Here is a 144179-nt window from a genome sequence, read left to right on the forward strand (position 1 = left end):
AAACAACTTAAAAATGCTTGCACACCGGAAAGGATTAAGTTGCAGAGAACACAAATGGACCCAGAGCAACCTTGGCCAAAAGAGAATATTGTGCTAAATGTACAGCCACAGCTCTTTTCCATATGAAGAAACAGTCAGAAGGATAAAAGAACTTGGTCAAAATCACACAAGTAAGTAGGACAGAATCTGCTCTGTCTGTCTCTCCCAAGGGTTGTGTTCTTTAACCACCAGGCTAGCTTTTCTCAAATCTGATTCATGCATAGAATAACTCTACCCCTCTGTTTGCCTTGAATATTCCCTGTTTATACGTATGCCTGCTGCAGGTTTTCACATTGCCCACTTTGACTCCCAAAAGCAACCGAGAATACACAATACTTTGGCCACTCTATCCATGGACCACTGTGGTGGGACTGCCCAGGAAGCTTATTGAAAGTGCAGCTTCCAGAGCCCTACTCCAGATCTAGATAAGTTTTCTGAGGGTTGGCTCAAGAATCCAGGTACAAGTCTTTTGAAGTGGTTTTGTGGAAACCCCCAGGTGAGTCTCTCGCTCTCTTAAGTTAATAAACCATTTATTCTGCCTCCCGCAGATGCCCAGCCAGGTCCTGTTAAGGTAGGAGCCCCCGCACCACATCAGAGGGATGCTCCCAGCCAAGTCATCTCTGGAGCCTTGGAGAATCTAGATGGTCTCGTGTTGGCCCACCTGCCATGACAAACCTCCTCCAGAGCATTCCCCTTCCCATTTTACCTTCTACCACTCCCAAAGGCAGTCTGCTCCAATGAGGCCTGACTTCGTCTGTCCTAACGTGCACCCGCTCATTCAAGCAGTTTAGGAATACAAGGTGCTGTGGTTCTCAACCAGGGTGGCCCAACCTCTAAAACAGTAGTCCAAGCAGTCTCTACCTCCTGGGCACATCCCCTCTGCAACAGCCCCAGTAAACGAATGTCCCATCCTTGCTTTTTCAAGGTCGGCAACAGGGAGTCCCCTCCTAAAGAAGGTTCTCTCGCATTGCCACACTCTCAAAGGCTGCCCCCAGTGTGCTTCCTTCCTGTGGGCCTGATCAGGCTAAGGGCAGAGTTGTCTTCTTTCCTTCTCTGAGTCGGACCAGATCGCCTTAGTAACACCTCTTCACGGTGGTGACCATGTGTTTCACGGGGGCTGCTGCTGAGCCTTTATCTCATCCTTTCATGGTGGAGAGAGGGAGGATTATAATGATTGTTACTTCTAGGGGAGAGGGGAGTGTAATGGTTATGTTGTCATTTTGTATTATGTCCTTTGGTCATGAACTTGTTTTGAATTTCATATGAAAATGGGCCCACCATTCCCACTTTGTGAGATCATTCAGCACCCTCATTTTGCACCTTTAACATCTCTCTCAGTATCACTTGGAAATGTTTGAAATGGCATCAGCTTGTCCTCACATTCCTATCAGCTGTAAATCCGGCGCCCCAACATGAACCTAACCATTGAGCAGAACACCTCTCCACTACCTGTGTAACACTGGGTAGGCCCCTTCACCTCTTGCTTTTCTTCAGTCCTCAGTTGTGAAAATGTGAGGGTTCTATGAATTTATACTTGGGGCAGGACAAGGGCGAGGAGAGTGTGTCTTTGCTTTTATTCTTCCAAACTGGAATGTCTTCCCTCTCTTCCCCATGGGTCCAAATCTCACTTGTCCTTCAGGCCCACTGCCAAGGAGCCTTCCCTGATTCCCCAGTCCACACAAATCTCTGCCTCTTAGGGTCAGTGCCATACAACCTAGCTGTCTCTTACGTTAATCTTGCCTCTCAAGCCAATCTCAGAATGTGGGTCTCTCTTGCCCTCCTGGGGCCCCTGGGGCTGTGCCAGCCCACCGGCACGCCCCACGTGGGATGTCTGCTAGACTAGGGCATGGGTGGGGAGGCCCAGGTGTGAGGGGCCAGGCAGAGTACCTCTGCCCTCCCCCTGCTCTCCTCCACAAAACTGCCCCTCCTCCTGAAGCCTGACCCCCAAGTCACAGGTTCCTTATTATGACCTCACTGGGTAGTGATGACCTCACCGGCCTTCTCCCAGTTGCCATGGCAGCGTAACTGCCAACGTGCTGCCCTCAGAGAAACTTCCCTGACAGTTCTCCACCAGAAGTTCTCCAACCTCTTTGGCTGTCTGAGGGAGAATGTGTGACCGGATCCTCTATCTTTACTCGAACCTGTGCTCTGTTCCGTGGGTGGGCAGTGCGGCAGGTACACCGAGACCGGGCATCTCTACAGGAGCCATGGTGTACACACCACCTCACCTGGCTGCCTCATGTTCCTGTGGGGCTTGCCCACTACGTATACCTGAGCGCATTCCCAGCTGTAAGTAATACCAGTGACCTGGGACACCTTCAGGGACCCACAGTGCTCACTGCTGAGGACAAGTGAAAGGTCCTCCCTGGACAAGTGTGCAGGATGGTCCTGATCTTTATAAATGTAGCTTCCCCTTTGGGCTCCAGGATGCTTCCATTCAGACCCTTTCCTGATTGGCCTCTTAGCAAAAGACAAATGCATTTTTGTTGGCAAATGGTAAATGGAGCAGTTTGAGGAAGAGGGCCACTCTTGAAACACACCTTCAAACCCAGGCACCTCTGTGCTGTCATGTAGACATCTACATCGGTGCCCACAGACACATCCCATCCTGAGCTGCTGAGTACTAGGGGAGAGGGTGGTGCCATATTGATGGGAAGACCGGAAGAACCAAGACGGGTGTTGAAGTGCTAATGAGACTGGAGGGCTGAGGAGATGGTGTCCCAGGAGGCTGGGTTGATGTGAGCCTAGACTTGGTACCCAGAAAGCGCTTCTCAGTCTCCTGATCACTCTGCCTCAGTATTTGGCCTTGTTCTAATCTACATAAAAGTATCAGAGGGCTAGAGTTCAGTGTGGTTGAAACAGGCAGTAGAAATGGGGCCCAAGAGGGGTTGCCAAGGTGGGAGGGGTCCTTAACCAATTTATATTAGATTAGTTTTTTCCAAAACTTGAAAGACATTTCCATTAAAGCCTCAGAAGTGACAGACTGCAAGAAATGTTCTCTCTGTTGTGGAAGGGAGAGATGGAGAGGCTCATGATTGCAATGACTTTCGGGTTCTACTGTTTTCCCTGGGAACGGTGAAGAGACTTCCTCATGTGCTGCAGCCGTAGGCTCTAGGAATTGCTTTTGCAGCCAGTGTCCCGTCTCTAGGGACTCATAGAGGTGATGGGCCAAGGCTGTGTTCTGGATGTCAAGTAGATGAAAGGTCTTCAGCCAGAAACTGGGAGAGACATGAGAGAGGGAAATTCTGGCAGGAGGCTGTGTACAGCAGAAGTGACTGATCAGTTCTGATTTTCCTTGCAGCAGCAGTTCCTTTGGCCACGCCAGCAAAGGTGGAAGCAGAGAAGCCAGTCCCCAGACGTGCTCCCAAGAGAAAGCACTCTCCGGAAAAGTCGCACGAAGACCTGGGTTGCCCCAGACCCAAAATCCGGCGATTGGAGCACGGTGCCAGGAGGTAGACCCCACAGAATCCTGCTGGCTGAGCCATTCTGAAGAGAGAGCAATGGTTTAAGTGCCTAAGGCAGCGAATGCCTCTTCCTGCTGTGACCCACCCCGTCCCCCTACTGCCCACTGCCACAGATTAGAACTTTGAAAAGATGGGCACATCTATTAAAATGGCATCATATAAAAATAGAAAATTGTATGTACATGTGCATGATTATGCCATCATATGATGATCCTGCTTGACTTCCCTAACCTAATACGTTCACAAGAATTCTTTACAATCTTTAAAATACTTGATTTGTACACATTGTATATTTATGTCTATATGGGTTTCCAACCTGCTCTCGCTGAAAGGGTTCAGACCCAAGTGTGTACATGGAGGGTCTGATTGGTGTAGTTCTGGCAGGGGTCTCATCATAAGCATCTAGGGAAACACCAGGGAAATAGCTCCCCTTGAAGGAAGGGCAAACAGATCTGGCTTATACACAAAGGGTCGCAATAAGAGGACCTGAAACAGGAAGGTCAAAGCCAGTAGGAGGTACTGGGGCAGGGGACATACAGCAAGCAAAGGACATACATTTGGCACTGAATAGAGCCGGGAACACAGAGTGAGGGTCCTGGGGCTGCGGCCCTCAGAAGTCCAAGCAGAAAGGAGGCACTGGGCATTAGGACAGTCAGCCAGCAGGGAGCAGGGCCCAAGCCACTGAGCTGGATTCATGTCTAGGTCTCATGCCAAGAGTGCCCTAGATGGCAACTAAGTCACCACGATGGGACTCGGGCAAAGGACAAGAGAGTTTAACACCTAGCCAAAGTATCCAGTGGTCCATGATGCCAGGATAAGTCTTGAAGCAAGCATGACTGAGGCTGGTTTTAAAACTGTCGGGGTGGGGGGGATTCCCTGGTGGTGCAGTGGTTGAGAATCCGCCTGCCAATGCAGGGGACACGGGTTTGAGCCCTGGTCTGGGGAGATCCCACATGCCGCGGAGCAACTGGGCCCGTGAGCCACAACTACTGAGCCTGAGCGTCTGGAGCCTCTGCTCCGCAACAAGAGAGGCCGCGATAGTGAGAGGCCCGCGCGCCGCGATGAAGAGTGGCCCCCACTTGCCGCAACTGGAGAAGGCCCTCGTGCAGAAACGAAGACCCAACACAGCCAAAAATAAAAATAATAAATAAATCATAAATAAAAAATTTAAAAACAAAACCAAAAACGTAAAATGTGGAAAACAGTTGAACACCTATATACCCACTGCAGACTTTACAATTAGTATTTTTCTTTTTAATAAATTTATTTATTTATTTATTTATGTTTAGCTGTGTTGGGTCTTCTTTTCTGTGTGAGGGCTTTCTCTAGTTGTGGGGAGCGGGGGCCACTCTTCATCGCGGTGCGCGGGCCGCTCACTATCGCGGCCTCTCTTGTTGCGGAGCACAGGCTCCAGACGCGCAGGCTCAGTAGTTGTGGCTCACGGGCCCAGTTGCTCCACGGCATGTGGGATCTTCCCAGAGCAGGGCTCGAACCCGTGTCCCGTGCATTAGCAGGCAGATTCTCAACCACTGCGCCACCAGGGAAGCCCTACAATTCGTATTTTGAAAAAAAAAAAAAAAAAACCAAAGAACCTCAGTAAAAATGACTTAAGAGTCTTCAATTAATCCTTTTTTTGGCTTAGTAAAAGTGGAGGGAGATAAACAACCTTAGTAATCGTTACGGATAATATCCGGACTATGGGTGTGCCATTGGCTATGATAGTATAACCATTCCTGGAGTATTACAATGGGCTGGTCATTGTCAAGGGCACTTTCAAATATTGTGCTGCTCTGCCCGAGCGCACTGCAGTGTAGATGTGATGAGTCCCACTTCACAGAACATAAACTGAGACTCCGAGAGGATATATGATGCTTTATAACACCAAATACAGAAAAATTTAAAGAAAAAAATGTCCCGTAGTCAAATCAGTACTGTTATTTTAATCACTTTTTCTGCACTTGTATTATTAAATTTTAACAAAATGAAATACTCCATCTAGTGTTCTGTACCCTGCTTTTACACTACATCTTCCCACCATTAAATATTCTTGGAGAAAATCATTTTTAATGAATGAACTCTTTTCCATCCTTTTTTAAAAAAAACGTCTTTATTGGAGTATAATTGCTTTACAATGGTGTGTTAGTTTCTGCTTTATAACAAAGTGAATCAGCTATACATACACATGTATCCCCATATCTCCTCCCTCTTGCGTCTCCCTCCCACCCTCCCTATCCCACCCCTCTAGGTGGTCACAAAGCACCGAGCTGATCTCCCTGTGCTACGCGGCTGCTTCCCACTAGCTAGCTATTTTACATTTGGTAGTATACATAAGTCCATGCCACTCTCTCACTTCGTCCCAGCTTCCCCTTCCCCTTCCCCGTGTCCTCAAGTCCATTTTCTACGTCTGCGTCTTTATTTTCCATTCTTAAGTTGGGCCATCCATTATTTAACCAACCCCCTATTGTGGGATTTTTAGGTAGCTTCTAATATTTTTTCTATTACACTACTGGCTGAGATGAATATTCTTGAACATAAGTCTTGTACATCAATTTGACTTTCACCTTAGGATAAGATGCTAAAAGCAAAACTACTGGCTCAAAGTGTATGAACATTTTAAGGCTGTTGATACACAAATTGCCAAATTACCCTCCAGAAGGTTCGCACCAATTTCCATCCCCATCAGCAGCAACAGACGAAAACGGCCTTTTCCTTACATCCTTAGCAGCAAATTTTGTGCATTCTTAAAACTTTCTACCAATTAGATGAGCAAAAAAGAAATAGATTTATAACTTGCGTTTCTTTGTTAGGTAGTGAAGTTGAACATCTTTCCATATTTATTGGGGATAAGCTTCTGTTCTATTGTGAATGCCCTGTCGCACCTTCTACCCGTTTATCTATCACTGTGTTGGGAGATTCTGGGATGCAGAACCTTCTTCGGTGCCTGGCGTGGTTCTGCTCCTGCTGACACAGAGTCTTCTCTCAGTGGAAGATGGCTGCTCCTTAGCACTGAGAAAAGTCAGCACCCCTACAGCCTGCCATGGGCCTGGAAGTGATGTCTCAGTGGCTCTGGAGGAATTACATTCAGGTCCCTGGATTTAGCAACTCACCAGCAACCAGAACTGGTACTTCAGGACTAAATGAATCTGCAGTGCATCAGTTCTCATGAACTTGACCTTCTTCCCACCTTTTCACCCAATGACTGAATCAGGCCAAGCTGCGGTGGAGACACAGCTTCGTCTCTCTTCTCCCGGGAGTGGGACTGAAAAGCCAGTACAGAGCAGATCATCCCTGCAGACACTCGCTGGGTGACCCCGGGGCACAGCAGGAGGAAAGAAGGGTGACCATCCTCACCCTTCTTGGAGGGTGGAGCCACGTTCCAAAAACAGATGCAGTAAGCACGAACCACACAACAACCCAGATGAACTTGAACTCAGCAGTTGGAATGAATAACCCCTCCTTTCTGCAAGTCACTGCTCACCCTGTGCCTCTCTCCATTGCTGAGTGGTTCCTTCTGGCTTGAAATCACTACTGGTGACTTACCACTGCTGGTGCTTTACATTGTTGTCTCCCCCACGAGAATGTCAAGTTCAGAGCATCCAGTTCCTCTGCGTGACACCCTTCGTAGTTGCTATGGGTGAACGGAAGAGTGAGAGATAAATGAACAAAACAATTTTTCCCTAGCACTTCCATGCTGTTTCTAAATGACAGATTTCCACAGCTCCCTCCCCCATACAACCACAGACTCTTTGAAGACATTTCTCTCTCTCCCCGCATGCCTGGCACAAAGGGGGATAAATGCTAATCGAGGGAATGAATGAACCAAACCTTATCTGGACCACAATAACGCCTACTTGAGCTCATCTTTCTTCTTTTTTTTTTTTTGATGTTTTAGTTTAAATTTTATTTCCTGCCCCCAAACATCCATTAAGCGCCCAGGAGAAGGAAAAGGGGATGTGACTAGCAATAGAGAGAAATGTTCTTCACAACAATGGCCATGGCAAGCTTAGGCACTTTTGGTGAAATCTCTCTGGGAAGTACTGGCAGAGGAATAAAAGGCAAACTGACACAGAAGTATTGCTTGGTGTGCATTTCCAGGCTCTGCCTTCTTCCTCATCTCTTGGTGGCAGGCGGAGGAAGAGGAGAAAAGGTTCAACTTTTTGATAAACCGGCAGAATAAGCTTATCACATCCTCTCACTATCTCTGCATAGGTTCTAGTCTCTGCAGCATTATATAAGCTTTGCCCAAAGTAATGAACAGTTGAAAGTCAAATGGAATATTTCACCAAACAACTTAAAAATGCTTGCACACCGGAAAGGATTAAGTTGCAGAGAACACAAATGGACCCAGAGCAACCTCTCCCAAAAGAGAATATTGTGCTAAATGTACAGCCATAGCTCTTTTCCATATGAAGAAACAGTCAGAAGGATAAAAGAACTTGGTCAAAATCACACAAGTAAGTAGGACAGAATCTGGTCTGTCTGTCTCTCCCAAGGGTTGTGTTCTTTAACCACCAGGCTAGCTTTCCTCAAATCTGATTCATGCATAGAATAACTCTACCCCTCTGTTTGCCTTGAATATTCCCTGTTTATACGTATGCCTGCTGCAGTTTTGCACATTGCCCACTTTGACTCCCAAAAGCAACCGAGAATACACAATACTTTGGTCACTCTATCCATGGACCACTGTGGTGGGACTGCCCAGGAAGCTTATTGAAAGTGCAGCTTCCAGAGTCCTACTCCAGATCTAGATAAGTTTTCTGAGGGTTGGCTCAAGAATCCAGGTACAAGTCTTTTGAAGTGGTTTTGTGGAACCCCCCAGGTGAGTCTCTCGCTCTCCTAAGTTAATAAACCATTTATTCTGCCTCCCGCAGATGCCCAGCCAGGTCCTGTTAAGGTAGGAGTCCCCGCACCACATCAGAGGGATGCTCCCAGCCAAGTCATCTCTGGAGCCTTGGAGAATCTGGATGGTCTCGTGCTGGCCCACCTGCCATGACAAACCTCCTCCAGAGCATTCCCCTTCCCATTTTACCTTCTACCACTCCCAAAGGCAGTCTGCTCCAATGAGGCCTGACTTCGTCTGTCCTAACGTGCACGGGCTCATTCAAGCAGTTTAGGCGTACAAGGTGCTGTGGTTCTCAACCAGGGTGGCCCAACCTCTAAAATAGTAGTCCAAGCAGTCTCTACCTCCTGGGCACATCCCCTCTGCAACAGCCCCAGTAAACGAATGTCCCATCCTTGCTTTTTCAAGGTCGGCAACAGGGAGTCCCCTCCTAAAGAAGGTTCTCTCGCATTGCCACACTCTCAAAGGCTACCCCCAGTGTGCTTCCTTCCTGTGGGCCTGATCAGGCTAAGGGCAGAGTTGTCTCTTTCCTTCTCTGAGTCGGACCAAATCGTCTTAGTAACACCTCTTCACAGTGGTGACCGTGTGTTTCACGGGGGCTGCTGCTGAGCCTTTACCTCATTCTTTCATGGTGGAGAGAGGGAGGATTACAATGATTTTTACTTCTAGGGGAGAGGGGAGTGTAATGATTATGTTGTCATTTTGTATTGTGTCCTTTGGTCATGAACTTGTTTTGAATTTCATATGAAAATGGGCCCACCATTCCCACTTTGTGAGGTCATTCAGCACCCTCATTTTGCACCTTTAACATCTCTCTCAGTATCACTTGGAAATGTTTGAAATGGCATGAGCTTGTCCTCACATTCCTATCAGCTGTAAATCCGGAGGCCCAACATGAACCTAACCATTGAGCAGAACACCTCTCCACTACCTGTGTAACACTGGGTAGGCCCCTTCACCTCTTGCTTTTCTTCAGTCCTCAGTTGTGAAAATGTGAGGGTTCTATGAATTTATACTTGGGGCAGGACAAGGGCGAGGAGAGTGTGTCTTTGCTTTTATTCTTCCAAACTGGAATGTCTTCCCTCTCTTCCCCATGGGTCCAAATCTCACTTGTCCTTCAGGCCCACTGCCAAGGAGCCTTCCCTGATTCCCCAGTCCACACAAATCTCTGCCTCTTAGGGTCAGTGCCATACAACCTAGCTGTCTCTTACGTTAATCTTGCCTCTCAAGCCAATCTCAGAAAGTGGGTCTCTCTTGCCCTCCTGGGGCCCCTGGGGCTGTGCCAGCCCACCGGCACGCCCCACATGGGATGTCTGCTAGACTAGGGCATGGGTGGGGAGGCCCAGGTGTGAGGGGCCAGGCAGAGTACCTCTGCCTCCCCCCTGCTCTCCTCCACAAAACTGCCCCTCCTCCTGAAGCCTGACCCCCAAGTCACAGGTTCCTTATCATGACGTCACTGGGTAGTGATGACCTCACTGGCCTTCTCACAGTTGTCATGGCAGCGTAACTGCCAACGTGCTACCCTCAGATAAACTTCCCTGACAGTTCTCCACCAGATACCAATCTCTTTGGTTGTCTGAGAGAGAATGTGTGACTGGATCATCTATATTAACTCAGACCTGGGCTCTGTTCCATGGGTGGGCAGTGCGGCAGGTACACCGAGATCGGGCATCTCTACAGGAGGCATGGTGTACGCACAACCTCACCTGGCTGCCTCATGTTCCTGTGCGGTTTGCCCACTACGTATACCTGAGCGCGTTCCCAGCTGTAAGTAATACCAGTGACCTGGGACACCTTCAGGGACCCACAGTGCTCATTGCTGAGGACAAGTGAAAGGTCCTCCCTGGACAAGTGTGCAGGATGGTCCTGATCTTTATAAATGTAGCTTCCCCTTTGGGCTCCAGGATGCTTCCATTCAGACCCTTTCCTGATTGGCCTCTTAGCAAAAGACAAGTGCATTTTTGTTGGCAAATGGTAAATGGAGCAGTTTGAGGAAGAGGGCCACTCTTGAAACACACCTTCAACCCCAGGCACCTCTATGCTGTCATGTAGACATCTATATCGGTGCCCTCAGACACATCCCATCCTGAGCTGCTGAGTACTAGGAGAGAGGTTGGTGCCATATTGATGGGAAGACCGGAAGAACCAAGACGGGTGTTGAAGTGCTAATGAGACTGGAGGGCTGAGGAGATGGTGTCCCAGGAGGCTGGGTTGATGTGAGCCTAGACTTGGTACCCAGAACGCGGTTCTCAGTCTCCTGATCACTCTGCCTCAGTATTTGGCCTTGTTCTAATCTACATAAAAGTATCAGAGAGCTAGAGTTCAGTGTGGTCGAAACAGGCAGTATAAATGGGGCCCAAGAGGGGTTGCCAAGGTGGGAGGGGTCCTTAACCAATTTATATTAGATTATCTTTTTCCAAAACTTGAAAGACATTTCCATTAAAGCCTCAGAAGTGACAGACTGCAAGAAATGATTTGTCTGTTGTGGAAGGGAGAGATGGAGAGGCTCATGATTGCAGTGACTTTCGGGTTCTACTGTTTTCCCTGGAAACGGTGAAGAGACTTCCTCATGTGCTGCAGCCGTAGGCTCTAGGAATTGCTTTTGCAGCCAGTGTCCCTTCTCTAGGGACTCATAGAGGTGATGGGCTAAGGCTGTGTTTTCCATGTCAAGTAGATTAAAGGTCTTCAGCCAGAAACTGGGAGAGACATGAGAGAGGGAAATTCTGGCAGGAGACTGTGTACAGCAGAAGTGACTGATCAGTTCTGATTTTCTTTGCAGCAGCATTGGCTCCCTTTTCTCCTCCTACCCCTGGTCAGTACCATGTCCTCTACCCAGGGTGTAGAGAAACACAGTTGGGCTGGCATGGGGAGACATACTGCCTGGTTGGTGGCTACGGGGCCTACGGGGATGTTCCTTTGGCCACGCCAGCAAAGGTGGAAGCAGAGAAGCCAGTCCCCAGACGTGCTCCCAAGAGAAAGCACGCTCCGGAAGAGTCAGACGAAGACCTGGGTTGCCCCAGACCCAAATTCCGGCGATTGGAGCATGGTGCCAGGAGGTAGACCCCACAGAATCTTGCTGGCTGAGCCATTCTGAAGAGAGGGCAATGGTTTAACTGCCTAAGGCAGCGAATGCCTCTTCCTGCAGTGACCCATCCCGTCCCCCCACTGCCCACTGCCACAGATCACAACCTGTGTCGTTCTGTTTGAGCCTTCCACAGCCAGGAGCCTCCTTCCACACTAAATGGCCATAAGCAAGGAGCCTGAGAAACTGACTTTTGAAATGAGAGTCTGCCCTGAACATCCCAGGGCTGAAGCTGGCCTGGAAGAAAACGTGACGTTCCTCTGCTCAATCCTCAGGGGCCCCTTTGTCAGCTGAAGACAGAAAAGTCTGCACTCTGCGAGCCGAGGAGGATGCAGGAGCAGAGACAGGGTGCAGAGAAGCCTTAGCAGTCTACCACATGGGCTCCTGCTCTGAGCCATTGTCAGCGGCCACCACCACAAACCAGGGGGGAGCTGGGTTTTTTGAACCTGAAAGCAGCAATCTGTGGCTTCCCAAAGAACCTCCTGCCTGGGGTCTCAGGAGGCAGGATAGAGAGACCCAGGAAGACCTGCTCCCTGAAGCAAGAACAGGATGGAGAGTCAAGCAGCACGCACCCTGCCCCGAGGTTCACATGCTCCTTTATTCCCAGCCCTTTCTGCCCCCAGGGGGGTCCCTTACTGCTCAATGTTTTTCTGTAACAGATTTCTAGGGTCGCCAGTGCTCACACTTAGGTCACTACCCCTGTGCTAGGCACTCCTGCTACCCAGGAAAGGTTCCAAAGGTGGAACAGCTCCAGGGGGTGCCAGGGATCAGAGCAAAAACTTGAGAGGCTGGGGATGAAGGAGTTTGGGCACAGTCCCTAAAGCATCTCAGTGGTTGAGCTTCTGTGAGAAGGCACATCCCCTCTAGATGTGTGTGTGTGTGTGTGTGTGTGTGTGTGTGTGTGTATATGTGTGTTTGGGGGAGGGGTTCCCCAGAGGAGGCAGCTAGGGGGAGGGCCTGAGGCTGGAAATGGGGAATGGCGTGCGGCCTCTGAGCAAGCACAGGCACTTAGCCCTTGAGGTTTCTGGGAAAGCTAGAGCCACAAGGGCCACGAGATAAGGCAAGTGTAGCAGCAGAACCCAGGTGCCAGGTCTTTCCTCAGAATCTATATTTGTCCACGAGGCCAGGCCTTCCATGCTGAGGTAGGAGGGATCCTGGTCAGAAGGTCGGCCAGCAGCCCTGGGAGGAAGGTTGCTGCAATGGGGGCTCTGTTGCCATGGAAATGACTTCATTTCCTTCCACTCAAATAGCCTACTGACTGGGTTTCTGCTCTGTTGAGGAAAAGGGTCGTTGACTCTCCCCAGAAGGTGTTCAGTTCACATCCCAAAAGCCCCTCTCTTCAGGCCCTGGGGAGGTGTAGCAGCTCCTGAGGGCGCTCTTTCCTGAGGCTGGCTGACAGAAGTGGGGGTGGGGGGTTCCTGAGAGTTCCCAGGTGCTGGTTGAAGTCCCCAGAGAATGGTCATGCAGGTTGGGGAGTCAAGTAGGTGGAGAGAGAAGGTCGGGGGCAGGGGGCCCCTTGCTGAATCCAGAGCTCACAAGGTTACCCCCCCATTTCCAGAAAGTCTCTCTTCCCCCACACCAGCCCACAGGGCCCCGTACCGGGACACCGGGAGCCCAGAGCACCTGTGGCCGCAGAGACGCTCGCACGCAGCCCTCGGAGTGCGCGGGGCCGGCTGCAGGCAGATGGGGACGAGGTGTGCTCCCGGGAGGCCTCGGGCTGAAGGTGGCCCTCTGAGAGAAGCGGCCCAGCTTGGCCAGGAAGGTGAGAGGCGGGGGAGAGCAACCTAGGGCGCCCCCTCGGAGCAGCGGGAGTGGGAAGAGGCGCAGGGGCGGAGGGAACCCGTGACGGGAGGCGAGTGGGCGCTCAGCAGAGGCCAGCTTAGCCCGCGGGAGCTGCCTCTGCGCAGGGGGCGGGAGGGCAGTGCCGCCCCGGGGCTGCCGGGCTTCGCGGATCGCGGCTCTCCGCACACGGCTCGCAGGGCCCTGTGACTCTGTATCCCCTCCCTCACCCCGCCCCCCTCGCGAGGCCGCGCCACTGGGTGGCCTGTGTCGACGGGCACAACCCCATCGCCCGCCCCTCTCAGACCCGCCTCTGCCCACCTGCCTGGCCCTGCGCAGCTTGCGGCCCGGGGGCCTCGAAGGTCCCCGCGCACTCAGCCAGCGGCCTCTGCTGCGTCTGCTGCTGCTGCTGCGTCTGCTGCTGCGGCCGGGAACCCGCGTCCAGACCACGCAGGGCACCTCCAGCACCCCAAGTCCGCGGGAGCGCACGCGGGCTCTGAGGCGGGACTTCCCCCTTGTGGACGGGGGACTGCAGTGTGTGCGGGCTGGTGGGGGCCGGTGGGGGCCTAGCCTGGCCCTGGGCAGGGGAGGAGGTCCGCAGCATGCAGAGCTAGTGGGGAGGCTCCCTCACACCACCCCTGGATGTCCTCTCCATCATCTCTGGATGCCCTTCCCCTTCTCTGTCATCCCCTCCCTGGTGGGAAGCCCTCAGCCCAGGCCTCAGCTGCTCCTAGTATAGTCTGTGTGACAGTGGGAGGTGGGGGACCCCCCGGCTGGCCCGGGCCAAGCAATGTGTCCTGCCTGATCCCAAGACCTAAGGAGCCCACCCATTTGCCTTGACCTCCCTCCAGCCACAACGACATGCCCCTGGTCCTGAGGCAGTTTTACCACAATGGGCTCCAGGATGTTAATCTGTGCAATTTCAGCCACGGCCAGACCAGCTTGGACAGGCTGAAAGACGGTCTCGTGGGTGCCCAGGTACCAAAGGGACACACAAGGTGCCACCATGGCTGCTGGGGAATGTGGGGCAGTTTGGGGGCCTCAGAGACCACAGCTTAGTCACATTGGAACTAAGTTACCATAGTGACCTAGAAAGTGCCATGCCATGGATGCTGCGGGCTACAGGGGTCACAGTGAGCCAACCTGACGGGCATCCAAGTACCACAGCAACAGCAACGCATTCCATGTGACTTCTGGGCACAGTGGGTGCTGTGCCAGCTGAGGAGGCTATGAGAAGCCCAAGGAGTTCCAAAGCCCAAACCAAGCCCTGGCCTTCCCTCAGTTCTGCTCAGCCTACGTCCCATGCCAGACCCACGAACGGGATGCTGTGCGCCTCACCCTGCAGCAAATTGACCTCATCCGCCTCATGTGTGCCTCCTATTCTGAGCTGGAGCTTGTGACCTCAGTTAAAGGTAGACGGGGGACTTCCCTGGTAGTCCAGAGGTTAAGACTCCACGCTTCCACTGCAGGGGCCTCGGGTTTGAGCCCCGGTGGGGGAACTAAGAGCCCTCATACTGCGCGGCACGGCCAAAAACAAAAAGAAAAGGTAAACAGACTGGTGGTGGTAGGTGCTAGGGACTTCAGTAAGCTACCCCTGCCTCTGAAAATGATCCATCTGACCTACCTGCCCCCAGCTCGCAACAATACCCGGAAGTTGGCTTGCCTCATTGGTGTGGAGGGCGGCCACTCACTGGACAGTAGCTTCTCCATCTTGCGTACCTTCTGTGCGCTGGGTGTGCGCTACGTGACACTCACCCACACCTGGAACACACCCTGGTGAGCGCAGTGCAGATGGTAAGGGCCCAGTGAGGCAGGGATCTGCCCAAGATCACGCTGGGGCCCAAAGCAAGTTTACCCCTGGGATCCGGCCCTGAACCTGGGGTGGGGAGGGGAATGGAGGTTTGCAGAACAAGACTGAATCCCCAGAAGGGCCCTCCTACTGCCAGGCACAGCCCAGTTTGGGTCCCTCCTCTCGCACCAGGGAGTTGCAGGTGTAGACGGTTCCACAGAACCTCTTTCTAGGCTCTTGTAGCCAAGTCATGGCCACCAGTCAGACTGCCTCCTGGCCATCCTGCAGGGCACAGAGCTCAGCAAAGGGTATCCACCCCTTCTACAGCAATGTCAGTTGGCTGACCGGCTTGGGCGAGGTAAGGACCTGGGTTCCATACCCTGCCCCACATGAATGTCCAGCCCCGCCTGTTCCCTACAGATAAATGCACACAAGGTAAATGCAGCCCTGATGCCCTCTCCCCATCCTGTCCCTGCAGAAGGTGGTGGCAGAAATGAACCGCCTGGGCATGATGGTGGACTTGTCCCACGTCTCGATGCTGTGGCACGGCGAGCCCTAGAAGTGTCACAGGCACCTGTCATCTTCTCCCACTCAGCTACCCGGGGTGTGTGCAAGAACACTCGGAATGTTCCTGATGATATCCTGCAGCTTCTGGTGAGAGACTGCCCTGGCCCTCAAACCTAAAGCAAGAGGTTCAAACCGGGAGCCCTTGAACCTGAGCCTCTTCTCCCTCAATTTCCTCAAACCCCAGGTTAAATATCTTCTGCCCCCAAAACCCACGGTCCACAGCCCCTGAACTCTTGAGCCCTAGGTGGGGGTCTTGGTGGTAAGATACTCCTCCAAACCCGGAAACCCAGGGCCAAGACACCACCCAGACCAGGGCTGCGGCTCCTCCATTCACACAAACCCAGAGGGGAGACGACTCTGACCTCAACACCTTCCTCACAGGGGCCGAGAGAGTGAACAGGCAGGTGGCGTGCTGGGGGCCAAGCTGACTGTCCACCGGTCCGCCCCTGCAGAAGAAGAACGGTGGCATCGTGATGGTGCCCTTGTCCGTGCGGGTGCTGCAGTGCAACCCGTTAGCCAACGTGCCTACTGTGGCAGGTGAGCCTCACCCTGGGCTCTCTGAAAACTCTGATTTGGAGCTGAAGCTGGGTCCAAACTTGGGGAGGACTTCAGAAGAGCCCCAGTGGTTTGACCCACCTGTTGGCAATAGGTACAGCTCCCAAAAACCCAATAATGGACGATACACGCACCTTGGTGCCATGTGGAACTGGAGCCACGGAATCAGAACTGCGATACTGATGGGTATCAGGGAGGCTGTCAGACACAGAGCCCGGGTGCTGCCCAACTGTGCCTCTACAGGGGCTCCTAAAGCGCACTGCCCCTACCTCTGGCCAAGGGACTGGACAGCTCCTTAGGTCTCTGGGGTCTTCATCAGTTGTACTCTTGTTCCTCTCTCATCCTCCACACCCGGGGAAAGGAGCCCCCACAGGTTCTCAAGGAGACTGGGAGGCAGGGTGAATCGTGGGTGGGAAATGGCCCAAACAGGGGGCTCTGTGGTCCACTCCAAATCTGAAGTCCAGTCTAGAGCCAGCTGGGATCACTTCAGATCAAACCTCAGGGCCCTCGAGTTGGTACTCTCGGTGCCAGGCCACGAAGGAACTGGCCTGTTTGGCCTACAGGCTGCCAAAAGGGGAATCAACAGAGGCCAGTCATCACCCCCACCCCTGCCCTGGAAGCCCCACACTGCTGACTTCCCATTCTTCAGATCACTTCGACCACATCAGGGCAGTCAATGGATGCAAGTTCATCGGGATTGGCGGAGATTATGACAGGGCTGACCGGTGAGTGCTTCCCCGTGACTTGTCTCAGGCTGGCTGGGCAGCAGTGGGGCTTTCACAGCCACCGTGCCCACCACACTGTGGTCCTCATGGCCTTGACCATAGCCTCAGGTGTGCTGGCCCAACTGCTATCTCCCCTCTCCCAGGGTCTGCTTCCTGGGCTCTCCTGTTTGGCCCTACTCTAGGTCATCATATTTGTCTAAAACACCACACAGAGCTCATCTGCCCAGCATCTGCGCCCATCCAGTGCCAGCAGACCCACGGCCTCTGAGCAGACTCTTAGCAAGGTCTGGGCTGGGCTGACCATCCTCTCTGCCTGCAGCTGGGTCTGTGCATGCAGGGGGGGGTCAACCCAGTTCTTAAAAAGCTTTCCTTCTCTTTATAAATGGAGGCAAAAATTGCATTCAGTGAAACGCATAGATCTTAACAGTACAATTCAATGACTTTTGACGAATAGTCGAGGCGCTTTTGGGGCATTCCTCTGAAGGATGAAGAGCAGGAGTGAATCATTTACTCTCTCCAAGTCTCCATTTTCCCTATCTGACCAGGGCTGGGGTTCAGTGGACGCTGGACACATAGGGCTTTGGTTCTGACTCAGGACCAGGGAACAGGTCTGAGGCCCAATAGCTGGCTGGCTGGCGGCGACACAGGTTCCCGCAGGGGCTGGAGGACGTGTCCATATACCCGGTACTGATAGAGGAGTTGCTGAGGCGTGGCTGGAGTGAGAAAGAGCTCTGGGGTGTGCTTCGAGGAAACGTGCGGCGGGTCTTCAGACAGGTGGAACAGGTATGCTGGGCTGGGCAAAAGAGTAGCTCTGAGCAGGTGGTCTGAGCAGGTGTACGTGGGGGTGCTGTGAGAGGTGCTGCCCGCTGACTGCCGCCTCCAGGTACGGGAGGAGAACGAGGGACAGAGTCCCTTGGAGGATGACTTCCCAGATGAGCAGCTGGGCAGCTCTTGCCGCTCCGTCCTCCCACGTCTGCATCAGAGAGAGGATCCGGCTCCAGACCAGAAACTAACCAGAGCTGCGGTTCGTGGGAATCCCATTTTGTCACCTAAGTGGTCATTCTCAAAATCTTGCCCCCACATGGGCCCAGGCCTCACAGTTATTGCTGCCTTCCCAGTCCTCATTGTTTGGCTCTGGTGATCCAGTTAATCCTGCCAGATGTCACTTTGGCAGCCACAGATACCCCACAAACTTTCCTTGCATGCGAGCACAAACATTTCCTATGTATTATTCTTTTCTGATAATTCTTTCAATGTATCCCTTCTGGCTTTGTGCAAAGTGATTCTTTGCCTTGTACACGGGGACCACATCTGGGAAAACATCAACGCACCCTCATAAGTTACAGGGGGAGACCCGAATTGGCCAAGCCATGACAGGAGCTCGCCGCTGCTGAGCTCTACAGATCCCGCTCCTTCCACACAGTTCGCCAGTTCCGTGGCGTGCTCATCTTTCTTAATGTTCTTCCCTTAGGAGACGTGTACAAAGCAGCAGGATTCTCAACCCGTTCCCCGTGGTCACTTGTGCTAGATGGAGCTTTGCAGTGTTCTGTGCCGGCCGTGGGCCGCTGCTGGAACACTGTGTGACAACTGCCTGCACAGGACTTCGGGGATAATGAAATGTCTGCCTTCCCAGCCTGACGCTGCTGAAAAGCACGCTTCCCAGAGAAGGAGAGAGATCCAGCTGGTCCACACCTTCATACACATTTGTTGACATGTGCAGATGACAGCAGGCTCTAGCAGGACCCACATCAGCCTGAATTCAAGAACTCGGGTGCCAGCCCTTGACAGCAGCTGAAGGGGGGTTTACAAGAGATGCAACCTCGAACCATACCCTAGGCTGAACCAGAGATGCTGTTGGAAGAAATAGGCCGTTGTGTCACTTTCACGAAGAGTTTGGCCACGAGAAAAGTCCCCCAGAGCCCAGCACTGTGGGAGAGGCCTCACCCACAGAGCAGGGCAAGTGTCCCAGGCAGGGTGCCCTGCGCCCGGCACCCCGCCAACGCAGCAGGAAGGCGCCCCCCCTACGCCCCAGATAACGGGAGCTCTCCCTTCCTGAATAATTGAGCTTCTCATCCAAAAGAGGTTCTCTTCCCACCCAAACATTAGAGCTGCTAAATATTTCAGGATCCCTGGGTTGTAGAGGGTCACTCGCCGTGACCTTTGGATAAATGAAGCCAACGTCAGCTGCTTCTGGGCTGGCCTTGAACAAAACCATCAAGATGGAAAATCTCTGCTCCTGCCCTCCCTCCTGTCACCCCCCGTCAAGCCTTTCCTGCTGCATGCAATGATCCGGCTCTTTTGTGAGCAGGTGAAGAACACCCACTGTGCGTGCAGTTCTGTGGTCCCTGCAGAGATGAGGTGGGTGCGGGGGACCCTCAACCATGCTGGCCTCCGCTGCCATCCCCAGGGCCCTTGATACGGGCTTCAGCACAGCACAGCCAGCCTCAAGAGGCCTGTGGGACCACTGGGGCCCCGGCGGCGATCCCCTGGATGTTCCTGGGAACGCTCCCACGACTCCAAGGCGAGCCGTGCCAGCACCCAACTCCACCAAGCTGGCACTCCTTACCTTTCCCCGATTCTGTTCTCAGCCCCCTCCTCATACGCATTCTCAAAGCTTCCAAGGGGGGTGACCCCACTTCTCTGCTACAACTCCACCCTGAAGGCAGCCCCCGCCTGACAGCACCGCCCGCCCCACCCCCGGCAGGGCTACCCTGAGTAGCTGCCCCTCCACGTGGACTGTCCGTTCCCAGGTCCCACGCCAGCCCGCCGAGGGGTGGAAACTCCAGGAGAGCCACTGTCCGCTCGCACTGCCCCAGCATCACCACCGCCACTTGCATCCACTCTACACTTTCCCCCTGTGTGCTTCCCCACCCCGGTCCCCTGCGTGGGTCCCCCGCTGCGCGTACACAAGCCTGTGCAGAGACAGAGCACAGCCACCAAGTCTGAGCCTCGCCGCTGACGTCTGTGCTTGGAGAGGCTGGAGGAAGCTGCTCCCCAGTCGGCTTCACCGCAGGGTCCTGGTACCCAGTCTGCCTCCATCAGGGAGGTGATGGGACCCCACGGAAGGACGCCCAGAAGCTCTCCTGGCCTGCGAGGTCTGGGGCTGTTTAGCTCTCTAATGCTGGGTCCTTCGGAGAGAAAGTCTTCAGTCACCTGCCTGGGCACCCCATCCCCTCTGAAGATACAAACTAAACCTCCTCCAGGGTCTTGGCCTGGAGGCAGGAGCCGCCCAGGGTCAAAGCCCATCCCTCTCTCTTCCCACCTCTAGACCTGTGGGAAGGGCTCAGGCTAAACTCCCGGTGCCTCTTCTCTCAGACCCTCAAATGATAAGAGAAGAGGTATGTCTGTCCACCTTGCAGGGTCCTTACTCCGCCTGCCAGTAGGTGACATGGTCCTGGAGGTTCTTCTGAAACTGCCAGTCTCACTGTCTTAGCCTCAGAGTTACACACGCCCAGGAAGGACCCCGCGTACACGGCGTCCCTTTACTCCCAACTCTACTCCTGAACGTCAGGGTTAGCTGACAGCAGGGGACAGCCCATTTCAGGGATTTCTCATTTCCAAGGGCTCTTGAATGCAGAAAGAGCCCTAAGAGTCAAAGGAATTTAGCTCCAGTGGTGAAGTTACAAGTCATCTGGCAAACACTTACAGCTGGAGGGCCAACTAAGCACCCCCTTAAATCTCACCACACAGACTCTGCTGATCCGGGCTGGCCCGTCTGGTTCTCCTAAGGTTGCTTGTGATATTGATCATCTTGCTGTACCTCCCAGTTAAAGACACAGCCTTAGGAAGATGGCTGGACCCAGACCATCAGGCAATCATATTTATCCACTGACCTACCCTCTTCCTCCCTCCTTCCTCCCTCACTTTGGAAGCTTTAGCGAAACATATTTCACTTCCCACTTTAAAATGAAATCATTAGCCTCTAAATAATGAACCTTGCATGGATAGGAGGGCAGGCAGTCTGCACACACACCTGTGCTGGTCCATCTGCCCAGTGAAAGGGAGGAGCAGAGTATTCCCCAAGGGGCTTTCTCGGAGCTTCGGAGGCTGAAATTTCAGGGTTGACGGGGTGTACACGTTAGGAAGTGAAAGAGAGAGACTCCAGCTGCGGGAGAGGAGGGGAGAGACTCTCAGTGGTCTTCCTAGGTAGTGAGCTGTCGGAGCGAGTGGCATTCCTCCCCATCTCGCCCATGAAACAGTAAACACAGCACATGTCTCTGTGTCCTTTTCCTAACAATGAATTATTTTTTAAAATATTTTAACTTTGTGTGTTGTTGTACAGGAGGGTCACTGAGGGATATATTTGAGACTAGGACCCTTAGCTCCATGAATAGCAAAGTTAATATCTGATGCAGCCAGGACGTTGCAAAGCCTCTTGGGACCCCAGGTACCCAGGATCGCTGTGCACGGAAGAGCCAGCTGCCCATTCGCTGCTCATCCCCCTGCAGGCTCCCCTGTCAATTGCTTATGTAGCCTCCTGTCTGTATGTTCCCTGTTGCAGCTCACGGTGCTTGACTAACTGAGCCCGAAGCATTCGGAGCCTCTTCTGCTGGGTGCTCAGAGCACTGACCCCAAGAGCTGCACCACCAAAACAGGATTCTAAGGGTCGACAAAATGGGAAATCTTGCAGTTTATCCTCTTTCTAAGGATCCACCGTACTTTTTGTTAGTAAAGCCTCTTAGATAACCTTTAAGAAAGACACCTGGGTTTTTTTCCAAACTCACTCAACTTTTCCTATAATGAAATTTTTATTAATATCCTGCAGACTTGTGCTTCACAAAAACACTCAGGAAGTCTTTTCCAGAATCGTATAGGTCGTGTCTGCAACAGTAGTTCTCGTGCAAATGCAGCAGTGAACTTTGCATGACTGTTTCAAGGATGTTTAATGAAAGCCAAGGGCATGATTCCTAAAGTGCAGTCCAGTGAAGATAATTATACAAGGAAATAAACTAATATGGTTCAAGTAATTGGCCTTCTGGTAGACCAGTGAGAGGCATCTGCCTCAGAGTGCCTACAGGGGTGGATGGGGCGGGGGACCTTGGATGGTCACTCCTAAAGGGCACTCCTCTCCCAGACTTTGTCAGTACTAAACAGCCAACAATTCGAGGTTAGACTCTCAGAGGGAAATCAAAAGCACCGTTATCTTGCTTTAATAATTGAGGACAGGATCTATATGCTTTTGGAGACGAGAAAAGCAAATGGCAGAGATGCCATCCAAGCAGGAAACTTGATGAGCTAATCAGTATTCTCCCCTGAATGGAAGTCTCTATCCTCCCTCCAGGACTGAGGCAGGGACGGACTTGCCTGAGGTCATATAGTGAGTTGGTAAGAGGAGAAAGTCACATCCAGTTCCCTGACTCTGTTCAGTGATTACTCACCCTACCAACAACCCAAAGACCTCAGCTCTTCTTGAAGATTTTGAACTGAGTTGTGGGCTTGTAAGGTGCCCGGAAGTTTTTTATGGTTTTGTTTTATTTTCATTAAGTAGCTGGAAGTCTGAGACCATGGTTGATGCAGAACCAGAGGAAAGGGAAGGAAAAGAGGAAAAAGTAGATGAAGTGCGTCCTCCTGATCTCTTGCTATTTTGTTTTCAAACTTCACTTCTCCGTACTCTAACCATGGACACAGCCCAGTGGTTCTCAAACTCATGGCCTACAACCCTCCAAGGGCTTCAGCCAGCCCCTGGAGCTCCACATCATACTGTCACAAAAAGATAAAACCAATAAGAAAAAAAAAAAAAAAGAACCCCTGAGTTTCTAGTCCATTTTACAGGCAGTGCCCACAAACAGCTGTGTGGAGTCAGACCGAGGGAATGTTTGTGGGTCGCCCACTCTGTGGCAGGCTTTTTCTATTGCTTCTTTTAGTTCTAACAACCTAAGAAGAAGGTAGCATCGGACACATTTTAAAACATGCAGAGTAACGCTTAGCGAGTTGAAGAGAGATGCTTCGTATTCCAATAAATGGCAACTTGATAAGGTTTAGACTTGACATCAGGCATATCTGACCCTCAATGTAACTCCTTTCTTGGTTCATTCATTTAAACAAATACTCATCGCCAACCTACTCTGGGCCAGATATCGTTATAGGCATGGGGATACAGCAAGAAAAGGACCATGTCTCTGATCTCAAGGAGTTTATGTTCTAGAAAGGAAGAAAGGAAATAAACCAAGAAATATAACATGATCCTAGGTGACTACGAGTCAGGAAGAAAAATAAAGCACGATTGGGGATAGAGAGTGACTAGAGTGAGGGACCAGGGAAGGCCTCTCTGGGGAGGTGGTATTTGAGAAGATGCTTAAAGGAATTGAGAGAGTCAGTCAGGTAAAGATCTGGGGGGAAGGGGGTGTGTCCAGCAGAGGTACCAGCAAGTGCAAAGGCCCTGAGACATGTCCAAAGAAAAGTAAGACAGCCAGTATGATTAGAATGAATCAAGAAAAGGAGACAGTAGTAGGTAGGACATGACTTCGAAGAGGCTGATGCAGGCCAGATCACACTGAGCTCTGCTAGGCCATGGGAAGGCTGCATTTGCATTGCATCTGATTGTAAGAGAAAAAACAATGGAGGGTTTTGCAATGAGAATTATATTTTTGAAGAAATTATATTTTTAGAAGATCATTCTGGCTGCTTTGTGGAGAGCTGACTATATAGTCAATGCAGGGTGCTAGGCAGGAAGCCAATTCAGTAGTTTCGATGAGAGATTCTGACGGAAAGCACTAGGCTTGTAGTTGGACTCCTGCTGTATTTTGAAGGTGTCCTTCCTGCTATGGCATCAGGGTAGTCCTTAAGGAATTCTTTCGGGAGAATTCTTTTGAAACGCAGTTTGAGGAATGTTGACACCAAGACTCCTGAGACACTTTCAGTCTGTCACAGCCGTGACTTAAACACAATGTCATCACCCATGTGACAGTGTATCAAGCATGTAATCTACCAGCAGGACAGCAGTGAACATTAAGCCACACTGACAATGTCACTTTAACCTTTCTAAAAGGTGAAAGGGCTCACTTTCCTTTTAGTCATCCATCAGCCAATTCCAGTTTACCTTGCTACACAAATAGGTTCTGAAATTCTCAACTTTTAAAAGAATCATAGGCTTCCCGCATTTCTGCATCATAGCAATCAGCTCAGCCTGAACAAGGACACTGAGAGATGGACATATCACCTACGCAATCTGTGCCTTCTCTCAGACAAAACACTTTTTGAAGTACCCAAGTGCTGTTGTTGCTACCTTTTTGCATATGAGAAGATTAAATTTTAGAGAGATTAAAAATATGTGGTTGAACAGCATCATCAGACTTACAATTTTGTGCTGCAAACCACAGGTGGCTTCTCGGTGCACCTGGAATGGACAGTGATATGACCCCCACATCTTGTCTAGAATCTCCCTTTGTCATCACAAAACTCCAGTCGGCTACATAGGCTTTTGTATTCACCTGATTTTGGTGATGAGAAAGCAGAAAGCATCCTCATGATCGTGTAGGGAGTTAGAGGCAAATAAAGTACCGAATTCCAGATCTTCTGGTAAGAAGGGCTCGTTTGCTCAGAACAACCTAATTTCCAACCTGACACCTAGTTTCCCAGAGGATCAGAAAAACCCAAAGCAATTTTATTCTTTAAAAAAAAGTTACTATAAGAAAATAGAGGGACTTCCCTGGTGGCACAGTGGTTAAGAATCTGCCTGCCAATGCAGGGGACACGGGTTCAAGCCCTGGTCCGGGAAGATCCCACATGCCGCGGAGCAACTAAGCCCACGAGCCACAACTACTGAGGCCATGTGCCACAACTACTGAAGCCCACGCACGTAGAGCCCATGCTCCGCAAAACAGAAGCCACTGCAATGAGAGGCCCCCTCTCGCTGCAACTAGAGAAAGCCCACGCACAGCAACGAAGACCCAATGCAGCCAAAAATAAAAATAAATAAATAAAAGAAAATAGATACTATTAGCAGATGCAACAGTGGTTGAGAAAAACTCGAGAAATAATCCTGGGTTAACTCCTCAAACCCATGTTAAACTTGTCCCCAGAGGTAGACATATGTCCCTTCCATGAGTCAAATGCAATGCAGGTCAAGCCCTTACTATGTAGAGTCCTGATGATGAAGAAATGGAGGAGGTGACTTTCCATGAGAGGCTGGATGAACAAACATAAACACATATCAGGAGCTCAAATGCGGAGGTGTAGAAACATGAACAGAAATACCTGAATCTTTACAGAAAACTTCTTAGGGAAGATAAAAGTTCAGCAGTTTTGAAAGAGGAAGGAGAAGATGGAAAATAGCTTTTCCCCATGTGAAGAGAAAGTAACCCAAGAAGAGTGAATTGTGGGTACCAAGACTCACAAACGGGGTTAACAACTCTATGTACTCAAGAAATTACATCAAATAATGAATCTGGAATTCATTACTTGATTGGAACATGATCTGGAAACCATGTGGTACAATCAAGAATAATTGCTTTGGGTTAACTATTTTGGACAGACTTGAGATGGGTACCATCCAATGTTAATACCCTTAAATAAGCAGAGGAACTACTGAAACACACTAGCACCTGAATCAACAGAAATGTTCACACCCATTTTTGTACCGAGCTTGCATTTCTTCTGTCCAATACAGTGAGAAAGGAACCTTGGTGGAGGAAGGTCAAGTATGGGAGAAGTCTAAGTGAGAAGCAAGAGGTTTGAGATCCACCCTCTGATACAAAGGGCTCTGGCAGCACCTAAGAAAAGAAGTCAAAAACTGTAGCCATGGACCATTCTTTTAAGAACTTTGTGAGTTTTTTTTAGAATTTGGACATTCCTCCTATATTATAATGATAATTGCCTGTCTACTTCCCTAGAATTATTAGCATATTCTTGACATATACAAAAATGTGGGACCTTCCCTGGTGGTCCAGTGGTTAAGATTCTGCGCTCCCAACGCAGGGGGCCCGGGTTTGATCCCTGGGGTCAGGGCACTAGTTCCCGCATGCCGCAACTAAAGATCCCGCGTGCCACGACAAAGACCCGGCGCAGCCAAACAAATAAAGAAATAAAAATATTTTTAAAAAATGAATTGATATACATATTTGATTCAGCCCATGAAAAAGCCCATGACCACCCCCATCCCCTAATAGCACAGCCTGGGAGGCATTGCCCCATCACAGTCAGAGAGCTTCACATCAGCTCAAGTCCTCTATTCTGAAACATTGACAGACAGCAAAGTATCAGTAGGTTTTTAAAGAAAGCATTCAACATAAAGATCAAAAGAAAACAAAAAAAGATTTTTTTAAAATCAGGAAATAGAGAAAGTATGGAGAACAGAAGAAAATTTCCAAAGACCATCAGTATCTTTAGAGACATAGAACGATACTATTCTCATGAAACAAGAACAGAATGCTCTAATACCAAGATGGGGCAATTAGAGAATAAGAAAGCTCTTTAAGAAACAAAATTAAAATAATGAATGTTAAAATGTTAAAAAATTAGTGGAAGATTCAATTAAATCAAGTAAATATCCCAGAAAGTACTTTTAAAAAGCAACAGGAAGAGAAGAAACAAACAAATGAGCTATAGATAAGCTGATAGGAGAATTCAACGAGCAGTTCAGGGCGTCCAATGCTTAACTAGTAGAAGAAGTTCCATAAAACGAAAACAGGGAGGAAATGGATTGGAAGATAATAACAAAGACATAAAGGAAATAGTATAGGAAAATTTCAATCTGGACAGATTAACAGGGCCCATTTAATAACCAATGCAATGTACAAAAAAAAGGCCCAGAGCAGGAAACTCTAACTATGAAATTTCACAATCAGGATAAAAATGATAGTTGAAAGAAAGGGAGAGAGAGAGAGAAAGGAAAAGAATGAGGAGGAAGCAGAGGAGGAGGGAGAGGGAGGGAGAAAGGAAGGTTATATATGATGAAATGAGGATCCGAATGTCATTGGATTTCTCAAGAACAATACCAGATGTTCGAAGGCCTTGGAAGTTCTGGGGGAAAATATGATTTTCAATTGTCAATCAAAATTAAACACGTAACCATCAGCCAAGTTTGAGACATTTTCAGGCATGAGAGTAAGTGTTCTATCTCCCATGCATTATTTCCTAGGAGGTACCAGAAGAGGAGTTTCAGGAATAAAGTATACGTGCGCGCGCACACACACACACACACACACACACACACACACACACATATATACATAAAACAAACTCAGGGGAAGAAGGAGGCAGGGAGTAAACCAAGAAAGAAGACCAGATCCAGGAAACCAGTGAGACATCAGAGAAACTGAAAAAAAGCCCCAAGACAATAGTCAAGTGCCATGCACAAAGAAGGGAGCAGAAAAACGGAAAGCTTCTGGAGAAAGAGATCCAGGAGTAAAAGTAGAACAACAACAACAAAACAACTGTTACAGTTCAGGGAGTCCCCTGGTGGCCTAGTGGTTAGTATTCTGGGCCTTCACTGCCATGGTGAAAAAAACAAAAAACAAAACCGTTGGTTTGCTTTTCTGAGCAAATCCTGATCAATACTAAATAAAGTAAAAGAAAAGAATTTCTAACTCTAGGAAAAACAAAACAAAAGGATGTATAAGAGCAAAAATATAACCAGAGTACAGCATGTCACAGCAATGACTGTGCACAGTCTAAATAGATTTGCATGTGGTTTTTGCCTCCTGACTTTAGTAAACCTCGCTACTAGGAACGGCAAATTAGATTAAACAGCACAAGCGTTTTCAAACACTATAGTTTGGACAGGACGCACACAAAATGCAGAACAGATTTCCCAATCAATTCCTCTCATCATCTTTGAGATGGGGAATGTCAGCCCGATAAGGAAGCACTTGTATAAACAGGGGGAGGAAGGAAGGGAAGGGTGGGCAGAAGGTAAACAAGCTGAGGGTGGGAACAGAAAAGGAGCAAACAGACATCATAATTCCCCCAATTTTTCTTTGAAACCTGCCTAATTAGTTCTTCAGCTCTTCGTCAACTTTGGTTCCATGTTGGCTTTTCACGTGGGAATAGACTGAAAGGAGGTAGAGGGAGGGAAGGGGAAGGATGGAGTTTTTCTTCTCTTTGTACCCTCACTACCTGGCCTGGAGCCTGGTCCACGGGGCAAGAGTTTACTTTTATTTTTTAATTAAAAAACACAATTGTTAGTGAGCTTTCACATACAATATCTCAGATTATGGGAAATGCAGTTATTGCCCATACTGCCCTAGAACTCTTGCTGAATTTAGCATGGTGGTGCTGCCAGCTTAACCCCAGTGAGCAAGCTGGGTTCCTTAAAGACAAGCTGGCGAGCGGCAGCTGGGATGCAACTCTGAGGCAGTCTGAGCGATGCTCCTACCAGCCATGCTGTGCTGCTTCCATTGCCAGTGCCTGGAGGGCACAGCTCCCAGCCCCTTGGGAGAGAGCAAAGGAAATGAAAGATAAAATTGACAGACTCAAGAGCTGAACTCTGAGCAATTGCCTCCCCAGAGACTCACAATTCTCTGTAATTAACATAGCTAGCTGCAAGGAAAGCATGTGCATTGCTTTTGAAACTCATCTGGTAAACTTGAATTAAACCAGGGAGAGTGCGCTGGCTGGTATCCCTGGGGAAATGGGCTTCCAGACAACTAGACACTGGGGGTGAGCTAAGGTTGAGAGACACCTGGGCACTGACCCTGCTTTATCTGTCCACACCCATGAAAGTTTGGCCCTGCTGATGAGTTTGGTGCAAGAACCAGGGGAGCCCCATGTTTGCAAATGGTCCTCTAAAGCTGTGGTTCTCTCCTGAATACATGGAGGGGCTTTAGAAACTATTCATGCCTTGACTTCACTACCAGAGATACCGATTACACTAATCTGGGATACAGTCTGGGTATCTCTGTTGTTTTCTTCTGTCTTCATTTTTTTGTTAATCTTATTTATTTTTGAAGAGAGATTACATGTGTAAGGCACAGATTTTAAAATGTACACAAGGACAGTACAGTAAGTCTCCATCCAAGCCCTGTCCTCAGCCACTCACTTCTCTCAGAGGCAACTTCCAGAGATCATTTTAAAACAGACAAGAAATCATATATATTTACACATAAAATGAAAGTGTAGCATGCACTATTCCCCACCTTGCTTTTGCTGTGTTATCTATATGCCTTGACCCTCCTTGCTTTTTAAAAAGTTTCCGCTCTTGGTAACATCTTGCACTAGTGTGGTACATGTGTTACAATTGATGTGCCAATATTGACATGTTACTATTAGCTAAAGTCCATAGTTTACATTAGGGTTCACTCCTGGTGTTGTACATTTCATGGATTTTAACAAGTGTATTAATGACATGTAGCCACCATTCCAGTGTCACACAGAATAGTTCCACTGCTCTAAACATCCCCTGTGCTTCACCTATTCATCATTCCCTGCCCCCTCACCCCTGGCAACCATAGATCTTTTTATTGTCTTCATAATTTTGTCTTTTCCAGAAAGTCATATCCTTGGAATCATACAGTCTGTAGCCTTTTCAGATTGTCTTCTTACACTTAGCAATATGCATTTAAGATTCTTCCACACCTTTTCATGGCTTGATAGCTCATTTCTTTGTCTAGTTGAATAATATCCTGTTGTATGGCTGTAGAACAGTTTCTTTACCCATTCACCTATTGAAGGACATCTTGGTTGCTTCCAAGTTTTGGCAACTATGAAGAAAGCTGTTATAAACATCTGTGTACAGATTTTTGTGTGGACATAAGTTTTGAACGCATTTGGGTGAATTGCAAGGAGTATGACTGCTGGACTGTGTGCTAAGAGCATGTCTCATTTTGTACAAAACTGCCAAACTGTTTTCCAAAGTGGCTGCACCATGTTGCATTCCCACCAGCAATGAATGAGAGTTCCTGTTGCTCCACATCCTTGCCAGCATTTGATGTTGTCAGGGTTTTGGATTTTGGCCATTGCAGTTGGTATATATGCATCTCATTGTTATTTTAATTGGCAGCTTCCTCGTAACATAGGATGTTGAGCATCTTTTCATGTTCTTATTTCCCATAAGTACATAAGTCTTCTTTGGTGAAGTGTGTGTTCAGGTCATTTGCCCATTTTTAAATTGGGTTGCTTGTTTCTTATTGCTGAATTTTGAAAGTTCTTTGTGTATTTTGGATACTAGCCCATTATCAGATACGTGTTTTGCAAGCATTTTCTCCCAGTCTGTGGCTTGTTGTTTCATTCTCTGAACAGTATCTTTTGCAGAACAGAAGTTTTTCATTTTAATGAAGTCCAACTTATCATTTTTTCCTTTCATGGATTTTGCTTTTGGTATTATATATAAAAGTCATCACTGAACCTAAGATCACCTAGATTTTTCTCCTGTGTTGCCTTCTAGGACTATTATAGTGTTGCATTTTACATTTGGGATGATGATCCATTTTCAGTTAATTTTTGTGAAGGGTACAAGGTCTGTGTGTAGATTTTTTTTAATTTTTTTTTTTTTTTGCATGTGTATATCCAGGTGTCCCAACACCATTTATTGAAAAGACTATCCTTCCTCAGCTGAATTACATTTGCTCCTTTGTCAAAGACATGTTGACTCTATATACCCAGAAACCTGGGTATTTGGGGGTATTTACCTCCCACCCCCAGGTGATTCTAATAAGTAGCTAGTGTGTGCATTGTTAATATAAGTTCCTCTGGGAAGGTAATGTAAGCCCTGTATATAAAAGGGCAGCGGCTTAAGAAGAATCCACCTGCTTTCTTTTTTTTTAAAGATTGATTGATTGATTGATTGATTGCTATGTTGGGTCTTCGTTTCTGTGCTAGGGCTTTCTCTAGCTGCGGCAAGTGGGGGCCACTCTTCATCGCGGTGCGCGGGCCTCTCACTGTCGCAGCCTCTCTTGTTGCGGAGCACAGGCTCTAGACGCGCAGACTCAGCAGTTGTGGTTCACGGGCCCAGTTGCTCCACGGCATGTGGGATCCTCCCAGACCAGGGCTCGAACCCGTGTCCCCTGCATTAGCAGGCAGATTCTCAACCACTGCGCCACCAGGGAAGCCCCCACCTGCTTTCTTAATTCTGGAGGGGAAAGTGTCACCAGCAGCTGCATGTCCTGTTAAAACCCCAGCTCCAAGGAAAAACCACCCCAAGGTGTGTTGCCTCTGCTGCTACATAAAATGCCTTACTTGCTTTAAGAGGAAGATTCCTAATTAAATAGGTTGGGAACGTATAGTGTGTGTGTGTGTGTGTGTGTGTGTGTGTGTGTGTGTGTGTGTCTGCAGCCTCCTCCTTGCAATCCTTAAACACCTGAGATCTGCACAGGGATTGAGTATGGCCAGGTGCTCTGCAGGGCATGTGGAAAGCTTAGGCTGGGAGCCAGAAGAGAAGGAGAGGAGGACACAACGTGGATGGAGGAGAGAGAGGATGCAAACTCTCCCAGACTAGAGAAAGTCCCCAGGGCTGTTTCCAGCTACGGGCTTCATCAGTTCCTGTCAAATCCCCCCCCTTGGCAGGGATAACATGCAGAAGCAAGGCCCTGGTGGGGAGAATGAAGTCAGGGCTTCGAGCCTGGGAGGTTAGGAAGACAGAGCAGGAAGAACAGGGCTGGGGAAGCAAGGCAGCCTTGGTGCTGGTGGCAGAGCCGAGGGTCTGTAACCGGAGGCCTGGTCCAGCCCTTGGGCCACCCAGGCAGGGAGGAGATTACACAGCGGAGAGGGAGCCAATGCCAGGGACTGGGGGAAACTGGGACCAAGGCAGGAGCCAGGTGGGAACCAAAAAAAAAAAGGTTGGTCCCTGGCGCCTGGCACACAGCTTTCAGTAAGTGTCTGTGGAAATAATGAGTGAAGAAGTGAATGACTTTGAAGATTTAATCACTTCAAATCACCCTTCCTGTGGTCATCATCATATAATATCTCTCCTTTATGGGGTTCACATCCGTGCTAGATGGTTGCCTATAGGGTAAATATTATTCCCATATATTATGGGCTGAATCGTGTCCCCTCAAAAAGAGATGTTGATGTTCTAACCCCCAGGACCTCAGAATGTGAGCTGATTTGGAAACAGGGCCTTTACAGAGGTCATCAAGTTAAAATGAGGTCATTAAGATGGGCCTTAATCCAATATGATTGGTGTCCTTGTAAAAAGAAGTTTGGTCACAGAAACTGATACACACAGAGGGAAGATGATGTGAAGACACACAGGCCATGTGAGTGGAGTGAAGCAGCTACAAGACAAGGAACCCCAAGGACAGCTAGCAACCTCCAGAAGCTGGGAGAGGCGAGGAAGGATTTTCCCTAGAGCCTTCGGAGGGAGCATCGCCCTGACACACCTTGATTTCAGACTTCCAGCCTCCAGAACTGTGAGGCAATAAATTCTGTTGTCTTAAACCACCTACTTTTGGGTACTTTGCTACAGCAGCCTGCAGAAACTAATACACCATGTTAAGGTGAAAAAAATTGAGGCGGAGTGATATTCTGTAAATTGTCCAGGTTCACCCAGGCAGGAAGGGCCACTATGGCTATTTGAAATACAGTCTTATTTCTCCAAATCTTTCTTCCACTCTACTAAGAAAGTGTGATGTGGATCTCAAGAAAAAGATGTTTCCCAGCCATGTTTAACCAGGCCCATGTAGACCCAATTCATCATTTCCATCATGATTCTGCAGCCTAGCATAAAGAGACCCCTCTCAGAGGTCAGTACCTCCATAGAGCATATTCCCATCTGATGAGCTACTCCTTCCTGCTCATATAAAAGGAGATCTTCAGTACGACACTTGACCCAATTTCATTTGGGAATGAAGTACAGAATCAGGACATTTACTGTGACAGTCATTCCAAGGGAATATTCTCTTAAAGACAAGGTCAAAATGGGGTTAAACTCAGAACTTAAAAACCAAGTCAACAATGTTCCCGGCAAATCACTAGCCTCCAGGGCCTCCCCTAGGGGGACCAGCATGGAATTTGGTCCTAAAGAAGGGATTGACAAATACATACTACTATATGTAAAATAGATAACTAGTAAGGACCTACTGTATAGCACAGGGAACTCTACTCAATACTCTGTAATGACCTAAATGGGAAAAGAACCTTAAAAGAGTGGATATTTGTATGTGTACAAATGATTCACTTTGCTGTACAGCAGAAAGTAACACAACATTGTAACTCAACGATACGCCAATAAAAATTTTAAAAATAAATAAATAAATAAATGATAAAATACTCCTAAAAAAAAGAAGTACGGCTGTGTACAGGAGCTCCCCTGAAGTGATGAGGAAGGAGCATGTCTAAAGAATGAGCTCATGGAAAAGTGGTTTTTTTTCCAAATACAGAAACCAAGAGTGGGGTGAAATGAGGATGGAGTCAGGTGGAGTGGGGATTGGACTGGGACCCCACACAGGCAAGGGCAGGAGGGTCCTCAGCCGTCCCTGCCAGCTGCTGGGAGCCTGCGCTGGCTTTAACAGCCATGCCCATGCTGGGTGGCTGCCCTGGGGGACAATCCAGGCGGCCACTTCCTCACCATCCAAGAGGACTTCCCTCTGGCAAGAGCTGTAAACACCTCCTCCCCATCTGTCCTCACCTGCCCTGACTTCCCTGCAGAGGGGAACAGCACTGAGCAGGCAGGCACAGAGCAGGCATCCACTGAATGGATGATGGCGTGCAATTTGCAAACCATCTGGAATGCGAAAACCACAAAATGGCACATCCATCAACGGAGTCTTCCCAGGCTATTATTATTTATTTATTTATTTATTTATGACTGTGTTGAGTCTTCGTTTCTGTGCGAGGGCTTTCTCTAGTTGCGGCAAGTGGGGACCACTCTTCATCGCGGTGCACGGGCCTCTCACTATCGCGGCCTCTCTTGTTGCGGAGCACAGGCTCCAGACGCGCAGGCTCAGTAGTCGTGGCTCACGGGCCCAGTTGCTCCGTGGCATGTGGGATCCTCCCAGACCAGGGCTCGAACCCGTGTCCCCTGCATTGGCAGGCAGATCCTCAACCACTGCGCCACCAGGGAAGCCCCTTCCCAGGCTATGTTCCTTTTCACTTGAAGTTGTGTGCAGACAACCACTGTATCCAAAGGGAAAATGAATGAAAAGTGAGCATCATGTAGAGTTTATTGATCAAGTAAAACATAACCAAGAAAATGGCATGTTGCCGCCTCTATATAAGTGTTATTATATTGCAGGGTGAATGAGCTGCAATGGTCAGTCATGCTCATAGATGACTTCTATTGGTAATGTTCATACCCAGAACACCAAGTTTCAGAGTTTTGTTTGCTTGCTGTTCTGCATTACTTATAATTGACATCAATGATGACTCGTTTATCTGTATTTCCCAGCTCTCATTTAATCAAATATCCGTAGCATCTTGAAGTAGAACTGGAAAATTAGAAGTGTTCTATTTGAGCCTCTACTTAACACAGAAAATTAAACCCCACAATGCACACACACACACACACACACACACACACACACACACACACTGTCATCAAGCAGCTGCCACCAGCTCACTTCCCCCAGGTTAGATGCCCTAGGAGAGAGCCCAGATGTCAGAAACTCCAGGTCTCTGGCTGTGGGTACCTGCTCCCAAGGTCATGCTCACCTACAGGGAGAGGAAATGAAGGGGAGGGGAAATGTTACAGGGAGAAACATTTGGGGGAGAATCTTGGATTTGAGAAATAAGATGAGATGTTTAGAACTGGGGGCGGGGGAGAGGAATAAGAAAAGAGATGTCTTGATACCCTACTCTTCCTTCTAACCCATCTCTGGCCCCAAACGAACTAAAGCAGATGTACATTCCCAGGCAGCCTTGGCAACAGTTAGCTCAGTGGCCAGGAGAATTCTCTCTCCATCTGTCTGAAAATATTATCTTGCTGTTGCCAGATGTTACTCTAACCAGAGACAGAGCAGTCCCAGACCCCAGTTACAGATAAAAGGCTCTTATGAGCAAATACCTGGGAGGCAGAATTTCCTGATGTGAAAGAGTTTCTGTCAAAGTGCAAAAAAGATTAGATATCTTTTTGGATAGAGCCAGCCAGATGGCAAAGAATTCAAGCAAGAACAAAACAAAGAGGAAGAAAAGGTCAGGGAGGAAGAACTACAGACATTGGATTTTCTGATTCAGCATTTGGCTAACAATTGATTCTATTTCCAAAGGCAATTTGAATGTTTTTGTTCTGTGAGTTTTCATGTATTTCTAGCCTCACTACCTTTGTGTCAAAATACCCCCAGCCTGATGGATTCCTTTTCCTTTCTAAGCCATGAGACCCTGTGGATCTATCTGACAGTGTTCCTTGATTGTGTACCTTGTACTGTACTTTGGGCATATTAACCTCCTCTCTTACTAAACCATGAACTCCTTGCAGGCAGGCAGCATTTGTGCCTAGCTTCTGTCTTTTAGGTAATTTTGGGTACAGCAGAGTGGGCAGGAGGGATCTGTTCTCAGGGATCCCCAGGACCACTCTCAGGTTCCGTGTTTCTCTAGAAGGACTCACAGAACTCAGAAAAGCGATGATATTCACAGTTGTGGTTTATGATAGCAAAAGGATACAGGTTACAATCAGACAGGTAAAGACACATAAGGCAGAGCCCAGAAAAGAGACCACACATGACCTTGTAGTTGTCCTCTCCCCATGCATTTACACAGTGTGGAATTCTCCCAGCAAACAACGTGTGACAACACCATGGATCATTGCCATCTGGGAAGCTCACCTGAGCCTTGGTGTCCAGCATTTTTATTGGGGGTCAGTCATGTAGGCATGGATTGTCCACAGAGTTGAATTTGGTTTCTTAGTCTCTGGTCACTCCAGAGGTCAGACTGATAAGGTCCCCACCATAAATCACATTAGCATAAAGAATCTGGCCATGGATCAGGGCCCCAGGTAAACAGAGATACCTGAGATCAGGCAGGATATTTCAAGGGTTTAGAGTATATCTCCCGGCCGCTGTCAAGGGGCAGAACTTCCCAGCAGCTGTCAAGGGGCAGAACTTCTCTGGAATGTGTAGGGTTTGGACAATCTGGACCTGCTGAGTCAACCTTTTATTGTACAGGATCAAAGGAAGATAAACTCTTCACCACAGGTTCATGTTCTGACCAATCGCAGGGGGTTTCTAAGCAGGGCCACCTAGGCTTCCAAATGAGAACCAATTCTGGCTGAGGCTGAAGTCTACCTAAATGAGAACAGAGAGCTTCCTCATGTTGAACTTTCTAAAAGATTCTGTTTAAGAAATGAGCATGTTTGCAAAACAACATCTCTCACCTTTGTTGAAGTTTTTACCTATGAATTTCATGATTCTTGGGCAAACAGTAAAAAGGACTTATGTGAACCCTATGTTTCGATATGCCAGACATACTTGCTTTCTCTAAATGCAGTGGGATTCCACTGTAATAAGGATTGAAAACATAAAATGGAATAACCTAGATCAAAAAGAGAATTCAAAATACCTCTGAAAGAAAGTGAATGGGAGTTAGTGGATGGATAAAGTAAGCCAAGAAAGAGATAGCCTGGATGAGCAGTTCTCAAAGTGTGGGCTGTCGGTAATGTCATTATTATATTTTCATGATAATACTAAGATCCTATTTGCCATTTTCATTTGTTGACATTTGCATTGATGGTCCAAAAGCAATGGTGGGTAAAACTGCAGAGGTCTCATCATGAATCCAGGCAGAGGTACCATACTGTCCCAGAAGTCATTGTATTATTCACTCCCATGCACCTGCAGGAAAAAAGTCAATTTCACCTAAGGATGTTACAACAATTGTTACAGGTTGAAACAGTAAAGTTACTAATTGTATTAATTTTGACCTTTAAGTTTTGGTGTCGAATAGAATATGTATACAGAATTATCTACAAAGGCTACTAAAATACTACTCCCTTTTCCAGCTACATATCTGTGTGAAGTCACATTTTTCTAATACTTCAACCAAGATTGAATGCAGAAGTAGAAATGAAAACCCAGAGGCCTTTTATTAACCCAGACATTAAAGAGATTTGCAGAAAAATGAAACAAAGCCACCCTTCTCACTAAACTGTTTTGATTCGGAAAATGTAGTTATTGTTCATGAAAAAATATGCTTTTTTCTGTTAACATGCAATGATTTTATTATTGTTATTTTTAAATCAGTGAATACACAATTATTTTTTAAATTTCTCGGTTTTAATTTCCGATTCAGTAAACATTGACAGACACAATCCAGATAAGTAAAAGCTCACTAGCATCCTCATTAATATTTAAGAATGTAGAGTCCAGAGACCAACATGTTTGAGAACGTCTAGCCTAGATCATGCTTCTGTCTGTCCGTCTGTCAGTCTACCTGGAGATCTTGAGGGCTCAGTCACCTCGAGGGGTAAGACTGAGAAATGAAGCTGAAAGCTGAGGATTAAAGACAGGTCTATATGGGGGATGGTTGTATCCCACCCACTCCTTCCCCATGGAGCACAGACAGATCTTTCTAGAACCACTGCCTCTCTCTGCCCAGGACTATCCTGGATTTTTACTGAAAGTCCCACCATCTGGGAAATCCCTCCCAGATGTGGAAAGTCCTGGTTTTCCATTGCGAGTGCAGGAGATTGGGGGGAAAGTATAAAACCCATACAGTGACCCCCAAAATAGGGACTGAAGCAGCACTATCTTTAATGTCAAGTGGACGTGGCAGAGATTATTTGCCTTCATAGATGTTGTCATTGTCATTCACCTCTCCTGACCGCTGATGTTGGTGACCACCACTTGTGGTTCATTCATTAGATCCTCTGTGGTTTCATCCCCCGAGCGATGAGATTCCAATATGCAATTCAAATGCACTGGAACTTTGACTTTGCCCGAGAAGTAATGGCTGTGCTTTGTATTGGGATAGTGCTTGTTTAACTTTTCACACTGTGAATACTGTGATCATGTTTTCTAAGAGTTCATGCCATCAAAATGAGAACAATGAACTCACACACCGAACAATGAATTCACACCCGTGAATACTGTGATCGTGTTTTCTAAGAGTTCATGCCATCAAAATGAGAACAATGAACTCACACCCGCATGACCCAGACATCACTGAATGAGACTAAACAACTGTGTTATTTTAATGACAGACAGAAGGACGCATACAACTGGATGAGGGAAATAAATAACCAAAGCAGGGCACACTGCATGACATGCCAGAAAGAGTTTGGTCATTGTGGAGAAGAGGGCACGAAAGTACTCCTAGAGACTGGACCTCAAACATCTGGGATGAGACAGGCAAGTACTTCTAAATCCATCCAGTTTTTTGTTTCCCCAAAGACACCAATGCTCAGTCAAAAATAGTGACTGCTGAATTATCTTGAGTACACCATGCAAAAAAGCTCATAGTGTTGTATTCTTCTTTTGATTGCTCTATGAAATTGAGTAAAGTAGTAAAATTACATTTTCTGATTAAGAAGATGCAACTGAAATGACCTGTGGGCAAACAAAAGGGAACATTTTGATAAATTTTGTGTTGGCCCCTAATGCTTAGCACTCCACTCATTCTGTAAAACCTTACCAGGGATTATGCTTTTTACTGTGTATCAAATGAAGCATCAAATTGTCGCAACTAAAAAATTCTCCCCCTAGTTCTTAGGCACTTTGATTTCAAAAATGGAATTTCAAATCATTTTAATTAACAATCCTGTCCAAAAAAAACTCAGCTTCCCTCCTCTAGCTGCATATTTGGCAGACAACACAAATGTAAATTTTGGCAAATTCCATTTCCTGCGTCAAGTTCTTACCAAAGAAAATGAAAGATCTCAGCTGTCAAATGTCCTTCACACCTCGTACAGAACACTGCTTAAAAAAAAAGATGTGATTTGCTTACCTGTGTGATACTGAGGCTTTCGTAATGAAAAGTTTTTGATCACTTTCCAGGTTCTTCAGAACATGCGGAAGCACTTAGATTTCTGATATTTTGTAAGGAGGGCTCTTCTTGCTACAAGACGGCTATTTTTGTTGCCAGCCACAGAAATTAAATTAAAAGATTGTCCTCCCATATAATCATGTTCTCTAAATGTGGGACAAGAGGAACGTGGAAACACAAGAGTGCTTGGAAACACACTGGGGATGAGAATGGAGAAGAGGATTACAGTAAAACAGAAATGTATGCGCTGTTTCTGCAAAACAATTTGATGATCTGTGAAGAGCCCGTAAGCCTCCTAGAAAAGGTGAGGCTCACCGCATCTGAGTTGTTTGATGTGAAATGTAGGCTGCAGTAAAAAGTCACACAGAAAAAAGAAATGACTCATTTTTGGGAAATGAGACTACTTCCAAACTCAAAAATCTGTTACTGGAAAGGAGCAGCCAAGTTAAATAGGAGTTTCTTATTTTGTTTACTAAAACCATAACTTATTTGAAATCCAGCTTTGATTTCACAAGTTCAAATTACTTCTGTGTTTTTAAAGTATTTTTCCCCCACAGAGAGGGATTTAATTTATGATGACACCCGACGTGCTTCAGAGTGTTTTAAAATGATGGACATTTTGGAGATGGCCAGCCTATATGATGAAATTATAAGTGCAAAGGACCTGATTAGCAGAGAGCTGGTCCAACAGGAAAAGTCCATAGATACAAAGTGAATGAACATTTTGGGAGAGCTGCAAACAAATTCCTACAAGTCTACAAACCTGCTAGTGCTGGTAAGTAAAAATCCTAACTATCCTATGGCCAAATATCTTTGTTGAGGGGTTATTTAGCTTGAGGCCATCACATTGGCCTGACTCCAGAAATCAGTATAATGTGGGCTTAATAAGAGCACTGCGAGGCAGTGAATTTTGACAGTATTCAGTTTTACTACTACATAAAAGAAAAGAAGGCTTTTTATTTAAAGCTGTAAGCAATTCAAGGAATTCCCAGGTGGTCCAGTGGTTAGGACTCCGCACTCTCACTACCGAGAGCCCAGGTTCAATCCCTGGTTGGGGAACTAAGATTCCACAAGCCACGTGGCATGGCCAAAAAAAAAAAAAAGAAAAAGAAAAAGCTGTAAGCAATTCAAAGAAGCATTATTGGAAAAGGAAACAGAAAGAGTAAAAATATCCAACTGTATCAAGGGATGGAAAACATATGTCATTGTCATTTTTATTAAATATAGGTAATAACTATTTAATTATTCCTATTGTGTTTCCCTTTTTAAAAAAAAAACCCTCACATTTATGCATCTTAGGAATACATAATAATATAGCCTAAAAAATGAAAATATACAATAAATAGTTTCCAAAAAGGGGTAAGATAAATTGTTGTATCAAAAGAGAGAAACATTATAAAAATATAATTACATTTTCTTACACAGTATTTGTTTAATTACTATCAATTAATATTAATTTTTTATTTATTATTAATTCTTTTACTATTAAATACTACTCATTGCCACTGTTCTCTAGTCCTACTGTTATTTTAAGTAATAGCATGTATGTAACAGAAAAGTAAATATTACGGAATGACCTAGAGTTGCAAATAAACACCTGTTTTTCGTATTTTTGTGTTAAATTATAACACACTTAGGTATAATTATTTTATATTATACTATTATGGGTTTTGGGGGCCTGTTTTTTGGTTTTCTTTCGTTTTTAGTCTGGTGCAACTGTGTCCCAAATTGAGGCTCTAAAAAAATTGATTACCCTACCATTATCACCAATACAGCACTATCCAAATCTTCTCTATATAAATCAGAGAAATCTGGGGGGAAGTTAGGTTTCTAGTGGGAATACTGATGACCCAGAATAAGGGCTTTTTTCAGGGCTAGAGATGGAGGAGGCCCCCAATCTCCCAGCTGACTCCTATCTCAGGTGACGGAAAATCTGCCAGTTCACAAGCCCTGCTTTGCTTCATGCAACAGGCCTGGTAAGAATCCCTCCTGGGGGGAGAGGCCTCTCCGGAAACCAGGCTGCTTACACAGCACCAGAGGAAGCCTGCCAGGCTGCACAGTCCTTTTACATTAAATGTGAACAGGAAACCAGAGGTCGTCAGGTGTACAAAGAGAATCAAGTATCTTCATTCTGAACAAGATTTTAAAAGAGATTTTTTAAAAAGAAGAAGAAGAACCAGAAGAAACAGAAAAAACTCACAGAGCAAGGAAGCACTTTTAAAGCATCCTATTCAAAAAGATATTTTCCATCCCCAAACAATGAAAACATGCCATTAAAAAATACATAATCAGAAAGTCAGAGACTTTAAGTATGGCTGATGAGGGCTGAGACAGTTCAATAAAAGTACCAGAGAACAAAATAGAAGAAATCTCTCAAAACGTAGAGGAAAAAAATAGAAATACGAATAAAGAGACATGGGGACTAATTCAGGAAGTTCATCTAATAAATGTCCTAGAAAGAGAGCAAGAGTTTAAGAGACAGTCAAAGAAGTAATAAAAAATAAAATTTTCTCCAGATGAAGGTTACAGGGGCCTACTGAGGGTACAACTCAACAAATGAAAAAGACCTAGACCTATTCTTGTGAAATTATAGAGTATGAAAGATAAAGAGAACACCCTGAGAACTTCCACTGAAGAAAAATAAATTACCTGCAAAGAAACAAAAATCAGATACTCTTCAGCATCACTGGTGACTAGAAGATGACAGAGCGATGCCTTTCGATTTCTAATGGAAGTAACTTTAATCCTAAAATGTATCTACCAGGAAATAAGTGACCAACTGTGAAGAGGGAATAAAAGTAATTTGAGATGTTCAAGGACTCAGAAGGTTTATATCCCATGCATTGTTTCTTTGGAAGTTCTGGGAGTTCTCCAGGAAATAAAGGGAAAGGGAGAAGATGGAGATTCATTGTCTGGATTTCATGGGTCTGTCGGACTGAAGAGCCCCTAGGCACCGGCCCCCATGCGCATAGCTCTGCCTCTGCCTCTGCCTCATCCCTGCCACCCACAGTTCATGACAGCGAACGGGAGGCTTTACCTTGCTTTAAATGAGGCACAGAGATTTTTCTCTACTGTCACAGGTATGCCTGGAACAAGAGTACAGTTGACTCTCACATTCTTTTCACTAATGAAAAGGAAACAGCAGGGTGATTCGTACATTGGAGGATACACTATTTTCTTTGGAATGTTTTCGTTCTTGCATTTTGGAACAGGTGTGGCCTCTGTTGAAAGCAACAGTGGGGTCATACTCAGCATATTTGACACGTGAGGAACTGGAAAACTGCTCGGCGTCCCCTGCCTTCAGCGTAAGGGATGTGGGTCCATCATCTTGGCCCTCTGCGATGCCAGATCCTATGCATAAGTATTTATGGTGTATTGGCTTTTTTCTTTTATTCAGTTTAGGCTAGAAATAATGTTTTGGCTTAGAAACTCTTTGACTGAACTATGACATAATAGGATAAGGATAATTGTGTCAAAAATAGCCTCTTGATGTCCTCCTTTGGCATGAAGAATTCCAGAGTCAGTTCGCTGTGGATCACTGAGAACTGACCATGTTAATCAGAGGTCAGCCATCTTCGATAAGTTCTTTCCTTTGGGCGCAGAGTGGGGGGCCCACTCCAGCGACTGGGGTTGGGATGGTGAGTGCAGGGCAGCTACCATCTCACGGGGGTGAGCTCGTGCTGGCTGTGGCCGCCGAAGGCTGGGCCTGGGGGTGGACGCCCAGACTGGCAGCCAGCAGTTTTTGTAAACAGCCGGGAGGGGGATTGTGCTGGTGGCTGCCAGCTCAGGCCAGTGAAAACCAACCCGTTTGCCACTTTGGGTGGCGTGCCACAGGTGGCCAGTGCTTCATAAGGACACAGCCAGGCCTTAGGGGTCCATGTCACCTGCCTGTACCAGGGAGTTGGGGTGTGAGCCTCAGAGCTCAGACCTGAGATTTGGGAGCTGAGCAGAATAAATCTCTTGAAATCTAAACTGACACACGACATTTTAAAATTGGGAAAACAAACAGCTCTGAAAAGATTTGTAGGATTATAGCTGAATAGTTAACATGGAAGACATGTCATAGAGAGGTTAGGAGCAGGGGTGGAATAATCCCTTGTTGATTCAGTGAGAAGCGTTGGACAAGGCATTGAATTTCCCTGTTTACCCATCTGTTTAAAAAACAAAATGGGAAAATGACATCTCCCAAAGATGTTTGGAGATTTGATTGATGTTCGTAGTGTGCCTGGATAGCTCTCATAAAGTGTCCAGTAAGAGCAAAATATGTCATAAGAACTTAAATATCTACACAAACTAGTCTGAACCATCTTGAGTAGATAAACAGTTCTGTGTCTTTGATCCAAGTTGTACTTATTAAGGCAATTTGTGTTTTTCAAAGAAAGTTCCGTGTTACTTCTAATTTTCTTTTGAATATCAGCTATGTACTTGGGGTCTTTAACTGTCAACTTGAGCTTCAACACGATTGATAGATGGTCTGTCACCTATAAAGGACAACTTACCAGTTCCAGACAGCCAGGCAAGGCAGTTAAATACACTTCAACATGCTTCTTGCTAAGGACGATGCCTTTTGCAAATATTTGAGATATTTGTTCTCAGCTGTAATTTATTAGTGAACCTGTATCCTCATAGCGACTTCTTGGGAGGTGCAGAAGACAAAGCCAGAAAGCAAACGAAATTCGTTCATTATATATCAAGAAAAGAGCTTTCATTTACCGCTCTTTGTTGGTAGACTTACTGGTATGTGTCTTTGATGCCTGTTTAATTTCACGTAGTACCACGTCTAGTCATGCTGTGTAAATAATCTGACAGAATATCCCTTGACTTGGTTTTTCCTTGTGAAGAGCATACAGCACTGCCACCTTGTTGCCAAAGTTTTGTCTGATTTGAAAGTGCTTAAAAATCAAGTGAACGCCTGCTGTGAAAAAGAGCTTACTCTCTCTCCCTCTGTCAGTACTTGCGAAAACAGGAAAACAGCGTAAAAGGAGATAGCACCATGGGACTGAACTCAATAATTAGCATAATCATGATGCTCCGTATTGTTCCCCAGGGCACGCCCCTTGGCCAGATCTCCCATTAAGAGGACACCAATGTTGTCCCAGCGAATAAATCCCCGCACGCATGATGCAGATCAGCGAGTTCCTGCCCGCTGCGCCCGTGCAGTTAATTTTAGCCAGGGTTTGTTCTATGAGTTGTAAACCTGTTTACCCAAGTAGAAGTTAGCAAGCTGAAATGTGACTTCTCCGCCCCATGTGAGAGGCGTCTATTTTAGACTCAGGTTGTTGGTGATACTCAGAGAGCAGTCTTTGAAGAATTGCAGCCCCGATTTCCTTTGAAAGTACTTGTGAGTACTGGGTGAATCTTTCAGATTTCTCTTTGTTCTTTTCTCCTTAAATCTTCCTAATGTTGCTATCATAGTAATTTTTTATCTCTTGGGAAAACTGGGAGCTCTGGGGTGGGTACTTTAGAGGCTTCTAAGAATGGTGGTGAAAGGGCTTTCCTTAAATGTATCCTAATGCAAGAAACCTGCCTTACTCCATTTTCCCAAGAGAAAGTATGTGATTCTTACTATTTTTATCTTTGCAAAAGCAATCTGTGGATTGTTACATACTTTATCTGCTCAAATATTTGATTAATGGAATGGTGTGTCATTGAGCTTTATTTTCAACGGTAACCTAACTCTTAGAGGGGAAAAAGAAGTGTTGAAAGTGGATTCCTGTTACACTTACTGTGAGCTACAAGTTTATGTGCAGAAATAATGGGAGTGTCAAATGTAATTTTGTAAACTGTGTAGATGGACAGTTTTTGTCAAAGGAGGATTTGGTGCTTAAATCCATATACTCCTAAAGAGAAGCCCTTAAAAAATAAAATGAATTTAGGAGGAAGCTTTTGGAAAGTAATTGAAATTATCTTCTGGAAGAATTCCCTAATCTTAACTGCTCTTAACGTAACAAGTCACCAACTTAAATTTGGACTGAAGAAAACTAAAGATTTTAATGTAGAATATTTTCAATTAAGTCTGAATCACCTTGCTTAGTTTGAAGTGTGTTTTAATTCAGAAGACTCGGACTTCATGCCAAACAACTTGCTTATAACACAGAACCTGGCAGGAATTTCTTTATCAATTAATACGTAGATTATCTCCCCCCTGGGAATGTTGATTTTAATGAAACAGTTCTAACAGGGGGTAGTAGCTGCTCCCAGGCGTTAGGGCTCCATCATCTGTGGGCCCGGAGGAAGGGTTGCCCTCAGATGCCATTCTCCATTTGGAAAGCTGCATTTAAAGACTTCTTTGTTACTGTGTATTGTCTGATTTTAAATCCGAACAACCCAAGGTGCCAACAATGAAAGGAAATGTTTCAGTGGTACATTTAGTAGGAAAAGAATGTAAGATGGGGAAAATAGAACTGAGTTCTTGGGCTATTTTTAGAAATAAACTTTTTTTTTTTTTAACTTAAGTCTTTTTATTGAGTAGAAGAGAAATTTGCCATCCGGATTCATTGTAATTATAACAGAAAAGTCTGTAATGTCATCTTCAGCAGTTAAAGGGACTTTGTTCCAGGATGTTCTTCAGAATATATACTTTTATCCGAAGAGAGTAACTGTTCTTACTTTTGACTGTTAATAAGGCACCATCAGAGTCTCAGTGGAGTGTTTTTAGAGGTATACTGTGGTTGGGTATTAGATCCTCTTCAAGCTATTATTCATCCGCTCAATTGTAGTTTAGTCCTGCGAAAAAGAAAAGCTGTTTAAGATTTATCCATTTTTTTAATTTAACAGAAAGAAGTTTCCAAAGGTGTTTTTACTACAAGGAAGCATATGTTCTTTTAGGAGGATGCCGCAGACCGGCTGCAGAAAGCTAGAAGTTCCTGGCGGTGAGGGGTAAGGAACTGAAAAGCATCAGTATGGGATCAGAAGGGCCAAGACAACTGATGGTTGCAAGGCAAGTTTATTCAAAGAGCATGAATGTATATATAGGTTTAGTACGGAACGAATATCAGACAATAAATCAGTAAACCTTGTATTTCCAATAAATCAGTAAACCTTGTATTTCCACATAATTCTGTCGCCACTATCTATGCGCCACTATCTATGCATCAGCATGCCTTATGGGCCATTCTTTGGAGATACAGACTTCCCCCTCAGGGCAGCACGTCTTTCTTCTGGGGAACAACCAGGGGCTCTTAGATCCAGAGCAGGCACCTGGAACGAAACTGGCCGCAAGCCATTTTCCTTTTTTACGCTCAATACCGCAGCGTCAGGAGTGCATACCAAGAAAGAGACAAGCAGTTCTCCGGAAAGCAGAAAGCTGAATAAGCTTACAGCTTGGGGGCCACCACAGGAGGAGTTACTAAAATGCTTGTAGACACTTTCCGAGTGTTTGTTTTTGTGATTTATGCGGTTTGAGAGAGTGACCTAGGCCAGGAGGTGATGTCAGTGTCAGGGTGGGAATTTCTCCTGTTTGCTGGAGCCGCGATTCTCCTCCTGCTGTTCATCCCGGGTGCCTGGTAAAGGGACAGTGGTCTCGGTGCCCTCCTGAGAAGAGGCTCTGTTGACTACTTGTGACCTTGGCCGTGACCAATCACAATGAGCTCAACCTAGAGTCACCAGCAGGGGGTCCAGATGCTGAGAAACGTGGGCAGCTTTGTGGGCTGTGGAAGGAGCCCGGGACCCGTGGTTTCGGCCGTGTGCTGGGCACGCCTGAGCCTCCCGTAGCCCTCCTGCACTTAACTTGGTGCAGGTGTGTCCTCCAGCGCTGTTTAAGCTGCTCTCCCTGGCAGCCTGCCCTCCTGTCCTAGTCCTCTCCCTCTTAAAATAGTTACAGCCCCAGAGGCTCTGACAGAGTAACTCCTGATTGTAGTAGATTTCTTTTACTGTGACGTCATTCCTAGACAAGAGCCGTCTGCTCTGAAGCTTTGCGGGGTTTTCAGGGAAGTGGAGAGGAACCTTTTCTCTGGCTCCCCTTCATCCACATGCGGTTTTTAGTAGCTAACTGTATGGCTAGACTTACATTATCTAACAGGTTGCCTTTTGGTTGGGAGCCTAATGCATGTGCTCGGTGATCACACTTCTAGAATGTTCTCTTTCAGAAGGAACTCTTGCAGGAAAAGGATTTGATACGTTGAGTTCCGGATGAAAGGAGCAGTGAGCGGAGGGGTGTCTTCAGGGCTGCCTGTCTTGGGCACAAGTGTATGGTAATAGGATCTGGTCCTCGACAGGAATGCCGATTGCTTCTGGAAATGCTGGGACGGCTGTTACTATTTAGCATGTATTAAGCACCCCCAGAGCCATACAATGCACAAAGAAAGCATAGTTCCTACTCTCAAAGAGCCCACATGCTCAAATTAGGCGGGACAGAGCCTGGGCCGCGACTTGCACACTGAGTAAACCCGCAGAGCAAGGAATAGAAGGAAGGAAAGGAAGACAAATGGGGAGGGTCGGGGGGTCACCCGTGGGCTGCTTTCAGTCCATCTGGGCTTCCGCCTTGTAGGATTCGGGCAGCCGGCAGTGCCACGGGGCCCTGCTTCCCTGTCTCTTCCAGCAGCTGGGGAAGTGATGGAGGTAAGAGGGGGTTGGCCCCCAGGGCCTGATCCACAGCCCCAGGTCTCTGGCATGATTCCCCACACAGGGAAGGAGATCAGGAGTTTCACCTGCACCTGGAAAGGGACTGTTTATTTTTCTATAAAGGAGGAAACTTGATACCGCATAAAAGTAAGGAGCATCTTTCTCCACAGAGTGATGTCTGGATAGAAACCTGCATTTGGGTTCCCGATTTTCTCTCCCTCTTAAACTGATACACGATTGAACAAGTTACTTCATCCCCAATCTGGCTGGGGATGTCGAGTCAACAGTTGTATCAGTTAGAGAAGTGCTCTGAGCTTCTCTGAAGAAAGGCGTTTCGAAGGTCAGCTCAGCATGACTGCAGCCCAGAACGGTGTCAGAAGGACAGGAATCAGAGGCAGCTAACAAGGCAAGCTCGGGTATAGGAGATTAATAAAAGGAGGATGTGGTATGAATCTGTGAGTCATTTTCCCTTTATAGTCAACCTCATCCCATCTCTGACTAAGGTTCCGGGTCTCGTTCACGGCTCCACAACTAAAAGGGACTTGGAGAGATCCCAACAGAGAACCTCAAAAATGATTAAAGGGTTGAAAAATGATGCCTATAATAAGAGGTTAGGGAACATCTATTATTTAGGCTGAAGGGAAAAAAATGACCAGGGGACTCTTGAATTGTTATTCCAGTATCTGTGTACCTCTGGACCAGGGGATGATGGCCAACTAGTATCCAGTTCTATTGAGGATGTAAGGGTTCAGTCCAGTAAGGGTTAGTTTAGAACCGTGGTCCTCAATGTGTGGTCCTAGTACCCTCAGCATCAGTACCACCTGGGAGCTTGTGAGAAATGCACATTCTCAGGCCCCACCCAAGACCTGTTGATTCAGAAACTGCAGGTGGGACCCAGCAATCTGTTTTTTAGCTCACCCCCCAAGTGACTCGGATGAAGCTGGAGGACCACTAGATGAGGTACAAAGAAGAGTATTACAAAATGGGGAATTTGGGTACTGGAAAATAGAAACGTTTTTCCTGAAGTCATCTAAAAATGGGTTTATATTTGTTTGCAGTGTCTTCAATATTCTGTCTGAAGTCAGGAGTTAAATGACCTGTCACAGCCCCCTCTAGCCCTAACTTTGCTCTGGATTTCCTCTGTCACTGAGAGAAGACTAATAATTACCCAGGAGAATTTTACAGTTACTTTTCTGAACTCAGTAGTTAAGACAGTGCCCATTTCAGATGAGGAGCAGATGAGATATTGTGATAGAAGTCATGCTGTGTTATATCTCCTGCTTTTGCTCTATCACAGTGTCATTAAATAGACTGTCTGCTCCCCGTGTGACTTCTCAGCAGCCACCTGAGGGCAGCTTTGGGCAGCTGGGAAAATAGGGAGCCCCTTGATGTTGGCCCGTGACCCCTCTGTGCCGCAGACTGCTGTGACAGTCCCCATTTCAGGGGGGCTCTTCCCCATTTCAGAAGAAGCGTGGGGACAGGGGCAGTTTGATGCCACCCCATCTTCCCAACTCTGTCCCTTCCGCCTGCAGGATGCCATCCCTCGTGCCTGCACGGGGAGTTCCACCTGCCACCTGGAAGCTGGGGACAGGGGGACCTAAATATATTGTGGTAGTGGGTCTCCCTTAGAGCCGGAGGATAGGGACCTGTTTATCCTGTTGTTTTGTATCCGCAGCAAACAACCAACAGGACACCTAGTAGGCACTTAACACAAATACCTAGTGAATTATTCCGTTGCACCGTCCAAGGCCACAGGTGCTCCGCCCTTGCCCATGTAATTAATGATCTCGAATCGGGCAGCTGGCAGTTCTGACCCTCCCCAGTCCAGGTACTTTACTCCTGAGTCCCTCTCCTCCCCCCGCAGCCCCCCATTTTGCACATAATAAAAATGCATCTTACTTTAGTTGTCTTTGCCCTTTTGTGTATTTTTCCTTTGTACTTTTGCTTGAAGGAGTTGTCTGGGGTTGAAAACAAACTACGGAGAGTGTGTGTGTTACACTTTGTGTAGCGTTCAGGACAATCAGGGCTTCCTGTGATCAGAGTGAAGAAAGGGTTCTCTGAGGACATGTTTTGCCAGTGCTGCCTAGAAAGTGTCGCACCAGGATCGCACTGTTGTCCCCAGAGAGGCCACGTCCTGCCTTGGCCCGGCTCTGAGGCCCTCAGAGCTCAGCGCTGGGAACGGGGATAGTGGCATCCTTAGCTTTCATAGCTGTTCTTTATCATACATTTGCAGAGTATTCAACATTCCTTCAAGTGAGGGCAGTCTAGCATAGACTCGTTTGCCTTGTCATGGGAGACAGAGGGTGAAGGTGGCAGGTGAGTATTCCAAGGCTGTCACTGAGCCTTCAGACCTCGTTATGTTGGAAAAAACTGACTTCTCAGACATGAGGCCGCGTGTACTGTCACGTTCTACATCTGTGTCCACGCACAGAGTATGTGAGACCTGGTCCCTGTGGTGGTTGCACACAGAGAAGACAGGTTTGTCTTAGTGATTCAGAGAGCAGAGACGACTGACTTCTAACGCCCTGGATCAGTCTCTGAATAGAAAATACTATCTTTAAAACCCCTGAACTCTCAATAACTATATATCCAGTAGAGGAAATCCAAAGGCTGCTTGATTTGGTTCTTCATGGTAGCAGGCAAAAGGTTATTTTCATTTCTGTACAAAGAGAAATGACCAAATAGTCTTCTTAGGTATTTCGCCATGGCAAAAGTAATTTTGTTTCTAAAATCAGTCATATCTAGTCCACAGATGTGTCATTAAAAATGAGAGTGGTGGGGGCTTCCCTGGTGGTGCAGTGGTTGAGAATCTGCCTGCTAATGCAGGGGACACGGGTTCGAGCCCTGGTCTGGGAAGATTCCACATGCCGCGGAGCAACTGGGCCCGTGAGCCACAACTACTGAGCCTGCGCGTCTGGAGCCTGTGCCCCGCAACGGGAGGGGCCGCGATAGTGAAAGGCCCGCGCACCGCGATGAAGAGCGGCCCCCACTTGCCGCAACTAGAGAAAGCCCTCACACGAAAACTGAGAGACCCAACACAGCCATAAATAAATAAATAAGTAAATTAATTAATTAATTAAAAAAGAAATGAGAGTGGTGGGACTACTTCCCTGGTGGCGCAGTGGTTTAAGAGTCTGCCTGCCAATGCAGGGGACACGGCTTCGAGCGATGGTCCGGGAAGACCCCACATGCCGCGGAGCAACTAAGTCCGTGAGCCACAACTACTGAGCCTACATGCCACAACTACTGAACCCACGTGCCACAACTACTGAAGCCCGCGCGCCTAGAGCCTGTGCTCTGCAACAAGGGAAGCCACCGCAATGAGAAGCCCGTGCACCACAACAAAGAGAAGCCCCAGCTCGCCACAACTAGAGAAAGCCCGTGCGCAGCAACAAAGACCCAGCGCAGCCAAAGATTAATTAATTAATTAATTTAAAAATTTTTTTAAAAAATGAGAGTGGTTAAATGGTTTGGGATTAACTTTGTCTCATGGTAGTTGTTGAGTCAAAAAATTTAATGTCTTCGAAAGGAGAGGAAAAAAAACTCCTTAGCTGGTTATTAGACTACACAAGAATTACTCACCTAATAATTCAATAAAAGATCCCCAGAGACAACCAAGTAAGGTACAGGTTAAATAATTTATGGTGTTGCCATATAATGCAACACACTGCAGCCATTTGAAATGATGATGTTGGATGTACATGGAGTAAAACTAGCAGGTTACAGAAAATGTGTATCACCTCATTTTTTGAATGGAAGGCATTTTTGAATGGGCTAATGGCTTTAATTCCTGTTTTAAAAGGAAGGCATTTATATGTATATAAAAAAAGAATGCAGTGCACCAAATATAAACAATAGTTATCTGTAGGAAATGAGCTCATGCATGATTTTCCCCTGGCTTTTTGGTTACCTGTATTTTAGACTTTCTTTCTTCAACGAGCATATATTACTTATGTAATAATGAAAAACTTTCTTTTCAAAAAGGAACTATTGTAATTAATTTCTTTTTAATAAATTTATTTATTTATTTATTTTTGGCTGCGTTGGGTCTTCGTTGCTGCACTCGGGCTTTCTCCAGTTGCAGCGAGTGGGGGCTACTCTTCGTTGCGGTGCACGGGCTTCTTATTGCGGTGGCTTCTCGTTGCGGAGCACGGGCTCTAGGCACACGGGCTTCAGTAGTTGTGGCACGTGGGCTCAGTACTTGTGGCTCACGGGCTCTAGAGCACGGGCTCAGTAGTTGTGGCGCACGGGCTTAGTTGCTCCACGGCATGTGGGATCTTCCCAGACCAGGGATCGAACCCGTGTCCCCTGCATTGGCAGGAGGATTCTTAAATTTATTTATTTATTTATGGCTGTGTTGGGTCTTCGTTTCTGTGCGAGGGCTTTCTCTAGTTGTGGCAAGCGGGGGCCCACTCTTCATTGCAGTGCGCGGGCCTCTCACTATCGCGGCTTCTGTTGTTGTGGAGCACAGGCTCCAAACGCGCAGGCTCAGTAGTTGTGGCTCACAGGCCCAGTTGCTCCGCGGCATGTGGGATCTTCCCAGACCAGGGCTCGAACCTGTGTCCCCTGCATTAGCAGGCAGATTCTCAACCACTTCGCCACCAGGGAAGCCCGGCAGGAGGATTCTTAACCACTGCGCCACCAGGGAAGCCCTGTAGCTCATTTTTATTTTGACTTCTATATTTTATTTAATTCACCAGTGGCCTCCCAGTGGCTTACATGATTAATGCCTACCCCTGTGAATAAAACTAGTGCATCAAAGTGTACACAAAAACAATGGTCATTTTGCAGTGGTGGGCTAGGAGCATTGTTCCTTGCCTTACTTTCTCCTTTTCCATATTTACCAAAAATTTTATATGCACGCATATTATTTTTACAATGGAAAACTGTAAGGCAGAGACTTGAGATCTTGTTTCTTGGGAAGAGGCCCACATAGGCTGATGTGTAGCAATTACCAGTGAAGGTTGATCCTGTTAATTCTGCAGTGTGAAGGGCATTCAGCAGGGGTCTGCCATCATTACTGGGTGCTCTGGAGGTTCCGTGAACTCTCACATGAATGTCAAATTGGCCAGGGTCTCAGGTTCAGTGTTTTGTGGAGAGCAAAGACAGGGAGCTGGGGAATCCAGCATATTTAAAAGTCATTAAAATGGTATGCCTAGTGTTACGATTACCCACTTAAGTTTTGTCAGGGGCCATCCTTCTGGATCGTAGATCCAGAGTAGTGGGTGGTGGAACCATGTGCTGGGGGCCTCGGGTAGTGTTTCCACAGTACTTAGCTGTGTGGTATCTGCGTGTATCTCAGCAGCGTTTACTGAGGTGAGTGATGGCCCTGTAGGAGAGCACCGGCTGTCTCAGTTACTTCTGCCACATGCTGCCAGGATGTCCTTGTGGCCTTAATCAGAAGGCTGTTTTGGGGAGCTGCTTTGGTACAGGTGGCCGTTGATTTAAGAAAGTCTTGAGCAGAAGCAGGAGACCTCCCTTTCTACCCACTTTGTATGGTGAGTCGAGAGGGTAAGTCCTTTTGATGGTTATGTAAAGGGTCTCTCATTTCGTCTATTCCTAAGCCTCGGCCCAAATGAGTGGATCCAGCCCCAGGTTCACTTGAAGACGGAGGTCTGGACTGAGATTCAGTTGAATCCACTGTCAAGAGGACTGATACCTTAAGCTTAATTTAAAGCCAAAGAGCCTTGAGAAACCAGAAGGAATCTAGGATCCTGTACAACCATGTTTTGACCTAGTCTTTGGTTCAGAACCTTTGTTACTCATCAGGAGTGTTTCCTGGAATCCTGAGAACTGAGAAAGCTGGTTTTTCAAGTTTCCTTCCTACTGTTTTCATCCTTACAAGGAGCGGTCTTCTCCTCATCCTCTCTTTCCTTTCTTCATCATCTTTGTCTCTTTCTCCTGCACTTATACAGTAGGAATCATCTCGTAATCCTTCTCCACACTCTTGCCTCCCCGAGGAAGTAAAGACACATCCCCCATGGGTTTATCTTCATTTTCTCTGGGCAGGGGAGGGGAAAAGAGCAGTGGGTGAACGGTTTAACCCAGATAGTCAGATAGTCAGTGGATGGAACCCTGTTCCCAGTGAGGACTGTGGAGGCCACTTCCGCACATCCTTGCCACCAAGCGGTTCCAACTTCAGTGAGACACAGAGCTATCCGCACACAGTGAGAGCACAGATGTGTATCAAGATGAATAAGCAGGTGGTCACAGTTTGATTGATAGAAGGCTTTGCCAGTTGAGTGGCACGAAGGAAGAAAGAGAGCATCCTTTTAAAAGGGATAAAGCAGGGACTTCCCTGGAGGCGCAGTGGTTAAAAATCCATCTGCCAGTGCAGGGGACACAGGTTCGAGCCCTGGTCTGGGAAGATCCCACATGCCGCGGAGCAGCTAAGCCCGTGCGCCACAACTACTGAAGCCCGTGTGCCTAGAGCCCGTGCTCTGCAACAAGAGAAGCCACCGCAGTGAGAAGCCCGCACACCGCAACGAAGAGTAGCCCCTGCTCGCCACAACTAGAGAAAGCCCACGCGCAGCAACGAAGATCCAACACAGCCAAAAATAAATAAATAAATTTATAAAAAATAAAAATAAAAAAAAATAAAAGGGATAAAGCAGATAAAAGTACTTCGTGAAACTATAAGCTACCTTAGAAAAGGCAGGAAACTGGTGGTTGTCGAGGGAAAGGGTGGCTTTTGTAAGAGCAAGAGGAGAATGAATCTTGGCTTAAAAATTTGGACTGAGTTTATTTCCTTCCTTTTTGTTTTTTTTGTTTGTTCATTCCCTTTTTGTTTTGTTTTTGCCTTTACTCTGAATATTAAAAGCAAAAATGAGAGGGTACGGATGTACTCAACTCAGCGGGGTGGTTGGGAGTTATAAATGAGCTCATCTACTACCATAAAGGTTTAAAAAAAAAAAAAAAAGAGGGATTGCTTTAAACTTGACCTGAAATTAAAGTGGCGGCCGGAGTGGCAAGAGAGGCTCGCTGAGTTGTTCTGTCACTCTGTGCCTCAGCCTGCTGTGCAGACTTGAGGATCCCTGGGGACCCGGCAGGCAGTGGGTCCAGCCTCACACCTCGTCTGTCAGGCCTGATTTTTGCCATCTCTACTTTTGTTTACATTCGTTTGATTTTTCCTTGATCTTTAAGTCATAGTGTCTTCAGGCTCTGTAGGCCTTGTCAGTAACAATTAAGGAAATTCAGAATTTTTACTTAAAGAAAAATGACGACGCCTAATCCAGAAGAGACTTCTTTGGTCAGGTATAAAAGCTTGACCTTATCATACTAACTATTAAGCATTAGAAGGATGTGGTTTTTTTTTTTTTTAATTTATTTATTTATTTTTATTTATTTATGGCTGTGTTGGGTCTTCGTTTCTGTGCGAGGGCTTTCTCCAGTTGTGGCAAGCGGGGGCCACTCCTCATCGCGGTGCGCGGGCCTCTCACTATCGTGGCCCCCCCCTGTTGCGGAGCACAGGCTCCAGACGGGCAGGCTCCAGACGCGCAGGCTCCAGACGCGCAGGCTCAGTAGTTGTGGCTCACGGGCCCAGTTGCTCCGCGGCATGTGGGATCCTCCCAGACCAGGGCACGAACCCGTGTCCCTTGCATTGGCAGGCAGACTCTCAACCACTGCGCCACCAGGGAAGCCCAAGGATGTGGTTTTTTAAGTTTAGTTTGTATTGTGTTCTGAGAAGAAATGACCCCCAGTAGGCAGTAGTATAATAAGAAAGATTTTGTTTTCTGTCCCCTTATTAAATATTAAGTACTGAACTTTTAAGAACCCAAGTGATCAAATTGGATCCAGCTGTGTAAGAGCAGTACCGGTGTAGAGGTATCTTTTCTTAAAAGGCAAATCCAGTCACTTAAAAATTTATGTACAGTAAAATTCACTTTTTCTGGTGTACAGTGGTATGAGGTTTTACACATGCTCAGGTTTTTATGGCCACCAGCACAGCCAGGATACATAATAATTCCAACTCTTGTGCAGCTCCTTTATATTCAGACCTTCCCTCCACCCCTTGCTCTCTGAACTGTGAAAGTAGTCTCTAAGCCCCAAACGTCATGGTAGAGGGTGAAAATCTAACTAGCTAAGGGGACTTAAGCACAACCTTTGACCGGTAAGTGTCTTATGCTGTCCCAAGGGTGATCCCTAGCAAGCCAGACTGAAGTATATAAAAGGGAGAAATATCTGAGCAGGGACATCAACAGCTGTACCCTGTAGGGAAAGTGGACTTCCACAGAATTAGTCCAGCCAAGTAAACAAACAACCAAATAACAACAACAAACCTCTGGTGGGGAGGGAGTAACCAGTAACCAGAGTTGCTACAATATATTATCTAAAATGTCCATTTTTCAACAGAAAATTATGGGACATGTTAGAGAAACTGGACAGTAGAGACTGCTTTTGGAGGGGCCCAGTTACTGAACTTAGCAGACAAAGACTTCAAAGAAGCTATTATTTTATTTTCTTAGTTCAAAAACTAAAAGAAACCATTCTTAAAGAATTAAAGGAAGGTGTGGGAGCAGTGACTCATCGCATAGATAGAGAGTATTCTTAAAGAGATAGAAATGATAAAAAAAAAGAACCAAATGTAGATACGACACCAAAAGCAAAAGCAGCAAAAGTAAGGACAGATAAATTGGACTACATCAAAATTAAAAGCTTCTGCACATCGAAAGACGCAATCAATAGAGTGAAAAGCCAACCTACAGAATGGGAGAAAGCATTTGTAAATCATGTATCTGATGAAGGGTTATTATCCAAAATATAAATGTGTAAAAATCTCCTACAACAACAGCAAAAAACAGCTTGGTTCAGAAATGGGCAAAGTGCTTAAATAGACATTTCTCCAAAGAAGATTTCCAAATGGCCAGCAAGCACATGAAAAGATGCTCACCATCACTAATCATTAGAGAAATGAAAATCAAAATCACAGTGAGACATATCACCTCACACCCATTAGGATGGCTACTATTAGAAAACAAAATAAAATAGAAAATAATGTGTTGGTGAGCATGTGGAGAAATTGGAACCTTTGTGCACTGCTGGTGGGAATGTACAATGGTGCAGCTGCGGTACAAAATAGTACGGCAGTTCCTCAAAAAATTAAAACCAGAATCACCATATGACCCAGCAATCCCACTTCTGGGTGTATACCCGAAAGAATTGAAAGCAGGGACCTGAAGAGGTATTTGTACACCCATTTTAATGCCATTATTCACAATAGCCAAGAGGTAGAAGCAACCCAGAGGTCTATCAGCAGATGAATGGATAAACAAAATGTGGTGTATACATACAATGGACTATTACTCAGCCTAAAAAAACGAAGGAAATTCTGACACATACTACAACATGGGTGAACTTTGAAGACATTATGCTAAGTGAAGTTAAGACAGTCACAAAAAGACAAATACTGTATAATGTCACTCATATGATAGAGTAGTCAAATTCATAGAGACAGAAGGTAAAATGGTGGTTGCCAGGGAGAATGGAAAATTATTGTTTAATGGGTATAGAGTTTCCGTTTGAGATGAAAAGTTCTGTAGATGGATGATTGAGATGTTTGCACAATAATGTGAATGTACTTAATGTCACTGAACTATACACTTAAAAATGGTTAAATGGTAAATTTTATGTTTATTTTAACCACAATTAAAACATTTTTTTAAAGTGGCTATTTTCGAGTTGAAAAGTACAGTAACCAAAATGAAAAACTCATTAGGGGGCTGCACCGTGGATTTGAGTTGTCAGAAGAAGGAATCAGCAAACTTGAAGATAGAGTGACAGAGATTATCTGGTCTGAAGAACTGAAAGAGAGAAGAATGAAGAAAAATGAACAGAACCTCAGAAAAATATAGGCCACTGTTAAGTGTCACAATGGGAATACCAGAAGTAGAAGAGAGAGAAAGTGGCAGAAAAAACACTCAAAGAAGTCATGGCTGACAACTTCCCCAAGCTGATGAAAAACATTAACCTACACACCCAGAATGCTTAACAAACGCCAACGAGGATAAACACAAAGAGATCCACACCCAGACATATTATAGTCAAAATTTTGAAAGTGAGAAAATCGGAAAGCAGCAAGGGAGAAGTGACTTGTGGAGTATGAGGGAAGCCCACCAAGACTACAGCTGACGTCTCATCAGGAACAGTGGAGGCCCACAGGCAGTGAGAAGACGTGTGAAAGTGCTGAGAGAGTCCTGCATCCTGCAGAGCTGTCTTTCGAAATAAAAGCATTCCCAAGTAAATGAAAACTGAGAGAATCCCCTCCTAGCAGATCTGCCTTACAAGAAATACTAAAAGAAGTTCGTTAGGCTGAAAGGAAGTGACACAAGACAGCAATTTGAATACACACACGAACTCCAGTAAAGGTAATTAAGTAGGTAATGATAAAAGACAGTATAATTACATATCTTTCTTCTCTTAAGTGATTTAAAACATCACTAAAGAGTAGCTTATGGGCTTCCCTGGTGGCACAGTGGTTAAGAATCCGCCTGCTGATCCAGGGTACACGGGTTTGAGCCCTGGTTCGGGAAGATCCCACATGCCGTGGAGCAACGAAGCCCTTGCGCCACAACTACTGAGCCTGCGCTCTAGAGCCCGCAAGCCACAAACACTGAAGCCCACGCGCCTAGAGCCCATGCTCCGCAACAAGAGAATCCACCGCAGTGAGAAGCCCACGCACCACAACAAAAACCCAATGCAGCCAAAAATAAAAAATAAAAATAAATTAAAAATTAAAAAAAAAAGAGTAGCTTATATCTGGTTGCTTTCTGGTTATTATAAGATAGCCCTTTATGTTCACATCAAAGCATCCTCCCCAGCTCTAAGTTTTTTGAAGGAAAAACTGAGGCAAAGGGAGCTAGTGACTTGCCCAGGAAAGTTTATCTTAATCATGCATAAGGAATGAAGTGCCAAGAGTACTTTCAGAATTGGGAAATAATTTTCAAAGAAATCTTATAAACTGTGTTATCGCGCTTATATTTTTTAACTTCTGTCTCCGTGGTCCTTTGAAGGTGATATCAAGTAAATGCTTATGGTTTCTTAATTTAGTAACAAGACTTTAATTTCATAGTCTCAGAGATATGAAGAACTGCTAAATTTTCACCTGACTTACAAACCAGATGAACAATTTATGGACTTATTGCCTTGTTTAGGCTACTTACACTGCTCTTTTGCACTTACTGGTGGAACTGAATCAAGTTTGCAGCCTTCTGATGAGGCACTTCAGAGCCTTGAACAGACTTTGCTACATCCCAAAAAGTCCGACTAAATCATTTTAATAGTTATCTGTCCTCTCTTGCTTCTGCTGCCTAAGAACTATTGCTTAAGAACCTCTGGAATGAGAACAAGAAATATGGGGCTATAAGTTGAGCATGGAAAATACTTAAGATAATAATCTTCATCTATCAACTCTTCTACTTATACTAGTGTTCCATTAATAGAAATAATATGTAGTGGTATCAGGAATCAATGTTTTTGTGTCATTCATATTTTTATTGAGCTTCCATTATACTTGGAACAGAATTAGCAAATAAATATGTAAGAACCAAGATATCTATTTATATACATAGTTCCATTTTAAACTGTGGCTGAAGGGAAAGTATTTCCCTAATATAGTTCCTGGAACTTAGCCAAGGAGCCCAACACTTCAGGGCACAGAACTGGAACAAGTGATCCTAGGTTTGCCAGTTGATAGAAGGGATGTTAAGTGATTTGCTCATGAAAATCCATCTATTTTTGGTTAGGAGTGAAGGAAAAAATTTACCTAGAATATTTGGAGGGAATCTGTCTATAGTGCCTACAGAAAGGGAAAAACGTTCAGAAGCCACTTCTGTCTTGGAGTGGGAGAAAATGTGTAAAGCTCAGCTGTTCTAGTCCCTGGCTTTCAAGCAGCATTGCACCTAAAACACTCCGCAAGATGGTAATAATCTATTTTTCAAATCTTTTTCAAATCTTCACTGCAAGTAGTTCCACATTTCCAGTGGGAGCTTATTGCAGTGTGTGGCAACCCATTCAGTTACAAAGTTTTTTCCTCCTGAGTGTAGTTTTTCTTATTACAATGAAAGACTTTTTTTTTTTAAATTGCAGTATAATTGCTTTACAGTGTTGCGTTAGTTTCTGCTATATAACAAAGTGAATCAGCTCTATGTATACCTATATCCTCTCCTTCTTGGACCTCCCTCCCACCCCCTAGCCCCCATCCCACCCCTCTAGGTCGTCACAGAGCACTGAGCTGAGCTCCCTGTGCTATACAGCAGATTCCCACTAGCTAGCTATTTTACTTACACATGGTAGTGTATTTATGTCAAACCTAATCTCCCAATTCGTCCCACCCTCCCCTTCCCTCTCTGTGTTCACATGTCCATTCTCTATGTCTACGTCTCTATTCCTGCCCTGCAAATAGGTTCGTCTGTACCATTTTTCTAGGTTCCACACGTATGCGTTAATGTACGATACTTGCTTTTCTCTTTCTGGCTTACTTCACTCTGTATGACAGACTCTAAGGTCCATCCACGTGTCTACAAATGACCCAATTTCGTTCCTTTTTATGGCTGAGTAATATTCCATTGTATGTACGTGCCACATCTTGTCTATCCATTCGCCTGTCGTTGGAAAGAGTGTTTGCTGTATCTCCAACTGGGTAAAGAGTGGCTGATAATGTATTTCCTTTTGGTAACCTTTTCATGGAATCACTGAATTATCCGTTTAAAATGGAAACAATAGGTAGGGGCTTTGTTGCTCTAACCCCCCACTCAGTCATTCAGGTCCCATTTGAACACCTCCAGGAAACTAGCACTTATGCCTCCTGAGGCCGTCTTTCCATTTTTAAGAAATATTTTTCATGTAAGTCATGTAGGACCTCCTAAATCTTCCCTTCTTCAGGCCAAATCATCCTAACTCCTTTAACTTTTAATTCATTTGAATTAATTTTGCTTTTATTTCTTCATCCTTTGAAAAATATTTTTACTTCCTAGGTTTAGACAGTGCCTTCCCAGGGAGCAAAAGGCTGTGTGGAAAACATCTGAATAACACACAAGCTTTATGAGCCAACAAGAAATTTAAATGTCAGAATGACAAAAATGCAGGAGGGAGAGTGAATATATCTGGAATGGGGCCTGGTACACAAGGGCTGAGCCCACAGGCTCTGCAGTGGAAACTGTACCTAGAGGATCAAAATAAGTTTGTTCATGTTCCATAAATTCATGAAGGCCGTTGACTGCACTGCTCAGGAGAGGGTCAGAAATTTCCACTCCCTCTCCCCGCAGGACAATCCTGTGGTTCATAGTTCCAGGCTAAATCGCCTCTTCCCGGCCCTCTGGTCTCTGGATGATGTAAAATAACGGAGCTGGACAGCACTTGAGACATCAGCTGACCCTGAAAACGTTCCAGGGTGCAGGCTCTGCAGCCTTCTTGGTAACCCGCTCTCTTTTTTTTTTTTTTTTTTTTTAATTTATTTATTTATTTTTGGGGCTGTGTTGGGTCTTAGTTTCTGTGCGGGGGCTTTCTCCAGTTGCGGAGAGCGGGGGCCATTCTTCATCGCGGTGCGCGGGCCTCTCACTGCTGCGGCCTCTCCGGTTGCGGAGCACAGCCTCCAGACGCGCAGGCTCAGTAGTTGTGGCTCACGGGCCTAGTTGCTCCGTGGCATGTGGGATCTTCCCAGACCAGGGCTCGAACCCGTGTGCGCTGTATTGGCAGGCAGATTCTTAACCACTGCGCCACCAGGGAAGCCCCAACCCGCTCTCTTTATCACCCTCTGCTCTTTCCCCATGGTCTCTGCCTCCCCACCCCTGGCTGTGGCCAGGACCTCAAGGTGTCCCAACCCCTGGGGTCAGGAGTAGGGTCATTAAGAAAGCCCGATGCATGTCAGCCAGGGGCATCACTTCCGCTGCCTTCGCACGGGTTTCGTTTGAGCGCCGCCTACGTAGTAAGTGGATAATCACAAGCTGTACTCTCAGTTAGGACAGTCACATCTTCAGAAGGACCAAAACTGGAATAGATAACTTCTAAAAGTCCCTTCAGATCCAATGTTTTATGATTCTCTAATTCTGTGAACCAACATAGGCTAAAAGAGTTCATCCTAGGTTGTTTCTTGTAAACATTAACCTCAACTACTGTGAAGTACTTGGACCAGCAGGAAATGTTCTTATTCTTTGGGTGAAGTTCAGTCCTGATGGCCAAAGCCTCCAGAGGAGCATGAGAAGTCTGAAGAAAGAATCCAGAGAAAGAGCAAGTGTGACCGAGGAGGGACCTTTAGACTCCTGCACATCGAGGCCCCAAACCATGCAGAGACCTATCCACCGAGGGCTCAGACACCACAACGAAGGGACAGCCTTGAAAGTGAAAAACAAAGATAAGATAAATGAAGAGAACAGAAGACGTATTCTGCATCTTAAGTTGTGGGTGGTAAGGAAGAAAGAATTGTCTGAGAGGCCTAGGCTGAAAACAGACAGATTCATATGAAATTCATTTTCTTTACTAGGAAAAACTAAGCATGTTTTGGTTGTACATGCCTAACTTTAAAAAAAAAGTACTTTTCTTTGTAGTGTTTGAAGGTTTTTTTTTAATTGATAAAAGTAGTAATGGCTCATTGTAGACAATTTTCATATCAAAAAATGTAAAGAACACCTAGAGAGAGTCGCTCTTATTGGGCGTGTTTCTTTAGTCCCTTAGCCCCCGGTGCATTCTTAAACACGGTTGAAATATGGCCCAGGCCATTTTGTGTACTGATTTTTCACTTAGCATTTTTACTATGTTCCAATGTCATGTAAAACTCTCAAGTTACACCATTTTAGTGACTACATAATATTTCGTCTTTAGAAGTCACCCGTGTTTCCGCAGCCATTCTCCTGTCTGGGGACAGTTAGGTGGTTTCCTCTTTTTCATGATCATTATAAATGACCCTGTTAATAAACATCTTTGTACACGAGTATTTATTCACATTTTAAATTATTTACTTGTTTTCTTGAACTTTTGAGACTGATGTCATAAAGTACACCATTCCCTACCTGAGTCCTCCTCATTCAAGGTAGAGGACTGGGATGGCCCAGCCTGGCAAGTGTACAAGCACCGTTCCTTGTATGAAAATAAACACCGTTGCTCGGAACTGTGTAAATCATTTCTGACTGTACTTTTGGGAGATGACATTACTGGACTGATTTTCGAGTTTGGTATTGGAATTGCAAACAAGGTGACACTTTTATTATCTCATGCTCTCATCTACTATAACTGACCTCCTGGAAGCTTTGGTACATGAGATGTGTGCAAGTTCAGATTTAAAGCACCTGTAGTCTGTGGCCCTCCACAGAAGTGATTTTCAGCTGAAATGCTTAGATTTGCCCTAACCTTGAATGCTCTTGAAGGGTACCTCTTTTTGGGTCCTGCGGAACTGATGGAGACTTACCTCCACGGGAAGGCCGGCTGTTCTTTTCTCTGTGGAGGCACTAAGTGCCCGTCTTGAAGGGCAGTCAGCAGGCTCTCCCAGCAGCAGGCCTTCCTCTCTCGTCTCTGGCCTCGGAACAGCTGCGTCTGAATCCCTTTCTGTGGGCTTTCCCTGTGCAGTGCAGCCTCCTTCTCTGATCTGGTGTGCTCTTTGCTTCTCCACACCATTGTTTGGAGCAAGGGTGACAGCCTGCCCCTGACCCCTGGCTCCCTTGGTTGCACTGGCCGGTTTTACTGTGTCTGAGTGGAATGTTCCTTCTTTCCTCAGGTAAGGGAGTGGCTCTTTCTTTCTGTTTTTAACTATTTAACTTTTATACTTTATCCTAAGGGACTTGGGGGTTGGGGGGACAGTGTGGCAGTACAGGAAGGGAAAATATCCAAGATGACCCTGTTGTTTTCCTTCTTTTTTTCCTCAGCTCTGTTGAGATATAATTGACAAATAAAATGGTAAGACCCGCGTCGCAGCCAGAAGACGCAGGGCCACGGGCCCCAGTTAGGCAGGCCCCTCCGTGCAGCGCTCACCTCGGCGCCGGCCTCATCGCCCTCCGGGCCGGGGGGGCTGCCGTTCCAACCGGCAGGCGGCCCCGTGGGGGCGGGGCTCGAGGACGTCAGTGCACTCGCCGTGCGTCCGCACGCAGCCCCGCGTCCCATGGGGACCCGGCCTGAGGAGCAGGGCAGCCGGAAAGGTAGGAGTGTGGAGAATTTGGGGTTTCCAAAAAGCGTTTGCTGACTGATCCAAGCAAAAGTGAGACATGGTTGTATCAACGCATTTTTTTTTTTAATATGTAATTGCGGGGGAGCGGGCGGCGGCGGCGGGCGCTGCGCCGGGAGGGGGCTGCGGCCCGGCGGCGGCGCCCGGCCGCGCGCCCCCGGCCCGCCGTATTCCCGGGGTAAGTTTGTGGGGAGTTGCTGTGGGGGTGAAGCGCCTGCCCTTCCAGGAGGAGCCGCCGCCGCCACTGCCGCCGGCGCGGCGGAGCCGGGGCTGGTGGCGCTGTGGTGCCGCCGGCTCGGAGGAGGGTCAGAGCGGCCGGCGGCGGCGGCGGCGGCGGCGCGGCCCGGCTCCGGCCAGGCGGGCGGGTGGCCGGGCGGGCGTCCGCGCTCCCCGGCCGGCCCGGGCCCCGGCCGCGGCCCCAGGCTGTCAGCGGGCGGGGACCGCGCCGCCGCTCCCCCGCCAGGCGTGGGGCGCCCAGCGCGGACCCCGGAGTTTGTTTACGTCCGGGCGGGTGCCCGGGGGCCACCCGCAGACCCCGCAGCCGCCCCGCTCTTTTGTGTGCCTGCAGGAGCGGCGCGGAACCGGCCCCTCCGCGGCCGGGGACCCAGGTAGGGGCGCTTGGGGAAACTTGTTGGGGGAGGCGGCCGCCGCGCACGCGGAGCCCCGGTGTCGGGTGTCCCGGGGGCGCGGGTACGGGCGCCGGAGGAGAACTGCAACTTTCCCCGAACGCAGGCCCGGCTCTGCGCCCGGGCGCGCGGTCTGTCCGGGCCGGGGGCGCTTGCTCCCCGGCGCCTGTCCGGACGGCCCTCTCCCCGCGCCCAGGGGCTCCCGCGGACCCCAGTAAACACCCCCCCCCCGCTTCTCTCTGATCCTCTCCTCCGAGGCCCTGTCCTCCCAGCAGGGTCCGTGGGGGGCAGTGGACCGCGCGGCGGGTCCGCTTCGAAATGCCTACTCCGATCGGGTTCTCGAAAGCAAAGCCCCGGGGGCCTCACTGGACTGTGGTGTGCCGGGCCGTGGTCCACGCGCCGAGCCCCGGGCGCCGAGGGGGCATCGTGCTGGGGCTCCACATCCGGCGCCCGAGCCGCAGCCGTGCCCAGGGGGCGCGTTCCTGCCTGCCAACCCCCACCCAGGGGAGCGGCGCGCCCTCGGGGTCCGCCCGGGAGCTGCCAGCTCCGCGCTCGCGGCGCCTGGATGGCCCCGGGACTCTGCCAGGTGGATGTTGTGCGTAGCCGGAGCCAAGTTGAAGTCTCATCAGCGCTTCCTAGAGACTTTTGCCATCCTGATGGTTTTAAAGTGGCACTTCAGCGTTGTGATTTTTCTCTGATCACCGAACTAAAGCCCCCAACAAATGGAAGATGTTAGCATTCTTCATTCCAGAGAAGACCACAGTTTGATAATCTCGAGAAGCTCATCAGGAGACCTCCTGGGACCAGATTAAAGGAACCAAGAGAAGCTCATTAGGAGAAGACCCCCTGAGGCCAGATTAAAGGAGTGCAGGCCCTGCACACACCATAATCTTTATCACCAACCCGCCCTTGAACCATTGCTATAAAACTCCTCACCAAATCCTCCCGGTTTAGGGACACACAGTTTTGAGGGGCACGAGCCCGCTGTGTGCCCCTTTGCCTGACAGAGCAATAAAGCTATTCTTTTCTACTTCACCCAGAAAAAAAAAAAATAATAATAATATTTAATTGCAGTGGTTGATTTTTTTATTAATTAATTTTTTAAAATTTAATGTTATATATTTATAAATTTATATTTATATATATTTATATATAAATATATATGTTATATATTTATATTTAATTAATTTTATATACTTTAATTTTAATTACTTAATTAATTTTTGGCTGTGTTGGGTCTTCATCTCTGTGTGAGGGCTTTCTCTTGTTGTGGCAAGTGGGGGGCCACTCTTCATCGCGCTGCGCGAGTCTCTCACCGTCCCGGCCTCTCTTGTTGCGGAGCACAGGCTCCAGACTCAACGCATTTTAAAAGTAGTAAACCTCCCGATAAGTGTCTGTGCTCGCCCCGCCCAGGAGAGAGCGTGCCCTCCGTGAGGGACACGTGAAAGGCTGAGTGAACGTCTGCCTGTGGTCTGTTACCTGGTGCACGGGTGTGTGAATTTCTGCGGAGAGCTCTCAATTTCTGTAGTTTCTGCTGACTTGACAGGGTGGTTGGCAAATGGTGAAGTGTTCCATGCATTCAGGACATGATCGTGGTTACTAATAATCACTTTGTTCTCTCTGTGCATGTCTGTGTCCTAATATTTTCTTTTTATAAGAACCCCAGTCATATTGGACCTAGAGCCCGCTCATTTGACCTCAGTTACCTATTTAAGGGCCTTATCTCCAAATACAGTCATATTACGAGGTATTGAGGGTTAAGACTTCCACATATTAACTTGAGCAGGACACAATTCAGCTGATAATAGAAGGTAAGAGTAATTTAAGCAAGTAAGTAACTATTTTTTAAAGTGAGTTGCTTAAAGATATGAATTGACTCAAGAAGAACAAGAAGAAATTACATAACACTGTACGTTATACAAAGGTATTAAATTAATCATCGTAACATCCTGTGAGATCCGCATGAAATCAGACTAAACAAGATTAAGCAACTTATCCAGAGTTGTATAGTTAGTACTTCGCAGAATTTAAACCAGGTATTTTCCCAGTTCCATTCTACATTATATTTTCATTTCATTATTTGAAATGAATTTTGAGTCTTCATTTTGCTTAGTTTCTGAAGTTCTATGGGGATAGAATGGAGTTGGATATTTTCAGTGACATTCACACATGGGGAAGGAAATTGAGTCCAGAAGCTTCCGCGATGTTTCCATGGAGAACACTAACAACAGAACCAGAAACACCGTTATCCTTTTGGTTCAGTCATCTTTCGTAACACACTACAAGAATTAATTTTTTTTTTTTTTCAAAATACCTGTTCATATTTTTTTCCTATTTTTTTTTTTACTGATTAATCTGTTTCTTTTTCACTCATAACAGTTTTTTTTTAAATGTATTGTAATTATATTCCAGGTATTCAGGAAAACTAGAGCATATTTTTTTTTCCACACACACACACTGTATTTTATTTTTACAAGAGATAAATAGACAGACACCAAGCATTGTACATGGATGACCACAACAAAAGCAACAATGATTGCAATTACCAAACATGAAACACACTCATACTATGTCATAATATTGACATTCAGTCCAGTAATCCTCCACTGTAACAGCTCCTTTACTTTGCAGTGAAAATTGATTTGTATATTCTTTGCCTCTGAGTCCTTGTTGGATTTTTTTTTTTAATTCAGACAGAAGGTCACAAAAATTATACTCATCCTCATCAGTTCACTCAGTCCCATGTAATTAAATTTTTATTTTTTTCATCTTGATCTTTTGTTAGCACTTTTATGAGTTCATCAGTTTTTCATTAGAGTTCTGAAAATGCTTATTCATTCAGTTCAGCAGTACAGTCAGTTACCAGAAACGTGTACTTGTCAGTCTTTTCCATGAATTTCTTAAAGATGAAACCCTTTTATAGGAACATATTTGCAAAAGCATCAGAGTACACACAGAATTGTCTGTAAATGACAAAAGACTTAAAAATGACCACGGTTAAAAATTTGATGAAAGTTCATAATAATGCAGTTGACAAGAAAATTAGTTATTTCTGAGATATACATTTTAAGGTAATAACTAGGATTATGACTTATAACATTATACCAGAACATATAAGATTTTTAGAAATTTCATGTAATGTCTGAAACATTTATATTAACATATTTCCATACAAATAACCCAATGAAAGTTTAGTATTAGTTGTTTTGTTTGTTTTTTTATACTGCAGGTTCTTATTAGGCATCAATTTTATACACATCAGTGTATACATGTCAATCCCAATCGCCCAATTCAGCACAACACCATCCCCACCCCACCGCAATTTTCCCCCCTTGGTGTCCATATGTCCGTTCTCTACATCTGTGTCTCAACCTCTGCCCTGCAAACTGGCTCATCTGTACCATTTTTCTAGGTTCCACATACATGCATTAATATATGATATTTGTTTTTCTCTTTCTGACTTACTTCACTCTGTGTGACAGTCTCTAGATCCATCCACGTCTCAACAAATGACTCAATTTCGTTCCTTTTTATGGCTGAGTAATATTCCATTGTGTATATGTACCACAACTTCTTTATCCATTCGTCTGTTGATGGGCATTTAGGTTGCTTCCATGACCTGGCTATTGTAAATAGTGCTGCAATGAACATTGGGGTGCATGTGTCTTTTTGAATTACGGTTTTCTCTGGGTATATGCCCAGTAGTGGGATTGCTGGGTCATATGGTAATTCTATTTTTAGTTTTTTAAGGAACCTCCATATTGTTCTCCATAGTGGCTGTATCAATTTACATTCCCACCAACAGTGCAAGAGGGTTGCCTTTTCTCCACACCCTCTCCAGCATTTGTTGTTTGTAGATTTTCTGATGATGCCCATTCTAACAGGAGTGAGGTGATACCTCATTGTAGTTTTGATTTGCATTTCTCTAATAATTAGTGATGTTGAGCATCTTTTCATGTGCTTCGTGGCCGTCTGTATGTCTTCTTTGGAGAAATGTCTATTTAGGTCTTCTGCCCATTTTTGGATTGGGGTGTTTGTTTCTTTAACATTGAGCTGAATGAGCTGTTTATATATTTTGGAGATTAATCCTTTGTCCGTTGATTTGTTTGCAAATATTTTCTCCCATTCTGAGGGTTGTCTTTTCGTCTTGTTTATGGTTTCCTTTGCTGTGCAAAAGCTTTGAAGTTTCATTAGGTCCCATTTGTTTATTTTTGTTTTTATTTCCATTACTCTAGGAGGTGGATCAAAAAAGATCTTGCTGTGATTTATGTCAAAGAGTGTTCTTCCTATGTTTTCCTCTAAGAGTTTTATAGTGTCCAGTCTTACATTTAGGTCTCGAATCCATTTTGAGTTTATTTTTGTGTGTGGTGTTAGGGAGTATTCTAATTTCATTCTTTTACATGTAGCTGTCCAGTTTTCCCAGCACCACTTATTGAAGAGACTGTCTTTTCTCCATTGTCTATCTTTGCCTCCTTTGTCATAGATTAGTTGACCATAGGTGCGTGGGTTAATCTCTGGGCTTTCTATCTTGTTCCATTGATCTATGTTTCTGTTTTTGTGCCAGTACCATATTGTCTTGATTACTGTAGCTTTGTAGTATAGTCTGAAGTCAGGGAGTCTGATTCCTCCAGCTCCGTTTTTTTCCCTCAAGACTGCTTTGGCTATTCGGGGTCTTTTGTGTCTCCATACAAATTTTAAGATGATTTGTTCTAGCTCCGTAAAAAATGCCATTGGTAATTTGATAGGGATTGCATTGGATCTGTAGATTGCTTTGGGTAGTATAGTCATTTTCACAATGTTGATTCTTCCAATCCAAGAACATGGTATATCTCTCCATCTGTTGGTATCATCTTTAATTTCTTTCATCAGTGTCTTATAGTTTTCTGCATACAGGTCTTTTGTCTCCCTAGGTAGGTTTATTCCTAGGTATCTTATTCTTTTTGTTGCAATGGTAAATGGGAGTGTTTCCATAATTTCTCTTTCAGATTTTTCATCATTAGTGTATAGGCATGCAAGAGATTTCTGTGCATTAATTTTGTATCCTGCAACTTTACCATATTCATTAATTAGCTCTAGCAGTTTTCTGGTGGCAGTTTTAGGATTCTCTATGTATAATATCATGTCATCCGCAAACAGTGACAGTTTTACTTCTTCTTTTCCAATTTGTATTCCTTTTATTTCTTTTTCTTCTCTGATTGCCGTGGCTAGGACTTCCAGAACTATATTGAATAATAGTGGTGAGAGTGGACATCCTTGTCTCATTCCTGATCTTAGAGGAAATGCTTTCAGTTTTTCACCATTGAGAATGATGTTTGCTGTGGGTTTGTCATATATGACCTTTATTATGTTGAGGTAGGTTCCCTGTATGCCCACTTTCTGGAGAGTTTTTATCATAAATGGGTGTTGAATTTTGTCAAAAGCTTTTTCTGCATCTATTGAGATGATCATATGGTTTTTCTTCTTCAGTTTGTTAATATGGTGTATCACATTGATTGATTTGCATATATTGAAGAATCCTTGCATCCCTGGGATAATTCCCACTTGATCGTGGTGTATGATCCTTTTAATGTGTTGTTGGATTCTGTTTGCTAGTATTTTGTTGAGGATTTTTGCATCTATATTCATCAGTGATATCGGTCTGTAATTTTCTTTCTTTGTAGTGTCTTTGTCCGGTTTTGGTATCAGGGTGATGGTGGCCTCATAGAATGAGTTTGGGAGTGTTCCTTCCTCTGCAATTTTTTGGAAGAGTTTGAGAAGGATGGGTGTTAGCTCTTCTCTAAATGTTTGATAGAATTCACCTGTGAAGCCATCTGGTCCTGGACTTTTGTTTGTTGGAAGATTTTTAATCACAGTTTCAATTTCATTGCTTGTGATTGGTCTGTTCTTATTTTCTGTTTCTTCCTGGTTCAGTCTTGGAAGGTTATACCTTTCTAAGAATTTGTCCATTTCTTCCAGGTTGTCCATTTTATTGGCATAAAGTTGCTTGTAGTAGTCTCTTAGGATGCTTTGTATTTCTGCAGTGTCTGTTGTAACTTCTCCTTTTTCATTTCTGATTTTATTGATTTGAGTCCTCTCCCTCTTTTTCTTGATGAGTCTGGCTAATGGCTTATCAATTTTGTTTATCTTCTCAAAGAACCAACTTTTAGTTTTATTGATCTTTGCTATTGTTTTCTTTGTTTCTATTTCGTTTATTTCTGCTCTGATCTTTATGATTTCTTTCCTTCTGCTAACTTTGGGTTTTGTTTGTTCTTCTTTCTCTAGTTTCTTTAGGTGTAAGGTTAGATTGTTTACTTGAGATTTTTCTTGTTTCTTTAGGTAGGCTTGTATAGCTATAAACTTCCCTCTTAGAACTGCTTTTGCTGCATCCCATAGGTTTTGGGTCGTCGTGTTTTCATTGTCATTTGTCTCTAGGTATTTTTTGATTTCCTCTTTGATATCTTCAGTGATCTCTTGGTTATTTAGTAACGTATTGTTTAGCCTCCATGTGTTTGTCTTTTTTACGTTTTTTTCCCTGTAATTCATTTCTAATCTCATAGCATTGTGGTCAGAAAAGATGTTTGATATGATTTCAATTTTCTTAAATTTACTGAGGCTTGATTTGTGACCCAAGATGTGATCTATCCTGGAGAATGTTCCGTGCGCACTTGAGAAGAACGTGTAATCTGCTGTTTTTGGATGGAATGTACTATATATATCAATTAAATCTATCTGGTCTATTGTGTCATTTAAAGCTTCTGTTTCCTTATTTATTTTCATTTTGGATGATCTGTCCATTGGTGTAAGTGAGGTGTTAAAGTCCCCCACTATTATTGTGTTACTGTCGATTTCCTCTTTTATAGCTGTTAGCAGTTGCCTTATGTATTGAGGTGCTCCTATGTTGGGTGCATATATATTTATAATTGTTATATCTTCTTCTTGGATTGATCCCTTGATCATTATGTAGTGTCCTTCTTTGTCTCTTGTAACATTCTTTATTTTAAAGTCTATTTTATCTGATATGAGTATAGCTACTCCAGCTTTCTTTTGATTTCCATTTGCATGGAATATCTTTTTCCATCCCCTCACTTTCAGTCTGTATGTGTCCCTAGGTCTAAAGTGGGTCTCTTGTAGACAGCATATATATGGGTCTTGTTTTTGTATCCATTCAGCAAGCCTGTGTCTTTTGGTTGGAGCATTTAATCCATTCACGTTTAAGGTAATTATCGATATGTATGTTCCTATGACCATTTTCTTAATTGTTTTGGGTTTGTTTTTATAGGTCCTTTTCTTCTCTTTTGTTTCCCACTTAGAGAAGTTCCTTTAGCATTTGTTGTAGAGCTGGTTTGGTGGTGCTGAATTCTCTTAGCTTTAGCTTGTCTGTAAAGCTTTTGATTTCTCCATCAAATCAAAATGAGATCCTTGCCAGATATAGTAATCTTGGTTGTAGGTTCTTCCCTTTCATCACTTTAAGTATATCATGCCACTCCCTTCTGGCTTGTAGAGTTTCTGCTGAGAAATCAGCTGTTAACCTTATGGGAGTTCCCTTGTATGTTATTTGTCGTTTTTCCCTTGCTGCTTTCAATAATTTTTCTTTGTCTTTAATTTTTGCCACTTTGATTACTATGTGTCTCGGCGTGTTTCTCCTTGGGTTTATCCTGTATGGGACTCTCTGCGCTTCCTGGACTTGGGTGGCTATTTCCTTTCCCATGTTAGGGAAGTTTTCGACTATAATCTCTTCAAATATTTTCTCTGTCCCTTTCTCTCTCTCTTCTCCTTCTGGGACCCCTATAATGCGAATGTTGTTGCGTTTAATGTTGTCCCAGAGGTCTCTTAGGCTGTCTTCATTTCTTTTCATTCTTTTTTCTTTAGTCTGTTCTGCAGCAGTGAATTCCACCATTCTGTCTTCCAGGTCACTTATCCGTTCTTCTGCCTCAGTTATTCTGCTATTGATTCCTTCTAGTGTAGTTTTCATTTCAGTTATTGTATTGGTCATCTCTGTTTGTTTGTTCTTTAATTCTTCTAGGTCTTTGTTAATCATTTCTTGCATCTTCTCAATCTTTGCCTCCATTCTTATTCTGAGGTCCTGGATCATCTTCACTATCATTATTCTGAATTCTTTTTCTGGAAGGTTTCCTATCTCCACTTCATTTAGTTGTTTTTCTGGGGTTTTTTCTTGTGCCTTCATCTGATATATAGCCCTCTGCCTTTTCATCTTGTCTGTCTTTCTGTAACTGTGGGTTTTCGTCCACAGGCTGCAGGATTGTAGTTTTTCTTGCTTCTGCTGTCTGCCCTCTGGTGGTTGAGGCTATCTAAGAGGCTTGATGGGAGGCTCTGTTGGTGGGTAGAGGTGACTGTTGCTGTGGGGGACAGAGCTCCGTAACACTTTAATCCACTTGACTGTTGATGGGTGGGGCTGGGTTCCCTCCCTGTTGGTTGTTTTGCCCGAGGCAACTCAACACTGGAGCCTACTTGGGCTCTTTGATGGGATTAATGGCAGACTCTGGGAGGGCTCATGCCAAGGAGCTCTTTCGAGAACCTCTGCTGCCAGTGTCCTTGTCCCCACGGTGAAACAGAGCCACCTCCCGCCTCTGCAGGAGACCCCCCAACACCAGCAGGTAGGTCTGGTTCTGTCTCCCCCAGGGTCACTGCTCCTTCCCCTGGGTCCCGATGCGCACACTACTTCGTGTGTGCCCTCCAAGAGTGGGGTCTCTGTTTCCCCCAGTCCTGTCAAAGTCCTGCAACCAATTCCCACTAGGCTTCAAAGTCTGATTCTCTAGGAATTCCTCCTCCCGTTGCCGGACCCCCAGGTTGGGAAGCCTGACGTGGGGCTCAGAAGCTTCACTCCAGTGGGTGGACTTCTGTGGTATAAGTGTTCGCCAGTCTGTGAGTCACCCACCCAGCAGTTATGGGATTTGATTGTACTCTGATTGCGCCCCTCCTACCGTCTCACTGTGGCTTCTCCTCTGTCCTTGGACGTGGGGTATCCTCCTTGGTGAGTTCCAGTGTCTTCCTGTCGATGATTGTCCAGCAGCCAGTCATAACAGTTTTTTTTTATTGTTCTTTTTTTTTTAAACATCTTTATTGAAGTATATTTGCCTTACAATGGTGTGTTAGCCTCTGCTTTATAACAAAGTTAATCAGTTATACATATACAATATGTTCCCATATCTCTTCCCTCTTGCATCTCCCTCCCTCCCACCCTCCCTATCCCACCCCTCTAGGTGGTCACAGAGCACCGAGCTGATCTCCCTGTGCTATGCGGCTGCTTCCCACTAGCTATCTGTTTTACATTTTGGTAGTGTATATATGTCCATGACACTCTCTCACCCTGTCACATCTCACCCCACCCCCTCCCCATATCCTCAAGTCCATTCTCTAGTAGGTCTGTGTCTTTATTCCCGTCTTGCCACTAGGTTCTTCATGGCCTTTTTTTTTTTTTCCCTTAGATTCCGTATATATGTGTTAGCATACTGTATTTGTTTTTCTCTTTCTGACTTACTTCACTCTGTATGACAGACTCTAACTCCATCCACCTCATTACAAATACCTCCATTTCATTTCTTTTTATGGCTGAGTAATATTCCATTGTATATATGTGCCACATCTTCTTTATCCATTCATCTGTCGATGGACATTTAGGTTGCTTCCATGTCCTGGCTATTGTAAATAGAGCTGCAATGAACATTTTGGTACATGACTCGTTTTGAACTATGGTTTTCTCAGGGTATATGCCCAGTGGTGGGATTGCTGGGTCATATGGTAGTTCTATTTGTAGTTTTTTAAGGAACCTCCATACTGTTCTCCATAGTGGCTGTATCAATTTACATTCCCACCAACAGTGCAAGAGTGTTCCCTTTCCTCCAGACCCTCTCCAGCATTTATTGTTTGTAGATTTTTTGATGATGGCCATTCTGACCGGTGTGAGATGATATCTCATTGTAGTTTTGATTTGCATTTCTCTGATGATTAATGATGTTGAGCATTCTTTCATGTGTCTGTTGGCAATCTGTATATCTTCTTTGGAGAAATGTCTATTTAGGTCTTCTGCCCATTTTTGGATTCGGTTGTTCGTTTTTTTGTTATTGAGCTGCATGAGCTGCTTGTAAATCTTGGAGATTAATCCTTTGTCAGTTGCTTCATTTGCAAATATTTTCTCCCATTCTGATGGTTGTCTTTTGGTCTTGTTTATGGTTTCCTTTGCTGTGCAAAAGCTTTTAAGTTTCATTAGGTCCCATTTGTTTATTTGTGTTCTTATTTCCATTTCTCTGGGAGCTGGGTCAAAAAGAATCTTGCTGTGATGTATGTCATAGAGTGTTCTGCCTATGTTTTCCTCTAAGAGTTTGATAGTGTCTGGCCTTACACTTAGGCCTTTAATCCATTTTGAGTTTATTTTTGTGCATGGTGTCAGGGAGTGTTCTAATTTCATACTTTTACATGTATCTGTCCAATTTTCCCAGCACCACTTATTGAAGAGGCTGTCTTTTCTCCACTGTATATGCTTGCCTCCTTTATCAAAGATAAGGTGACCATATGTGCGTGGGTTTATCTCTGGGCTTTCTGTCCTGTTCCATTGATCTATATTTCTGTTTTTGTGCCAGTACCAAACTGTCTTGATTACTGTAGCTTTGTAATATAGTCTGAAGTCAGGGAGCCTGATTCCCCCAGCTCCATCTTTCGTTCTCAAGATTGCTTTGGCTATTCGGGGTCTTTTGCATTTCCATAGAAATTGTGAAATTTTTTGTTCTAGTTCTGTGAAAAATGCCAGTGGTAGTTTGATAGGGATTGCATTGAATCTGTAGATTGCTTTGGGTAGTAGAGTCATTTTCACAATGTTGATTTTTCCAATCCAGAAACATGGTATATCTCTCCATCTATTTGTATCATCTTTAATTTCTTTCATCAGTGTCTTATAATTTTCTGCATACAGGTCTTTTGTCTCCTTAGGTAGGTTTATTCCTAGATATTTTTATTCTTTTTGTTGCAGTGGTAAACGGGAGTGTTTTCTTAATTTCACTTTCAGATTTTTCGTCATTAGTGTATAGAAATGCAAGAGATTTCTGTGCATTAATTTTGTATCCTGCTACTTTACCAAATTCATTGATTAGCTCTAGGAGTTTTCTGGTAGCATCTTTAGGATTCTCTATGTATAGTATCATGTCATCTGCAAACAGTGACAGCTTTACTTCTTCTTTTCCGATTTGGATTCCTTTTATTTCTTTGTCTTCTCTGATTGCTGTGGCTAAAACTTCCAAAACTATGTTGAATAATAGTGGTGAGAGTGGACAATCTTGTCTTGTTCCTGATCTTAGTGGAAAGGGTTTCAGTTTTTCACCATTGAGGACAATGTTGGCTGTGGGTTTGTCATATATGGCCTTTATTATGTTGAGGAAAGTTCCCTCTATGCCTACTTTCTGCAGGGCTTTTATCATAAATGGGTGTTGAATTTTGTCGAAAGCTTTCTCTTCATCTATTGAGATGATCATATGGTTTTTCTCCTTCAATTTGTTAATATGGTGTATCACATTGATTGATTTGCGTATATTGAAGAATCCTTGCATTCCTGGGATAAACCCCACTTGATCATGGTGTATGATCCTTTTAATGTGCTGTTGGATTCTGTTTGCTAGTATTTTGTTGAGGATTTTTGCATCTATGTTCATCAGTGATATTGGCCTGTAGTTTTCTTTCTTTGTGACATCTTTGTCTGGTTTTGGTATCAGGGTGATGGTTTCCTCGTAGAATGAGTTGGGGAGTGTTCCTCCCTCTGCTATATTTAGGAAGAGTTTGAGAAGGATAGGTGTTAGCTCGTCTCTAAATGTTTGATAGAATTCACCTGTGAAGCCATCTGGTCCTGGGCTTTTGTTTGTTGGAAGGTTTTTAATCACAGTTTCAATTTCATTGCTTGTGATTGGTCTGTTCATATTTTCTATTTCTTCCTGGTTCAGTCTCGGCAGTTTGTGCATTTCTAAAAATCTGTCCATTTCTTCCAGGTTGTCCATTTTATTGGCATAGAGTTGCTTGTAGTAATCTCTCATGATCTTTTGTATTTCTGCAGTGTCAGTGTTTACTTCTCCTTTTTCATTTCTAATTCTATTGATTTGAGTCTTCTCCCTTTTTCTCTTGATGAGTCTGGCTAATGGTTTATCAATTTTGTTTATCTTCTCAAAGAACCAGCTTTTAGTTTCATTGATTTTTGCTATTGTTTCCTTCATTTCTTTTTCATTTATTTCTGACCTGATCTTTATGATTTCTTTCCTTCTGCTAGCTTTGGGGTTTTTTTGTTCTTCTTTCTCTAATTGCTTTAGGTGCAAGGTTAGGTTGTTTATTCGAGATGTTTCCTGTTTCTCGAGGTAGGCTTGTATTGCTATAAACTTCCCTCTTAGCACTGCTTTTGCTGCGTCCCATAGGTTTTGGGTCGTCGTATCTCCATTGTCATTTGTTTCTAGGTATTTTTTGATTTCCCCTTTGATTTCTTCAGTGATCACTTCGTTATTAAGTAGTGTATTGTGTAGCCTCCATGTGTTTATATTTTTTACACATATTTTCCTGTAATTGATATCTAATCTCATAGCGTTGTGGTCGGAAAAGATACTTGATACGATTTCAGTTTTCTTAAATTTACCAAGGCTTGATTTGTGACCCAAGATATGATCTATCCTGGAGAATGTTCCATGAGCACTTGAGAAAAATGTGTATTCTGTTGTTTTTGGGTGGAATGTCCTATAAATATCAATTTAGTCCATCTTGTTTAATGTATCATTTAAAGCTTGTGTTTCCTTATTTATTTTCATTTTGGATGATGTGTCCATTGGTGAAAGTGGGGTGTTAAAGTCCCCTACTATGATTGTGTTGCTGGCGATTTCCCCCCTTTTTTTTTTAAAGGTAGAATAAGAGGCTCTTTTTTAAAAAATTAATTTATTTATTTATGGCTGTGTTGGGTCTTCGTTTCTGTGCGAGGGCTTTCTCTAGTTGTGGCAAGCGGGGGCCACTCTTCATCGCAGTGCGCAGGCCTCTCATTATCGCGGCCTTTCTTGTTGCGGAGCACAGGCTCCAGATGCGCAGGCTCAGCAGTTGTGGCTCACGGGCCCAGTTGTTCCGCGGCATGTGGGATCTTCCCAGACCAGGGCTCGAACCCGTGTCCCCTGCATTGGCAGGCAGATTCTCAACCACTGCACCACCAGGGAAGCCCCGATTTCCCCTTTTATGGCTGTTAGTATTTGCCTTATGTACTGAGGTGCTCCTATGTTGGGTGCATAAATATTTACAATTATTATACCTTCCTCTTGGATCGATCCCTTGATCATTATATAGTGTCCTTCTTTGTCTCTTATAATATTCTTTATTTTAAAGTGTATTTTGTCTGATATGAGAATTGCTACTCCAGCTTTCTTTTGATTTCCATTTGCATGGAATATCTTTTTCCATCCCCTCACTTTCAGTCTGTATGTGTGTCTAGGTCTGAAGTGGGTCTCTTGTAGACAGCATATATATGGGTCTTGTTTTTGTATCCATTCAGCCAGTCTGTGTCTTTTGGTGGGAGCATTTAATCCATTTACATTCAAGGTAATTATCGATATGTATGTTCCTATTCCCATTTCCTTAAATGTTTTGGGTTTGTTATTGTAGGTGTTTTCCTTCTCTTGTGTTTCTTGCCTAGAGAAGTTCCTTTAGCATTTGTTGTAAAGCTGGTTTGGTGGTGCTGAACTCTCTCAGCTTTTGCTTGTCTGTAAAGGTTTTAATTTCTCCATCACATCTGAGTGAGATCCTTGCTGGGTAGAGTAATCTTGGTTGTAGGTTCTTCTCCTTCATCACTTTAAGTATATCCTGCCACTCCCTTCTGGCTTGCAGAGTTTCTGCTGAAAGATCAGCTGTTAACCTTATGGGGATTCCCTTGTGTGTTATTTGTTGTTTTTCCCTTGCTGCTTTTAATATGTTTTCTTTATATTTAATTTTTGACAGTTTGATTAATATGTGTCTTGGCGTGTTTCTCCTTGGGTTTATCCTGTATGGGACTCTCTGTGCTTCCAGGACTTGATTAACTATTTCCTTTCCCATATTAGGGAAGTTTTCAACTATAATCTCTTCAAATATTTTCACAGTCCCTTTCTTTTTCTCTTCTTCTTCTGGGACCCCTATAATCGAACGTTGGTGGGTTTAATGTTGTCCCAGAGGTCTCTGAGACTGTCCTCAGTTCTTTTCATTCTTTTTTCTTTATCCTGCTCTGCAGTAGTTATTTCCACCATTTTATCTTCCAGGTCACTTATCCGTTCTTCTGCCTCAGTTATTCTGCTATTGATCCCATCTAGAGTATTTTTAATTTCATTTATTGTGTTTTTCATCGTTGCTTGGTTCCTCTTTAGTTCTTCTACGTCCTTGTTAAATGTTTCTTGCATTTTGTCTATTCTATTTCCAAGATTTTGGATCATCCTTACTATCATTATTCTGAATTCTTTTTCAGGTAGACTACCTATTTCCTCTTCATTTGTTAGGTCTGGTGTGTTTTGACCCTGCTCCTTCATCTGCTGTGTGTTTTTCTGTCTTCTCATTTTGCTTATCTTACTGTGTTTGGGGTCTCCTTTTCACAGGCTGCAGGTTCGTAGTTCCTGTTGTTTTTGGTATCTGTCCCCAGTGGGTAAGGTTGGTTCAGTGGGTTGTGTAGGCTTCCTGGTGGAGGGGACTATTGCCTGTGTTCTGGTGGATGAGGTTGGATCTTGTCTTTCTGGTGGGCACGTCCACGTCTGGTGGTGTATTTTGGGGTGTCTGTGGCCTTATGATTTTAGGCAGCCTCCCTGCTAATGGATGGGGCTGTGTTTCTGTCTTGCTAGTTGTTTGGCATAGGGTGTCCAGCACTGTAGCTTGCTGGTCGTTGAGTGAAGCTGGGTCTTGATGTTGAGATGGGATCTCTGAGAGATTTTTGCCATTTGGTATTACGTGGAGCTGGTGGGTCTCTTGTGGACCAGTGTCCTGAAGTTGGCTCTCCCACCTCAGAGGCACAGCCCTGATGCCTGGCTGGAGCACCAAGAGCCTTTCATCCACACAGCTCAGAATATAGGGGAGAAAAAAATAGAAAGAAAGAAAGAGGATAAAATAAAATAAAATAAAGCTATTATAATAAAAAATAAGAAAAAAATTATTAAGTGTAAATGTATTCAGAAAAAATTTGTTTTTTAATTTTTAAAAATAGATTTATTAATTTTTTATAGTAAATAAGAAAAAATTATTAAGAAAAAATTTATTAAGAAAAAAATTTTTAATTTTTTAAAATAAAAAATATGAAAAAACTTATTAAAATTTTTTTTAATTTCTAAAAATAGAAAATACGGAAAAAATTATTAATAAAGCATATATTAGGAAAAAAAATTTTTTTAAGTAAAAAAAAAAAATTGGACAGACCTAACCCTAGGAATAATGGTGAAAGTAAAGCTATACAGACAAAATCTCACCCAGAAGCAGATACATATACACTCACAAAAAAAGGAAAAGGGGAAAAATTAATATATCCTGCTCCTAAAGTCCACCTCTTGAATTTGGGATGATTCGTTGTCTATTCAGGTATTCAACAGATGCAGGCACATCAAGTTGTTTGTGGAGCTTTAATCCGCTGCTTCTGAGGCTGCTGGGAGGGATTTCCCTTTCTCTTCTTTGTTCGTACAGCTCCCGGGGTTCAGCTTTGGATTTGGACCCGCCTCTGCATGTACGTCGCCTGAGGGCGTCTGTTTCCCGCCCAGACAGAACGGGGTTAAAGGAGCAGCTGCTTTGGAGGCTCTGGCTCACTCAGCCCGCGGGGAGGGAGCGGTACGGAGGAGGCAGGGCGAGCCTGCGGCAGCAGAGGCCATTGTGACGTTGCAGCAGCCTGAGGCGCGCCGTTCGTTCTCCCGGGGAAGTTGTCCCCGGATCACGGGAGCCTGGCAGTGGCGAGCTGCACTGGCTCCTGGGAGGGGCGGTGTGGAGAGTGACCTGTGCTCGCACACAGGCTTCTTGTTGGCAGCAGCAGCAGCCTTAGTGTCTCCTACCAGTCTCTGGGGTCCACGCTGTTAGCCGCGGCTCGCGCCCGCCTCTGGGGTCCGCGCTGATAGCCGCGGCTCGCGCCCGTCTCTGGAGCTCGTTTAGGCGGCGCTCTGAATCCCCTCTCCTTGCGCGCCACGAAACAAAGAGGCAAGAAAAAGTCTCTTGCCTCTTCGGCAGCTGCAGACTTTTTCCCGGACTCCCTTCCGGCTAGCACCGAAGCCCGAGCCTCAGCTCCCAGCCCCCGCCCGCCCCGGCGGGTGAGCAGACAAGCCTCTTGGGCTGGTGAGTGCTGCTTGGCGCCGAGCCTCTGTGTGGGAATCTCTCCGTTTTTCCTTCCGCACCCCTGTGGCTGCGCTCTCCTCCGTGGCTCCGAAGCTTCCCCCCTCTGCCACCCACAGTCTCTGCCCGCGAAGGGGCTTCCTAGTGTGTGGAAACCTTTCCTCCTTCACGGCTCCCTCCCACTGGCGCAGGTCCTGTCCCTATTCTTTTGTCTCTGTTATTTCTTTTTTCTTTTACCCTACCCAAGTACGTGGGGATTTTCTTGCCTTTTGGGAGGTCTGACGTCTTCTGCCAGCGTTCAGTGTGTGTTCTGTAGGAGCAGTTCCATGTGTGGATGTATTTCTACTGTATCTGTGGGAAGGAAGGTGATCTCTGCGTCTTACTCTTCCGCCATCTTGCCCCTCTTAAGAATTAATTTTAAGAAGCCCAATGTTTTCCAGACTTTCACCAATGGGCTCTGTAGGGTCCTCTAATAATATCTAAGAGACTCATTAGTTTCACATTCCAAGCCACTTCAGACCAGGAATTCTGATTGTTCTTTGTGAGAAAATCAAGTGACAATCATAGCTCGTAATTTACGATGGTTTCTTCAGGGCCCAGGCAAAACCTAATACACAGTAATAATCATTGTTAATTGCATCTTTGACAATGATTAATCAGGTTTCAAAAAGGTGTATAAATTGGGAGAAATTATGATCAAAGAGAAACATAGGCCACAGATGTTTAATTAATGCTCAATTATTTATGAGTTTAACTTTGGTTAAGCTAATTTTCCTTCTTCTAGACAATTTCCAATTCATCTCTACAAAGAGACCAGAATAATCACCTTCCAATACAAGATTTATTGTGTTCCTTTAATTAAGAGCCTACAGTGACTTGTACATTCACTCCACGAAGTTTTGCTACGAGAAAAAAGGAGCCATTATATTTTGTCTTGAATTAGATATGCCACCATACTTGACTTAGCTCATCTTACTGGAAGCACTTTGAGGGCAGATCCTACAGTCTTGTCTTACATCCTCTACAGAATCAAGCCAAGGGAATCACACATAGTTACAGCTGGAAAACACTTGTTCTGGGTTGATATGTTTAGCCTTTACCACCAAGACTTTATCACCAAGACCTATCTTTACAGTCTCTAAACAGAAGACCTTCTTGCCTTCCGTTTTCATATTGACTAGGAATGTAAAGGGAAGAACTGAGAAGTAGCCATAGTCGGCTAGCAGCCAGCCCAGATAAATCATCTGTGGAGATATTGTTTCTTTCAAAAGATATAAACATAAGAGGAAGTCCTAGAGTTTGTAACAATTGTGCCTAATAAAATTCCATGAAAACCTAGAAATCCAGATGCAGATCAGTAACATATTGGTTAAATAAGCTGTTCTGTTCATGCAATGGACAAGTGTACAGACATTAAGAAGAACGAGATAACTCTTCTCTATGAGATTCTCTTTTCACTGGACTCATCAGTGCTGCAAAGACAATGTTACATAATAGTTTTTCTTTAACATTATATCAGGCATCTTCATCTTGTCCTGTATTTATTGCCAGTGTTACTAAAGGTTATCACTTACCTCTTTCTCTTTTAGATATGTAATTTCTTCTTACTGTGGAAGCATTCATCAATCCCTATTTTACTATTTCTTTTAAATTAGAAATGAATATTGAATTTTATAAAATATCTTTGGGGGATATTTCAACTGATTGTATAGTTTTATTCTCTTTTGACCTTGTAATATGGTAAATTATATTTGGTTATTTTATATTATGCTATTTATTATATATGGTATTATGTTTACTAATTACATTTATTATATTAGAATTACATTATAATTAAGGTAGCATTTTGTTTCAGATAGACAAAACAAGCAGTGGAATAAGAAGCATCTTAAAATTAGATGCAAGAGCGTAAGGGATTTGAGATTAAAATAAAATTGACATTTTGGATCAGTAGCCAAACTTATTCAACAAAAGTGGGAAAATATGGCTATCATTAATAAATTCTAGATAGAGCAACTAGTTAAAAGTAAAAACATCATGAAACTGTAAAGGTATCGGAAACCTGGGAGACTTGAAATAAATTATTCATGAGGAACACCTTTCTAAGATACAAAGAAAAAAGGATACATTTAATTATATAAGAATTAAAATTTTCCTCATGGCAAAATGCGCTACAAAGGTCAGAAAACAAGCAAAAGAAATTGGGAAATATATTTAGAAATAGATATGCTCTCTTTACAACTTTTGAGAGAAGCACATGTTTCTTTTTCCTTTAACCTGTTATGTGGGTATTAACCTATAATGTAAGTGCATGGTTCCTTTCCTTTAACCTGTAACGTGAGATTTCATCTGTATGGTAAGTGAATGGTTCCTTTCCTTTCATCTGTAATGTGAGTGTCAACATGGGGCACTGTTTCCAAGCACAGACTTTGGATGTTCCTGTACTGGTCCCATCACTGACCATCCACAAAAACTTGCAAATGTTGCTTTACTTTCCTGGGGGTTAGAGTCTTAGCTAAGAAATGGAAGCAAAATAGAACCTTCCCCCAGGGATAATAGAAGGTTTAAAGGAGTAAATATGTAAATGACTTAGGACAGTGCCTAGTACAAGAGAGATCAATATAAGTACTTATCAATTTTTTAAAGAGACAGATGAAAGAAATAAAATGTGGTGATTTCAATCTATTGATATATATTCTTGACATTAAACTACCTTTTCATTCATTGGATGACCTAACTTGCTCATGCTTTTTCTTACTCTAGTGAACCTGGGTAGCTAATATCATAGCTTAAAATGTTTGCTTTTATATCTACAAGTAAATTTGACCTGTAAATTTCTTTTTCCTTACAGTCCTAATCTATTTTCAGTATTAGGATTATATAGACTTCCTAAGAGGAATAAAGGAGCATTCTTCCGTTGCTACTCTCTAGAAGTTTTTCTTTATTAATACTGATGTTATCTGTTTAATAGAAGTTTGTTCGAATTCCCCACCCAAACGTTCTGGGTGGGTCTGGTATTTTCTTGGTGAAAGATTGTAAACTATTGACTTAATTCCTTTACTGGTGAAAGAACTCCAGCTATATACTTCCTCTTGTGTCAGTTTTGGTAAACTTTAGGAGCTAGGAAATTGTCCACTTTACATAAATGTTCAAATTTACTGGCATTTCATATATTCTCTGTTTGTACTCTCTGCTGTAACATTGTCCTGATTCTTTCTGTGTATTATTTACTTATGTTTTTGTTTTGCTTAATCAAAGTGTGTTTTAAAAATCTTTTCAAAGAGTATTCTTTTGACTTACTAAATCACCTCAATTTTATACTTTTTTCTGTTTTATTAAGTTCTCCTCATATCTTTATTATCTATTTTTTCTATGTTCTCAGGGTTTATTGTTTTGCTCTTCTGATGTCAATTAAAACACTTGGTTATTAATTTTAATAAATCTTTTTAGTTATAAATAGTTGCACTTTTTGAAGATGCCAGCTTAGTTGTAAGTGTCTAAGGGTCAGCACCTCCACATTGTTGCTGGCCTAAGCCTTAGTGCACCCTATAGCAATGTATATATTGACATTTTTTCCCCTCGACTTTCTGTGTTTTGCTACTTCTCACTTTTCTTTGGAGAGAAGCCCTCTGAAATATCCTTTAGTTATTTTCCAGCCAATAAGTCTTTAAAATATGTGTATTTTTTTAAAGATAAATCTACTTATATAATTAGGCAGAAAATCTGATTTGCCGTATTTTTAAAAACAGCATAATTTCACTCTTCTCCATGATTAATCTGCTGTTTTACACAACCTTTGAGTTTTTAGCTTTATCAATGACATGTACTTTAGAAATTTTTTAAAGAGCCTACCCACTCTTTTAAAACATCCTGTTCCTTGTTTCAGTTCTAGTTTTATGTCTATTTTCTGCCTTGCACCTGATAATTCCAACATTCAATGGATGGCCTTGGGAATCTAATTCTGGCATTGATTGTTTTTGCTGATTCTCTCCCATTGTAGCTGATTTCTTCATTATTGTGTAAACTTAGATCATGAGCTCATGTTTAGCTAAACTTTGTCTGTGGGAACGCTATAGGCCTGGGTTGAAGGTCTACCTCTCCAGAGAGTTTAGTTCTGTGTTTGGAATACCACCCATCTGGGAGCATTTTAAGGTAATTTCTTCCCTTCTGTTTGCAAGACCGCAGATAAATTTGCAACCCAAACACTGTGAACACAGATCTGGGGTTCAGAATTCTCAAGATTTCCTACCTGTTTCCTACCCAGAGCAGAGGCCAAGAGAATTTGGTCTTAGTCTCCCTTTGCCAGCAGATATTTTTTTTTACTGGCACACCCTTTCATTAAAGGTGAACCTAGAGATAGATTGGTTTAGTTCTAACTTCCCATCTAGGAGGGATGGAGTCTTATCTCCTACCTCCCATGTGGTCATGGCCATTTTAACAGCAAGTCTCTGTGTCAGGTCAGGTGTGTCATTAAACTATGGCCTGTATTCCAAATCCAGACAGCTGCCTATTTTTTATGGCCTATGAGCTATGAATAATGTTCACATTTTAACTGGTAATATTTTAAATGGTTACTTAAGTACCTAAATAATATCCTCAATTTTGCCTCTTTGGTCCACAAAGCCTAAAATATTTGCTATTTCACTCCATAAAAACAGGATTGCCAGCTTCTGTTCTAAGCTATCAAGAGCTTCAGTCCACTCTTAATATAGCTATAACTCTCACACATGTACCCCCCTTCTTTCAGGGGTCCTAGAAATTTCTACTGCACACTTCAAAAATTAGACATGCACTTAAAAATAAGTTGTTTCCATTTCACCTAGCATACCGAACTCTTTTCTTTTAGGAGAGTTTTTCAAGTAATCTTGCCCACCATATTCTTCAGAGCTTCATTAATAATGGCAAAAATTAAAACAACTTAACATTCAACAAATGGGAATTGTTCATAACAATTATAGAAGCACATACAGTAGAAAACTATAAACTGTTATTGAAACGGTGAGACATAACTAGTTTTATTCTTTGAGAACTATGTTTATTTAGGTCTCTTGTTTAAATAAGTATATTTCTGTGTATGTATGTATATAATCATGTATTTATATACACATACATTGTTTATATGATATATTTATATAAATATGTGAAATACATACCTATACCCATACCTTTGATTTATATTTGTCTACATACACAGGAATATAATTACATATATCATATATTTATATACATTGAACTGAAAAGTGGTAGTATACATATATAGTGTGTATAAATGTGTGTATATGTGCATGTGTAGAAAAACAGGTTGAGAGATATGTAAGCATGATTTAGACAGGGTTCAAGATTTTAAAAGTAGTTATGAGATTAGGTAGTATGAATGTAGGTAGTGAGATTATGGCCCATTTGATTTAAAATATTGCATATTTTTACATCAATTGTTATGAACAGATTCCTACGTAAATAAGATTATAAATAGTTATACATACTTGTATGTGTAGTGTATAATTAAAATATATATACTTTTATATAAGTATTATATTTATATTATATAATATACTTGTCTTATAATAATAGATTATGTATTGTGTTATATAGAATACATTAAATATAATGTATTATATCAGATAATAATGATATATTTCTGTTTTATGATATAATTATTTTATAATCAGTATTACATGATATATCATATTAATACTGTGAACATGTTAAACATATAAATACATTGCATTAGTCATATAGTTTGTGTATAATATATGCTATGCAAAAATACATGTTAATATAATACATAATTGTTATACATTCATATAAACAGTAATATATTACATTTATACACCAATATAATATTTAGTGTTGGTATATGTATATTATGTTTAATATATACATAGCTAATGCTCTTTAAAGCCATCTGCTACAAGAAGTAGAATGAGACCAGGAGTATGGCCAAAGCAAATTCTAAAAATATTAGATTATTTATATTCACTTATATGTCATTTTCCTGGAATCTGTATCTGGCTGTTAGAGAGCACACACAGCAAAATCCCAATAAAGTGTCCAGGAGGACATGGGATCCTTTATTTACTGGGACCTCAAAGGAAACATAGTGCTATTCAGTCCCCCATCAAAGAGCTAAGAGCAAATCTTGAAGCACCCAGTAAAAGCCAATTCAAACAAAAAAGCTTTTCCACTTCAACTTGAAAAAGTTAAGTTCCCAAGAGACCCCCTACATCAACCACCGAAGCTCATTTGGCAGTAAAAACAATAACATTCAGCGAACAACAAGAAATCTAAAACAATAGTTGTTTTAACCAAAAAAAATCCAGCAGCTAATCAGTGTCTTTCCTGTTTGAAAGAAGGCAGTGGGAAGTGGACAGAAGACCTGATAGGAAAGATAAAAAGAAGAGGAAAGGGCTTCCCTGGTGGCGCAGTGGTTGAGAATCTGCCTACCAATGCAGGGGACACGGGTTCGAGCCCTGGTCTGGGGAGATCTCACATGCCGCGGAGCAACTAGGCCCGTGAGCCACAATTACTGAGCCTGCGCGTCTGGAGCCTGTGCTCTGCAACAAGAGAGGCCGCGATAGTGAGAGACCCGCGCACCGCGATGAAGAGTGGCCCCCACTTGCCGCAACTAGAGAAAGCCCTCACACAGAAACGAAGACCCAAAACAGCCATAAATAAATAAATAAATAAAATTTAAAAAAAAAAACTGTGCTTTAAAAAAAAAAAAAAAAGGAAAAGGAAAATAAAAGTTTCCAGTTTGACAATCAAGCTGTCTTCTGCATCCATTTCATCCCAAGACCACCAAGCCAGTGTGGAGGCTTTTTCCTCCTTTCCTTTTCGTGAGACTGATCACAACCAGCACTGCAGAGTCCATTAAATTAAGAAATGCTGTTGCATACATGTGTGAATGAGCTGTGAGTTAAGTACTGGAGTAGAGGACACCTAACTTGAAACGTCCTCATGAATGTCCATGTGGCTGAGCAGGAAGTTAACCTGTCATAGATGTGCTAAATCAGAATAGTTGGGTTTTATTTTATTTACTTTTCCCTGGACTCTGTTGAATGACTGTCATCTACAAGTTCAGGCTACTTTTTGCTGACGATTAATGCACTGGGAGAGCTGAGAGAAAACCAAATAGTAGAGCTGTCTTTTTCTTGACCAGTTCACCTTACTTTCCCAAACTCAAAGTCGTTCCCTATTTCTTTCTCCTTTTTATTGTAGTAAAATGAACATAACATAAAATTCACCATTTTGATCATTTTACAATTCACTGTACAATTCAGTGGAATTTAGTACTGTCACAATGCTGTGCAACTGTCACCACTGCCTAGTTGCAAAACATTTTCATCACCCCAAAAGGAAACCTACACCCATTTAAAGCAGTCATTCCCTATTTCCCTCTCTTCCAAACCCCTGGCAACCACTAATGCATAATATTTTCCGTGTGTATGGATTTGCCACTGCTGGACATTTCGTATAAATGGAACCATACAATATGTGGCCTTTCGTGCCTGATTTCTTTCACTTAGTTGCATCCATGATGTAGCATGTATCAGTAATCCATTCACTTTTATGGCTGAATTCCCTGATCCTGTTTTCTTCATACTGTTTGAATACAAACTTTAAAATATGTTGAGGGTGAAGCTCTGTTTTAATGGCACATCTAGTAGGCCAATTCATTTAAAGAAGGTGAAAGTGGAGATATTGTTGTGAAATGATAATCGTTGAGAAGCCTCAGCTAATTTGATAATGAAAAGTTTGGGAAATGTTGCAAAAAATTATTTGCTTTATATTAAAAGCCTTTTAAACAAGGATTCAGGAGATTGTCTTTTTCTTGCAGGTAACTTAAATGAGGCAGAAGAAACTAACTGCCCTTTAAAACAGATTTTGAAAGGATTTTATTTATTCTTAATAGACGAATGGGAGTACAGCGTTGTTCATATCCAATATGGACTCCCTGTCCAAACACTGTTTATCATTCTAGCCACCACTATCGAATTATATTTCTTGAGACTAATGCAGCTTAACTCCTGCATATTACTTTTTAAAATTCATCTATTAAATCCATTAATACAGTATAAACAAGAGATGTTCATGTTTCAGTACAGTTCAAATATCAGGTATAAAGAGCCCTCAGTAAGAGAAGGAATCCTATATCTCTTGCCAGAACGTGGTCAGCTCTGCGATGCTTTGCTAGCTGAAAGACACTTTTATTGTTAAGAGGATAGAGGTTGTTTAAGAGGGATGAGAGGCAAAAAATTTTAAGTACTTGTTTGTGTTAAAAACAGTGCTAGGCTATCTCATACTCTGTATCAGTCAAGGCTCACCATTTTACATATGTGAAAAGCGAAGTTAAAAGTGTTTTAGTAACTTACTAAAAGGCACGCAACCACTAAATTCAAGCAAGAATTCAATCCCAAATCTGTCACACTGAAGTTTGAGCTAATATTGAGATTAATAAAAATAACACTAAATTAAAAGTTGAGATATTTTTTATTTCGTACTCTTTCACTAACCCTCTTTGGAGATAATCATTTCATTTATATGGGCCTTAGTTTTCACAACTATAATAGTTGGAAGTTTGACTAGGTGACCTCTATGTAGTCTTGCAATTCTAAAATGTTCCATTAATTTGGCTTCCTACAATAATTGCCATTGCAATATATGCGTGCTGCCACCAAGTAGCAGTAGCTAGTACTAGTTCCTTTTTTAACTCTAGTGGGGAGTGCATTTTGACATCAGACTTATCCGTCAATAGTACAGCCTGTTAATATAACTACAAAATGACAAAATAATCTGGTATTATTTCCTGTAAAGCAGAAGCTTTACATTGTGTCTATGAATCGTATCAGAATCACCTGTAGGTTTTTAAACAGAGAGGAAATCCAGAACCCATTGAATGAGGATTTTCAGAGATGGGACTTGGGCATCTGGATTTTTGGGCTCCCATCATTTGTATATTTTATTTTCTTTTATCTTTTGCCTATGTACAACATTTGTCACATCCTCTTGAATCTTTAGCAATTTCTGTTTGTTTTAAAAGTTTATAATATTTCATAATCTTCAACTACTTTTCATAAGGCATTATCTGTTATGTTTATTCACTCTTGTGCTTCTCCTGGTTAAAACTTAATTTTTTCTTTTTTTGGGGGGGGGGGCCCTGCCTCATGGCTTGCAGGATCTTAGTTCCCTGACCAGGGATTGAACCCCAGGCCCCCAGCAGTGAAAACGCCAAGTCCTAACCACTGGACCACCAGGGAATTCCCAAGACTTCTTTTTTAAATGACTTTTTTTCCCACTCTGATTCATTCCTGGGATCAGTTTCATGTGGGAACATTAAACCAACCTTGCATTACTAGAATAAAGCCACTTTGATTGTGATATATTACTGTTTTACATACCATGGATACAGTTTGTGCTTTTATTTACAAAGTTTGCGTGCATGTTCAAAAGAGAAACTGGTCTATGATTCTATTCTTGTAATATTCTTTTTACTTTTGATCTGAAGCTTATGTTGGCCTTATAAAAATTTTGAGCAATATATTATTTTCTGTTTCCTGGAAGGGTTTTATGTAAGATTACCAATATTTCTTCCCTAAATATTTGGAAGAATTTAGTTGGAAAGCCATTTATCCCTAGAAATCATTTTCTGTAAAGGTACTTAATTATACAAACAACTTTTTGAGTAGATATAGATTTTTTAGATATTTCTTTTCTTGGGTTAGTCTTGTTAGGTTGCGTGTTTTAAGAATTTGTAATTTTGGATGAATTTTCAAATTTATAAATATAAAATTGTAATTTTAACAGCTTTATCGGGCTGTAATTTACATACCATAATTTAACCCTTTAATGTATACAATTCAGAGGTTCTTAGTGTAACCACTAAAAGACGTGTGTAACCATCACAACCATCCAATTTTAGATTTCTGTCCCCCCACAAAGAAACCCATTACACATTAACAATGTTTTTTCATTCTCTCAACCCTTTCAGCTCTAGGCAACCACTAATCTCCTTTCTGTCTCTACAGATTTGCTATTATGGGCATTTCATATAAATGGGACCATACAATATGTCATCTTTTGAGAGTGGCTGCTTTTCTTTACAGAATGCTTTCATGGTTCATCCATGTTGTAACATGGATCAATATTTCATTCCTTTTTATAGCTGAATGCTATTCTATTGTACGGATATTCCACATTTTGTTTATTCATTTGTCAGATTGACATTTGAATTTTTTCCACCTTTTGTTTTTAGAAATATGCTTCTATGAACATTCACGTACAAGCTTTTGTGCAGACATAAGTTTCTATTTCTCTTAGGTATATATTTAGTAGTGGAACTGCTGGGTCATAGGGTAACTCTATGTTTAACACTTGCAGGAACTGTCAAGCTGTTTTGTAAAATGGCCGCACATTTTGTAAAATGGCTCAGACTGTACTTTCTATCCAAAGGTATCCAAAGCCACTTTAGATACAAAATGTTTAAAGTTGACCTTTGCTGCTGCCCAAATCGTAGCCACTGTGGGCAGTCTGCAAGATGGCATCTTAGGTTTCTCAGGAAGGAATTAGAATACACAAAGGGGGAAATAAGTGTACAATTACATAATGTAGATTTCATATTTAATTTTATGGGAAAAGCAATAATTAAGTGGCTTTTGGTTTTAACTGGAAATAGCTACTCATTGGGAAATAATTACTCGCTAATGGCCTTAGCGAGTCACTCTGGAGCTTCTCCTAGAACAAGAAAACCTAAGTTCTGCTCCCAGCAGAACATGGAGACGGTGCCCAGTGCTGGCGAGGCAGCACAGAACAGGGGAGTCGTCGCTGGAGGGAGCGGAGGACAGTGCAGCCGCTCTGGAAAGGAGCTGGCCAGCTTCCTAGAAAGCGAAACTACATTGCCCACTTTTCCCCAATGTCACCTCTTGTGAAAGTCAAGTCAGCGTCCCAGCAGGATCCTGACGTTGACACGACTGCCTCTGTCATCCGTTGCCCTGGAAAGGCCCCCGGCGGCTTTCGGTCTGAGGCTCTTCCCAGTCAGGTGAGCGTTTGTGTACAGATTCTGTGTGGACTTCAGTCTCCATTTCCCCGGGGTAAGTGCCCATGACTGCGGTTGCCGAGTCCTGCGATGGCTGCTTTTTGAGGAAGTTTCGCAGTAGGGGAGCGCCTGGCCTGAGCCCCGCGTGCCGGCCTCTGACCATCTCTCTGCCGCCTCAACCTCAGGAGGGAAGGTCCACGTGGACCAGCGCTCCCTCTGCACCTGCTCTGCCCTCGGTCCTCAGGGTCACAGGGCTTCCCCAGAGCACGGGTGGCGTGGGCCCCTCCCTGCGTCCCGCCACACCCCCGCCTCATCCGGGGCCCCGTCCCCCGTGGCTTTGGTGGGAGGGTCTCAAGGAAGGACCCCCTCCTCCGAGCCTACTCCACCCTCAGCCCCCGCTCCCACAGAGCTTCCGTCCCGACGCCAGGCCCGTGGGGCTCCCGCAGCAGCAGCAGCGCTGGGACTGCCAGGTTTCTGCAGTTCAGTTTGGACTCCATCTACCTGAGTCAGAGCCCGCAGGTCAGGGCTCGGCCCACGCCAGCCACAGGTCCACGTCGTCCTCTGCGCTTGTGGCCGACAGGCTGTGTCAGGAGTTCCCACGCCCCCAGCCCGGGTTCCGTTCGTTGGCTAGCGCGGGCCCCCAGAACACAGGCCCCCAGTCCACGGACTGGAGCACCGGGCTATAACAAAGGAACAGCCAGGTGGAAGGAGGAGGTGGGGAGGCATGGGGCGGGGCGCGGGGCTTCGAGGCCGACTGCAGGTACCCATCCTGCAGCTCTCTGAACCCCGTGTTTACCGAGATTTTGTTCCATGAGCACGATTACAGCGGGGGCCATGGGCAACGGATTCACGTTGCAACCCCTGGCCCTCTCCCCTCGCAGGAGGTGGGCAGGCAGGGGGGCTGTAAGATGCAACCCGGCCTGTGGCTTTAGGTTTAGGAGCTGTGTGCCAGGACTGGGGGCCAAGACCCGACCCCTCTCTCCCGTAATTCACAGCGTGGCTCCTGCTGGGCACGGAGGCTGGGGGACGATGGGAGGCTGAAGAGCATGGCGTCCGCCTTCACCCCCTCTCTCCTCTCTTGGCTGAGCCCTGCGGCCGCGCGGATTCCCAGTGGGCCCCCCCGGGGGGCCTGTCCCTTCAGGTCCTCCCAGCTGCCTGACACCCTTCTGCCCCCAGCGTGGACCCCAGAGCCCTCAGCTCTTCCCACTCCTGGTCCAGCAGGACGGGGTCCCTGCGGCACCCTGGACAGGCGGGCGATGGGCAGCCCGGCCCCTCCTGGGAGGCAGCCCCGTGGGGTGGGGAGGGGGGCGGGCACTGCGAGCCACCCATGGTCGAGCGCGTCACCTCGGTGCGTGGCGTGGGGCGCCGTGGCTACACGCATCTTGATGGCTGGGATCTGACCCAGCTCTGCCACCAACTGGCTGGGTCCCCGGAGGCCAGTCCCTGGACCCCATTGTCCCTGTTCACCATCTGCAATGTGCGTGACCCGAGGACCCCCTCACAGGTGGTCGTGAGAGCTGACCGAGTCGGTTTGTGTGGAGGACAGAGAACAGTGAGGCCAGCAGATGAGGAAAGAGCTTGTCACTCATGGTTCTGGGCAGGGGCACGCCTTGTCACCTAGGGCCTCCCAGGAGCACGAGGGTTCGGCAGGAATGAGGGGAGGGGTGGCTGGGGACTGGAGCCTGAGGTGTGGGTCCCCGGGAAGGAGCAGGCTCAGGATTGGCTAGAATGAGCCCGGGGCCCTGGGCCTCTCCGGGGTGATGAGGGCAGGGGGACGGTGGCCCCGAGTGTGGGAGCCCTGTACAGAAGGGGCTGGGGTGCAGCCCTGCGCCGGCTGGTTTGCGTCAGAAAGTGACAGACACGGTTAATGCGGGTACCAGGCTCGACCCAGGGCTCAGCGACAGTTCTTGTTCCTCAGCACAAACGCTGTCCCGCTTCGGCCGGTGCTGTGCCTTGCGGTGGAGGAAACCAGGACTCAGAGAACTGTGGGACTCCGGCATCTAGGGTGGGGCCCGGGCACGTGGGCCCCAAAGTCCTCCGGAGCGGCGGGCACATGGAGCTTCGAGGCTGGGGGAGGTGAGGGTGTGGACAGTGGGGCTGCGCAGACTGCCTTGACACTTGAGAACCACTGGCCCGAGGGACCACGGGGACGCCTGTGGAGGCGGGCGCCCAGGAGAGGCGGCCTGCTGGCGCGGGGCGGGGTCCTGAGTGCCGCCCCGCCCTCCCAGGGCGCCCTGTGCTCCTGCCCAGTCGTGGCCGGTGGGGCCGTGAGGCTGCAGGGAGGCCAGTGCCCGGCACAGCGCCTGCTGCCCGCAGAGGCCCGGCGTCCCTCGGGCTGCTTCTGAGCCAGGCGTGCCCGATGAGCCCCTGCGCCTGGCAGAGCCAGCGGGCACGGTCCCCCAGCGCCCTTCCTGTCCTCGGACAGGCAGGTCTGCTCAGCCCGGGAGCGGGGCCGGGCACGCTGAGTCCTGGGCTGGACAGGGGGCGCAGCCTGGGCAGGTCCTCGAGGCGCCCCGCCTGCTGCTGGCCCGGCAGGGGCCCCGGGGAACCGGCACCTTCCTCTGCGCCCCGCGTCGCTCCCTCCCCCAGGCTGGTCCATTTCTACCTGTTTCTGCAAACCAGATAGACCCTGAAGGGACAGAAACTTAGCTCCGTTGAAATGGCTGAAGCTTAGGCTGTCACCCTGGGGTAACTCCTGAGGAGGGTCCTAACAGTTAGGACCCGAGGCCCTTTCTTTCCCATCTCCCTCCTCTTGTCCGCCTCATCCGCCTCTTCTCCTTGAACCACCCTCCGTTCCCCCACCCCCCCAATTTTACAGCCATCTTCTTCCTTCAGAAAATCGAGAGCATCAAGAAGAAGCTGAGGACTTACCTGTTAGCGCAGTGGTTAAGAATCCGCCTGCCCATGCAGGAGACATGGGTTTGAGCCCTGGTCCGGGAAGATCCCACATGCCACGGAGGAGCTAAGCCTGTGCGCCAAAACTATTGATCCAGCGCTCTAGAGCCCGTGAGCCACAATTACTGAACCTGTTTGCCACAACTGCTGAAGCCCGTGCACCTAGAGCCCATGCTCTGCAACAAGAGAAGCCACTACAATGAGAAGCATGCTCACCGCAACGAAGAGTGTCCCCCGCGAAGAGTGTCCCCCGCTTGCCGCAAGTGGAGAAAGCCCGTGTGCAGCAACGAAGACCCAATGCAGCCACAAATAAATTAATTTTTTAATTTTTAAAAAATTTTTAAAAAATAAAAGAAGCTGAGTCTCCTGTGCATCGACCTCAACAAGAACCTGAACGGGGACGTGACCTTCCTGCCATTCACGCGCGAGGAGCTGGGTGCGTGCGGGCCCCGCGGGGTGGTCGAGAGGCGTCCGTGTGCCCTGCCCCTGGGAGGGCCTTCTTCTCCTGAGGCGCTCAGAGTGTTTGGGTCCCAAGGTTCTGGATCCTTCCTAGGGGAAGGTGGCGGTCTGTCTACCGAGATTCTGCCCCGAAGGACGTTGTCCCTCGAGACCCCACACCGCCTCTGCTCTCTGTGATGTTTCTTTAATCTCACAGGGTCCTCCCGCACCTGACCCGGCGTGGGGTCTTGAAGGGCTGGGGCCTGGGCGGCTTTTTCAGCTTCTGCCCTCTTCCCTGAATGCTTTATTTTGAAAACTTCACACCTGTAGGGAAGTGGAAAGAATAGTACCAGGGAGACCCCGTGTGCTCCCCGGGCCTGGCCTCCCTGCGTGGATGCCATGTGTGCTTTTCCTGCGCTGGGGCCTCTGGACGCATCGTCAGGAGCAAGGGCGCCTCCTGAGTCCCTGGGTGCAGGTCCCCCTCGGGAAGCAGAGCGTGGAGCTGTCCCCCAGCCGTCCCAATGGCGGTCTTCTTTTAAAATTTAATTAATTAATTAATTTTTGGCTGCGTTGGGTCTTCGTTGCTGCACGCAGGCTTTCTCTAGTTGCGGCGAGCGGGGGCTCCTCTTCGTTGTGGGCACATGCCTCTCATTACAGTGCCTTCTTTCGTTTCGGAGCACGGGCTCTAGACGTGCTGGGTTCTGTAGTTGTGGCACGGGGGCTCAGTAGTTGTGGCTCCCAGGATCTAGAGCGCAGGCTCAGTAGTTGTGGCCCACGGGCTTAGTTGATCTGCGGCACGTGGGATCTTCCCGGACCAGGGCTCGAACCCTCATCCCCTGCATTGGCAGGCGGATTCTTTTTTTTTCTTTTGGAACCAAAACTTTAATCCCAAGGATTGTCACAAAACATATTACAAAGGACAGCATGAAAAAAAAATTGCACAGTAACTCAAAGTTCAGCTCTACAATATACTCTTAATCTGGCAGGACATTGGTGTCTTGAATACTTTCAAATTCCCAAGTAATATTACAAAGAGCTATGTATTCATGTACAGCAATCACACAGGGGACTTATGACCTAAATCAAAGGTAAACTAACTTTCTTGAAACTTCTTAGATTCTAAACTCACTGGACAACCTCTTTTTTTTTTTTTTTTACCTTTCTCATCCCTATTTATTTATTTATTTATTTATTTATTTTTTCACACACACACACACACACACACACACTGTATTTTATTTTTACAAGAGATAAATAGACTGACACCAAGCATTGTACATGGATGACCACAACAAAAGCAACAATGATTGCAATTACCAAACATGAAACACACTCATACTATGTCATAATATTGACATTCAGTCCAGTAATCCTCCACTGTAACAGCTCCTTTACTTTGCAGTGAAAATTGATTTGTATATTCTTTGCCTCTGAGTCCTTGTGGGATTTTTTTTTTTTAATTCAGACAGAAAGTCACAAAAATTATACTCATCCTCATCACTTCACTCAGTCCCATGTAATTAATTTTCTTTTTACTTGATCCTTTGTTAGCAATTTTATGAGTTCATCAGTTTTTCATTAGAGTTCTGAAAATGCTTATTCATTCAGTTCAGCAGTACAGTCAGTTACCAGAAACATGTACTTGTCAGAGTCTTTTCCATGAATTTCTTGAAGATGAAACCCTTTTATAGGAACATATTTGCAAACTCATCAGAGTACACCCAGAACTGTCTGTAAATGACAAAAGACTTAAAAATGACCACGGTTAAAGATTTGATGAAAGTTCATAATAATGCAGTTGACAAGAAAATTAGTTATTTCTGAGATATACATTTTAAAGTAATAACTAGGATTATGACTTATAACATTATACCAGAACATATAAGATTTTGAGAAATTTCATGTAATGTCTGAAACATTTATATTAACATATTTCCATACAAATAACCCAATGAAAGTTTAGTATTAGTTGTTTTGTTTGTTTTTTTATACTGCAGGTTCTTATTAGGCATCAATTTTATACACATCAGTGTATACATGTCAATCCCAATCGCCCAATTCAGCACAACACCATCCCCACCCCACCGCAGTTTCCCCCCTTGGTGTCCATATGTCCATATTCTACATCTGTGTCTCAACTTGTGCCCTGCAAACTGGCTCATCTGTACCATTTTTCTAGGTTCCACATACATGCATTAATATACGATATTTGTTTTTCTCTTTCTGACTTACTTCACTCTGTATGACAGTTTCTAGAGCCATCCACGTCTCAACAAATGACTCAATTTCGTTCCTTTTTATGGCTGAGTAATATTCCATTGTATATATGTACCACAACTTCTTTATCCATTCGTCTGTTGATGGGCATTTAGGTTGCTTCCATGACCTGGCTATTGTAAATAGTGCTGCAATGAACATTGGGGTGCATGTGTCTTTTTGAATTACGGTTTTCTCTGGGTATATGCCCAGTAGTGGGATTGCTGGGTCATATGGTAATTCTATTTTTAGTTTTTTAAGGAACCTCCATATTGTTCTCCATAGTGGCTGTATCAATTTACATTCCCACCAACAGTGCAAGAGGGTTCCCTTTTCTCCACACCCTCTCCAGCATTTGTTGTTTGTAGATTTTCTGATGATGCCCATTCTAACAGGAGTGAGGTGATACCTCATTTTAGTTTTGATTTGCATTTCTCTAATAATTAGTGATGTTGAGCATCTTTTCATGTGCTTCGTGGCCATCTGTATGTCTTCTTTGGAGAAATGTCTATTTAGGTCTTCTGCCCATTTTTGGATTGGGGTGTTTGTTTCTTTAATATTGAGCTGAATGAGCTGTTTATATATTTTGGAGATTAATCCTTTGTCCGTTGATTCATTTGCAAATATTTTCTCCCATTCTGAGGGTTGTCTTTTCGTCTTGTTTATGGTTTCCTTTGCTGTGCAAAAGCTTTGAAGTTTCATTAGGTCCCACTTGTTTATTTTTGTTTTTATTTCCATTACTCTAGGAGGTGGATCAAAAAAGATCTTGCTGTGATTTATGTCAAAGAGTATTCTTCCTATGTTTTCCTCTAAGAGTTTTATAGTGTCCAGTCTTATATTTAGGTCTCGAATCCATTTTGAGTTTATTTTTGTGTGTGGTGTTAGGGAGTATTCTAATTTCATTCTTTTACATGTAGCTGTCCAGTTTTCCCAGCACCACTTATTGAAGAGACTGTCTTTTCTCCATTGTCTATCTTTGCCTCCTTTGTCATAGATTAGTTGACCATAGGTGCATGGGTTAATCTCTGGGCTTTCTATCTTGTTCCATTGATCTATGTTTCTGTTTTTGTGCCAGTACCATATTGTCTTGATTACTGTAGCTTTGTAGTATAGTCTGAAGTCAGGGAGTCTGATTCCTCCAGCTCCGTTTTTTTCCCTCAAGACTGCTTTGGCTATTCGGGGTCTTTTGTGTCTCCATACAAATTTTAAGATGATTTGTTCTAGCTCCGTAAAAAATGCCATTGGTAATTTGATAGGGATTGCATTGAATCTGTAGATTGCTTTGGGTAGTATAGTCATTTTCACAATGTTGATTCTTCCAATCCAAGAACATGGTATATCTCTCCATCTGTTGGTATCATCTTTAATTTCTTTCATCAGTGTCTTATAGTTTTCTGCATACAGGTCTTTTGTCTCCCTAGGTAGGTTTATTCCTAGGTATCTTATTCTTTTTGTTGCAATGGTAAATGGGAGTGTTTCCATAATTTCTCTTTCAGATTTTTCATCATTAGTGTATAGGAATGCAAGAGATTTCTGTGCATTAATTTTGTATCCTGCAACTTTATCATATTCATTAATTAGCTCTAGCAGTTTTCTGGTGGCAGTTTTAGGATTCTCTATGTATAGTATCATGTCATCCGCAAACAGTGACAGTTTTACTTCTTCTTTTCCAATTTGTATTCCTTTTATTTCTTTTTCTTCTCTGATTGCCGTGGCTAGGACTTCCAGAACTATGTTGAATAATAGTGGTGAGAGTGGACATCCTTGTCTCGTTTCTGATCTTAGAGGAAATGCTTTCAGTTTTTCACCATTGAGAATGATGTTTGCTGTGGGTTTGTCATATATGGCCTTTATTATGTTGAGGTAGGTTCCCTCTATGCCCACTTTCTGGAGAGTTTTTATCATAAATGGGTGTTGAATTTTGTCAAAAGCTTTTTCTGCATCTATTGAGATGATCATATGGTTTTTATTCTTCAATTTGTTAATATGGTGTATCCCATTGATTGATTTGCGTATATTGAAGAATCCTTGCATCCCTGGGATAAATCCCACTTGATCGTGGTGTATGATCCTTTTAATGTGTTGTTGGATTCTGTTTGCTAGTATTTTGTTGAGGATTTTTGCATCTATATTCATCAGTGATATTGGTCTGTAATTTTCTTTTTTTGTAGTGTCTTTGTCTGGTTTTGGTATCAGGGTGATGGTGGCCTCATAGAATGAGTTTGGGAGTGTTCCTTCCTCTGCAATTTTTTGGAAGAATTTGAGAAGGATGGGTGTTAGCTCATCTCTGAATGTTTGATAGAATTCACCTGTGAAGCCATCTGGTCCTGGACTTTTGTTTGTTGGAAGATTTTTAATCACAGTTTCAATTTCATTACTTGTGATTGGTCTGTTCATATTTTCTGTTTCTTCCTGGTTCAGTCTTGGAAGGTTATACCTTTCTAAAAATTTGTCCATTTCTTCCAGGTTGTCCATTTTATTGGCATAAAGTTGCTTGTAGTAGTCTCTTAGGATGCTTTGTATTTCTGCGGTGTCTGTTGTAACTTCTCCTTTTCCATTTCTGATTTTATTGATTTGAGTCCTCTCCCTCTTTTTCTTGATGAGTCTGGCTAATGGCTTATCAATTTTGTTTATCTTCTCAAAGAACCAACTTTTAGTTTTATTGATCTTTGCTATTGTTTTCTTTGTTTCTATTTCATTTATTTCTGCTCTGATCTTTGTGATTTCTTTCCTTCTGCTAACTTTGGGTTTTGTTTGTTCTTCTTTCTCTAGTTTCTTTAGGTGTAAGGTTAGATTGTTTACTTGAGATTTTTCTTGTTTCTTTAGGTAGGCTTGTATAGCTATAAACTTCTCTCTTAGAACTGCTTTTGCTGCATCCCATAGGTTTTGGGTCGTCGTGTTTTCATTGTCATTTGTCTCTAGGTATTTTTTTATTTCCTCCTTGATTTCTTCAGTGATCTCTTGGTTATTTAGTAACGTAGTGTTTAGCCTCCATGTGTTTGTCTTTTTTACGTTTTTTTCCCTGTAATTCATTTCTAATCTCATAGCGTTGTGGTCAGAAAAGATGCTTGATATGATTTCAATTTTCTTAAATTTACTTAGGTTTGATTTGTGACCCAAGATGTGATCTATCCTGGAGAATGTTCCGTGCGCACTTGAGAAGAACGTGTAATCTGCTGTTTTTGGATGGAATGTCCTATATATATCAATTAAATCTATCTGGTCTATTGTGTCATTTAAAGCTTCTGTTTCCTTATTTATTTTCATTTTGGATGATCTGTCCATTGGTGTAAGTGAGGTGTTAAAGTCCCCCACTATTATTGTGTAACTGTCAATTTCCTCTTTTATAGCTGTTAGCAGTTGCCTTATGTATTGAGGTGCTCCTATGTTGGGTGCATATATATTTATAATGGTTATATCTTCTTCTTGGATTGATCCCTGGATCATTATGTAGTGTCCTTCCTTGTCTCTTGTAACATTCTTTATTTTAAGGTCTATTTTATCTGATATGAGTATAGCTACTCCAGCTTTCTTTTGATTTCCATTTGCATGGAATATCTTTTTCCATCCCCTCACTTTCAGTCTGTATGTGTCCCTAGGTCTAAAGTGGGTCTCTTGTAGACAGCATATATATGGGTCTTGTTTTTGTATCCATTCAGCAAGCCTGTGTCTTTTGGTTGGGGCATTTAATCCATTCACATTTAAGGTAATTATCGATATGTATGTTCCTATGACCATTTTCTTAATTGTTTTGGGTTTGTTTTTGTAGGCCCTTTTCTTCTCTTGTGTTTCCCACTTAGAGAAGTTCCTTTAGCGTTTGTTGTAGAGCTGGTTTGGTGGTGCTGAATTCTCTTAGCTTTTGCTTGTCTGTAAAGCTTTTGATTTCTCCATCAAATCTAAATGAGATCCTTGCCGGGTAGAGTAATCTTGGTTGTAGGTTCTTCCCTTTCATCACTTTAAGTATATCATGCCACTCCCTTCTGGCTTGCAGAGTTTCTGCTGAGAAATCAGCTGTTAACCTTATGGGAGTTCCCTTGTATGTTATTTGTCGTTTTTCCCTTGCTGCTTTCAATAATTTTTCTTTGTCTTTAATTTTTGCCACTTTGATTACTATGTGTCTCGGCGTGTTTCTCCTTGGGTTTATCCTGTATGGGACTCTCTGCGCTTCCTGGACTTGGGTGGCTATTTCCTTTCCCATGTTAGGGAAGTTTTCGACTATAATCTCTTCAAATATTTTCTCTGGCCCTTTCTCTCTCTCTTCTCCTTCTGGGACCCCTATAATGCGAATGTTGTTGCGTTTAATGTTGTCCCAGAGGTCTCTTAGGCTGTCTTCATTTCTTTTCATTCTTTTTTCTTTAGTCTGTTCCGCAGCAGTGAATTCCACCATTCTGTCTTCCAGGTCACTTATCCGTTCTTCTGCCTCAGTTATTCTGCTATTGATTCCTTCTAGTGTAGTTTTCATTTCAGTTATTGTATTGGTCATCTCTGTTTGTTTGTTCTTTAATTCTTCTAGGTCTTTGTTAATCATTTCTTGCATCTTCTCAATCTTTGCCTCCATTCTTATTCCGAGGTCCTGGATCATCTTCACTATCATTATTCTGAATTCCTTTTCTGGAAGGTTGCCTATCTCCACTTCATTTAGTTGTTTTTCTGGGGTTTTTTCTTGTTCCTTCATCTGGTACATAGCCCTCTGCCTTTTCATCTTCTCTATCTTTCTGTAACTGTGGTTTTTGGTCCACAGGCTGCAGGATTGTAGTTTTTCTTGCTTCTGCTGTCTGCCCTCTGGTGGTGGAGGCTATCTAAGAGGCTTGATGGGAGGCTCTGTTGGTGGGTAGAGCTGACTTTTGCTGTGGCGGTCAGAGCTCAGTACTGGACAACCTCTTGTCCGGTGTGAAGACTAGTGGAATTTTTAAACCTCTAATCTAGGGTAAGGGTGCAGCTTTAATTTTTACCTGCTGGCTTGTGTTCACAGCACCTTTTAAAGACTGCTTGCTTAACTACAGCTGCATACCATATCCCAGCTACAGAAAGCCTTTTCAATGTTTGCCAGTGTTGTTTCCATAACTCTCCTTCCCTCTCTCTCCCTGTTTCCCTCCCTCTCTCCCTCTCCCTCTTTCCCCCTCCCTCTCCCTCTCTCCCCCTCCCTCTCCCTCTCTCCCCCCTCCCTCTCCCTCTCTCCCCCCTCCCTCTCCCTCTCTGGCCCCTCCCTCTCCCTCTCCCTGTCTCCTTCTCCCTCGTCTCTGCCTCTCCCTCTGTCTCTCCCTCTCTGGGAGGGAGTGAGGAGATGGAGAGACGGAGGGAGAGGGAGAGGGAGAGAGGGAGGGAGGGATAGAGGGAGGGAGGGAGAGACATCCCTCTCTCCCTCTCCCTCTCCTTCTCCCACCTCCCTCTCCTTCTCCCTCTCCCACCTCCCTCTCCCACTCTCTCTCTCCCTCTCCCTCCACCTCCTTCCCTCACCAGAGAGGGAAGGAGGTGGAGGGAGAGGGAGAGAGAGGGAGGGAGAGGGAGAGAGGGAGAGGGAACGAGGTAGAGGGAGAGAGGGACAGGGAAAGTGGGACAGGGGAAGTGGGAGGGAGAGAGGGACAGGGAGAGAGGGACAGGGAGAAAGGGAAGGAGAGAGGGAGAGGAAGGGACAGAGAGAGGCAGAGGGAGAGATGGAGGGAGAGGGAGAGGGAGAGGCAGCGAGGGAGAGGGAGGGAGGAAGAGAGGGAGAAGGGCTGAGGAGGGGGCCTCTCCCCACTGCTTTCTCTTTTTTCTGCTTCAACAGACACCAGGCACCTTTTAGATCAGCCCTGAAGTCAACGTTGATGCTTGGACGACCTGACCTCCCCACTGACTTCTAGCCCTGGACCACACCTGGGAGATGAAGTCTACGGGGCCCTGGGCGGCAGGCTGCACAGACCCCTTCTCTGACGCCCAATCTCTCCTCGTTTACGAGGCAGCCGCCAGCTCCCCTCCCTGACTCCCCAAGATTTTGGGCCTTTTTATTATGTGTCGATAATGCCATGAGCTACTATTTAACTTTTCTACGAGGACCCATCTCCTGAAATGCAGTGGTTTTCAGCCTTGGCTGCACTAGAGAACCCCCAGGGAAGGGAGAGAAGTCTCTCCCTCCCTCTCTCTCCCTCTCCCTCCATATCTCCTTCTGCCTCTCTCCCTCTCCCTCTCCCTCTGGGGTGATGCCTGATGAGCTCAGATTCGCAGATGTTCCCCCCATCCCCTCTCTGTGCCTTGCGTGGGGTCTGGGCCTTCTCACTGTGGCCTGGGCACGGCCTTGACATTCAGACATCGGGTCCTGCAAGGACACTTGCGTTTGGTCCACACCGCGTGTGGCTGCAGTCTGCGCTTCTGCCGTTTAGCATCTTCAGTAGATGGGGGCTGTGCACGAGCCCTTCATCTTCCCCGCAGACACCACTGGTGCTTGCCGGGCCTCGCGGGTGATGCGGGGGGCACGGGGAACAGTCCTGTGTCCCCACCTTCTTGGGCTGCAGACAGGCCACGTTGGTCCTGTGGTGACTGGGGGCTTCCAGGAGAACCCCACCGCAGAACCAGAGAGGTGGCCCCAGAGAAGGTGGCGTACGCCTGGGGCCGGGCCTCACCAGCGAGCCACGGGCCACCTGCAGCAACAGGCGGCTCGCCGTCCAGGGACTGGGTGTTTGGGCGCCGTGGGGATGAGCTGCTGTCTGCACGGCAGCCGAGTTTGTATTGTTGAGCCCGGGGAGGCCCCTGCCTGGGTGGCTCCTGGAGAGCCTGGCCGCATTTCTTTCTGCCCTTGGCCTTAGAGCCCATCACGGTTCACGCCGTTTCTGGTTCCAAAAGGACCTGTGTTAATAAAGACCACGTGTTAGGACAGCACCAAAGTGTCTAGAAATCCGGGCCAGGAGGAGGAGGGAGGGGGATTGGCTGTGCCCGCCAGTGGCCTGAGAGCCCTGCCCGCATGCAGAGACCTGGCCAGGGGTCCCACAGGGAGAGCATGGCCCATGGTCCCTAGCGCCGGCCGTCTCTGGGTTCCAGGAGAACTGCACGATCCTCGGGGAGCTGGTGAGGCTGCAGGTCCAGAAGTCCTGCCTGCTGGGGTTCAGCACGCGTGCCAACTCCGTGCTGGAGATGAACATGGCCAAGACCAGCCAGGTGGTGGCCACTTTCCTAGGTAACCCCGCCTCCACCTGAGTCCCAGTGGGGAGGGCGTCAGGAGGACCTTAACTGGGCGTGGTGCTGCCTGAGACCCCACTGTGTCAGCCCTTGGGGGTCACCTTCCCAGACCCTTCATTCTGCCTCGAGGGGCACAGGGTGGGGGGCGGCTGGGGAGCCGCCACAGGGACGTAGCCGAGCCTCTCCCCTCCGCCCGCAGATGAGCTGGCCCAGAAGCTGAAGCCCCTCGGGGAGCAGGAGCGGCCTTGATCCTGGAGCTAAAGAAGGCCGAGTGCCAGAGGCGGGGCCTGCACTGTGACGGGCCCATCAACGCCTGGGACCTGCGCTACTACATGAACCAGGTGGAGGAGACGCGCTACCACGAGGACCAGCACCTGCTCAGTGAGTCCTTCCCCATGCAGGTGGTCACGCGCGGGCTGCTGGGCATCTCCCAGGAGCTGCTGGGGCTGACCTTCAACCTGGAGGAGGGCGCCAACGTGTGTCACGAAGATGTGAGGCTCTACACAGTCCGGGACGCGGCCTCGGGCAAGGTCATCCATCAGCAAGTTCTACCTGGACCTCTACCCTTGGTGCGTGCGTGCGTGCGGGAACCTGTCGGCCGTGGGCCGGAGCTCCTCTGTGGAAGCTGGGCCTCACCCTGCGTCCCTCCCCAGGGAAGGGAAGTCCGGGCACGCGGCCTGCTTCGGCCTGCAGCCGAGCTGCCTGCAGCAGGATGGGAGCCGCCAGATCGCCATGGTGGCCATGGTGGCCAACTTCACCAAGCCCACGCCCGACCCGCCCTCCCTGCTGCAGCACGATGAGCTGGAGACCTACTTCCACGAGTTCTGGCAAGCGATGCACCAGCTCCGCTCCCAGGTGGGTGCGGGTGCAGGGCTGCGGGCAGGGGCCGGGGAGGGCCCGGGCACGCGTGGTCCTCAGGCAGGCCCTCGCCATGGGATTCTTCCGCTGATGTCACCCCGCACGTGGCGACGCCCTCGGTGTCAGCTTCCATCATCAAAGCCCACGCACTGGGCACGTAAACAACAGAAATGGATGTCCTCGAGACTCTGGAGGCTGGAAGCCCCAGATCAAGGAGTCAGGACTGGTTCCCTGCATGTTAAGTACAGGTACTCAAGAGTTGCCTTTAAAAAAGACAAAAGAAAAGAAAGGCACGTTGCCTGCAAGTCTGGTGATAGGCGGCGATGAGAACCAGAGGGAAGGCTCTGGGGCCGGGAGCGCCACACCCTGTGAGGCCCTGGGGCTGCTGCCAGTCTCCGTGGAGGCTCAGCAAGTCCCAGTGACTTCCCCACGGGGGGACCCCAGCTGAGCGTCTGGGCCCCGGACCCAGTGCTCTTTCAGTCTTCCTGCGGTCAGCCCTTCGTCCTGAGAGCGATGCTCTCACAGGCTGCACCGGAGCGCGTGGGGACAGTTTACTGAGCTGTGCAGCCATCACTACTGCCCTGTTTTGGAACATTTCCATCACCCCAAAAATGTCCCTCACGTCCTTAGTTATCACTCCCTCCCCTCCCCAGCCCCTGACAACCAGGAACCCACTCTCTGACTCTGTGGATCTACCTGTTCTGGACGTTTCCCCTCAGTGGGGTCACACCCCGTGTGTCCTTCTGTGTCTGACTTCTCTCGCTGAGCATCGTGTTCTCAGGGTCCAGGCACGTGGCAACGAGTGTCAGGGCTTCACCCCTTTGCGTGGCTGAGGGCTGGAAAAAAGAAAACAGAAAAGAAAGGCACGTTGCCTGCGAGTCTGTTGACAGCCGGTGATGGGAACCAGAGGGAAGGCTCTGGGGCCGGGGGCACCGCACCCTGTGAGGCCTTGGCGATGCTGCCAGTCTCGGTGGGGCACGGGCAGCGCCGTCCCCCAGGGGCTGCGGGACAAGCTCATCAAGTCCCGGCAGGCCAACCCAGGTGCGGCCGGGCCAAGGGAAGGGAAGGGGGCGCCTGGACCGCCCGGCTGGAAAGCGCGGCCTGGACACAGTGCCATCCCCCCGTCTCCTTCCTCCCGCCCCCCAGGCCTCTTCAACCTGCGCCAGATCGTCCTGGCAGAGGTGGACCAGGCCCTGCACACGCAGACATCCGCGGACCCGGCCCAGGAGAATGCCCGCCTCTGCCAGGAGATCCTCGGGGGCCCAGCCATGCCAGGCAGCCAAGCACGAGCCGGGTCCACCTTAGCGGTCGGTTGGCGGCTACTGCCCAGGTCAAGAGGATCGTCTGGTGGTGTGTGAAGGGGGACCGACTGACAGGCTCTGGCCGAGGCCCGGTGACCTCTGGCCTCTTCCTGCCTCAGTTCCTTGGCTGGTACCTCCAGCTGTGGCCCGCGGAGTCCGAGGGTGGGGTGGGCGTATCTGCACGTGCTTTCTGGAGAGCCTGGAAGAGGCAGGAGAGGGCTTCATAGCCCGGACGGAACGCGTCGACGAGGTTTGCCCGTGCGTGTCGGTGCGGACACGCGGTTCACTCCCTCGTGAGTGCTTTAACCCGCGCTCTCCCCGTGCTGGAGGGCGAGCCCTGACTCATCCCTCGGAGCCTCGGCAGCTGACCTTGTAAGAGGCTTAGGGGTGAACCCTCGTGAGCTTCAGCAGAAAGTCGGCAAAGATTGATTTGTATCCCTCCACTGAGTTGCCCGCAAGGTCCCCGTTTTCTAGAAGTGTTGGGCCAATACTCCCTCTAGTGGCAGGGGACTCAGACAGGGCTGTTTGAGGCCCCCGCTCTGGGGAAGGGGCACTGAGCAGCCAGGGGGCCGGGCAGGAGCCTCTCCGCGTGTGTCCCAGGGACCCACCTGCCTGCGACCTTCGGCCGCCTGGCAGGAAGATACAACGCCCAGTCCTATGGCTGCCTGTGCAGTGAGGTGTACTCCGCGGACATGTTCCACACACGCTTCAAGCAGGAGGACGTCCTGAGTGGCAAGGTGAGAGGCCGTCCTGCCGCGCAGACCAACACGGAGGTCCTCGGCTTCGGCCTAGATGCTTGTGCCGCCTGCCTGGGCCTGCCAGGCTCTGAGGGCCCTGCCCTGGACCTCCTGCTCCCCTGCCCTTTGTTCAGTCACAGCAGAGGTGGCCACACCCACACCCTCAGTGAAGGCGGAGCTCCACCCTCCTGCAGCCCCGCCCCCTCTTGGCAGGTTGCCATGGACTACAGAAGCTGCGTTCTGAGGCCAGGCGGCTCCAAGGATGCCAAGGACATGGTGAAGCTCTTCCTGGCTTGCGACCCCACGCAGGATGTCTTCCTCCTGAGCAAAGGGCTGCAGGTTGAGGGCTGCAAGCCGCCGGCTGCTGACGGCATGGGGTTCTGCCCACCCAGGTGGGCCCGGTGCCTTAGCGCCCCACCGGGGCGGGGGAGGGGCCGCGTGTCCTCCCAGCCCCTGAGTCCCTGGCGGCCGGCCTCGGCCAAAAGTCTCCACCTGGACGTGTCTGGAGGGCCTGGCGTCAAGGCTCCCCCTTGTTGCACTAATGCAATCCCTTCCTGGGGAGCTTTCCTGCTTACAAAACGGTTCTTTGAAAATGCAGCCATTAATAAAAAGACTCCACTCCTGGTCTCTGCCTACGGTCCCTTCCACCACAGGAGCGGCATGGGGGCCGTCACACTTGGGGGGAGTTCTGACCTTGGTCGGGGATCAGCCCTGCAGCCGTTGTAGGCTGCTCTCTGCTGGTGTAGCGTCTGGGTCACTGGGAGATGGCTGAGCTGTGGGGTGAGTTCAGATGGGGATGGCTCCCCCAACCTGGCTGGGCCGGCTCTCTAGTGAGGGGGTGTCAGGTTCCTGCCGGCCTCTCGCCTGGCACTGTTTGGCATGTCGGGGGCTGTGATTGGCTGCAGCTGGTTCTGGCGGTGGGCACAGCTGCGGGAAGCCCTGCTGTGGCTGTCCCTGTCCCCGTGGCCGGCCGGCTGGCTCCCTCCGGTCATCGGCAGCTGGTGAAGTCTGGACCACAGCAAGGGGCCGCCTTCCTGGGTCCTAGCGATTCTTCCCAAAGGCCTTAGGGATGTGTTTTGGCGGCAGTAGGAATTCAGAGAGGGTGCTGCACCACTGGAACGCTAGGGTGGGTCTGGACAGTCCCGTGTGTCCTTCCCTGGCCTTTGAGCTCCTCGGGAGCCCTGCCTCCGGCCCTTCGCCCCCACAAAGGACGCCAGGCAGTGGAGCAAGGGTGCGGGCAGCGCCCCGACCTTCTCCCCGGGGCCCAGGCGGGCAGGCTGTGCCACGTTCTGTCCTCCCCTCAGCCTGCCTGCCCGTTCTCACCCACCCTGGGCCAGTCGGCTGTGGACCAGGCTGTGGTGTCTGCCCTTCTGCAGACCCGGCTCAGCTCCCTGAACCCACTTCTGTGCCTTCTGTGTTCTGGGCTGGTCGCAGGCCCAGAGCCGGTGGGCAGGCACCCCGTGGCCGGGAGGGCTGTTCCTGCAAATTCCCTGGGGCTCGAAAAGGAACACAGCCGGCCTTCCATCCGGCACTTCTCGATGGACATGGAAGGGGCATGTCGGGGCCTGGGGGCTGCTCGTCTTCCCATGCACCGAGCCCCTCGATGGTCCCCGTGCAAAATCCAGGTGTGGCGTTGGCACCCCAGCTGTGTGCCGGGCAGTCTGTGGCAGATGCCACAGGCCTCGGGCTGGTGGGCCACAGGGTTCCTGAGCGGCAGGTCAGGACTGAGAGGGTGAGGCCTTTCCCCAGGTCCAGGGCCCAGACTGACACCGGCTGGAGGCCCCTCCGCTCACTGCCCACACCCCCCAGCCCCTGCCCTCACGTGAGCCCCCAGGGCTGAGCTCAGGTGCTGCATGCCCAGGCTCTCCGGCAGCCCAGCCCGTTCCCACTCCTCCGTGGTCACTGAAGGACTTGGAAGCAGGTTGCCCCACAGAGACTGCTGTTCCCCGAGCCCTGGGCAGGGGGCAGGGAGGACGGGCACAGGGCCTGCAGGGGTGTGGTCGCCGGGGCAGCCGGAGCAGCTCCACACAGTAAGTAAGAGCATCTCACCAGAAACAGTGCGTTTCTCCAGCCGCCCCGGGACCTGAGCTCAGGTCCCGGGGCAGGAAGGGGCAGCAGTGCAGCTCTTAGCTGTCACTGGGGGTCGACTGTGGCCCGGTGCCACCTCTTAGATCCTCCCCCGTCCCCTTCCGGGGTTGCGACCGGACCCCTGCCAATCGGGTTCTCACTCCTCTCCATCCCCTGCGCCTGCTCCATGAAGGTGGAAGGAACACATTTCTTAAAAGGTTAGAGCTCGGGCTTCCCTGGTGGTGCAGTGGTTAAGAATCCACCTCCCAATGCAGGGGACAAGTGTTCAAGCCCTGGTCTGAGAAGTTCTCACACGCTGCGGAGTAACGAAGCCCGTGCGCCACAACTACTGAGCCTGCACTCTAGAGCCCGCGAGCCACAACTACGGATGCCCGTGTGCCTAGAGCCCGTGCTCCGCAACAAGAGAAGCCACCGCAATGAGAAGCCCACGCACAGCAAGCAATGAGATGCCCACGCACCGCAACCAAGAGTAGCCCCTGCTCGCCGCAACTGGAGAAAGCACGCACGCAGCAAGGAAGAGCCAACGCAGCCAAAAATAAATAAAATAAATAAATAAATTTTAAAAAATCATATTAAAAACCTATTAATGAGATTTTAAAAAATAGTCAGTTAGTTACTTAGTTAATTGTGCCGGGTCTTATTTGCCACAGGCCGGCTCCTTAGTTGTGGTAATCAGATATTTTATATTCTTTTTTGTTCCTGAACAAAGGCCTCAGAATCCAGTATCTATTTGATAACGCTCACAGCATAGCTCAGCACGGAATAGCCACATTGTTTTTCTTTGGCTGCTATGTACCAAACAGCCTTTTGTACTGTTTTACCAAATGCATGTATTTAATACCTGTTTTTAAAAACATAGTAAGGGGCTTCCCTGGTGGCGCAGCGGTTGAGAATCTGCCTGCCAATGCAGGGGACATGGGTTCGAGCCCTGGTCTGGGAAGATCCCACATGCCGCAGAGCAACTAGGCCCGTGAGCCACAATTACTGAGCCTGCGCGTCTGGAGCTTGTGCTCCGCAACAAGAGAGGCCACGACAGTGAGAGGCCCGCGCACCGCGATGAAGAGTGGCCCCCGCTTGCCGCAACTAGAGAAAGCCCTCGCACAGAAACGAAGACCCAACACAGCCAAAAATAAATATAAATAAATAAAAATTAAAAAAAAAAAAGCTTTAAAAAACAACAACAACAACAAAAAAAAACATAGTAAGATCTCAAAACTTTAAATTGACTAAAGTAAGATTCTCTCTGTAGTACTACTTATTTGACCAACAAACACTACCTGATGACACCGGTGTGGTGCACTGAGCCTTACTCTAGCATATCGGGATAAACCCTGTTGCGACAAGTGTTCATCCTCCAGGTCCCCAAGGCCTCTCACACACTGCCAGCGAAACTGCTTCCTGCTTGGGAAAGAGTGCCCCAGTTCGTTTCTTCAGAAGCTTGAAGGCTATGTAAGCCCTCCAAAAGGTTAGAGGGCAAAGAACAACTCTAAAACTGGCACATTTGTTTAAAAAAAAAACTTGTCAATATTACAAGAGCCAGCTTGCTTTCCCTTGTGACACGTTTTCTTAGGAGGCAAGGGATGTGGCCATGTGACTTGGACAAGCTGTTTCCCTCTGTCTCAGTGTCCCACCTGTGAGTGAGTAGTCTGACTCAACTTAATGACAGACATCTGAATAAGGATCATGAACAGTGGCATCTAATTTCCAAAATAAAAACAGGAGAATGAGTATGTCTTTTACAACAGGACGTCATGTCTACCTCAATGATATTGCTAGCCTTGAGTCCAGTGCTTCTTGCTCAGTGCAATTGTGCCCCCCATCTGGGAAATGGGGAAAGTCTGGGAAAGTCTGAAGGTGATTTTGGTTGTCACAACTGGGAGGAGAGAGAGGGAATGTTACGGGCATCTAGTGAGTAGAGGTCGGGACCTTGCTAAACACTCTACGGTGCACAGGACTCACACCCACAGTAAAGGTTTATCTGGCCCCAAAAGTCAATGCCTTGGTTGAGAAATCCTGCCTTAGAGCAAACCACGGATACTCATCTTTAGCAGGTAACAGGGCATTTACTACCCACCTGTAAACCTACAGACTTCCCGACTTACACAGCTAATCCTGTGGCAGGAATGAAATAGATAGCGTGTGACCATCTGGTAGTATCTAGGTTTGCCCCTCAAGTCACATGGGACAGTGCTAGAGACTGACATTTTCTATATTGGAGGCCTTTGGCAAGCCACCAGTTTTCTAACCTAAAAAGTCGAAGCAGCATTATTACAATACACATAGTAACACAACAACTCTGCTTTTATAGAGAGATTAGATGTGGGAAAGGAGCTTATCTGACATCAGAAGGAAATGCTTTAAACGCATCACATCTGCTGGTTTGACTGTCAAATCTTGACAGCTGGAGAGGTAGGAAGGTAGACAGGAGAGAACACACCAAAGTTACGGGCCTGCTGAGTCCTCGGGTCTAACCATAATACACTTCGTACTGCCCTGGGTCCAGGGATATGTTCTAACACCCTCTCAGTCACTTACGGTCCATAGACAGACCAAGTGTAAATTCACAATTATCAGCAAGTGTACCAAAATAAGGCAGAATTAAGAAACTTAAACACGAGCCCTACCTGGTCTTTTTCTTCTTCACCGACAGAATCACCTGATTTTGCTTTTTCAGGGTCTTCCTCAGGTTTCTGTTTGGCAGGGCTGTCACATACAGTAAGGCCAACTGTTAGCTCAGCCAGACCCTAGACTTGCAGTGGGCACAAAACAACTTATATTCCTCCCTACCAAGAGTACCCTCTGTTTGGAAAAATTCAGGGCATGGACACCCTCTTCCCTCCAAGGAGAAGCCCTTTTTGCCAGGACATTAAAACAAGCTTCGAGTTTAATGTTTCTTTGGATGACAGGTTTAGAATACCACCGTTTTGCAAACCCTAAGAAATAATGGATCTAGACTTTGATCAACGGCTGCTAGAATCACTGAAGAGACATTACATGCCTCTGATGGCCAGCCCCATACCGTCAATGAAGTTGCACAAAATAAAGCTGGAATCTGATCAGGACTCTAGACCTAACCACCAGTTTACAGAAAACTGGAGACAAGGGAACACATTAACCACCAAAACGATGCAGTCAGCCAGACCTAGAAGCTATTAGACAAAAGACCTATTTTCTTTAAATAAATGGCAAGAAAATAAGGAATCTATCACTTGAAAGGCTTAAGGAACAAATCAACCAAACTCTGTTACACAAGGGGAGGTATGAACACTGCTATACATTTGTTAGTAAGGAACTGTTACACTTTATAAGGCATGTTTTGTCTTCTTCAAAAGACTGTTTGCTAGATGTTATCAATTATAGCAAAATATGAAATAAAAACTTGTCAGAGAAAGAGACCCTGTCATCTAGAAATATCGTATTTGTGGATAAGATGACATGTCCGATTTGTTTCAAAGTAATCCAACTGGGGGGACATGGGTGTGTATGGAGTTGTAATCCATTTGGAATAATTTTCACTTGGAGCCTATGGGGGTATAGATGAAACAACAGCCAGGAGCTGTTAACTGTTGATACTGGGTGATAGGTACACAGGGGTTCATTTTACTGTCCTTGGTATTTTGTGTATGTACATTTGAAGTTTCCGATGCTAAGAGTAAAAATGGATGAGGTCTTCAGAAATGCTGTTCATGAATGTCTAAAAACAGAATATCAAAAGGAAAACCTAAGCAATGTGGAAGTCAGAATTACTAAGTTACATCCTACTAATTCTATATGTGTTTTACCAAAAACAGTTGGCCCCTAAAATGGGGGCTGTCCATTCATTATATACTGACCCCCTTGTGAAATGAGATGTGATGGTGGTCTGCCTGGTAGTTTGCCTTGTAATCCTGGGGCTACATGAGACTTCAGCTGCTTACAGAAAAGAAACAAAAAAGCCACTATGAATAAAGAGTTCACAGCCAAGGTACAGTTCTTCAGCATTAGCAAGCTGGTGCAGAGACCAGGTTCTGAGGATTAAGTATCCTTCTCTTCTTATTCTAAGCAACCACCGTCTTCATAAAGTCATCGAATTAGCACCTGCCAGTTTGCTAGGCCATTTTAACACAAACTCTCGTATGAAGGGCCCAACCCTGAGACAGACAAGGAAACAGAGCCTCTGCTTATTTCGTCAAACGATGAAGTGGCCAAGCACCTGACCTGAGCTCAAGTCCCAGGCTCTTATTTTTTAAAATTCCAGAAGAGTTACTCTGACTACAAGCGGGGAAGGAGTCTAAGAATAAATGTTTAGCTTAAACAGGCATGTAACTTACAAGTCATAAATATCAGCAGCTCCTGTTTTCTTATACCTCATAAATTCAACCACATTTGGGGATCTAATGCTCTATAACTTGGTCGAAGACAAAAATTTAAAGTATATATCTAAGCTAGTTAGAAGTATACACAGAGGGAATTCCACGGCGGTCCAGTTGTTAAGACTCGGCACTCTCACTGCCGAGGGCCCGGGTTCGATCCCTGGTTGGAGAACTAAGATCGTACAAGCCGAGCAACACAGCCACCCCCCACCCCCCACCCCCCAAAAAATAAAATAAAAAAAGATACACAAAAAACAAGTACTGCCGGTGGAGGGGTTGTGTGTGTGGGGAACAGACAGACCCTATGGCACCAAGTCTGTCCTCCCCTTAGGCGGTACCAGACTCCAACGAGGTCAAACGAGTCAAGTGCTCTTACATTTTGTTTCTCCATCGGACTTGCTTCTCCTGGGCATGCAAAGTTTGGAAACAGGTTTGGGGGACTTCTTTTTCTCTGCTATTTCCACTCTGCGCTCCTCACCACTTGTCTGGCTCCCGTTTTCTAGACATCCATTCACTTCCCGACTGAAAGCATGAGCTCTGTTCTCCAAGGACAAATCTGTATTTAAAAGGGATTTAACTTTAGCCAGGTAGCCCTCCTACAGCAGGAAAGGATAATTTAAGTAACAGTGAATGTAAACAAGTGGCCATGAGAGAATAAGGAAACACATGCGCTTCCTTTATAACTATCAGGTAACAGGGAGAGGTGGGATTATTCTGCCTCCCTGGTCACAGACAAGTTACATGGGAGGAAACGTTTTCTAGCCGCCAGGATGCTGACGACTTAACCTCTGATAATTCTTCTTTATGTAATTTGGTTTCCAAGTTACATAACTGATTCTTTATTTCTGTCTGCAGAAATTCAGGCAAGAGATTCCATTTCTCCTTCACGCATTCCTAAGGGAAGGATATGGGTTTAGAAGTCTCCACATTCCCACGCTATGAACCAATGGACTAATACACAAATAGTTACACTGCCTGGTCACATAACAATGACTGAATGGCAGGCAATGCTGAGTCAGCCAAAAAGAAAGCTAAATATTCACAAGACATTCACAAGACATGTTCCTGTTGTTTTCGTTAAGATCATATCACACCATCTCCAGAGTGGTGAAAAATGGAAAGATTAAAGGTGAAACAGACACATAATAGCATACTAGAACAAACCTGATTTTGAAAAACAGTGTGACTAGGACAAATTATAATCCAGGCTTGATGGTACGGAACCCAGACTGGGAAACTCGATGAGTTACCAAAAGCTAACCAATAATAGCCTATTAGTCCAGCACGTTAGACAAAAACATCCACGTTATCCTCAACTTCAGGGAAAAGAGAGCCAATTCCACTTAAATTTGTTTTTAGGAACTACATAGTGTCTGTCAAATGGTCACATTTGATCATAAATTTTGTTAAGGTGGAGATTTCCTTACCTTTTCTGTTAAACTATCTCTTTCCAAATCTTTGAGCCTGGGGGAAGAAAAAGGGAAGAAACAAGCGCTTGATCAGCAACATTGTCTACCTGTAAGAATACCACAGTTTAAAGAACTTTGGAAAGAAGTTTCACATGCATGTTAGAAAAAAATACAATGGTTTTTCCCTCCCCCAGTGTCTAGAATGCCCTAAGGTAATGCCTACACGTTAAGAAGTTATTTTCAATGTGAATGAGGTCCCCCTTTTGGGGGATGGTTTTCTGATGGTGGTAAGAGATGGTATAGGAGCTCTAGAACAACATTTTTTCTTTTTTTTTTTTTTAACGTTATTTTAAAGACACTGGGCAAGGGGAAGCAGGTCACACAGTTGGGTTCCTTCCCAAGCGAATTGACCTATACGGTGGTCTTCCTCCAGTTGGACCTGACAAGATTTCATAGAAGGGCATACAGAGGTTAGAAAGAGTGGACCAGGGTGACAGGATGCTGTGGGGAACAGCCAGCTAACATTCCCAAAGGCCAGGATGGGGTGGTGGCAGCATTCTGAGGAGGAATATACGAAAATGGAGGAGTCATGGCATCTGGGGCAGCAGGGGGTGCCCACACACGAGCAAGAGAGATGAAGCTAGAAAAGTTGGCTGGCGCCTCATCCAAGAGCTCATCCTTGCAAATGTTTGTACCCAGTCATTCAGAAGTGCAGAACTGTCATGAGTTTAGCTGGAAAATCATGGCCTGATTTGGTTCTTGAAGATTAGTATCTTGCCTCTTTGGGGAGGAAGGCAGCGAAAAGAAGAAAGGAACAAAACTAGAAGACACCGAGGAAATGGGGCGGCTGCTGTTCCTAGCCTGTGTGCTGACTGTGGGCAGTTGGGTGCGAACAGGTCTAACCAGCTGGGCAAGCGCCCCTCAGTAGAGGGGCAGCACCCTGGGCAGGCACTGGGCCTCCACCATCTATGGATCCTCCCCTCCAGCACCCAGGCTAGGTACTCAGTTACCAGCAGCCCAAAGGGCAGGAACAGAGCTCTGCCAGGCTGGCCTTCCCAGAGGGCACGTGTAAGCAGCACAGCCAGGAAGGTGAGTGACAGGCTTTGCTGGCTTGTCGGGAAGGAGGGCGATGTCTGGTTCGACACGGCTGGAGTCAGCGCTAGCCTCCCCTCGGACACGGGCACTGGGCCCCCGGTCTCAGGCTCACACAGGCCTCCAAAGCCCTTCCCTCAGGATGGCGCTCAGACCCTCCACCCAGCCCACCCTCCCGCCCCAAACACCAGCAGGTCAAGCACCACTCAGAGAAGGGGGCCTTTAAAGGGCTTTGGAAAATCTTAGAATCCGGATATGGAAGCTACTATGTTTCACCTGTAGCTGAGAGCTCTGCTCCCAGAGCACAGGATGGCCAAGGGGGGCGAGATGGGAGGGTCTCGCTGTGACCCCCAGGCACCGCTGGCCTTTTCAGCCACATGCCTGCATTCCTTGGAAATACATTTCATTAACAGCCAAACGGAACACCCTGAGAAACAGGAGGAATTATTGGTTCGTTTCAACCCTTAGCAACAGTGAATTTTCACCACCGGGTATTTCGTCTGCTCTCTGCAATGCGCTGGAACTTTCCTTTGGGCTAAACGTGCCTCAGCTGTCCACGGCACCCGACACACTTGGCGACTCCGCCTGACCCGGGAGCGCCCTGGGCCCCAGGCACAGGGTCCCTCCTTCCTGACCACCCCGTCGTGGGAGTGCTGAGTCCAGTCAGCCCCCAGCTCTGGGGGCTCAGAGTCCCCTCGGAAGTGACTGCGAGTCAAGCTCCCCACCGACCCCTCCTCCCTGGTCTCCCTCCCGCCAGGGCTGCTTCGTGCGCGGTGCCGGTCGGCCCCTCTTCAGGGGGGAGGAGACCCGGGCCGACTCCGCTCCACTGACCTGCCGGTGCCCATCCGGGACGTGGCCGGCCGAACAGCCGGTAGGTGTTGGGGAAGCCCCGAGGGCGGGCACCCTCCCGCACCCTCACGACGCGGTGCTGCTCCGGGTGGAGCCCGCGGCCCAGGGGGCAAGAGGCGCGACGGGGTTGGGAAGGAGATGGGGCCACGGGAAGCCCACCCCGGGCCGGGGCGCAGAGGCAGGAGGCGGCGAGGAGGGCCGGCCCAGCCGCGAAGCCCGTGCCTCCGCCCCGCCCAGGCCCGAGTGGCCCTCAGACCTCCCTGCCGGCCCCTGGGCTCGGGGTGGGCGACGGGCGCGCCAAAGAAGCCGTCCTGCTCTTGCCGTCTGGAGAGGCCGGCCCAGGGGTTGTGCCTGTTCCCCGCGTGGGGCGAGCACCAGGGCCTGAGGGTGTGGAGCCGTCCGGCCACAGGTCACAGGCTTTGCCTGTCGGAAAGGAGGGCTGCGATGGGGCTGTGCCGACAGAAGGGGAGGATGGAGCCGCCCACAGTCCCCGTTTGCCAGGCAGAGCTTCATCGCGGACCCTGTTCTCAGCAGCCATGCGCAGCAGGGACACCCAGGCCTGGTGAGTCTGCGCCCCACCCAGGGCCGCTGGGTTCCTGCGCGGCAGCCCCGGCATCTCCTGCTGAGAAACCCCAGAGACGTACTCCTTCCCCCGAGCCCACCGCAGCGCTGCAGAGCCCAAGGGGGCTGGGGGCTTCACCCCAAACTTGAGGAAGCCACACCTGGGGGCCGGGGCACAAGCGGGGGTCCCACCTTCCCCGCAGGAGCAGACCCCGCGGAGGGTCTATCTTTTGGAAATAAAGTTAGACTAACAGGTTTTACACACAGAATCTTAGAGCTGGGAAAAGTCTTTTGTGTCATTCATGTAGCTTCGTAAGATTTTTTTTTTAACGAGAGGATGGATTTCCTTGAGCAAGAGTCAATTTCCAGGAATGGGTCCCTGGATAACAAGGACTGTTTTGGGGAAGAAAGACGAATCTATTCTGTGAACGCCTTATAGAACTTATTCTATATTGTAGTTCTCTCTGGAAACACATGTACCGTTGATCTTTGTAGCAGCCCTTAACATCCTCAATAGAAGCTCTCATTTCCCCATTAGTACTTGTTATAGACTGAATATTTGGGTGTCCCCAGCATTCACATGTTGACACCCTACCTCCAATGTGATGGTATTAGAAGGTGGGTCTTTTGGGAGGTGATTAGGATTTGATGAGGTCATCGGGATGGAGCCCTCATGATGAGATTCTTACCCTTGTGAGAGTCATGAGAGCTGATTTTTTTCTCTCTGTTCTCTGCCCTGTGAGGACACAATGAGAAGTGGACAGTCTGCAACCCGGAAGAGAGTCCTCACCAGAAGGCGATGATCCTGGCACCTAGATCTCAGACTTCCAGCCTCCAGGACTGAAAATACAGTTTTGTTGTTTACAAGCCCCACCCCTCCCCGTTTGTGGTACTTTGTGACAGCAGCCCAAACTGGCTTAGCACTCTTTTCTTCAACTAAATGGAAGAATTTGTGGAGCCCATCCATTTTATGATACAATTTCCCAAATAACCAATATTCTGTCTATACACTCTGATTTCTCAACTTTTTTATTTATCAAAATTGTTATAGAAAAAGCTTCCAGGGCTTCCCTGATGACGCAGTGGTTGAGAATCTGCCTGCCAATGCAGGGGACACGGGTTCGAGCCCTGGTCTGGGAAGATCCCACATGCCGCGGAGCAACTGGGCCCATGAGCCACAACTACTGAGCCTGCGCGTCTGGAGCTTGTGCGCCACAACAAGAGAGGCCGCGACGGTGAGAGGCCCGCACACTGCAATGAAGAGTGGCCCCTGCTCGCCGCAACTAGAGAAAGCCCTTGCACGGAAACGAAGACCCAACACAGCCAAAAATAAATAAATTAATTAATTAATTAATTAAAAAAAAAACAAAAAACCTTCCATATGTTTTCCTAATAAATTGTTTCCAATCCAAGTTGTCACTGTAATGTTTCTATGATATTAATAATTTGAGCCCTAATACACTGCTTAAAATAATCATTTATTTGTCTTATGAATAAGTTCAGGGTTCAAATGCAAAAGCTTTAAAAGGATATACTGTGTAAAACATCTATGTCATCCTTCTGAAGGAAAGAAGGAGGGAAGAAAGGAAAGAAGGAAAAAACATTGAATTTGCCCTCAGTTTAGCTGCCACTTCTTAAGGGAAGCCCTTCCCAACTCCAGACCCCCAGGCATCACAAATAAGCTCTCATGGGACACTGTCCATACTGTTGCAGGTCATGTTCCCTGAAAAGCTGATTCTGAGACAAGGACAGACTTTCAGGAAGTTTCTTGGGGTGTGTTTTTTGGGATAAACATAGAATTACCGTATGACTCAGCAATTCCACTCCTAAATCATTGAAAACAAACAAACCTACGTACACACATGTTTATAGCAGCACTATTCACGGTAGAAAAATCATGGAAATAACCCAAATGTCCATCAATGGATGAATGAATAAACAAATTGTGGTATATACCTACAGTGGAATAGTAATTCAGTCATAAAAAGGAATGGAGCAACTAAATATCAAACAATTACACGGCCAAAAACATTTTTTAAGGAATGAAATACTAATACATATTACAGTGTGGATGACTCTCACAAACATCATGCTCAGTGAAAGATGCCAGACACAAAGGTCACACATTGTATGATTCCATTTATCTGAAATATCCAGAATAAGTAAATCCATAGAGAAAGAAAGCAGATTGGTGGTCTCCAGGGCTTGATAGAAAGAGAGAAGTAGTATCTTCTCAATGGGTACAGAGTTTCCTTCTGGGGTGATAAAAATGTCTGTGGGAAGTAAAATTTTTTTAATTGGAAAATGAGTGATTAAAAACAAAAGTCTGTGGGGTATTTCTTGGTACTGCCTTTCCCAGTTTTCACAGTAAATGGTCAAGTACACAGTAAATGGTCAAGTACAGCAGCCATGGTTTGAGAAAGAAATGATGACCAGGGCTCAGAACACTCGCTCAGGGACGAGGGTGAGGGTCACCCCACCAAGTAAGCCATCCATTTTAGCAGAGATATTATCCAAGGATAAGGGGAATTGAGAATGGATAGCACAGGAGGGAGACAATGACTACCAGTTGTGGCCTTGAGGCCACCTACAGTAACAGAGGCTATAGTTCGACCCACTGACCCTCCTTTCACTAGTAGTTCATCTCACTCACCCTCTCCCCTAAAAACAATCCATGGAAACTATGAAAGAGGTGTTTCCAGAACTTATGCAAAGACGTTGATCCGAGTAAAGGCAACAAAAGCAAAAATAAACAAGTGGAGCTACATCCAACTAAAAAGCACAACAAAGGAAACCAACAACAAAATGAAAAGGCAACGTACTGAATGGGAGAAAATTTTTACAAATCATTTCTCTTATAAGGGGTTAGTATTCAAATTATATGAAGAACTCATACCAAAAAAATAGAAAAAAAAATCCAACTAAAAAATGGGCAGAGGATCTGAATAGACATTTTTACAAAGAAGATACAGAGATGGTCAGCAGGTAATTAAAAAGGCACCTAAAATCACTAATCAGCAGAGAAATGCAAATCAAACCACAAAGAGATATCACCTCATACAGGTTACAATGGCTAATATCAAAAAGACAGGAGCTAACAAGTGTTGGCAAGGGTGTGGAGAAAAGGGAAGCCTTGTGCACTGTTGGTAGGAATGTAAATTGGTGCAGACACTATGGAAAACAGTATGGAGGTCCTCAAAAAATTAAAAATAGAACTATCATATAATCCAGCAATTCCACTACTTGGTATTTGTATGAAGGAAACAGAAATTCTAATTCAAAATGAAATCTGTACCTCCATATTCACTGCAGCATTATTTACAATAGCCAAGACTTGGAAACCCCTGTGTTCATCGATGGATAAATGGATAAAGGACATTTGGCATAATATGCCAAATTATTTATTTATATATGTATACAATTTATATATATATATTATATATATATATAATTCAGCCATGAGAAAGAAGCAAATCCTGCCATTTGTGACAGCATGAATGGACCGTGAGGGCGTTATGCTAGGTAAAATATGTCAGGCAGAGAAAGAAAAATCCTGTATGATCTCACTTTATATGGAATTTTAAAAAAAGCTCGTAGATACATAGACTGGTGGTTACCAGAGGCAGGGGGTGGAGGGTGAGTGAAATGGGTAAAGATGGTCAATATGTACAAACTGCCAGTTATAAAATAAATAAGTCCTGGGGATGTGACTATAGTTAATAATACCGTACTGCATATTTAAAAATTGCTAAGAGAGTAGATCTTCAAAGTCCTCATCACAAGAAACAAAGATTTCTACCATGTATGGTAATGGATGTTAACTAGACATACTGTGGTGATCATTTTTTAAATTGAAGTATAGTTGATTTACAGTATTATGTTATAATAACAATATATTAGAACACAGTGATTCAATATTTTTATAGATTATACTCCATTTAAAGTTATTATAAAACATTGGCTATATTCCTTATAGCTTATTTATTTTATGCATAGTAGTTTGTGCCTCTTAATCCCCTCCCCTACCCCTATCTTGCCCCTCCCCTCTTTCCTCTGTCCACTGGTAACCAGTGCTTTGATGTCTAGATCTGTGAGTTCATTTCCTTTGTTACATTTATTCCTTATTTTTTAGATTCCACATATAAGTGATAACATACCGTATTTGTCTTTCTCTGTTTGACTTATTTCACTAAGCATAATAGCGTTGCAGCAGAATGACCTGTAACTTCCTACATTTCTTACGTTTCAACTTCAAGTTTCATTTCTCGGGATGCCTACAGCTTTTCACCTGGCTAGATGGAAGCCAAGGTTTTACTTTTCTCTTGGGGGCTATTCTGCTAGGCTAGAGTCATTAGAAGCAACTTTAACTTTAGGTTGTTATAGATATATCACATCTTTCAAAGCATAATCAGGCTCTGTGGTTCATGATGTGATTGTTAGATTAAAGGTCTGTGTGGCCAAAGGGCTGTACTTCTACAACTATTGAGAAATAAACAACCTTGACTAGACAGGGAAGGAAAAGTCTACAAGTTGGTCCCTATATCCTGATCAGGGGATTCTTTTCCTCCTTCCCTGGTTCACCAAAAAGCACACTTGCCCATACTGTTCACATTCTCAAAATATGTTTGTTACTCTCAGAGCTCCTGGAATCTATATCTTCCAACGGTTGACTTTTGACTTTTCAATGAACTGTTCTGCACACCTGTGCTTATACTTTAGGATTTTTTTTTCCTTTGGGAGAGAGAAGAGTGGCTTGTAAAAATACTAGTGGAAAGTAAGCGTTAAGAATCACTTCACCTTCTCCATCAAATAAATCCACCTGAATTACCGGCTCTATGAACCAAATAAGTAATTCAAAAGTTTGATGAAGAACAGAATACTTTGAGTCTCAAAATATCTCTCCATAAATTACTTATTAACTACAAAGTGACAAATAATAACTTGACAGTGGAGAAACTTCGTGGGCACCACCTTAACCAAGATGCTAATGAGACAGATGACCATCAGGTGGCTCTTGTAAGGATGCACAGAGAGACACACTGTCACCTCTGTGGAACCCCCATCCAAAGCACATAACATGAAACAACCATGAGGAAACAGAGCACAAACCCAGACCGAGGATCATTCTACACAACAACCAGCCTGTACTCATCACAAACTCTCAATAATATGAAGAACAAAGAGGCTGAAGAATTATTTCATACTTAGATCAAAGTGACATGAGAACTAAGTGCAACGCATGATTGTAGACTGGTTCCTGGGCTAAAAAAATTAGCCATTAAGGATGTTACTGGAATAAGTGGCAAAATTTGAATATGGACGGTAGATCAGTCAACAGTATCAATGTTAAATTTCTGACTTAGACCACTGTGCTGTGGTTTGGTAAGAAAATGTTGTTTCACTTAGGAAGTAATCACTATTTACAGGGAAAAGGGCACAATGTCTCCTTACCCTTAAGGGGTTCAGGAGAAAAAAAACATGTATATATGGAAAGACAGTGAATGCCAAAGCAAATAAAGCTAAATATTAATAATTGGTGAATCTAGGTAAAGCATATACAAGAGTTCTTTGTACTAATCTTGCAACTTTTCTTTAAGTTTGAAATTATGTCTATAACTATATATCTACATCTATATAGATATATAAAATCAACACACACCATTCAAAATAAGTGCATCAACCTAAAATCCAGCCTATTCTTCAGGTATTGTTAGGTAATCTGAAGAGAGACAAAGGCTAGGATACCAACAGGGATTGGGTTAGTAGATTCATTCATTAGGGCCCTGAGTACATTTCTACTAACTTAAATTACACTCTCATTTGAATAAAACATTTTGGACTTCCTTAAACTTAGTGCCAATTACTTATACATTTAAACACTCAAAGTATGAATTCCATAGTTTTCCCCAAGTGAAGCCCAAGGCTGTCAGTATTCTCGTGTGCTAACAAGTAAGCAAGGCCAATTTCCATAACCTAACTATAGGACTTCTGGCTACATAAAATTTTTCTAATATGCCCAGTTCCCTATTTTCTTAGAAAATCCAATTTGCTCTGGGATTTCAAATACCACAGGCTCTGGTTTTTGTCACAACAAATGAACTATTTTATTCTTTAGCTTCTTAAAAAGAAATTCAAGAAATCATTGCTCACTGCTAGCTTTTCTAGCTCTCTCCCAATATCTCTTTGATCAAGCTTTCCCACCCACTCTTGGGAAATCTGTGTAAGGCTTGGTGGCCTCATGTTCCTTTATATCCAGGGGTAATTAGAACTTCTTACCTTCTTTAGCCCAAAAGGAGCCAATTCATCACAAACTATCATGGATTCTGATTCTAAATTACCAAGAGCCCAATTACTAACCGAGGCGGGGAAACTTCTTTGCAATTAAAGTGATTGATTTCTTTGCAGATGCAGTAGCATTTCACTTTTTAATTATGTTCAGTCTGATCAAATGTGAGAAAATTCTTCCTCATTTTATTTTCCTTCCAAAGAACACGCTACAACAAACATTAATTCCAGAATGATACAAGGCCAGACCTGCAAGGGCCTTTGGCAGAGCTGGACATCTATCAATGGGTCTTGTCCATTTTATGGGGTTTTGCTGGCTCCTGAAGCTCTATAGGGTAAAAAAGGGACTAATTATTTGTTACATCACATAGTTCACCTAAGGGCTTGCCAAACCTTCCAGCATCTGCTAAGTTGTGATGAGACAGCATTAGATGTTTAGATAAACATAGACTAGCGCGGAACAGAACAATTTTGTTTTCTTGTGCAGGCAAAGAACAGAGCCACAGTGCTGGGGATGAAGCAGTGTGTGGAGGTAAACATAAGCAACGTGGGAACAAATCTGTTTTTTCTCACGTAGGTGGTATTAATATGATTATATGTTGTCAAATTTTGAAAGAGAAAAATAGACAAAAACAGTTTGGGAGAAGAAGGAGGACACTCCGGAGGATATAAAGGAACATGAGGCCACCAAGCCTTACACGGATTTCCCAAGGCCTGAAAGACACCTGTCTGTCCACTTTGCTTTTAATCTTAAAGACTGGCCAGTTGTGGCTCCCGCAGCCTGTTGACCCGGGGCCTGCATCCTTATCTCCCCTTCCCCTCTCTCCAAGTGGTCAGCAGACTGGCATCCGTTCACTCACTTGAGACATACAAAGGTCAAGGTTTTCGCTCAATGAGTATCTTCCAGCGATCTGTGCTCCAGACAACAGTGACTACCCTTTGTCCTGGTATGAATGCAGTTGCTGAACGTTTTCCAAACACTTTCACACATATGTAAAGAAGAATCTAAGAGCCCTCCAAGATTTTAAATTTTAGTAAAAAATGAAATTACATAGTAAGCTTTTGAAAAATTAAAACATCCACGTATGTGAGATTGTACCCCTGCCTTTACTGCAGGCTGTTTGCGAAATTCAGGAAGCCCTGCCTTTCCATTCATTAAACAGACAGTCACTGAGCACCCCCTAAGGGCAAGGCAGGATGCCAGGTGATGCAGGTGGAGAAACAGGGCTTGTTCCTTGCTCTGATGGGGAAGGCACGTAAGCAGACACCCTCGGCACAGGAAAACACAGAATAGAGGTGCTGTGATGGGATAAAAGGGTCACGCTTATAAGAACAAAGGAAAAGCGCATCCTTCCAATGCAGGAGACACAAACAAGGTCAGGAGGTTGGCAAGTGTCTTGAAAGAATGTCAGTCTTGCTGAGCGCGGGCAGGAGCTCCAGTCTTACCCGATGTAGCATGGGCATATATGCACGCCACATTCCAAGAACCAGAAACACAAGAAAGAAGAAGCCAGACCAGACACCACAAAGCTGTGACCGTTGGGCTCAGAAGTCTGGGCTTTTTTTATGAACCAAGGAGGAGCATGAAGGGGAAGTGATGGTCCAACTGGCTGTGCTGGTAGGGGCAGATGGGGGCAGATGAGGCTGCTGAAATGATCCGCTGAGGGCTGACAGAGCTGGCTGTGGCAATGGGACTGGAAATAAGTGGAGATTCAAGAGATTTGGGGCCGGTACAAACCACAGGGACTTGTAACCATCATATGAATTGATGAGGAAGGAGGCAAAATAGACTCTGAGCACTATTACATGTGAACACTTGGATGGCGTCCATGGACTGGCTGGCTTTTGCTATTTAAACATTTACTGTGGTTATTAGTCACATCCTGCATGGAGCCCTCGTTTTAAGCTCTTTAAATATCCCTGAGATAAGTGGGGGAGTTATTTCAAACCTCCTTTTTACAGAAGAGAGAACCAAGACTGGCAAGGCTTAGCCCTAAGCAGGAAACCCAACTAACCCAACTAATTGGTGCAGAGCTGGGACAAAATATCAGTATAGTCTTCATTACACAATCCAACGAAACACGAAGATAGCTCAAAACTGTGCTAGCGGCATGTTTCCAGCCTAAGTGGGACAAAGTTCATAGAACTTTATACCGTCAGCTGTGTTGTAAGGTGGTTTGTTGGTAATGTCCATTCTAAAAGCCAACAGAAAGCTACAAGTATGCTGAATCATTAAAAACATGGATGTACAGGACTCAAGTCTTACACCTTTTTGAACAAAATACCCTTCACAGATGCTATGTTTAGACTCAAGTTTTCCCAACATAAAGTTTTTAAAAGAACAATCTGTCTAAAAAGCATGTAAAGAAAGTCATTGATGTTTTAGGACTTTAATGTCCTTCATACGGTCAACATAAAACACTGACAATGGATGAACCATTTGGGAAAAGACTCTTCAGCAAAGATCTTCCCGAACTCACAGCATCACTGGTCAAACACCATAAAGAGAACAGTCACGTGAACAAACAGTAAGGGAGTTTAATGGGGATTTTTAGTTTAACAGTAAAAGTGAATCAGGGAGCTTCCAAATCTTGTGAAGCAGCTTAAAAAGGGAGAGGGGAGGGGGAAGGGGAGGCACACAACAGTTGAGAACGTAACACTCTAATGCACAAGGTCAAGGATCCTAACATTCTCAAAGTCTCAACATATACCAACAAGAACCGTATTCTTAGAAATATAAAGGCACAGAGATATAAATGCATAGAGATATAAACTATTTGGTATTAAGAACAGACCTTGCTAGATAAACATATAGAATGTCACTCTTACTGCTTTATGAGAATAACCGTATAGGGCTTCCCTGGTGGCGCAGTGGTTGAGAATCTGCCTGCCAATGCAGGGGACACGGGTTCGAGCCCTGGTCTGGGAAGATCCCACATGCCACGGAGCAACTGGGCCCGTGAGCCACAATTACTGAGCCTGCGTGTCTGGAGCCTGTGCTCCGCAACAAGAGAGCCGCGACAGTGAGAGGCCCGCGCAACGCGATGAAGAGTGGTCCCCGCTTGCCGCAACTAGAGAAAGCCCTCGCACAGAAACGAAGACCCAACACAGCAATCAATCAATCAATCAATAAAATAAATAAATAAATAAGAACGTGAATTTCTTTAAAAAAAAAAAAAAGCCCTTAAAAAAAAAAAAAAAAAGAATAACCGTATAAAGAAAGAATCCAGAAGACCCCACTGCTGTCATCTTGCAAAGGATGAAAATTCAGCACCTAGAGGGCCCCACCCACCCTCCATGCTGTGTGTGTGTGTGTCTCTAAAAATAATAACCTGCAATTTGCATATAATTAAACCCATAGGCAGCTTTGAATATGAGATCTAGGCAGAAAAAGTAGCAGCAAAGACAACAGTAGCTAGAATTTGGTAGAAAAGCAAGAGAAGATTTTTTAAAAGCTTCCAGTTCAAGTCAGAATTAAGGTTAAGTTTCAACAGCTTGGGATAGCTGTGGATGTTTTGCTGTTCTCTGAAAAAAGAAGAAAATCTATCATAAGCATGTTCATTCGAGAAAAATACTGAGTTTGTTTCGTTTTTTTAGCCATGCCCAAGTGACTTTCAATTTTGTACACTGTTCAAGGGCAGAGTGTATATTGGTTACGATGTGCTCATAGCTGGTGCATCTCCAAAAAATGCTTCACGAAGGCTGCAAGCTTCTGGACGTCTTCGATGGTGACAGCATTATGCAGAGAGGCCCGAATGCCTCCCACGGACCCAGAAGAACCACCGATGCAGCCGTTAAGAACAGGAGCATCTGGCTTAGCATCAAGATGACCCTCCTTCCCGTCACCAGCTCCTGCGAGAGTCACGGCACCTGAGACCATCGTGTCCAACCTCCCTCCTGAAAGTCCCCGCAGGTGGCCAGGAGCTTCACACATCTCAGTCATTAGAAAATTCCTTTCCAACGCAGTGAAGGACTGTCTCGCTCTCATGGAACCTAGGTTAGCTCAACTCTTCGATGAGCCTGCTGTACAGGGGGCAGGGAGCAGGCAGTTATTCTCATGCATGAGAACACACATTTTTCATGGGGCTTACAGAATTAACTACTCTCTCTGATGTTCAGGGGAGCAACAGTGATCTGTTCTTACACTGAACAGGCTTGTGCCAGCCGCACCAGAGATGGGATGGCACCCTTTGTGCTGTCAGAGCAGAGATTTTCAAAGGTAATTTTGACCAAAGCTCCAAGAAGGTGTGCCCCCCCCCCATGCTCTCGGCCATGGAATTGTGCTAAGGGGTCTGTAAGCAGCAGCAGGAGAACCCCCGTAATAAATGGTCTTTCCCAACTAGTTACAATAACTGCTACTCCAGGTTGGGCAGGCTCCTAGATGTGTTTCATTCAGCGTATGAAAACTAAACCAATTCTCTGACAAGCTTCTGGATGGGACATGTACTCACCACCTATGCCCTTTCAGGGAGATCATATTCAGTTCAAGAGCTTTGTCGAGAAATCTTTTTTCTAAAGCATCATCTCCTTTGGTGTTGCCAATGTGGAATGGAATATTTATCTTGCTTCTATTCTGGGGCTCCACTGGACATCTGAAAAACATGTTTTTTGTTCCAGCTATTTTTCTGCAATGTGCAATTACCATTAACAAAGCAACAGAAAGGTTTTAAAAACCATTTTCCAGATGCAAACAAGAGATTAAAAAAAAGATCTGGCCCCAGGACATTTATAATTGACTTAGGGAGACCACCCTTGCATATGGAACAGTGAGCTAACATTCTCTTATACGACTCATACTTAATTTCCAAAAGCCTCAGTTTCCTCATCTGAATATTAGGAATAATAATAATATCTCCATTTCATACTAGTTATGATAGTTCAGTGGTACAACATATATGAAGCTTCCAACCCATGGCAGCCACACAGCAATGTGAATGACCCTTTCTTTACAAGGCTGCAGAGAAAAAAAAAAAGTTGGTCCGAATAGTGTCTGTAAGATTTAAAAATAATGAGCAGCCGCTTTCAAAGCACTTAAAACACTGTATTGTCCCAAGCTGTGTGACCTTGAACAAGTTACTAAATCTCTCTGTTGTGCCTCTCTGATGTGACGACGAAATGGCCATAAATTCTCTGCAGCCCTCCCAGCAAGAGGTGGGGTCTAGTGCTCCACACCTTTTGAATCTGGGCTGGCCTTGTGGACTTGCTTTGACCAAGAGACTGCAACAGGAGTGATGCTGTGCAACTTCCAAGCTGAGGCCTCAAGGGGCATGCAGCTTCTATACCTGCCCTCTTAAAACATCACTGCCATGTAAGCAAGCCCGAGCTAGCCTGCTGGAAATAACAGGCCCACCCAACAGCCAGCACCAGCTGCCAGACAGATGAGGGGAGCCATTGAGACTCTAGGTGAATCACCAGATGACTTTGGTTGAGTAAGTGATCTCAGATGAGACCAGCAGAAGAAACCACCCCACTGAGCTCAGCCCCACCTGCTGACTGAAAAGAATCCTGAGCAAAAGAAATGGCTGTGGTTTTAAGTCACTGTCTTGAAGTATTCTATGATACAAAAGTAGATAACTGATAGAATTTAGAACAGTGTCTGGAACACATTCAATGCTATGTAAATATCTATTGAAGTCAATAAATCTGTCTTTTTATTCTCAGCACCTTGCACAGGGCTCATACAGACTCTCAAAAATGAATGGGTCAAGTTTCATCTAGGATACGTTAGTATTTGACTTCAGTTTCTCATTTGCAAAGTAAGCAAGCCAAAATTATCTTCCACTGACAACCAAAGGAGACAAACAGAAGAGCTGACATGCTATTCTGGATTACAAGGAAAATATGTAATAACTCTCTCCATTTTCTCAAACACATCCTGTCTTATTCTTCCACTTCTTCAAGGTGGGTGGGATTCATTAAAAGTAAGCAACAAAGAAAAACAGTGTGAGGCAGCCCCCATTAAAACTATGCTCGCCCCTCAGGGCACACACATAATTCCTGTTAAAGTTAATAGGAGTTCAAGTGCACGTCGACGGACAGAAGAGACGCAAGCAGGGAAACCAAGTATCTGGTAATAGGCTTTGAGCCTGAATTCTGGGCCCCCCTTTGCACAGGTAGTAGGTATCCTGGTTGACACTTACATTAAAAATTTAGTGTCTACCCTCTTTGATATTCTGCTGCCTCAGGCTCCCAAGGTGACAGTCCAATTATAGAGTTGGAGCAGCAAAAAGGACACGTGCTTTCAGGGGAAAAAATATTAAAAGGGGGAAGAATTAAGAACCTGGATTTACAAAGAATCTGTATTGACAGTTGTCCCCCACACATTTACCCATCCTACTGTGAACGTAGGTGGTATCATGACAGCAACAATGTCATAACAACTAGAAACTGAAGATTAAATTTGCACGGTGCCCGCGAGTGTCCCTGGTGTGGGGCTGAGGGAAGGAAGAAAAAGATGAAGGGGAATTAGCTGCTCCCAACCTAGCAAGACGGCTGTGGAGGGAATTCAAATTCCACAGGACAAGCGCTGTGGAAGCACAGAGCTGAGCAAGTAACTCTGCCCGAGAGAAGGTTGAAGGTTTCAGAGGAAGGGAGGTGGGAGGGGTCAGGACAGGGGGAGACGAAGGAAGGGCATCTGACAGAGAGCTGTGTCTGCCAAGGTACAGGGGACGCCAGCAAGTTCTCTGCAGCACCTGGGGTGCTGGGTGCCTGGCTGGGGGCAGGACTGCAGACCGCAGAGGGCCCTGCAGACACGCTCTCCTGGGAACTGGATCGATCGGATCCTGGAGCAACGAGGAGCAATCAGGTCTGCACAACAAGGAGTTCTGCGTTTTAGAAAAAGCACTACAACATAGGGGCTGGAGGGTGGGGACACTGGGGGAGAGGCCTGCTAGAAAGCTCCCACAAAGAACTTTCTAGGTCAACAGAATTCTGGCTCGTGACCAAGACAGGGACACTGGGGAGTTTCAAGCATGGGCAGTAGATGCAAATGCCAATAGGGACCCAACGGTCATATAAATGAGTATAACAGGCCCAACATGACAGACTCAGCACAAACTCCCTACGTTACCAGTTAACTGTGAGGGCCCGTTCTTTACTCCCACAGAGAAACAGAGTCTCCCTTTTACTTGAAACATACGGCCTTCCCAGTCCTTTTCTCCCACTTTCAGAGACACGGGGATTATGAAATAAGACATCTGGATTTAAATCATCTTCCCATGTTCCAATAAGGGCTCACATTGTGTGTTTTAAACCCTGTGAGCCACACCGAGCGCTGCCGTGGGCTGTGCTGGGCCCCCGCTCCCAGGCGTTATCACTAAATCCCAGAGCGGGGGCAGAGCCTGTGGCCTGAATGAGTTGGGGGGCAGGGAGAAGGTGCCACACTGACAGAGCGCTAGCGCGGGGCCGGATGGGCGCGGAAGCAGCGGGTAATCCTGGGACGACAAAGCTTCCAGGACAGAGTCTGAGCAGCGCTCCGCAGGGAGTCTATGACGGAAGCTGATAAGGATGGTTGTGACTGGAAAAGCGGTGCCACAATCAGTCATAGACATTTAGGAAATCCTGAATTAACAGGGCTACAAGGGTTTCTTGACTCAACTTCCTAGAGCGTCTCAAGAGCTCCGGTGATTTGTGAACTCCCAAGAGGATAATTCATATAGGAACACAGTTTTCCCCAAATGCATGTGGCTGAAAAACCCACTGCATCTCTGGGATGAGTATTCTAGAATGCCCACTGAGAAACCCCGGGACTTCCCAAGGTACCAGAGGGGTATGTGTGAGGGGAAAGGCACCACCTCAGCGCGAAACAGCATCTCACAAAGGTGGTGAGGGTTAGGAGGGCGCCAAGAAAACCGCAGGCAGTTGGCAAGCGATGACAAGACGCTCGTTTCAGTGGTGTCTGCTCCAAAAGACAAACCAGAAACAAGAAGGGCGTGAAGAGTGCATCCTGAGGTGAGAGAAGCCCACAAAAGAGTCACTAGGCCTCTCCTGACTGCCTAACTTTTAAATAAAAAATTAACTCTAAATTTGCACACGATTAGGAAAACTAGAGTAAAAATATAAAGATCTATTCCCTTCCATAGAGGTGGTTGCCATTAACAGTCCTTTGTGCATTTTCAGGATCAGATACACAAATGTGTATACGTGTATATATGCATGTTTCCATATGTACATATATACATATATAGTATTTACAAATACAAACATTGTGGGTTTCTAAGTGGAATAATAGACATGTCCTTTTCTACACCTGCTCTTTTTCCTTTTAACCTGATGACGTATCAGGTCATCTTCCCATTTTGCTCACAGACCTTCCCCGTTCTCCACACACACGTTACTCCATATCACGGATGGATCCTAATTTCCTTCATCAGACCCCTCCTGAAGGACATCCGGGTTGTCTCTAGATTTTCCCCATTACGTAAGTATCCCTCATTGGACTTGTGGGTGCCTGATTTTATGCACACTTCTATGCAAGGCAGAGTACTGGCAGAGGGCAGGTGCCTAGAAGTAAAAGTCTTTGGTCAAAGAGCAAGAGAGTTTTGAACTTTCATGGATGCTGCAAACATTGCTCCAAAATTGAACACATTTATTATTATTATTATTATTATTATTATTATTTTGAACACATTTATTATATTTAACATACGTAAAGTGTGTTTGTTCCCTTGTCTACACCAGATGTTATCAGTCTTTAGAATTTCTGCCCATCAGATGGGAAGAAAATCCCATGGTTTTAATCTGCATTTCCTAAAGAAGTTGGCCCCTCTTCATTTGTCTATTAGCCAGCTGTGTTTCTTCTGAGTTGTTTGCTCATACAGTTAAAAACCACCCCCTGCCTTTTTAAAATTTGATTATCCTTTTTCATTAATTTGTGGGTTCTTCTCTATATCAACAGTAACCTTTATATGTTAATACACTACCAAACTTTGGTGCCTGTCATTTTGTTTTGTTTATGTCTTGAACTGTAGAAAAGTTTTAAATTTTCATGTAATTAAATATCTTTTACTTTACGGCTTCTGAGTTGTATGGCTTACTTAGGAAGGCTTCTGTACTCCCTACACTTACACAGAAATTCTCTCCTGTATTTTATATTTGCTTCTTGCATTTAGTTGCATTTGCATCTTTTCGACGGACTAGAATTTGTGTATGCTGTGAGGCAAATATCTAATTTCTGTTTAAATGAATTATCAATGCTTCAATCAGTCAATTAGACAAAAAGTCAAGTTAGACTTTAAAATTATCTAAGTTAAAATACAGTTCTCAAGTAAACAGGGACCAGTTTCTGGACTTTTCCACCGATCTGTCTTTCCCTCTGCCAGTGGCTTTATATGTTAATAGATCATATGTTAACATTACGTTTTATTAATGTTAACAAATATGTTTAAAATGTTTCATCTATCCTTTTGCACTAACTTTTTCAGGTGAACACTGAACTGACTTCTAGATATTTACTAATTTTTGTGACTATTGCGAATGGGATCTTTCCTTGTTTTTTATTGTTATTTCTGGCTTATGGGAAAGTGACTTTCACATATTTAGACACAACTGATCACAATTCAGAACATGATCATTTCTAGTTTTTCCACTGATTCCTGCATTTTGAAAAAACAGTCATTATCATCTGTGATTTTTGTTGTTTCCTTAGTAAAGGCTCTGGAACCAGCCCGCCCGACCCTCCCCATGTTCTTATCCTGCCTGATCCCACTTCCCCGCTGCACCTGACCCTAACCTGTCTGCGTTGCTGTAAAACACAGTCTGTTCACAGGGCTGTGATGACAATAAAATGTATTAATATCTGTAAAGCGCCAAGGGCTCTGCCTACTTTATTTTATTTTGGGGTTGTCACTAGACACGTCACATGCTTCCCTCTCTTTCCTAAGGCCTGGACCCCACATGAAAGGGAGAAAAGGTGACCTCGTATCTGGATATGGATTTTGTCACTTCAAGAGCTTTATCATATTAAAATTAATATCTAATACATATTAAACACTATGTGTCAGGAACATCCTAGGTGCGTTCCATAAGAACCACAAATAATACTGACAGCTAACTGTTAAGGAAATAATTAACCGTTAAGGAATAACCATTAAGGCTGTTTTAATTTTAGCACACTGGATATATAAGGGGTATAAGTTCTGGTAGCATTAAAAAAAAGAAAGAGTTACCAATTCTAATAGTATCTTTTCCTTTTCGACCACTTCCCAAAATTATAGTTCTCTTTTTCTGTCTAGCAGCTTTGGATGGTTCCTTCACTGATGGAGAAGCTATCCACTGGTACTGAGAGAGAAATGATAAATATGCCATTTAAGTCACAGGTAATTTAGGAGGGTTTGATCTTCATTGGAAATTAAGATATTTTAAGTTAATAAAAGGTCTTCAATCTGCATTTCTGGGAAGCTAAATTAAAGCATCACACATTTTCAAAAACAGAAAAGCCATTTCATTTGACTAAAAGCTTAGTTTTAAGATGGCAGAAAGTACCTTGATAATTTTCTTTTAAGAAGGAAAGAAAAACAAGCCATTAAAGAGAGATTCTTCCGAGAGAATTAAAACATGTTATATACCTCTGACTTGGCACTCCTTCCATTCTGGAGACCTTTCTTGATAACTGCTTTCATCACAGAATGATTTAAAGTAAAATAAATTGAAATTAGAGTAATTATTTCCCAATGAGTGGCTATTTCCATTTAAAACAAAAAGCCAACTAATTATTGCTTTTCTCATAAAATTAAATATGAAATCTACATTATGGAATTATACACTTATTTCCCCCTTTGTGTATTCTAATTTCTTCCTCATAAACCTAAGATGCCATCTTGCAGACTGCCCCCAGTGGCTACTATTTTGGCAGCAGCAAAGGTCAACTTTATTTATTTCCGCTCTGATCTTTATGATTTCTTTCCTTCTGCTAACTTTGGGTTTTGTTTGTTCTTCTTTCTCTAGTTCCTTTAGGTGTAAGGTTAGATTGTTTACTTGAGATTTTTCTTGTTTCTTTAGGTAGGCTTGTAGAGCTATAAACTTTCCTCTTAGAACTGCTTTTGCTGCATCCCATTGGTTTTGGATCATCGTGTTTTCATTGTCATTTGTCTCTAGGTATTTTTTGATTTCCTCTTTGATTTCTTCAGTGGTCTCTTCGTTATTTAGTAACGTATTGTTTAGCCTCCATGTGTTTGTGTTTTTTATGGTTTTTTCCCTGTAATTAATTTCTAATCTCATAGCATTGTGGTCAGAAAAGAGGCTTGATATGATTTCAATTTTCTTAAATTTACTGAGGCTTGATTTGTGACCCAATATATGATCTATCCTGGAGAGTGTTCTGTGCGCACTTGAGAAGAAAGTGTAATTTGCAGTTTTTGGATGGAATCTCCTATAAATATCAATTAAATCTATCTGGTCTATTGCCTCATTTAGAGCTTCTGTTTCCTTATTTATTTTCATTTTGGATGATCTGTCCATTGGTGTAAGTGAGGTGTTAAAGTCCCCCACTATTATTGTGTTACTGTCGATTTCCTCTGTTATAGCTGTTAGCAGTTGCCTTATGTATTGAGGTGCTCCTATGTTGGGTGCATATATATTTATAATGGTTATATCTTCTTCTTGGGTTGATCCCTTGATCATTATGTAGTGTCCTTCCTTGTCTCTTGTAACATTCTTTATTTTAAAGTCTATTTTATCTGATATGAGTATAGCTACTCCAGCTTTCTTTTGATTTCCATTTGCATGGAATATCTTTTTCCATCCCCTCACTTTCAGTTTGTATGTGTCCCTAGGTCTGAAGTGGGTCTCTTGTAGACAGCATATATATGGGTCTTGTTTTTGTATCCATTCAGCAAGCCTGTGTCTTTTGGTTGGAGCATTTAATCCATTCACATTTAAGGTAATTATCAATATGTATGTTCCTATGACCATTTTCTTAATTGTTTTGGGTTTGTTTTTGTAGGTCCTTTTCTTCTCTTGTGTTTCCCACTTAAACAAGTTCCTTTAGCATTTGTTGTAGAGCTGGCTTGGTGGTGCTGAATTCTCTTAGCTTTTGCTTTTCTGTAAAGCTTTTGATTTCTCCATCAAATCTGAATGAGATCCTTGCCGGGTAGAGTAATCTTGGATGTAGGTTCTTCCTTTTCATCACTTGAAGTATATCATGCCACTCCCTTCTGGCTTGTAGAGTTTCTGCTGAGAAAGCTGTTAACCTTATGGGAGTTCCCTTGTATGTTTTTTGTCGTTTTTCCCTTGATGCTTTCAGTAATTTTTCTTTGTCTTTAATTTTTGCCAATTTGATTACTATGTGTCTCGATGTGTTTCTCCTTGGGTTTATCCTGTATGGGGCTCGCTGCACTTCCTGGACTTGGGTGGCTATTTCTTTTCCCATGTTAGGGAAATTTTCAACTATAATCTCTTCAAATATTTTCTCTGGTCCTTTCTCTCCTTCTTCTCCTTCTGGGACCCCTATAATGCGAATGTTGTTGTGTTTAATGTTGTCCCAGAGGTCTCTTAGGCTGTTTTCATTTCTTTTCATTCTTTTTTCTTTAGTCTGTTCCGCAGCAGTGAATTCCACCATTCTGTCTTCCAGGTAACTTATCCGTTCTTCTGCCTCAGTTATTCTGCTATTGATTCCTTCTAGTGTAGTTTTCATTTCCGTTATTGTATTGTTCATCTCTGTTTGTTTGTTCTTTAATTCTTCTAAGTCTTTGTTAAACATTTCTTGCATCTTCTTGATCTTTGCCTCCATTCTTATTCCGAGGTCCTGGATCATCTTCACTATCATTATTTTGAATTCTTTTTCTGGAAGGTTGCCTATCTCCACTTCATTTAGTTGTTTTTCTGGGGTTTTTTCTTGTTCCTTCATCTGGTATATAGCCCTCTGCCTTTTCATCTTGTCTATCTTTCTGTGAATGTGGTTTTTGTTCCACAGGCTGCAAGATTAGCACAAAGGTCAACTTTAAACATTTTGCATCTAAAGTGGCTTTGGATACCTTTGGATAGAAAGTACAGTCTGAGCACTGTCCAGACACTTAGATACCTAAAGGGCATCTAAGATATCAAACCAAAGTCCTGATATTCCCTCAAAAGCTGCTCCTCCCATCAGCCCCCTTCTTCTAAGTGATACCACCCAGTTGCACATATAATCATCAACGACTTGTCTTCTTGTTACTATTTCCTTCATACCTCACATCTAATCTATCTGCAGGTCTTGTTATCTACACCCTTAAAACACAACCTGAATTCAACCATTTTTCACTTGCTGCAAACTTCCAACCTAACCTAGGCCATAAACATCTCTTATTTGGGCCACTGTGATAGTCTACTAACTGGTCTCCCTGTTTGTCTTCTTTATCCTCCCAAGTCTATTCTCTATACCAGGTCATCTTATTGAGATACTATTTGGATCATGCCTTTTTCCACTTCAAAACCCTCTACTCGTTTAGAATAATCCACATCTTTACTCTGGCCTTCAAAACTTTACAAGATCAGATCCCTGGCTAGCTCCTTGACCTCATGTCATACCACACTCTTCTTCACTCAGTACTCTGCCCAGATTGGCCTCCTTGTTTTTCCTTAAATACTCCACCCACCTACATGCCTGCATACTCATTGCCTCCTTGTCCTGGAATGTGCTTACCCCAGATCTTCCATGGCTTGCTCCTCTCTTCATTCAAGTCTCCATTCAAATGCCACTTCTCCAGTGAAGCTGTCCCCTAACAAACCTATCCAATGGAGTCCTACCTGCCTCCACTCACTCTCCTTATATTACGATATTTCTGCACTTCCTACTATCTAAAATTATATTACTTATCTGTTTACTCATTTCTATCTGAACCCCTTCACTAGAATGTAAGCTCCATGAGGGCAAGACTTTTGTCTGTCTGGTTCACTGCTTTATCCCTAGTGCCTGACCCATATCTGGCACACAGAAGCTATTAAAACAATTGCTTGTGAAACTGACAAATGAATAAAGTACTCCTTGCAAGAATTCAGAGGTTGCACAACAAGGAAATAATGCTCTTGGTGGAAGCAGGCTTAGTATCTAGGTTCACCTCTATTCAGAGTAGAGATAAGAACAATTTAAAGGTATAACTCACTTTAATTAGTACATTATCTGCTAAAAACATAAGGGAAGTGCAACCTTAGAAAAGTACAGTTGACACTTGAACAACATGGGTTTGAACCTCGCGGGTCCATTGACACACGGATATTTTTCAATAAATATGTACTATCGTCCTACACGAGCCAAGGTTGGTTGAATCCACAGATGCGGAACCACTGACTATAAGCTTATACCCAGATTTTCAACTGTGTGGGGGGTGGCACCCCTAACCCCCAAGCTGTTCAAGGGCCAACTGTATACGATGAGGAAAGTGAAACACATTAAGTTTTAAAAACTGTCAATACGTGAACAAACTCTTTTTGTTTTGCTATGTGTTAATCAATTAAAAAAAAAGAGAGACCACGTACCAACAAGTGGATTTTTTTCTTATATCCAAAGCGACCAGAGTTCTGTTGCTTTCAAGGGCCTTTAGTAAAGCCTTTGCTCCTTCACTGGTGAGGCCACACTGCTGCAGGTCAAGTGCTTTTGATGAAAGACAAAAGGTCACTTGCGAAGTCTATACAGATTTAACATATAAACAACTCTCATTTTCTCACATGTGGAAGAGTCCTGCACAAGACCAGCCATGGCAGGTTTGTAATTTTGGGTATGGAAAAAAACAGAAATATATACGCACACACACAATGCATAATCCAATTTAAAAATCTCTTCTTGGAATGTTCATTGCAGCTCTATTTACAATAGCCAGGACATGGAAGCAACGTAAGTGTCCATCGACAGATGAATGGATAAAGAAGATGTGGCACATATATACAATGGAATATTACTCAGCCATAAAAAGAAACGAAATTGAGTTATTTGTAGTCAGGTGGATGGACCTAGAGTCTGTCATACAGAGTGAAGTAAGTCAGAAAGAGAAAAAGAAATACCGTATGCTAACAGATATATATGGAATTTTAAAAAATGGTTATGAAGAACCTAGGGGCAGGACAGGAAGAAAGATGCAGGTGTAGAGAATGGACTTGAGGACACGGGGAGGGGGAAGGGTAAGCTGGGATGAAGTGAGAGACTGGCATGGACATATATACACTACCAAATGTAAAACAGCTAGTGAGAAGCAGCAGCACAGCACAGGGAGATCAGCTCGGTGCTTTGTGACTGCCTAGAGGGGTGAGATAGGGAGGCTGGGAGGGAAACGCAAGAGGGAGGAGATATGGGGATATATGTAAATGTAGAGCTGATTCACTATGTTACAAAGCAGAAACTACCACACCATTGTAAAGCAATTATACTCCAATAAAGCAAAAAACAAAAACGAAACAAAAAAAAAAAAAGCACTTTTTGGATGTGCAATGATAACCCTGCTTTTAGTACCAATAAATCATCCAACATGTTCTACAATTACAGAACTGAAGAATAACTGTATATAACCTATGAGAAAAAAACATCACGAAATGAATCTCAGTTCATAATTAGCAAGGGCAGCAGTGGCATGTAAACCTCAGAAGCAAAAACTGGTGGAGCTGAGAAAGTCACTGCATTCTTTTGATCATGATCTTGAGCTTCAAATCACACTTCAAACTAGTTAAAAGGGGAAAACGAAAGAGAAGAAATGTAATAACTGTTAGTTTTAGAGCAAAAAAGACAAGTCTAGGAGGATACAAATAATAACAAATTCAAAGAATGTGTGAAGACACAGTACATACTAAAAACCTATCATGAAAGTATGATGGTCAAGAACTCTCTCAGTAAAAGGTCAGACAAAAACTAGAACAAATGATCATGAATTCTAGTAGTTCTGAGGCTGAACAACCTACTCAAACAAAAGGGATCATCACAAAAGCGCAGGTATTAAAAAATATTACATGAAAGGCAACTATCGTGAGTTATTTTTTTAAGTGCTGTGTGGGGCATCACATTAAAATAGCTGGAGTCTTTCAATACCCCATGACACACAGAAACAGAAAGTCAGACATATGGACCTGACAGGATAGGATACAACTGTTACAACCTCTCACTACAGAAGAATGGACACAGGGTATTATTAACCAACTAGCCAAATTAATACAAACAGCCAGTAAATCCACCAGTAAATCAAAGGAATACAAAATAAAACAAAATGTGGTTATTCTCCTATCAGATTGAGCCAAGCCTTTAAAATGTGTATATGCTTTTGATCCAACAACACTTTTTCTAAGTATTTAACCAAAAGAAATAGTCAGAGATATAGGCAAGGATACATATCAGAGTACTATTTGGAACTGAAAAACTGGACATAGCTTATATACAAGAATGGATAAACTATGTGTACTGTGGCATATTCATATAATGGAACACTGAACAGTCACAAAAAATGATGCAGTAGATACAAATATACAGACTTGCTAAATTAACTGAAAAAAGTTATGAAATTTGGAGTAATCCCACTTGCATGAAAAAGGGAGAGGTACTCATTTTTGTGTTTTACACTTTTTAAAAAGTGCTCCAAGCCAGTGTTTTTGTGAGGCAGGCTTCACATCCACTGTTGGGGTCGACTACAAATTGGCATAGCATTTCTGGATGGTAATTTGGCAATGTGTATCAACAGTCTTAAAAAGGTGGAACCATGAAGAACTACAGTCCTGCAGCCTGTGGAACAAAAACCACATTCACAGAAAGATAGACAAGATGAAAAGGCAGAGGGCTATGTACCAGATGAAGGAATAAGCTAAAACCCCAGAAAAACAACTCAATGAAGTGGAGATAGGCAACCTTCCAGAAAAAGAATTCAAAATAATGATAGTGAAGATGATCCAGGACCTCGGAATAAGAATGGAGGCAAAGATCAAGAAGATGCAAGAAATGTTTAACAAAGACTTAGAAGAATTAAAGAACAAACAAACAGAGATGAACAATACAATAACGGAAATGAAAACTACACTAGAAGGAATCAATAGCAGAATAACTGAGGCAGAAGAACGGATAAGTTACCTGGAAGACAGAATGGTGGAATTCACTGCTGCGGAACAGACTAAAGAAAAAAGAATGAAAAGAAATGAAAACAGCCTAAGAGACCTCTGGGACAACATTAAACACAACAACATTCGCATTATAGGGGTCCCAGAAGGAGAAGAAGGAGAGAAAGGACCAGAGAAAATATTTGGAGAGATTATAGTCGAAAACTTCCCTAACGTGGGAAAGGAAATAGCTACCCAAGTCCAGGAAGCGCAGTGAGTGCCATACAGGATAAACCCAAGGAGAAACACGCCGAGACACATAGTAATCAAATTGGTAAAAATTAAAGACAAAGAAAAATTACTGAAAGCAGCAAGGGAAAAATGACAAATAACATACAAGGGAACTCCCATAAGGTTAACAGTTGATTTCTCAGGAGAAACTCTACAAGCCAGAAGGGAGTGGCATGATATACTTAAAGTGATGAAAGGAAGGAACGTACAACCAAGATTACCCGGCAAGAATCTCATTCAGATTGGATGGAGAAATCAAAAGCTTTACAGAAAAGCAAAAGCTAAGAGAATTCAGCACCACCAAGCCAGCTCTACAACAAATGCTAAAGGAACTTGTCTAAGTGGGAAACACAAGAGAAGAAAAGGACCTACAAAAACAAACCCAAAACAATTAAGAAAATGGCCATAGGAACATACATATTGATAATTACCTTAAATGTGAATGGATTAAATGCTCCAACCAAAAGACACAGGCTTGCTGAATGGATACAAAAGCAAGACACACAAATATGCTGTCTACAAGAGACCCACTTCAGACCTAGGGACACATACAGACTGAGAGTGAGGGGATGGAAAAAGATATTCCATGCAAATGGAAATCAAAAGAAAGCTGGAGTATCTATACCCATATCACATAAAGTAGACTTTAAAATAAAGAATGGTGCTTCCCTGGTGGCACAGTGGTTGAGAATCTGCCTGCTAATGCAGGGGACACGGGTTCGAGCCCTGGTCTGGGAAGATCCCACATGCCGCGGAGCAACTAGGCCCGTGAGCCACAACTACTGAGCCTGCACGTCTGGAGCCTGTGCTCCGCAACAAGAGAGGCCACGATAGTGAGAGGCCCGTGCATTGCAATGAAGAGTGGCCCCTGCTTGCCCCAACTAGAGGAAGCCCTCGCACAGAAACGAAGACCCAACACAGCCCCCCAAAAATAAATAAATAAATAAATAATAACTAAAGGCGCTAATAATTAAAAAAATAAAAATAATAAGAAGTGTTACAAGAGACAAGGAAGGACACTACATAATGATCAAGGGATCAACCCAAGAAGAAGATATAACCATTATAAATATATATGCACCCAACAGAGGAGCACCTCAATACATAAGGCAATTGCTAACAGCTATAACAGAGGAAATCGACAGTAACACAATAATAGTGGGGGACTTTAACACCTCACTTACACCAATGGACAGATCATCCAAAATGAAAATAAATAAGGAAACAGAAGCTCTAAATGAGGCAATAGACCAGATAGATTTAATTGATATTTATAGGAGATTCCATCCAAAAACTGCAAATTACACTTTCTTCTCAAGTGCGCACAGAACACTCTCCAGGATAGATCATATATTGGGTCACAAATCAAGCCTCAGTAAATTTAAGAAAATTGAAATCATATCAAGCATCTTTTCTGACCACAACGCTATGAGATTAGAAATCAATTACATGGAAAAAAACGTAAAAAACACAAACACATGGAGGCTAAACAATACGTTACTAAATAACGAAGAGACCACTGAAGAAATCAAAGAGGAAATCAAAAAATACCTAGAGACAAATGACAGTGAAAACACGACGATCCAAAACCTATGGGATGCAGCAAAAGCAGTTCTAAGAGGGAAGTTTATAGCTATACAAGCCTACCTCAAGAAACAAGAAACATCTCAGGTAAACAATCTAACCTTACACCTAAAGGAGCTAGAGAAAGAAGAACAAACAAAACCCAAAGTTAGCAGAAGGTAAGAAATCATAAAGATCAGAGCAGACATAATTGAAATAGACACAAAGAAAACAATAGCAAAGATCAATAAAACTAAAAGCTGGTTCTTTGAGAAGATAAACAAAATTGATAAACCATTAGCCAGACTCATCAAGAAAAGGAGGGAGAGGACTCAAGTCAATAAAATTAGAAATGAAAAAGGAGAAGTTACAACAGACACCGCAGAAATACAAAGCATTCTAAAAGACTACTACAAGCAACTCTATGCCAATAAAATGGACAACCTGGAAGAAATGGACAAATTCTTAGAAAGGTATAACTTTCCAAGACTGAACCAGGAAGAAACAGAAAATATGAAGAGATCAATCACAAGGAATGAAATTGAAACTGTGGTTAAAAATCTTCCAACAAACAAAAGTCCAGGACCAGATGGCTTCACAGGTGAATTCTATCAAACATTTAGAGAAGAGCTAACACCCATCCTTCTCAAACTCTTCCAAAAAACTGCAGAGGAAGGAACACTCCCAAACTCATTCTATGAGGCCACCATCACCCTGATCCCCAAACCAGACAAAGATACTACAAAAAAAGAAAATTACAGACCAATAACACTGATGAATATAGATGCAAAAATCCTCAAGAAAATACTAGCAAACAGAATCCAACAACACATTAAAAGGATCATACACCACGATCAAGTGGGAATTATCCCAGGGATGCAAGGATTCTTCAATATACACAAATCAATCAATGTGATACACCATATTAACAAATTGAAGAAGAAAAACCATATGATCATCTCAATAGATGCAGAAAAAGCTTTTGACGAAATTCAACACCCATTTATGATAAAAACTCTCCAGAAAGTGGGCATAGAGGGAACCTACCTCAACATAATAAAGGCCATACACGACAAACCCACAGCAAACATCATTCTCAATGGTGAAAAACTGAAAGCATTTCCTCCAAGATCAGGAATGAGACAAGGATGTCCACTCTCACCATTATTATTCAACATAATTTTGGAAGTCCTAGCCACGGCAATCAGAGAAGAAAAAGAAATAAAAGGAATACAAGTTGGAAAAGAAGAAGTAAAACTGTCACTGTTTGCAGATGACATAATACTATACATAGAGAATCCTAAAAATGCCACCAGAAAACTACTAGAGCTAATCAATGAATTTGGTAAAGTTGCAGGATACAAAATTAATGCACAGAAATCTCTTGCATTCCTATACACTAATAATGAAAAATCTGAAAGTGAATTTAAGGAAACACTCCCATTTACCATTGTAACAAAAAGAATAAAATACCTAGGAATAAAGCTACCTAGGGAGACCAAAGACCTGTATGCAGAAAACTATAAGACACTGATGAAAGAAATTAAAGATGTTACCAACAGATGGAGAGATATACCATGTTCTTGGATTGGAAGAATCCATATTGTGAAAATGACTATACTACCCAAAGCAACCTACAGATTCAATGCAATCCCTATCAAATTACCATTTGCATTTTTTTTGGAACTAGGGCAAATCATCTTAAAATGTGTATGGAGACACAGAAGACCCCGAATAGCCAAAGCAGTCTTGAGGGAAAAAAACGGAGCTGGAGGAATCAGACTCCCTGACTTCAGACTATACTACAAAGCTA

At 44.9% G+C, this 144179-nt stretch overlaps 2 protein-coding genes and 1 pseudogene across 2 annotated transcripts; all 3 read left to right on the forward strand.

Moving 5' to 3' along the window:
* The first annotated feature begins 9929 nt into the window (after positions 1-9929).
* Positions 9930-11403, forward strand: LOC132356660 (DPEP2 neighbor protein-like). Its single transcript, XM_059909634.1, has 2 exons — positions 9930-9996; positions 11123-11403. The coding sequence occupies exons 1-2, from the start codon at positions 9930-9932 to the stop codon at positions 11401-11403; spliced, it is 348 nt and encodes a 115-aa protein (XP_059765617.1).
* A 1477-nt stretch (positions 11404-12880) lies between these two features.
* Positions 12881-18010, forward strand: LOC132356571 (dipeptidase 2-like; annotated as a pseudogene).
* A 4334-nt stretch (positions 18011-22344) lies between these two features.
* LOC132356572 (thimet oligopeptidase-like) lies at positions 22345-107622 on the forward strand. Its single transcript, XM_059909431.1, is given in 11 exon segments — positions 22345-22398; positions 63139-63309; positions 103863-103998; positions 104200-104241; positions 104244-104533; positions 104535-104569; positions 104654-104855; positions 106005-106152; positions 106279-106452; positions 106721-106896; positions 107110-107622. Coding segments are annotated over 11 exon segments (1941 nt in total).
* The last annotated feature ends 36557 nt before the right edge of the window (positions 107623-144179 follow it).

This window comes from Balaenoptera ricei, chromosome 21, assembly GCF_028023285.1.
Source record: "Balaenoptera ricei isolate mBalRic1 chromosome 21, mBalRic1.hap2, whole genome shotgun sequence".
NCBI classification, from domain to species: domain Eukaryota; kingdom Metazoa; phylum Chordata; class Mammalia; order Artiodactyla; family Balaenopteridae; genus Balaenoptera; species Balaenoptera ricei.

Bases quoted from the DNA above. Each gene is read 5' to 3' on its own strand.
- LOC132356660 (XM_059909634.1), top strand. From the start codon at position 9,930: ATGTGTGACTGGATCATCTATATTAACTCAGACCTGGGCTCTGTTCCA. The intron at 9,997-11,122 runs GTACACCGAGAT...TTTTCTTTGCAG, and splicing joins ATGGGTGGGCAGTGCGGCAG to CAGCATTGGCTCCCTTTTCT.